The following is a 144,179-nucleotide window of genomic DNA, read 5'->3' as shown; positions in this document are numbered from 1 at the left end:
CTAAGAATATGAACACTGCTCTAAGAATAGGAACACTGCTCTAAGAATATGAATACTGCTCTAAGAATAAGAACACTGCTCTAAGAATTAGAACACTGCTCTAAGAATATGAACACTGCTCTAAGAATATGAACACTGCTCTAAGAATTAGAACACTGCTCTAAGAATATGAACACTGCTCTAAGAATAGGAACACTGCTCTAAGAATATGAATACTGCTCTAAGAATAAGAACACTGCTCTAAGAATAAGAACACTGCTCTAAGAATATGAACACTGCTCTAAGAATAAGAACACTGCTCTAAGAATTAGAACACTGCTCTAAGAATATGAACACTGCTCTAAGAATATGAACACTGCTCTAAGAATAAGAACACTGCTCTAAGAATATGAACACTGCTCTAAGAATAAGAACACTGCTCTAAGAATATGAACACTGCTCTAAGAATATGAACACTGCTCTAAGAATAGGAACACTGCTCTAAGAATATGAACACTGCTCTAAGAATATGAACACTGCTCTAAGAATAAGAACACTGCTCTAAGAATAAGAACACTGCTCTAAGAATATGAACACTGCTCTAAGAATAAGAACACTGCTCTAAGAATATGAATACTGCTCTAAGAATATGAACACTGCTCTAAGAATATGAACACTGCTCTAAGAATATGAATACTGCTCTAAGAATAAGAACACTGCTCTAAGAATATGAATACTGCTCTAAGAATATGAACACTGCTCTAAGAATAAGAACACTGCTCTAAGAATATGAATACTGCTCTAAGAATATGAACACTGCTCTAAGAATAAGAACACTGCTCTAAGAATATGAACACTGCTCTAAGAATATGAATACTGCTCTAAGAATAAGAACACTGCTCTAAGAATAAGAACACTGCTCTAAGAATATGAACACTGCTCTAAGAATAAGAACACTGCTCTAAGAATATGAATACTGCTCTAAGAATATGAACACTGCTCTAAGAATAAGAACACTGCTCTAAGAATAGGAACACTGCTCTAAGAATAAGAACACTGCTCTAAGAATATGAACACTGCTCTAAGAATATGAACACTGCTCTAAGAATAAGAACACTGCTCTAAGAATAGGAACACTGCTCTAAGAATATGAATACTGCTCTAAGAATATGAACACTGCTCTAAGAATATGAACACTGCTCTAAGAATAAGAACACTGCTCTAAGAATAGGAACACTGCTCTAAGAATATGAACACTGCTCTAAGAATATGAACACTGCTCTAAGAATAAGAACACTGCTCTAAGAATATGAACACTGCTCTAAGAATATGAATACTGCTCTAAGAATATGAACACTGCTCTAAGAATATGAACACTGCTCTAAGAATATGAATACTGCTCTAAGAATATGAACACTGCTCTAAGAATATGAACACTGCTCTAAGAATATGAATACTGCTCTAAGAATATGAACACTGCTCTAAGAATATGAATACTGCTCTAAGAATATGAACACTGCTCTAAGAATATGAATACTGCTCTAAGAATATGAACACTGCTCTAAGAATATGAACACTGCTCTAAAAATATGAACACTGCTCTAAGAATATGAACACTGCTCTAAGAATAAGAGCACTATGAGATCTCTTTTACCAGTGGCAAAATATAATGGTAGGTTTTTACCCTTTTATCTGGTACAATAAAGGTGTCAGTTTTGTACCAGTTAAAAGGGTAAAAACCTACCAATAAGAACACTGCTCTAAGAATAAGAACACTGCTCTAAGAATATGAACACTGCTCTAAGAATAAGAACACTGCTCTAAGAATATGAACACTGCTCTAAGAATATGAACACTGCTCTAAGAATAAGAACACTGCTCTAAGAATATGAATACTGCTCTAAGAATAAGAACACTGCTCTAAGAATAAGAACACTGCTCTAAGAATATGAACACTGCTCTAAGAATAAGAACACTGCTCTAAGAATATGAACACTGCTCTAAGAATATGAACACTGCTCTAAGAATAAGAACACTGCTCTAAGAATATGAATACTGCTCTAAGAATATGAACACTGCTCTAAGAATATGAACACTGCTCTAAGAATATGAACACTGCTCTAAGAATATGAACACTGCTCTAAGAATAAGAACACTGCTCTAAGAATATGAATACTGCTCTAAGAATAAGAACACTGCTCTAAGAATAAGAACACTGCTCTAAGAATATGAATACTGCTCTAAGAATATGAACACTGCTCTAAGAATATGAATACTGCTCTAAGAATATGAACACTGCTCTAAGAATATGAACACTGCTCTAAGAATATGAACACTGCTCTAAGAATAAGAACACTGCTCTAAGAATATGAATACTGCTCTAAGAATATGAATACTGCTCTAAGAATATGAATACTGCTCTAAGAATAAGAACACTGCTCTAAGAATATGAACACTGCTCTAAGAATAAGAACACTGCTCTAAGAATATGAACACTGCTCTAAGAATATGAACACTGCTCTAAGAATAAGAACACTGCTCTAAGAATATGAATACTGCTCTAAGAATATGAACACTGCTCTAAGAATATGAACACTGCTCTAAGAATATGAACACTGCTCTAAGAATATGAACACTGCTCTAAGAATAAGAACACTGCTCTAAGAATATGAATACTGCTCTAAGAATAAGAACACTGCTCTAAGAATAAGAACACTGCTCTAAGAATATGAATACTGCTCTAAGAATATGAACACTGCTCTAAGAATATGAATACTGCTCTAAGAATATGAACACTGCTCTAAGAATATGAACACTGCTCTAAGAATAAGAACACTGCTCTAAGAATATGAATACTGCTCTAAGAATATGAACACTGCTCTAAGAATATGAACACTGCTCTAAGAATAAGAACACTGCTCTAAGAATTAGAACACTGCTCTAAGAATATGAACACTGCTCTAAGAATAAGAACACTGCTCTAAGAATATGAATACTGCTATAAGAATAAGAATACTGCTCTAAGAATATGAACACTGCTCTAAGAATAAGAACACTGCTCTAAGAATATGAACACTGCTCTAAGAATATGAACACTGCTCTAAGAATATGAATACTGCTCTAAGAATATGAATACTGCTCTAAGAATATGAACACTGCTCTAAGAATAAGAACACTGCTCTAAGAATATGAACACTGCTCTAAGAATAAGAACACTGCTCTAAGAATATGAACACTGCTCTAAGAATATGAACACTGCTCTAAGAATATGAATACTGCTATAAGAATAAGAACACTGCTCTAAGAATATGAATACTGCTCTAAGAATAAGAACACTGCTCTAAGAATATGAACACTGCTCTAAGAATAAGAACACTGCTCTAAGAATAAGAACACTGCTCTAAGAATATGAACACTGCTCTAAGAATATGAACACTGCTCTAAGAATATGAACACTGCTCTAAGAATATGAATACTGCTCTAAGAATATGAACACTGCTCTAAGAATATGAACACTGCTCTAAGAATATGAATACTGCTCTAAGAATATGAATACTGCTCTAAGAATATGAACACTGCTCTAAGAATAAGAACACTGCTCTAAGAATATGAACACTGCTCTAAGAATATGAACACTGCTCTAAGAATATGAACACTGCTCTAAGAATATGAACACTGCTCTAAGAATATGAATACTGCTATAAGAATAAGAACACTGCTCTAAGAATATGAATACTGCTCTAAGAATAAGAACACTGCTCTAAGAATATGAACACTGCTCTAAGAATAAGAACACTGCTCTAAGAATAAGAACACTGCTCTAAGAATATGAACACTGCTCTAAGAATATGAACACTGCTCTAAGAATATGAACACTGCTCTAAGAATATGAATACTGCTCTAAGAATATGAACACTGCTCTAAGAATAAGAACACTGCTCTAAGAATATGAACACTGCTCTAAGAATATGAACACTGCTCTAAGAATATGAACACTGCTCTAAGAATATGAACACTGCTCTAAGAATAAGAACACTGCTCGTAGAATATGAACACTGCTCTAAGAATATGAACACTGCTCTAAGAATATGAACACTGCTCTAAGAATAAGAACACTGCTCTAAGAATATGAACACTGCTCTAAGAATATGAACACTGCTCTAAGAATAAGAACACTGCTCTAAGAATATGAATACTGCTCTAAGAATATGAACACTGCTCTAAGAATATGAACACTGCTCTAAGAATATGAACACTGCTCTAAGAATATGAACACTGCTCTAAGAATAAGAACACTGCTCTAAGAATATGAATACTGCTCTAAGAATAAGAACACTGCTCTAAGAATAAGAACACTGCTCTAAGAATATGAATACTGCTCTAAGAATATGAACACTGCTCTAAGAATATGAATACTGCTCTAAGAATATGAACACTGCTCTAAGAATATGAACACTGCTCTAAGAATAAGAACACTGCTCTAAGAATATGAATACTGCTCTAAGAATATGAACACTGCTCTAAGAATATGAACACTGCTCTAAGAATAAGAACACTGCTCTAAGAATTAGAACACTGCTCTAAGAATATGAACACTGCTCTAAGAATAAGAACACTGCTCTAAGAATATGAATACTGCTATAAGAATAAGAATACTGCTCTAAGAATATGAACACTGCTCTAAGAATAAGAACACTGCTCTAAGAATATGAACACTGCTCTAAGAATATGAACACTGCTCTAAGAATATGAATACTGCTCTAAGAATATGAATACTGCTCTAAGAATATGAACACTGCTCTAAGAATAAGAACACTGCTCTAAGAATATGAACACTGCTCTAAGAATAAGAACACTGCTCTAAGAATATGAACACTGCTCTAAGAATATGAACACTGCTCTAAGAATATGAATACTGCTATAAGAATAAGAACACTGCTCTAAGAATATGAATACTGCTCTAAGAATAAGAACACTGCTCTAAGAATATGAACACTGCTCTAAGAATAAGAACACTGCTCTAAGAATAAGAACACTGCTCTAAGAATATGAACACTGCTCTAAGAATATGAACACTGCTCTAAGAATATGAACACTGCTCTAAGAATATGAATACTGCTCTAAGAATATGAACACTGCTCTAAGAATATGAACACTGCTCTAAGAATATGAATACTGCTCTAAGAATATGAATACTGCTCTAAGAATATGAACACTGCTCTAAGAATAAGAACACTGCTCTAAGAATATGAACACTGCTCTAAGAATAAGAACACTGCTCTAAGAATATGAACACTGCTCTAAGAATATGAACACTGCTCTAAGAATATGAATACTGCTATAAGAATAAGAACACTGCTCTAAGAATATGAATACTGCTCTAAGAATAAGAACACTGCTCTAAGAATATGAACACTGCTCTAAGAATAAGAACACTGCTCTAAGAATAAGAACACTGCTCTAAGAATATGAACACTGCTCTAAGAATATGAACACTGCTCTAAGAATATGAACACTGCTCTAAGAATATGAATACTGCTCTAAGAATATGAACACTGCTCTAAGAATAAGAACACTGCTCTAAGAATATGAACACTGCTCTAAGAATATGAACACTGCTCTAAGAATATGAACACTGCTCTAAGAATATGAACACTGCTCTAAGAATAAGAACACTGCTCGTAGAATATGAACACTGCTCTAAGAATATGAACACTGCTCTAAGAATATGAACACTGCTCTAAGAATATGACCACTGCTCTAAGAATATGAACACTGCTCTAAGAATATGAACACTGCTCTAAGAATAAGAACACTGCTCTAAGAATATGAACACTGCTCTAAGAATATGAACACTGCTCTAAGAATATGAACACTGCTCTAAGAATAAGAACACTGCTCTAAGAATATGAACACTGCTCTAAGAATATGAACACTGCTCTAAGAATATGAACACTGCTCTAAGAATATGAACACTGCTCTAAGAATATGAACACTGCTCTAAGAATATGAACACTGCTCTAAGAATATGAACACTGCTCTAAGAATATGAACACTGCTCTAAGAATAAGAACACTGCTCTAAGAATATGAACACTGCTCTAAGAATATGAACACTGCTCTAAGAATATGAACACTGCTCTAAGAATAAGAACACTGCTCGTGTTGTTGTATGTGTGGTTGGTGCAGAGGTCTGCGTGTAGAGGGTACGGGCTCGGGCTGTAGAGTTGGATGGAGGTGGTGGTGCATTGATGGGGGAGTAGAGATGGAGGCGGTGGGTGTGGGGGTTGGTAGAGGTGAATGGGTTGGGGGTGTATAGGTGGGTGCTGATGAAAAGGCGGGGGTGAGTGATGTAGGTGGGTGCGTGTCTAGTTGCCGTGGGGCTGTGTGCCCTACAGAGGGAATCGCCCGCTGCTCGCTGGTTTGCGTGTGAGCGGGTGAATTAATATTCCACAATTCACATCCACTCGCTCGCAAGATCCTTCCGGGACGCGCACACGGGATTCACCACGGAGTGCGTCGTCTCAAACAGAGGAGAAGATGGAGAGGAGAAGGAGGTAGGTGACGCGACACGTGAGTGCACCGCCACTGAGCTGTACTCTTCCCAGCAGCAGTGGCCTGTCCACCTGTGCCGCCTGCAAGGTGTGTACTCGACTCGTTATGTTTAACAGCGTGGCAAGTATAATGGGCGCCACGATGGCGAGATGTTAACTACCTCGCCTGGTCTACAGGAGGTCGTGCGATTCGATCCCGACTCTGACGCCTGCTGCTGTATATTTGGAGTTTGCGTGTCTCTCTCTCCCCGTGATCGTGTGGATTTTTCTTCGGGTCCTCCGGTGTTTTCCTCCACGTTTAGGTCCATGCGTTGAGAGTGTTTAGCTGTGAAACATGTCCAAATGATGATAAGCCACTTCGTTGAGCTGTCATTTGTGGCCAGGTAAATTCTGAAAAATAGCTATATAGCTCAGTGGGCCTTACCTGGTAAAATGAAGAATAGTTTAATCGTAAAAAAATGTTTTTACAAGTCCAGGTGTACGTTTGCGAGTCGCCATGTGATTAAGACTTCAAGAGGATCGCGACGAACGCTTCCCAGTCCGCCGGAGAGCAGGCGTAGAGTGCAGTCGTTCGTGATGTGAGCGAGGGCTTGTCTTCACCGCGCAGCTCACAGACTATGGGACGCATCGACTTGGCCAAGAAGACGATCAGAGTCGTGAGAGCTGTGGAAAACTCACCTCCTTAAATTGTCCCCCCCCCCCCCACCACTGGTTCTGGCCGTTTACTTTCTGAGTGAGTGGATGAGTGAGTGGGTTGAGTGAGCTAAGACAGATACGGCGCTCTATAAATATAAAAAATGGTTAGGTCGTTGTGTAAAAAATGTGTGTCGTAAACCATTCTCCACCCGACACAGCCAATTAGCAAAGGTGTCATGCTTCAGCAGCACCATAGGTATTGTTGTCGGAGAGCGATCTCACGCATTTACATTCACGGTACCGACGTCTCGCTGGAGATTACATCCACGGGAATTGAAGCTATTTGTCTCCTACTATTAGTAAATATGTAAGAGTAAGTACATGTAAAACTCCTTCATCAGAAAACATGTTTAAAATCTGATTCTCATCTTCAGGCCACATCCATACTGTAAGTAAATAGGTGCAGTCTGCAACTATTATCATCCACTCTCTCTATTGGCCTCTCTACGTATTTGCAATCCAGGAGGGTCATTGCCCGAAACGTTGCCTATTGTATATTTCCCATTAAGGCCACACATATACTGTGCAATTGACGAATGCATTAGCATATACGTGTGTATGTGGCGTTACGGTCGACTCAGCCTAAAATGAGCACCTGGTGCGGTGTGTAAGCGTCGCCACCGGGGAGACAAAGGCGGCCGGGCATAGTGCTGGCCACCCAATACCCCCTCGTGTGCCGTGCCGGCCTTCATAGGTGCTGCTCGCTCACAGCACTTGCCCAACAGTCTGTTACAGGCTGCACGGGGTCTCTTTGTCGTTTAGTTTTATGAAGATATGTTTTGTTTTTGCGTTCACGATTTTATTTGCTAAATTTTATTGTGAAAGAACGCATTCGTATTGTGTATTTATATTGTCAATTGCGTATCGATTTAAATTGTGTATTTATGTCCGTGTAATGACGACTTGACACACTTTTCTTGAGATTCTACTGTCATTACATTCGGATTCCGTGCTCACCTGCATATCTTACCTATATATGTTTTATTTGTGACTATGATATAGACAGTATATGTTTGTTGTAAGCTTATTGGTAATTAATACAGGGTAATACATCAACTACAGTAATTAATGTATTATACGGTATACGAATTGATTACTTAATTGATTAATTAACTTAAACATTGATGGTTTATGTTGTATCTATGTTTTTGGTGTTGGTGTGTGTTTCACATGACGCCGTGTCGGCCATGACATGGCGTTTGACCATACTTCACCATGCCGGTCAATGCTGGTTTACTGCGATATAAATCATTGTATAAATCACTGCAACACCTGCCGGATAGCATTACATTACCATACGCATTAAATAATGTGATATAACATCAATTATTTGGTAATGTTAATTAATATGTGTGCATGCTATGGTTATTTCGGTAAAGTCACGTAAATAGAAACAAATAATAACAATAAAATAATAAAAATAAAGGGAATAAAACATAATAATGTGTTGCGATCGAAACGTCGTGATATTTTTATTATTTTTTATTCACTTCATTTTTTTTATCTACGTCACTTTTCCGAAAGAATCTTGATTTGAAGTTTTCGTGACTGCAGGAATCCATACTCTTTGGTTCTTTCGGTAAAGTCACGTCGGTAGAAAAATAATTAATAAATCGCGCTTCGATCGCAACACAATCAATCGTCATCAGGTAGAAAGATACAGCAGTAGAACTACCGAAAGAATCATAGAATACGAATTCCTGCAGACACGAAAGTTTTAAGTCAAACTTTAATATGTGTGTATGTTGACATTAATGCGTCGTATACATTATATATGTATTAAAGTATACATATGCTGTAGGTGTCTCAAGTGTTAGCATGCACTAATTGAATTAGAACAAGTTCACACTCGTGCACGTTCGACTACAGTAGCCAAACGCGTGTTCATTAACCAGTAGGCAGAGACGTCGTCTCGGCGGTGGCGATGAGATGTTAACCTCCCTCGCCCGGCACGCAGGAGGGCGTGGGTTCGCGTCTTCTCTCTGTCGCTCTCCCCGTGGTGGTCCCAGCGTGGATCGCTCTCCGGGTTCCTTCTCCGGTCCCCCCCCTCCCCTCCACATTGACAATCAACACGCGGACAGAATATTTGTCTGCTGCTGCTGCTGCTATAAATCCCCACATGTGGTGATGATATCAGCCATTACGATGATGAGCTATCATCATCACGAGTGGCCAAGTCGCTCCTTATGAGAAAGTGCTCCCAGCTCAGTGGGCTTTACCTGATCAAGTAAAATAGTTTAGTTTTACACGGGGAGCGGGGGCGCAGTGGTTAGCGCACTGTGAAACTAACCTGGCGACCCGAGTTCAATTCCCGCTCACAATCAACGCAAGTAACGATCATTATCTGAACCGGCCCTGGACCTCCCGAAGTTAGACAGAGCCTTACATGAGTACCTGGTACTGTGTGAAAGCATCAGCATTCGGGGAGACAAAGGCGGCCAGGCGTGGCGCTGGCCACCGCCTCGCGTGCCGTTCAAGCCTTCATAGGTGCTGCTGCTACTCGCCAACTTTCCCCAACATTCTGTTCCTGCTTGTTTTCATTCCCCAGCACCTCCGATCAGCACGGGTGGCTACGTACGGTGCGAACGACGTTTTCTCGATTTAAAGCTTCGTGACTGCAGGAATTCATACTCTTTAGGTCTTTCGCTAAAGTCACGTAGGTAGATACAATAATAGATGACAAGCGACCGTCTTCAGGTGAAGACGGTCGCTTGTGTGGCGATCGAAACGTCGTGATCTATTGTTTTTTCTACCTACGTAACGTTATACATACATAGATACAAAAGCTATACGGGGGATCTTTGTATTTGTCTTGAAAGGCATATGTATAGTACAGTAATTGTAAGATCGTTTTTATATAAAAACATTACAAACAACGGACTGATGCATGTTGGAGTTTAATGCGACTGTATTTGAACCTAAGTAATCATTAGTGCACGTGTATACACATGCTTATAGATAATCGGTGACGTTTCGGGCAATAGCTCTTCCACATAGCATATGAACATTATTTGAGTATACAGTGAGTGAACAAAAAATGTGCATGGTTTAAGAAATCGTCTTCTTCACCTGATGACGATTGCTTGTGTTGCGATCGAAACGTGGTGATCTATTATTTTTCTGTCTACGTGATTTATCGAAAGACCCAAAGAGTATGAATTCCTGCAGTCACGAAAGCTTTAAAGCAACATTGCATGTGCTTTGGGGAAGGGAGATTGCCTGATACGTCGCTTACATATTTTTTTTCCTGTTAATGCCACACATCGTGTTATTATTGACGAATGACAATGCTGCAGCATCATCACCAGATAATGTGATAAAGCAATACCCCGGTTCACGTCGGAGATGCATTCCTGAAAAGTTCGACGACGAATATCGAAACGACATAAATCAAAGCGACGTACAGGATTGTAGTGGGTGCGTGGTGGAGGCGAAGGTTGAGAGGCGACGGAAAAACGAGAAAGGACGGACGATGCTGTCAGCGACGTTAGTGTGGGTTGAGGCGACGCTAATCGGGTAGCGGCATTATTAAAGTGACGACGTATTTGTGAAAAGACGTAAAAAGGGGAGACGTAAATTGGAGTATTAATGTTTATGCCTATATCTGCTATATATTAATTGTAAATGTGCAGGCTCTTTCCTCAATCCACTGCGAGATGAATCCCTCCCCAATCCGTTGCCATTCCCTCACGATCCTAAAAAGTAACAATCCAACCCAGCACCCGCACACGAGTGGATATCATCACTCCGTCTCCTCCGGCGCAGCTGTTGTGCGTGTGTACGGCGATGGGACTCCTTTCCATCTCTGACCACGCCTACTTACCACCCTTGGGTGACACCCACCTCAAACCAACATAGAGCCTCTTGTTGCAGCAGCCCCTTCTTGTTCAGCATTTCTCCTGCTGTAGCTTTATACCTGAAGACGATTGCTTGTGTTGCGATCGAAACGTCGTGATTTATTATTATTTTTTCTATTTTCATTACTTTACCGAAAGAACCAAACAGTGTCTATTATATTGTCAAGTTCTTTATATGTGCTTTAAATTGACGTCACAGTAGCGAGACGTTAACTACCTTAACACCTGTGTATTTGGAGTTTGCATGTCTCTCCCCGTGGTCGCATGGATTTTTCTCCGGGTCTTCCGGTTTTTCCCTCCACATTTAGAATCAACGTCACGCGTTTAGAATATTTGGATGCTTTTACTTTCCACATGATGATAAGCCACTTCGTTGCTTTATCATTTGTGGCCAGGTCGCTTCTGAAAAATAGCTGTATAGCTCAGTGGGCCTGAACTGGTAAAATCCAAAATAGTTCAGTTTAAATTAGATATTGTTTAATGTGCGTGTGATTATGCGTTGTATGTGTTGGGTATTTGTGTCGGAATAAAACATTTCGTATTTTCGGATCTCGGTTAGACCGTTTGTGTGAGGCTGCGTCGATGCACGTGTCCTCGGGCTCTCAAAAATGGCGTCATCCGGTGCCGCGTGCCACTTGTTTGGCTATAAAGTAGCGGAAGTGACGTTTTCCTTTTCGGAATAATCCGAAAAAAACATTCGGATTGACTAACATTTTGTATCGATGCTTCTCGATGTAAAGATTTTTCTGGTATTTCAGATTATTCTGGAAATCGGGCGCACATCGTTATTTGATAGGTCATGGTTGATGGCGGTAATACATGGTTAAACATATCTCTACACACAGTATTTATTTAACATTTTCGCGGATCGAGTGAAAATAGTAACATTTCTGAAAAGTCTGAATATATGCAAGTCACTGCTGCTTTCAGTGGAGCCAGGGCTGGGATAATGGTTGGGGGGTCGGGGGGAGGGGTGCGGGGGTAAGTGTGAGGGTGGGAGGAGGGGTAATAGAGAAGTGGAGAGACACATGGACAGGTAAACGACAGAGACTCGCACATCACGTGGGGGAGGCAGGGTGGCGCAGGTGTACCACTGGTGCCACAAAACTTACCTTGCTCATCTCGTCAAGGAGCATAAACCACCATGCAAACTCCGGTTGTCATCCTCGCAGCAGCGACTTTTGGCTAACCACCACATCGCGCGCTTTCAGATGCGCTTCTGCGGCTGTCTGGAACGCTCTTCCTTCCGATGTTCGGAAACCACTGGCGGCCATGCACTTTTAAATCACCGAGACTGAAATCCAATTTCTTTTGAACTTATTTTGTGTTTAGTTTGTCCTTCCCCCTTACCTCCGATTAGCATGGTTGTCTACGTACGGTGCGAAAGAAGTTCGACCGAGTTCGCGTGATGGTTTATGCTCCTTGACTTTTCTGATTAAAGAAGCGTCATGATAATCACAACATAAATAAACAGTGACACGGAGACACAGAAGAGAGACACATCAGGGGCACACGGTGAGGGCAGAGACACAGAGACACACAAAGGGACAATGAGACATCGACACACAGAATCAGAATATTAATTTATTCTGGAGGAATCCGTGGAGCTATAAAGTTATTTTCACATAGGTCCAGTAGGGGTGGGTCAGGAAGTTAAAACAACGAACAATAGAAAAACACGATAGGAACGCGAAGTGTAGGGAAGGTTAGCAAATCGCTTAACATATACAAATAAAACGAGACTATTTTTTGTTATCTTACCAGACACGCACAGATGATGATGCAGATTCACTGACAGAGTAGCGACTGACAGTGTGGAGTACAGAGAGTTGGAGACACAGACATTCATGGTTGTACTTTGCCAACTACAGTATACCCCGCCCAAAACAATTGTCGCAAATACTTTGGTGGTGCAGTTTACATGACAAGAATTAGCGTTAATGTGTAATTAATGCTGCGCAGTGTATAATACAATATTTAATCATCTATAACATACTATTGAACAAAATGTTAATTATGGGAAAGCACAAGTCATTGATATCATTATTCACAATATGTTGATTAGTCTAGTAACCTAAATGTCGCCCTTTTGTCAATACACTGCTGGATGAAGGCGTCCCAAAGCCCTTCGATCACGAGGGTTGTTTGACCATACTTCACCACGCCGGTCAGTGAAGAGGGCGTCCTAGGACGGTGTAAGTGCTGGCCGGGAATCGAACTGATTAAAACAATACTAATAAGGACAACACACGAAGTGCAATACTAATAACCAATACACACTAAGTACAATACTAATAACGATAACATACTAAGTACAATACTAATAAAGATCAATGTCGTTCATCTGGGAAATTCATCATGGGATGTTGGCTATCAACAACAAGTCAACTCCTATGACTAATTGGGAATGGGACGCAAGCGTAGCATTGATCACCCTGTCGCTGGCCGCCTTTGGGGAGGATGTATAGTATGAAAGGCCGAAACACCCTAGGAACCAAATGTTCACTACTGACGATGCGCTCCCCAAATTTCACCCAGGCTCATTGTTCATGAACTCTTGGAAGTGCTTGCACAAAGGATAGTAACATCTCATCCTGTGTTCTTGGAATCATTATAATTGCAGCCTCTGCGATTAGCACGATTGGCTACGTATGGTACGAAAGAAGTTCAACACAATTCATACGGGACAAGCAGAGTGTATCGTTCTGCTTTTCAGGTCTGCTGTGGATGATGACAGTCGCACTCGTTACACGCAAAGTGATTGCCACAAATGAACCACGATACCTTGCTGATCTCGTCCATGAGCATTAACCACCACCACGTCAACTCGCAGCAGTCGCGGATTTTGGCTGCTGCCATCGAACAAAGGCGGTGGTCACCGCGTCGCGTGGCGCTTTCAGATGCGTTGCTTCTGCGGCCGTCTGGAACGCTCTTCCTTACGATGCTCGGAAACCACTGGAGGCTCTGCACTTTTAAATCACCTCGATGGAAAATCTTTTTTTTATAGAACTTATTTTTGTGTTTTGTTTGTTGTTCTTCCCCCGCTCCTCCGATTAGCACGTTTGGCTCCGTACGGTGCGAAATAAATTAAACATTCGTACTTACATGGAGAGTTTTTAATTTTCAATGTGTGCATCAGGTATGTGCGACTGCCATGGTTTAGCAGTGGATTGACCATGGCTGCCAGAGATGTTGATGATGGAGGGCTTGGGTCGGGGGTTGGGGGAGGGGGCCCACGGCTCTTGACATTTCGAGCGAGAGTGCAGGAGCTCCCACTTCAGTCGCTTTGCCTGCACGGATTACACTTGTGTCTGTGTGTGAGTGGATACCTGTGTGAGAGTATACACGTGTGTGAGAGTATAGACGTGTGTGAGTATAGATGTGTCTGTGTGTGAGTATACACGTGTGAGTATACACGTGTAAGTATAGATGTGTGTGAGTATAGATGTGTCTGTGTGAGTGGATACCTGTGTGTGAGTATAGATGTGTGTGAGTATACACCTGTGTGAGTATAGATGTGTCTGTGTGAGTGTGGATTACACTTGTGTCTGTGTGTGAGTGTGGATACCTGTGTGAGTATAGATGTGTCTATGTGAGTTTACACGTGTGTGAGTATAGATGTGTGTGAGTATAGATGTGTGTGAGTGGATACCTGTGTGAGTATACACCTGTGTGTGAGTAGAGATGTGTCTGTGTGAGTGCGAATACCTGTGTGTGAGTATACACGTGTGAGTATACCTGTGTGAGTGGCTACCTGTGTGAGTATACCTGTGTGTGAGTATACCTGTGTGTGTGTGTGAGTGTGAGTATACTTGTGTGAGTATACTTGTGTGTGAGTGTGGATACCTGTGTGAGTATAGATGTGTGAGTAGAGATGTGTCTGTGTGAGTGTGGATACCTGTGTGTGAGTATAGATGTGTGAGTATACCTGTGTGAGTGGATATCTGTGTGAGTATACACCTGTGTGAGTATAGATGTGTCTGTGTGAGTGGACACCTGTGTGTGAGTATAGATGTGTGAGTATACACGTGTGTGAGTATACACGTGTGTGAGTATACACCTGTGTGAGTATAGATGTGTGAGTATAGATGTGTGTGATTATAGATGTGTGTGAGTGGATACCTGTGTGAGTATACACGTGTGTGAGTATAGATGTGTCTGTGTGAGTGGACACCTGTGTGTGAGTATAGATGTGTGAGTATACACGTGTGAGTGGCTACCTGTGTGTGTGAGTGGATACCTGTGTATGAGTGGATACCTGTGTGAGTATAGGTGTGTGTGAGTATAGGTGTGTGAGTATACTTGTGTGTGATTGGATACCTGTGTGTGAGTATAGATGTGTGTGTGTGAGTGTGGATACTTGTGTGAGTATACACGTGAGTGTGGATACCTGTGTGTGAGTATAGATGTGTGTGTGTGAGTGTGGATACTTGTGTGAGTATACACGTGTGAGTGGATACCTGTGTGTGAGTATAAATGTACTCGTGTATTCGTAGCACGCTGCGCTATAACCCCGATTTTGCGAGTTCGATTTCTGCTCACAACACCGGTGGTCGACTCAGCCTTGAATGAGTACCTGGTGCAATGTCGACATCGCCACTGGGGAGACAAAGGCGGCCGGACGTGGTTGCTGGCCACCCCACCCCCTCGTGTGCCCAAGTGCCGACCTTCTTAGGTGCTGCTCGCTAACAGCACTTGCCCCACCAGTCTGTTCAGGCTATACGTGGGATCTTTCTTTGTCTTTGGTGTTAAGGGGGGGGGGGGTTGGGGTGGGGGCTAGAGCGTCTTTCCTGGATCTTCATTACCGACCCCCCTCTCCACTCGCCTCTCCAAGGATCAATACACAAACACAATGCCTTTACCTGCCTTACCCGGGCCTAAGGAGTCCCGTATGCGTTACCGTGCCTACATGAGCCCCAATGCGTTACCTTGCCTGGCTAAAGGGGTCCCAATGCGTTACACTGGCCAAAGGGGTCCCAATACGTTACCCTGGCTAAAGGGGTCCCAATGCGTTACCCTGGCTAAAGGGGTAGGAACAGCGCATGTGCAGGTGGTGTGGATAACACCGCGCGCGGCTGCCTTTGTCTCCCCCAATGCTGCTGGTTATACATCGCACCAGATACTCAATAATTATCCGTGTAAAATCTTGATTTGAAGCTTTCGTGACTGCAGGAATCTATACTCTTTGGTTTTTTCGATAAAGTCACGTGGGTAGAAAAATAGATCACGACGTTTCGATCGCAACAACAAGCGACCGTCTTCCACCTGAAGATCTATTTTTAGTTTTCTACCTACGTGACTTTAACGAAAGAAGCACAGAGTAATACTACAGGTCACTTGTGTCGCGCACAATTAAGGCCGAGTTGACCTCGGGGAGGCCCGGGACCATTTCGTATATTCGTCGCCGATGTTCATGGTGAGCAGGAAGCGAACTCGGGTGGCCTCACCACGCCGCTGACACACACAGTGACACGCAGTGACACACAGTGACACGCAAAGACAAAGATCCCCCGTATAGCCTTCACGGACTTTTTGGGGAAAGCGGTGTTAGCGAAGAGCGTCTATGAAGGCCGGCAACGGTACACGAGATGGGTGGGTGGGCAGCATCACGCCCGGCCGCCTTTGTCTCTCTAATGGCGGGCTCAGTGCCCCCCCCCCCCCCGTATACCTGGGCGCCCGTGGCCGCATATTTGTGTCTAATGGCGAGCGGCACAAGGGGGGCCATTGTGAGCGGAGGCTCCCACTGGGGGAGGGGGCGCGGGGGGTGTGGAGGGGGGTGTGAGGGGTGGTTGGGGGGTTGGGGGGGTGTGAGAGGTGGGGGTGAAGCTGCGTTTCTCGTGCAAAATGCGCTCTGGATGTCGCTGCGCGTGCAGTTATAGTCGTGGGGAGCGGTGGCGCACTGGTTAGCGCACTGCGCTACGAACCCGGCGACCTCAAGTTTTATTTACGCTCACGAACATTTTATCCGCTCCTGGGCCTCCACCTAGCACTGGGGAGACACAGGCGGTCAGGTTAACAGTCTGCGTAGGCTATACAGCAGACCGTGGTCTTCGTCGGTGCCACTCTTGTGAATATTTGTTACAGTTTTAATCACTTATAACATAAACACCGCCACCATCATAATCTTAAACATCACAACCACCACCATCATCACCACCACCACCACAAATATCATCAAAGTCAACAATACATAGTCACCATCTCACACAAAGACAAAGATCCCCCGTATAGGCTTAACATACTTTTGGGTAAGTGCTGTTCACGAGGCTGTAACGGGACCCAAGTGGCGATATTTACACACCGCACCAGGTATTAATTTGAGGCTGAGTCGACCTAGGGGAGGGTCTAGGACCGGTTGAATATATCGTCACCAGTGTTTTCCGTGTGCGAGAATCGAACTCGGGTGGCCGGGTTCATAGCGCTACGTGCTAACCCTACACCACCGCTCCCCCCCACTCACTATCATAGCCTGAGCAGACCGCCATCATCACAAACATCACTTCTACACAATATAATCACATAAGTGACCCACACAACTCCTACCGTCATCACCTCCACAATATCATTGTCATCGTCAACCACCACGATCACCATTACCACCACAGTAATCATGATCATCATCGAAGTTGACACATTGCGTTATTCTCGTAAGCGAGTAAATATATTACTGCTGACAAAACGAATCGACCAAACCCTCCTCCGGCAGGAATTGGCCAAGAAGTCTTGAGACTCGACGGGACTGCATTATATAACCAAAAGTGCCATTTCCATCATCGTTTAAGGGGTGTTTATCATTGGCAAGCGTGTTTAATTCAACAAGCGAGGCTCTGCCTCTGAAGCAGAAGGCTCAAGAGGCGGTGGATGGATTCACGAGACGTCTTGAGTGGAATGTTCTTAAGCAGAGTGGGGGGGAGTGCGCTGTGGTTAGCGCACTGCACTATACTATTATAAATCCGGCGACCGTGAGTGGAAACGTGCCATGAAGGAGGGGCCATTGCCCGCAAGGTTACACGTGTGTATATCTATAGAGTAGTGCAGTGTCCTATTTGTAATAGCCGCGGTGGTATTGAGCTGAACTAATACGTTGCGTTTTGCTGTTGAAGAGTCGATATGGAAAGCGGCGCTTGCCAAGAGGGTGTTGTGTAGACCACGTGCCACTCACTGGGACCCGCTCGCTTACTCCCACCTATCACCTATCTATGAGACAAAGCCAAACACAAAGACCCCTCCGTGTAGCCTTCACAGGCATTTGGGGCAAGTGCAGTTTAGCGAGCACTTGTGAAGGCCGGCACACGAGAGAGTTGGTGGTCAGCACCACACGGGGTCACCTTTTTCTCCACAGTGCTGATGTTTACACACCGCACAAGGTACTTATTTATAGGCTGAGTCGACCTAGGGGAGGCTTTTGAAATGTTCAAATATTCGCCACTGTTGTTGGTCGCGAGCGAGAATCGAACTCCGGCTGCTGGGTTCGTAGCGCATACATTCAGACAATGATCGACTTCTTCAAAGCAAGCGACATTACACGAAATGTTGCCCATTTGTTTCCTTTCAAGGCCAGCGTGCTATTGACGAATGTGTTGAGTTTGTGGTTGTTTACTTGGATAGGGCGTCAGCGTGGCAGCGCAGTGTTGGCGTTTGTGTCTCACAGCAAGGAGCTCCTGGGTTCGAATCGTGACTCGGGCGCCTTCCGCGCGGGGTTTGTTCTCCTCGTGTTTGTGTGTTTGGATTCCCCTGGGTTCCCTCTGGTGTCCTGCTCCCAGATCTAAAAACACAAGCACACCATGGAACTGGTATTGGTAACTGGTATTGAAAACTGTTATTGGCCAAATAATTCTGAAAAAAAAAAATAATTCTGAAAAAAAAGCGTGCTATTGACGAATGTGTTGAGTTTGTGGTTGTTTACTTGGATAGGGCGTCAGCGTGGCAGCGCAGTGTTGGCGTTTGTGTCTCACAGCAAGGAGCTCCTGGGTTCGAATCGTGACTCGGGCGCCTTCCGCGCGGGGTTTGTTCTCCTCGTGTTTGTGTGTTTGGATTCCCTTGGGTTCCCTCTGGTGTCGTGCTCCCAGATCTAAAAACACAAGCACACCATGGAACTGGTATTGGTAACTGGTATTGAAAACTGTTATTGGCCAAATAATTCTGAAAAATTCCCAGCAAATCTCTTCATTGGGATTTACGCACAGAAAAGTAGCAGCAACATCAACCCCCTCCCCTGTCTGGGAAATCTGGGCAAGACCCTCCTGAAAATGAGTCATGAGACTCAGTGAGGCTTTCCTTGGTAAACGAGCGAAATCATAATAGTGTCCCTGATGAATAACAAGGAGCAAGCCGCGGCCTTACACGAGGCCTCCAAACTTCCTTCTTACCCCCCCCCCCCTTTGTCGAAAACCTCAACGCATTTCTCAAGAACCACGTCGCTGCCTTCCATAGGACAGACAAATAAATAAATAACAGCCATCTGTGGTCCTGCCCATGTTTTATATCCCCCCACAGCCCCTCCCCTTGTTCCTCACAGCCCCTCCCCTTGACCCCCCTCCCCACCCCCGCGCCCCCTCCCCCAGTGGGAGCCTCTGCTCACAATGCCCCCCCTTGTGCCGCTCGCCATTAGACGCAAATATGCGGCCACGGGCGCCCAGGTACAAGGGGGGGGGGAGACACTGAGGCCGCCATTAGGGAGACAAAGGCGGCCGGGCGTGATGCTGACCACCCACCCATCCACCTCATGTGCTGCTTTCCGGCAGCCCTTGCCCCAACAGTCCGTTAAAGGCGACAGTACGCGGCACCATCTTTGTGTTGTGCGGTGCAGGTGGTTAGCGCGCTGCGTGAGAAACACAGACACCACGATCGGGAGGTTCCGCTCACAACCAATGAACAGTTGTGGATATTTTAACCTGTCCTAGGCCTCCGCTAGGTCGACTTAGCTTCAAATGAGTACCTAGTGTGTAAACACCGTCACTAGGGAGACTAAGGCGGCCGGGCGTGGTGCTGTCCAATCACCCCCTCGTGCGCTGCGCCGGCCTTCACAGGTTACTTTGTAGTTAATGTGTTGTCATCATCAAGTATATCGTCATTATCACGACTCCTATGACCACCAACAAGGTCGTCATACAAATATAATCCCAGTTTAAACGCTCATTAAATGGTTGAAAACATCTGAATATATGGCGGACCGCAGAGCTTGGGCAATTGTTGGTAGCGCCAGCGCACCACCGCCTGGCTGCTGCTGCTGCCTTCCCGCTGTGTGTGCGAACAACGGCACGTGATCATCGTCATCACCCCGACCATCGCCAAGAGCTGTCACCACCATCACTGTCACCGCCATCACCGTCACCGCCACCACCGTCACCACCGTCACCACCACTATCACCGTCACCACCACTATCACCGTCACCACCACCACCGTCACCACCACCACCGTCACCACTCCCTGGAACGCGTTCCCTCCTTTGGCTGCCATTCCCTTACCAGTCCAGTTCCTTTAAGCAACACAAACGCACAACATGTACACACACAAATACACACAACATGTACACACAACATGTACACACACAAATACACAACATGTAAACACACAAGACAAATATCCCCCTTGTAGCCTTAACGGACTTTTAGGGCAAGTGCGGTTAGCGAACACCTATGAAGGCCGGAACGGTTCACGATGGGGTGGGTGGCCAACACCACGCCTGGCCGCTTTTGTCTCCCTACTGGCGGTGTGTTACACATCGTACCAAGTACTCATTTGAGGCTGACTCGACCTAGGGCAGGCCCAGGGCCGGTTAAGGTAGAAAGAACCAAGAATACCGGTCAAGGTAATCGTCACTGGTGTTGGTGGCCACGAACGGGGCTCGAACTTGGGTCGCCGAGTTGGCAGCACAGCACGCAACCCGCTCCACCACCGCTCTTCTACCATCTTCACACACGCAGCGTATAGACAGGACAACGATGCCCCGATTAACATTGGCAGACTGTTGGGGCAAGTGATGTTAGCGAGTAGCACCGATAAAGGCCGCCTCGGCACACGAGGTGGTAGGTGGCCAGCACCACGCCTGGTCGCCTTTGCTATAGACACACACACCTACACACATATACATACACACGTAAACACACACACACACCAACACACACACACCTACACACATATACATACACACGTAAACACACACACACCAACACACACACACCTACACACATATACATACACACGTAAACACACACACACACACCTACACACACACACCTACACACATACACACGTAAACACACATGCGTACACACACAGTGGGGAGTGGATGCGTCTCTGGGGCAGTGATTGGGACAAACCATGCATCACCATGTATCCTGAAGATAACGCAAGGAAGCTGACAAGAGTTCTCCTTTTCTCCGCCCTTAGTTTAATGAAATAATTATTATCATCGTCGTCGTCGGTATTCCTACAGAGGCACTCATCTGCTCGGCCCGTTCTCTACACCGCAGCGCTGTGATGTCCCCCCCCCCCGCAATGACGGTCGTAGAGAGCGGCCAATGCAGACCGCACCTGCGGATTGCGTCCAATCCCTGGGTCAAGGCGCGGCCCTGCAATTGTCTGCTCGCGCCACTGCTTGGCGGAAGCCGGCTCCATTTAGAGGGAGCTCGAGGTTGAGAACCACTGCTACAGACGCTCTCCATAGACTGCCCCTAGAGACTCGATCCGATGAGGTATGAAGCTGTTTTTCACTGATGTCCTTTGGGGGTGGGTCAGAAAATGACAACAAACAATACAAAACAACTATTTGAGTTCAATGTATAGGAAAGGTAATCAAATCACAAAAAATAATAATGTAAAATAGATGTTTTGGGTCTCCTCAGCAGTGCGTGGCCTGTTAAACACAAACCAGATGATGTTCGTGACAGCACTCCGTTAAACCATGGAGGCAGGCCCCGTTCAAACAAAAAACGCAATGCGACGTACACACGTACACACGTGTACCCACACTTTACACCACGACCCTGGTGATGGACTAACTCCAGTGAACCCATTTACAATGTCGGGCGGACAGAGGCGGCGGGGGTTCAAGGGACCTTGCACAGCTGTTTCAACTGCCGCGCCGGGAGGTAGAATCGAGCCGGTAACCTCTGCACTTGCGAGTGTAGGGCGCTCACCACGACGCGCCGGCAGTGTTGAATTATTGCAGTAACCAGAGACAAGTCGCAGTGGTCTGTCTACCTTACTCAGAGAGAGAGAGAGCGGTGTAAATTCCACGTTCCCACGGCGGGGCGGGGTGTGGGGACTGAGATGCGGAGCGATGAATCTACAACTCTCAACTATTTTTATTTTGCCAGCTAAATCCCACTGAGCTACATCGCTCTTTCTCAGATGCGACCAAAGAGTAATTCCTGCAGTCACGAAAGCTTCAAATTAAAAGTGGTAATAGTTTTAGCGACCATAGTGGAATGGTGGGTTGGGTTAACACCCCCAACTGGGATTTGATTTCAACTCCCAAGCTTCTGATTGAAAGTCGAGCATTCCATACATCAGCAGCAGCATCAGCGTTATCAGCCACTATCAAGCCATTATTGGACTGCTGAATTAACACCTCCCCTAGCCATCTCGCATGATCTCGCCAGGTAATGATCAATTTCGCTCCTCGACACCGGCTGATTTCATTGCTTCATCTCCGCGGTGGCCAAACTCTCTCTGGCATGTTTCCCGACTTTGGCTGCCACTCCAGCGTTCGTCTCGGTCACAGGGCATCCCCGTCCCTTCTCACGACGTATCGGTCACAGGGCCTCCTCGTCCTTCTCACGACGTCTCGGTCACAGGGCCTCCCGTCCCTTCTCACGACGTTTCGGTCACATGGCCTCCTCGTCCTTCTCACGACGTCTCGGTAACAGGGCCTCCTCGTCCCTTCTCACGACGGGGCATACCCCAAGCTCACTCACTCACGCTTCTTGCCATGTGAAGATGATGTTGCTGTCTCAACCTGCGTGTGCTCTCTCATCCGTGTGCCCCTCTCTCTGTCGGTGTAATTCTCCAAATCCACGTTCATCAGTAGCACGCCTGTGACCTTCAAAGGAAATCTATATAGTATAGAGTTGGCGGCGTTTCGGGATATTGCCCTTTTTCTCCCTCTAGCCTCATTTTCACGAGGATCCTGATGTCTTCTTGGCAAATTTGTCTAATTCCTTTATTTTAAAAAAATAGTTTTAGTTTTGAAAGCAATACATTTATTTTGATCTTGGGGTGGAAGTACGGAGGTGGAATGACGCGGTGTTGGGGGGTTTTCACTCAACCTCGGTATGCAGGTGCCACACCTCAGCAACCTAATTGCTGTACTGCCTCACGCAGGGCACCACCTGCGCGTGGAGTGGCCGGACTTTGTAGGACGGGGGAGCCCCAAAGGAGAACTCGAACCCTGGGCTGTGGTTTTCTGGAGTGTCTGACCCTTCAACGTCGCTCTGTTGCAAGCGACACAGAGAGGAACATGGGGCATGGAAGTGCTTTGTGCGTGTGTAGCGGTGTGTCCGTGTGTATGTGTCAGTGCGTGTGTACGTGTGGGGGAGCGGTGGTGCGGCGGTTAGCGTGCTGCGCTATGCACCCCGGCGACCCAAGTTCGATTCCCGTTCGGTCAACAACCGGTGACGATTTTCTGAACCGGTGCTGGGCGTCCCCTGGGTCGTCTCAACCTCAAATGAGTACCTGTTGCGGTATGTAAAAACATCGCCACTGGGGAGACAAAGGCGGCCGGGCGTAGTGTTAGCCCACCCCCGCGTGTGCCTTTCCAGCCTGCATAGGTGCTCGCTAACAGCACTTGCCTCAAAAGTTTGTTAAGACTACACGGGGGATATTTGTCTTCGTATGTGTACGGCATCTATGTACATGTAGCGTACATGTGCTTGTATTTGCAGGTGTGTATGTGTGTATGTGTTAACGCTGTGTGGAAGCTACCTGGTCTGTCGCTCCGCACGAAGCTTCAGGTCTTCTCGGCCAGTCAATCCCTCCCTTCTCTACGCTTGCGAAACGTGGACTCCCCTAATGGAGCATCTTCGCCGGTTGGAAACATTTAGGCTGACCTGCCTACGATCCATCCTGGGTTTAACCAGGCTGGATTGTGTGAGGAGCTCACAAATCCTTGAAAGATCTGGGCAAAGTCCCATCGGTGAGCTCCTCCGGCAGGCAAGGCTACGTTGGCTGGGTCATGTAGCCCGCATGCCCAGCCACCGCATGCCTAAACAGCTTTTGTTCGGCCGGATCGAGGGGGCTAAACGGGCGCGGCACGGGCTAGAGAAGAGATGGAGTGATGTGGTACAGGAGGACGTGGAGCTGAGTGGACTTGCCGATGACTGGTACCAGCGGTGTCAAGATCGGCCTCTGTGGAGGAGGCTCGTGAAGGACGCTACTGGGCAGTTGGAGGCAGTCGCCCTCCAACAACAACGGAGGGCGGAGGAGCGACGCTCACAACAACGAGCGGAGCGCCGGGTGGCTAAAGCACAGCAAGTTGGTACAGTAGGGGGCACAGGTGGTGCATCAGCCAGTCATCTCGGTCATCTCGGTCAGTCGACCCGTGGCACCTGGGTCTGCCCCGTGACCTCCTGCCAGCGGGCGTTCGACACTTCACGTGGCCTCAAGGTGCACATGGCCTGGCACAAGCGTCGTGGTGACGTCACCGCCACTTAGTGGCGAATGGCGGTTGTTGTTGTTGTTGTGTGTGTATGTGTCTGTGTGTGTGTCTGTGTGTGTGTATGTGTGTGTGTGTATGTGTGTATGTATGTGTGTATGTGTGTATGTGTATGTGTGTATGTGTGTATGTGTGTGTATGTGTATGTGTGTGCCTTCAATGAGTACCCGGTGCGATCTGTAAGCGTCAGCACTGGGGGAGACGAAGGCGGCCGGGGCGTGACGTTGGCCAGGCCGCCTCCATCGCGAGCCGTGCGACATCCATCGCTGCTCGCTCACAGCACTTGCCCCTCAGAGCCTCTCAACAGTCTTTACGGGGCAACTTCTCTCCTTGTGGTTTCCGTGTGCACGTGCGTATGAGCGTGCGGAGATTGCGTGGCCGTGTCCATTACGTACCGCGAGTTCTATTGGCGCATCAATAGGTGCTCGCTAACAGCACTTGCCCCGGCAGTCACTGCAAGACTTTGACTGCGTGCGGCTCAACGTCACCTCGGACTCGTACAACCGCTTACAAGGCACAGAAGTGAGAATGTGAGTACCGTGCCGCATTGCCTGATGACACACACACACCTATTTACGTGACAGCACATGAGGTAACAGTCGCTACACACGTATGTTATCTATATTAGTTACACTAAATATTACATTTCCGAGTAGAGTACGTCAAATACAACGCAGTACTTTACTGACAGCTTAGTCGGTTCACTTTTAGCTGAATGCCTGACTGCTAATAAGTCACAAAAAGGAGCAAAGCCTCTTCCGAGTTCGCGTGCTGAAATAATGGTGGCGTGGTGGGTATGTGTGTATCCATACTATATGTGAATGATAATATCACATGTTTTATATATTATAATTGTTATTAGATATTAATTAGTTGGTGTATGTGAATGGTTGAGATAGACAATGACACACCGAAGGAGCACGCGGGTTAGAGACATGATCATTGCATCGACCGTTAAGAAATAAACACTCAACACATTCGTAAATAACACTGTCACGTGTCCTATGATGAAGGATCATTGCCCCAAACGTTGCCAAGGCCGCACAATGTCATTTACGAATGTGTTGCATTTTTGCGCACCTCCGATTAGCACGGTTAGACTACGTACGGTGCAAAAGAAGGTCTACATACATACAACATGTCTTTAATGCATTTATACTGGATGAATACGAGAAGTTATAGAGATGTCGAGAAGGGGCGGTTCAGAACATTACAACAACAAACAAAACTCAACACGAGAGCAGTGCACAGTATAGGAAAGGTAGGCAAATCACTAAAATACGAATACACCTACATTTTTATTTTAGCAGCTAAAGCCCACTTAGCTACACAGCTCTTTGTCAGAAGCGACATGGCCACAATTGATAACTCAACGCGCGGCGCCACCCAGAATCCGCTCTCTCTCGAACAAAGAGAGTGGACGACTCAGTGGAGCGAGGAAGAGGAACCACAGACGCGCGTGAAGGCAGCAGCAGCAGCAACGGCAGCCACGTGGCGATGAGCCGGCGTTACTAACAATGATCCAAGCTCTGCAGTCCTCTGTATATTGAGGTGTTATCGGCCAGAGGCGTCAGGAGGAGGAACCACAGACGAGCTGCGAGGATGAGCGGAGTTCACACAAACTGCGGTCATCCTGGCAGCAGCGGCTTTTGGCTAACCATCGAAACAAAGACGGTCACCGCATTGAGCGCTTCACACGCGCTTCTGCGGTCGTCTGCAATGCTCTGACTTCTGATATTAGGAAGCCACTGGAGCAATGCACTTTTAAATCGTCGAGATTTAAAACTCATTTCTTTAGAACTGCTTTTTGTGTTCAGTTTGTTGTCCTCCCCCCGCACACCCGATAAGCACGGTTGCCTACGTACCGTGCGAAAGAAGTTCAACATACACACGAGGGGGGAAGGCAGCAGCAGCAGCCACGCGGTGAGGAGCCGGCACTAACAACGACTGCCCCAGCTCTGTGGTCCTCTGTGTATGGTGTTATCAGCACAACTAATGAGCGTTTACATCTTCTTGGTTCTTTCGGTAAAATCCCTTCTACGTGACTTTACTGAAAGAGCCAAGAAGATGAATCCCTGCAGTCACGAAAGCTTTAAATCGAGAGCGTTTACATGTTGGAGGAAACCGAAGCAACCGAAGCAAACTCATGCTCACGTGCGAGGGGGAAATACTCTATCCCCATACAGATGGAGCAAGTGAAGCCCGCATTTGTTTTTACCGTACCGCCTTCTCCTGGCGAGCCACGGGGTATGGTGGCACCTCTTCCTCCTCCTCGACAACTTCTGTGTACGATTCACCAACTCCTTCGCTGCCGCTGCCTCCACAGTGCTGGGTTACAGGCAACCGCGTGCAGCGTGGTAGCCACGACCATCACCGCTATCCCACGCTCGGGGTGTGCGCTAGAGCCGCGAGCGTTGGCCACAACCCGGCGGGGGAGGCCTTCATTCAGCAGTGGGTTGATCATGGCTGACGGTGACGTTCGTTAAGTGTGGGAAGTCCGATAGGCTGATGAACTGCACTGCATGGTAATCGCCTGTGTGGAGACCCGAATACAAACGCGTTGACTGGTAAGAGCAGAATTCAATGTTTCCAAAATTCGTGTAAATATAAAATGCATATTTACATTTAAATTGCTGTATTCGGTTGCTTCGAAGTTATACTCTTTGTTTACTCATAACTTGTCTTTGTACGGTGTGAGAGGGTGTTTGATGGGGGAGCGGTGGTGCAGTGGTTAGCGCACTGTGCTATTCACAGCTATCGCTGACATCAGTGGCAGAATTAGAATCTAAGCATCCAAACTTTTGAAATGTAATTCCATTCTTGCGTGTGAGCAACCATATGTCCAGGAGCGATACGACGAAGTCTGTTGCTGCTGCTGCTGCTGGCCATGACGAGAGGGCTTCAGCAGCGAGAGGGTTCGAGACGTGTCGCTCTTCCTCCTCCGTCGAGGGAGCGCAGGCCGCAGTGGGTCACTGTGCGGTCCTTAGCTGGGGTGCATGGCCACAGTTGACGACAGTGACTTGTCTTTAATGTATCTCTATAGGTCTCTGTGTATCTCTATGAGTCTCTATGTATCTCTATGAGTCTCTGTGTATCTCTGAGTCTTTATGTATCTCCGTGGGTTTAATAAATGGGTCCATCGTTTTGGTTGCATGGCCACAATCGCACCACTGTGGCTGCATCTTCCATGTTCAATCAATGAAGGAGTTTTGGTGCATCATCGGCCTGGTGGTGATGTTCTGATGATGTGGTTGACGGTCCCACCACCAGTGTCTTTGAGGAGGAATGTCAAAAGCGAGGAGGCGTGACTACTATGATTGCGTCGTGAGGGTGGAATGGTGGAATCGAATCATTGACGGATCGAATAACGTCTATGAGGGTCGATGTTTTATTCGTGTCCGCTGCATGTACGTATGTTGAACTTCTTTCGCACCGCACTTATCCAACCATGCTCATCGAATGTGCGGGGGAAGGACAACAACATACACACAATAAGCAGTTCGATAGAAATGAGTCTTCAATCTAGATGATTTAAAAGTTCACAGCTCCAGTGGCTTCCTAATATCGGAAGGAAGAGCGTTCCAGAGTGCCGCAGAAGCGCGTCTGAAAGCGCGCGATGCGGTAACCGTCTTTGTTTGATGACTTGCCACAATCCGCTGTGAGGATGCCCGGAGTTCGCGTGGTGATAGTTTCAGCTCCTGGACGAGGTCAGCAAGGTATTGTGGTTCATTTGTGGCAAGCACGTTGTGTGTAACGAGTGTAACCTTATAAACCCAGCAGAGTTTGCACAACGGGTTACAACCCTGCTGACGAGACTGGGAAAAGTCGAAACCGGTCGATGGATTTGCTGCTTAAAAACAGGCCGGATGCTCGTTCGATCCTCGTGAAATGTTTACGTCTTGTGTACGCTGTTGTTGACCGATATAAATATACCCACCCCCGCCATAGGAATGTGGAATGTATATCACTGGCTCAGTGCCACGAGCATTTCTCTCTGAAGCAGCGCTAGTGGGGAAAGTGCCGCGCCCCCTAGCGTGTGGAATAAACAGGGACACTTTGGTAAGGGACCTCAGAAGTGCTTCTGCGTTATCCACTTCCACGGGCCGTTTCTGTGACGTGGCAATAATACACTGGTCCGCGAGAGTTCCGGATGGATTCTTCGTCTCGTGACACGAAGGTCGAAGGGCACAGTTGGAATAAAATAATGGGAAGGTAAAAAAAAAGTACAATGAAGTTTAAAAATAAATATCTAATCTGGTGTCTCACAGATTTCTGTATGGAGCGGCAGACGCAGAGGACACGGGCTCGCGTTTATGATGATGTCATGGGTTGGCCAATGCTAAGGTGAGACCCGTGAAGATGAGACAGAAACATTCATCCAGCAGTGGATCGAACATGGATGACGACGGCTGTGATGTCATCTGCTCTTGATGATGGATGATGATGATGCCGCTGCTGCTGTCACTGCCACTTCTTATGCTGATGGTGGTGTGTCATTGCTATGGGGCGGCTGTATAATAACACGGGTGCTGTTATTGATGAGAACGGAGATTCAGTCAATACTGACAATGCTGATGCTCAGGATGATGATGACGATGAAGCAGATGGTGCTGCTGTTGTTGATGATGCTACTACTACTGCTGATGATGGTACTGCCGCTGATGCTACTACTACTGCTGCGGCTGATGCTACTCTGACTGCTGCTCTATGTTGAACTTCTTTCGCACCGTACATAGCCAACCGTGGTAATCGGAGGTGCGGGGAAGGACAACAGACTAAGCACAAAAAGCAGTTCAAAAGAAATGGATTTTCAATCTAGACGATTTAAAAGTGCATAGCTCCAGTGGCTTCCTCGTGTCAGCAGAGCGTTCCAGACGGCCGCAGAGCGCATCTGAAAGCGCGCGATGTGGTAAACGTCTTCGTTTGATGGTTAGCCAAAATCCGCTGCTGCGAGGGTGACCGGAGCTTGCATGATGGTTACGCTCCTTGACGAGATCAGCAAGGTATTGCGGTTCATGTATGGCAAGCACTTTGTGTGTAACCTTATGATGATGATGCTGCTATTACTGCTGCTGCTACTACTACTGCTGCTCCTACTGCTGATGCTCCTCCTGCTGATGCTCCTCCGACTGCTGCTGTTGACGATGATGGTGTGGGGGGTGTGCCCCGCAGGCGATGGAGCTGCTGACGGATGTGCTGTGGAGGCAAGACGAGGACTTGGGCGCGAACCGAGACCTGTTTCACGGGGGCCCCAAACCCCGCGCCCCCCTCCCGCTCCGCAAGCGCCCTCCTCCCGTCGTGGGGGGGGCCGCAGCGCCGCGGGCTCTCACCGGCGGTCCCTGCCCCGGTGGGCCCTGCCCCTTCGACTGCCTCGGGCCGTGCCCCTGCGCCTGCCACTGCCCTGGGCCCCGCAGTGAGAAGAGAGAGGGGGAGGAGGGGGAGGAGGAGGGCGAAGAGGGGGGGGAGCAGGGAGCCGTGGACGGGGAGACGGGGGAGGCGCTGCCCCCAGACGAGCTGAGCGTGGGCACGGGCAGCCTGCCCCCCAAGGTGAGAGGGCATCATCATTAACAACATCATCAGCAGCAGCAGCAGCAACATCAGCATCAGCAACAGCTTGAAGTAGGAGTGTCTGCACGCGCACGCAATGCTCAGAGTTGAGACAATCATTATCAGCAAAAGCAGCATCATCATCAATATCAGCAACATCATTGTCACATCAGCAGCAACAACAGCATCAGTAGTAGAATCGTCATTATTATCATCAAGATTACAATAATCAAGGCATACGGGGTGCCGTGGTCGCGTGGACTTTTCTCTGGGTCCTCCGGTTTTTCCCTCCACATTTAAAATCAACGAGTATTTGGCTGCTATACATTTCCATGTGACAAGCCACTTCATTGAGCTATCATTTGTGGCTAAGTCACTTCTGATAAAGAGATATTTCACTCAGTGGGTCTTACATGGTAAAATAAAAATGGTTTCGCTTTAATATAACACGTATGAATAGAGGTTTAAGCATCTCAGTTTGCTGGCGTCCACAGTGATTGTGATGACAATTGGTAATGAACTGCAGGCAACGATTACAGAACATCACAGAGAAGGCTGCAACGCGGGGCTCAGGATGAATTTGAGAACATTAACACAACATAAAATATTGTACAAGAGTTTCGCTGAACAAATGAAAATAATTGTTGGGAAATAGATCTAAACATAACCATGTACATATGTTGAACTTCTTCCGCACAGTACATAACCAACTGTGCTAATCGGACGTGTGGGGAAAGGACAATAAACTAAACGCAAAAAATTGTTCTAAAGAAAAGGGCTTTCAGTCTAGTTTAAAAAGTGCATAGCTCCAGTACCTCCCTAATATCGGAAGGAAGAGTGTTCCAGATGGCCGCAGAAGCACATCTAAAAGTGCGCGACGCGATGACAGTGTTGACAGTCTTGACAGTCTTGATGACTAGCAGCCAAAAGCCGCTAGTCATCGAGTTTGACCAGAGTTCAAATTCCTCGCTCTGTCTCCACGGTAGGTGTCCTTCCCGAAAACTCTTCTTTCTACTCTAACTGGAATTCCCATCACTGGTTTCGTTAATCGGAATATTGTCCCTTCTGGCCATGACGTCATCCTCCTGCCCAATCAGTGGAGGGATGCAGACAAGGTCGATGAGTCAGATGCCTTTTATAACCTCCTCTCCCAGGTGCAAGCTAAAGTGGCCCCTCGGGATAGTCATCCTGTTCGGTGACTTTAATGCCCGAGTGGGTCATGACGCAGACACCTGGGTTGGAGTGATTGGAAGGCATGGACCAGATCAGCTCAATAATAACGGAAGGAGGTTGCTAGACTTCGTGCAACCCATGGGCTTGTAATTACGATATTTTGTGCCACCAAACACTCCACCCTCTCAGCTCCCCGTTAGTGATGGAGCAGTTGTGGAGAGAATTTAGAGTTTTTCATACCTGGGCAGTGTGCTTATGACCAGCTCTGGTTTGATATTAGAGGTCTCACTCCGAATCAGTCGGGCGGCATTTTCCTTTCATCGGCTGTACAATGGTGTGTGGAAGCTATCTGGTCTGTCGCTCCGCACGAAGCTTCGGGTCTTCTCAGCGACAGCCATTCCATTAGAGGGGTCCACGAAACGTGGACCCCTCATTCAGGTTGGAATGCCTACGATCCACCCTGGGTTTAATCAGGCTGGATTGTGTGAGCTCACAAATCCTTGAAAGATCTAGACACATTCCCATCAGTGACCTCCTCTGGCAGGCAAGGCTGCATTGGCTGGGTCATGTAGCCTGCATTTCCAGCCACTGCCTGCCCAAGGAGCTTCTGTTTGGCCGCATAGAGGGGGCTAAACGGGCACGACATGGGCTGGAAAAGAGATGGACTGATGCGGCACGGGAGGATGTGGAGCTGAGTGGTTCTTGCCAACGACTGGTACCAGCGTTGTTAAAATCGGCCTCTATGGAGGAGCCTCGTGAAGGACGCTACTGGGCAGTTGGAGGCAGTCGCCCTCCAGCAACAACAGCGACGCTCACAACAATGAGCGGAGGTGCCGGGTGGCTAAAATCCAGCTAGTTAGCACAGTAGAGGGTACAGCTGGTGCATCTACCAGTCATCTCAGTCAGCCAACCCATGGTACCAGGGTCTGTCCCGATACCTGTCAGCGAGCCTTCGACACTTCACGTGGTCTCAAAGTGCATCTGGCCTTGCACAGGCGCCGTAGCGATGCCACCATCACTTAGTGGTGAATGGCGGATATTGGTTAAGTATTGGAACTGACGGCAGGAAACTCCTTGACGGGTAACACACTTCTTTTATTAAATCTTCGCTTATCTCGATACAACGTGTAGTCTCTATTCTTCCGCGTACGGTCACCAGATACCGGTACAACTCGTAACCTCTATTCTTCTTATAACACACCGTACTGAACTCGTGTAGACTCCAGGCCTCTGGCTACACACACCTCACTCGTCTCGTGTAGACTCTTCTTGTGTAGACTCGTCTCGTGTAGACCCTACGCCTCTGGCTACACCCATATCACTCGTCTCGTGTAGACTCTAGGCCCCGGCTACACACTCGGCATGCTGACACTGCATGCTCACCCTACACTCCGCCTCTGGGTTACACAGAGTCCCGGTCCTCGCAGGACAGCGGGACTAGGTACCGCAGGGCCCTGGCTCTTCCTCCCGTCTTCAGTCTTCGCTGGTTACACTCTCCCCGTGCGCCTGTGCGCATCACCTTATATAGTCGTTCCTCCCGGGAGACGGAGCGGATGCGGACCTCGATGCGAGCATCGCTTGTTAGTGAACCAATCACAACGCGCTATCTCTACGATCCTCTTTCCCCAACGCGTGTTTCCACTCACCACCCAATCACGCCGCGCTGTCACTCGATCACTCCCACACCAGCACGTCACCGGCACCCAGCCAATCAACACCACACAACCCACGATCCCGCGCTGACCCCTGATCCCTCACCGTCAGCGCGCGTCACCACACACACATCCAATCACAACGCGCTGGCACCTGATCGCTACCCCAGCGCGTATCACCACTACATTGGTATTGGTGTGTCTTGATGGTGGGGAGTGGTAGTGTAGTTGTTAGCGCACTGCGCTACGAACCTGACCACCTGCGTTCCAGACGTGCTCACGACCAATAACAGTGAAAGCAAATATCTTATCCAGTCATGAGCCTCCCCCGTACGTCGACTCAACCTTACATCAGTTCCTAGACAACCCCCCCATCGTGTGTCGTGATGGCCTTCATAGGTGCACGCTCACAGCACTTGCCCCTTACAGTCCGTCCAGGCTATATGAGGGATATTGTTACCCTGTGTGGGGAGCGGTGGTGCAGTGGTTAGCGGTTATGAGAGGAGGTTCATGACCATACTTCACCACGCCTGTCCATCGGGCGTAGTTCTGGCTACTCACGCACCTCCACATGCAGTCTTTTAAAGGTTATACGGAGGACTTTTATCTATGCTCAAGTGTCTATGGAGTCTTTAAATACAAAACTTTCACTTTCGTCCACACAACCCCCGCCCTCCCCTCCTCTGGCCCCACCCTCCACTAGCCACCACTTGATTGGCACTTTTATTGGTGTCCACATTCTCCCCGGGTTTCGCTGACTCATGCTCGCTTGGCACGAGGGAGAAATGTTTCTCTACCTGGGCTCGGAGGTGGGAGTTCAACACAGGGTGGGGGCGGGGGCCACCACCACCACCACCCACCCTCCACTGTGATGAGGCTTTGAGAGGAGCGAGCGAGGCCTTGGGCCAAAGGGACCGATGGCGTGGTGGTCGAGACGAATCACGGAAAGCAGTTCGAGTGCAGGCAATGAAGTGAATGTTCATCGCGATGAGCACGGTTGGCTACGTACGGTGCGACAGAAGTTCAACATACATACGGTGGCAACGTTTTGGATGACGCTCATCCAGCAGTGGATTGACCAGGGCTGAAGGATGATAACAATTTGTCGTATCCTGTGTTATATTTGAGTGTATAAATAAATAACATTTTAATTCACGGGGATATTTCGGCTTCCACGGATTTCTCTTCTCCGTGGCTCTGAGAAGAGGTATTGCATTGCCGATCATTAATTATCTAGCGGAGCGCTGGCCAGTTGAGGGGTGGGTGGATGGTTGAGTGGTGAACGAGAGAGGAGTGGGGGAGGAGACGTAGTGGCGGAGTGATCGTTACATTAATGAACATATTCAAATGACCAAATCATTATGCGAGGCACAAAACAAAGATCCCCGTAAGGATGTTAAATGGACTTTGCTGTTCGCGAGCACCCGCCCAGGCGGGGGGTACGGCGCACGAGGAGATGGTGTGGTCAGATCCACTTTTGGCCGCCTTTGTCTCCCCAATGCTGATGTGTTATACACCCCACCAGGTACTGATTTGAGGCTGAGTCGACCTAGGGGAGGCCCAGGACGAGGGTCACATAATCGTCACTGGTGGTGACTGTGAGCGGGAATCTAACCCGAGTCGCCGGGTTCGTAGCGCAGCGCGCTGATCACACGGCGCTCGCACTCCCCACACAAATGTCGTGACTAAGTTCTTGGAGGCAGCTCTTTAATCAACACCGATAAGTTCTTGGAGGCAGTTCTTTAATACTGGTAGGAACGAAGTGGACCAGACCACCAATAGATTAATGTGTCCGTCCGTCCGTCCGTCCGTGTATCAACATCGCCCCCTACTGCACACACTTGGCATGACCCTGTCCGACAAGATGGCCGCCCGCTCCCCCTGCGATCTGTCAACTAAACAAGATGGCCGTCGCTTCCGGCGCCTCACGGCGAAACTTTAAACTTCGCTTCAAAATTACTTTACTGAAACGCAGCACGTTTTTAAAAAAAATTACTTTACTGAAACGCTGCACGCTTTTTTAACACAGAGACAAGAAACATTTATTAACACAGAGACGAGATACATTTAATCGCCTTATTTGTGCACGAAAAGCACGGCGCGAGGCCTAGTGCAGCAGGCTTCGCGAGGCCTAGTGCGGCAGGCTTATTAACACAGAGACGAGATACATTTAATCGCCTTATTTGTGCACGAAAAGCGCGGCTTCGCGAGGCCTACTGCAGAGGCTTCGCGAGGCCTAGTGCAGAAGGCTTCGCTAAGTCTACTGCAGAGAAGGCTTCGCGAGGCCTAGTGCAGTAGGCTTCGCGAGGCCTAGTGCAGTAGGCTTCGCGAGGCCTAGTGCGGCAGGCTTCGCGAGGCCTAGTGCAGAAGGTGGTGGTGGGTGGTGGTGGTGGGGGGTGGTGGGATGGGTGGTGTTGGGGGGTCTTTAAATCTCACAGCGTTTCTTGTCAAAACAAACACTTTTAATTAACGTTACACTAGAATACAGTTACATTTTTTCTTTAACTCCTCTATACCCGGTCGATATCCCTGTACCGGTACTAAGTATTATTCCTACCAGCCCACCCCGCAGGGTCCTGTTCAACACTGAGCACACTTTGTACAATACACATCCTACACGCTTACACACTCCTCCGTCTCTCGCTTATACGCCACTCTGCTGAGGTTGCCAGCCTACACACAACGCTCGCCGTCTGACACTGACGGCGCTGAACGAAGACTGCCAACTCCCGTCCAGCAGCGCAAAGTCTCAAGTGACGGCGACAGCGACGAAGGCGGCGAGACGACAGCGACGATGACGATGATGACGATGACGACGGTGACGACGGTAACGATCTTCAGCAGCAACGACGACGAGAATCCCACTCCAGTCGACAGCCCCGAGGTCCCCTCCCAGGACCCCTCTTCTACTGGGAACCTTCCAGCGGGTTCCCAGTGTGCTACTTCCGTGACCTTGCCCCTAGATTCGGGCTGAACGACTTGGGGGAAATATCTAATTGCGATTATTCTGACAGATATTGCGATTGCGATTTGATTTGCGATCACATTTTATAAAGTCAAGCTTCAGTTCAATATTTTGATGGAACCACATGATACCATCAAAATTTGACCTGCTCTATATATTCTAATGCAAGGATAAGAACTTAAAAGATATGAATTGCTTACAACATCTATTTATTAAAACATTTAATTGAAATAGAACAATCAAACATAGAACAATTGTTAAGTTAAATAAACAAGTTATGATAATAAAAATGAAACAATTCCAAGAAGTAAGAGGACTTTTTAAATCGTAGTACTTTGCGATTTGGTAATCGCATTGTTTCAAATTGCGATTTCAATTTGAAATCGATTAATCGTCCAGCACGACCCTGTCACGTGGCCTGCAGTCAGTCAGGGCTGCTCTCAGCTGCAGATCCCCTTCCCTGCCAGCAGCCAGCGCTATGCTACCACGTGACCGATTCCGTCACGACACAAATATCCACCGCGTAGCCTTCAGCAAGAGACTGTTGGGGCAAGTGCTGTAAGCGAGCGCATGTGAAGGACGGCGTACGAGAGGCGAAGTTGCCACGTGTAATCCACGTCGAGTCATTTGCGGTGTCATTATTCCAAATGTGTGACCAGTGACGCAGGCACATGATGGATTACTCTTGAAAATGGCATCACGGCACGTTTTAACTTCCACCGTGAAGCAGACGGCTCGTAGTAGTACCGTGAAATAATTAAAGTCATCGTTTAACGCGAAAAAAGCGTTCAGAAAAAAATATTTCTCCATAAATAATGTAGTGATAAAGTGTGGCGAGATACGGTGTAGGAATAACTGAGGGTACGCGGCCACGTTGATGTATCACTCCGCGTACTTTATCACCGTACTGCTCAGCCCAAAAAAAGTAGTCCCTCATGGACTGACAAGAAACCGCGGGGTGCGCCTTCCGTGTTGTACGAAAAGTGTTCCCGAACGGAAAACCGCGTTCCAACGAAACGCGTTATAGTGTGAACACCAGGCGTTAAGCGAGGACTTACCAGAGTAGTACTTTAAGGTTGATACCGCGGTAATATCCAGGGCGGGCCGCCGGGTTAGAACCGCGAACCAATGCAGCATTGAGAAGCGGGGAACGCGCTATACCGGCTGTGTCGCGCGTGTCACAGCCTCCACTGTCAGCCCTCGTTTACTTAACGAGCCCTCCATGCGGACTCGTGACAGCCACCTGACAGCGCCATAATTAATACACAAAAACAGTGTCAGTGCATCTCCCGTGGCAGCATCGGCGAGAGCGGATCTTGTTGTTGTTACCACGATAAATAGGACACAATCTCCCGTTCGCACACAAACACACAATCATACACACGCCCCGTGTAGCCTGAACACACTGTTGGGGCAAGTGCTGTTAGCGAGTAGCACCGACGGAGGCCAGTAAGGGCACACGAGGGGGTGGGTGGCCAGCACCACGCCCGGCTGCCTTTGTCTCTCCAGTGGCGATGTTTACTACACACCGCAGCAGGTACTCATTTTAGGCTGAGTCGACCTAGGGGAGGCCCAGGACCGGGAGAGATAATCGTCAACGGTGTTGGCCGTGAGCGGGAATCCCACTCGGGCGGCCGGGTTCGTAGCGCAGCGCGCTGACCGCGACACGACCGCTCCCCGCAAACCCACCCGCGCCACCTCCACACACGCAGATCTGACAGCCGACGACGACCCGGAGGTCCCGATGCACCCTCACGGCTCCCCCCCCATCCCCCCCCATCCCGCCCGCCCTCGCAGAGGCCGCGCAGCGCCACCCCGCGGCCGCTGTGCCTGGAGGACTGCATGCAGCTGCTGGAGGAGCTCTTCCCCTTCGTGGACACGAGCGGCGGAGGCGCGGGCTCGGTGCGCGAGGGCCCCACAGGGGACGCAGTGACACGAACTACCACGAAGTGACACGCAGTGACACGAAGTGACACGCAGTGACACGAAGTACCACGCAGTACCACGCAGTGACACGCTGTGACACGAAATACCACGCAGAGCCACGCTGACACGCAGTGATACAGTGCCACTCTGTACCACGTTGTGCCACGCAGTGACACGCAGTGCCACGCAATGGAATACCACGCAGTGTCACACAGTGCGATGCAGTACAATACCACCCAGGGCAATGTAGTACCATGCCATAGCATGGAATGCAACAATGTACCACCATGCAGTACAATACCATGCAGTACAATGCAGTACTGCGTGTACGGTCATTTCATTCGACAGGGGGAGTGGCGGTAGATGCAGAGCAACGACTTCAATTTCACATTCAGGTGGTCAAGCGGGATAGCCGCGTCAGCAGCTAGCAGAGTGCATCATCATCGCCGTGATGTCTCCTTCGTATTCGTGGATCGGGCATTGCGTCGTGGTATGTTGTACGCCTGTTCTGGATGACCACAGTCGCACACAGAGAGCTTTATGAGAGAGCATGCCGATGGAGCGAACTCGAGATAGTCCCTCGAAGCTGACACATCACCTCCCAATAATCAGTGCACCAAGTAATTCGCCGCCCATGGCGCAAGGTCTTCAGTTAAACACAACGTACAAACGTGGGCACTAACGCGTGGTGCTCGCTGTGCAGATGTCTGGCGCCAACGCAATGGCACCGACGAGGGACTCCAGCCGATATCAGCACCAGCTGCATCACCACCACCACCAACAGCAGCAGCAACATCACCAGCAGCATCAGCAGCAGCAAGGCGTGACTCCCTTTCAAGTGGCGTGTCCTCTCTCCGAACACATGCTGACCAGAGATCTGGAGCAGGGCTGGCAAGAGATATTGGAAATGCCCGAGATGCAGGTTGATATCAAATCATCATCACTATGATCATGTCATCATTATCCTCGTCATCAACATTACTGATGGTGGATATGCACATGGTGTGTGACCCAGCGCTGTGAAGACAGCAGTGAAGGGGTTGGTGGAACACATACAGATGGGTGCCACTGTGGGGAGATGTTAACTAACTCTCCTGGTATACATGAGGTCGTGGGCTCGATCCCGACCCTGATACCTGCTGTATATTTGAAGTTTGCACGTCTCTCTCCCCGTGGTCGCGTGGATTTGTATCCAGGTCCTCCGGTTTTTCCCTCCAGATTTAGAATCAACATGCGTTTAGCGCATTTGGCTGATGCATGTCCACATGATAAGTCACTTCGTTGAGCTATCATCTGTGGCCAGTTTGCTTCTGAAAAAGGAGCTACATAGCTTAGTGGGATTTACCTGGTAAAATAAAAAATATATTCTGTGTCTTTCGGTAAAGCCACGTAAATAAAATAATAATAAAAAATAACAAATATTAAGTTTCGATCGCAACACAAGCAATCGTCATCAGGTGAAAAAATATAGCAGGAGAAATGCTGAGGCAGGATGTTTATAAAGGTTTGAGATGGGTGTAGCCCAAGGGTCATAAGCGAAGTGGGCGGGGCTAGAGATTAAATTTGCGTGTAAATGTAAGATCCGAGAGCTGAGCTTCCTCCACCACTACGAAGCTGTGGAGGTAGCCATTGTATTGTGAGAGATTAGCATGTCAATGTAGGAAAACAGAAGACCAACAACACATCGAGGCCAATGAGCAAAGGTGGCTGTGTTAGTGAGACATTTAGCCTGTTAATGTAAAGACATTTAACCTGGTAATGTAACTCAAAGAGTCTAAAATAACTGCTAACATCGGCAGGTATGAAATAAACATCACAGCCAGTTATGACTTAAACTGGTTAATAACGTCCTTCCAATGATTGCTCAGTTTGTACCCATCTTCTCGGTTGAAATTGTGTCTGTGTTTTATATATCTGGATGGCTTCATGAACGAATCTTTGCTGATAATCTTCACCACTACCATCACCACCACTATTACTACAATCATCATCTTCATTATCATCATCACAATAATCAGAATTGATGTAATTATTATTGTCATCATCAGCATTTCGTGCTACCCATCAACATTATCTTCGGCTTACACTCGGCACACATGCAGGCACTACTCATTCCACCATTGCATCTAATTCAAGTCGTGACTTCACTGTAACCCCCGTCTCAGGCGCTCGACGTGACTGCACCCGCACAGCACCATCATCAGCACCAGCAGCACCTGCACCAGCAGCACCATCATCAGCACCAGCATCAGCAGCAGGCGCCACCAGGATCCGCCAATACCTCCTTGTACAGCGAGTCGCCGGATCTCGTCGATGGCTTCTGCCAGCGGCGCGCCCGGCTGCCTGGCCAGAGCTTCTACCCAGGCGGCGGCGGCGCCACCGCCGCGGGCGGCACAGGCGCCCCCACCGGCTTCCGCGCCGCTTTCTCGGAAGGCTGCGCGCCACTGCCGCCGCTCGGGCCCGAGCCCCGGGGCTTTGCCCGGTCCAAGCCGGAGTACGCGGCGACCTCTGCCTCCGGCGGCGCCGGCTACGAGGAGATTGGCTACTTTGGCGCGGCACGATGTGTGCCGCGCCACGCCGGCGCCCCGCCACCGCATCCGCCGCCGCCCTCCTCCTCCGCCGCCGCCTCCCCGGCCGCCGGCAGCGGCGGCGGCTACCAGCCCCTGCCCGTGGGGCCGCCGGGAGCGACGTTCGGGAGCTTCGGGGTGTGCGGTGGCGCGGATGGCGTTGGTGGCGTTGGTGTCGTTGGTGTCGCTGGTGTCGCTGGCGGTGGGTCGCGCGAGCAGCCGTGTGCTCGCCGCTGTCTCAGCCCAGGCGCGGGGCCGTACCCCGACTCGACGGCCGTGCTGCTGCCCTACGCAGACCACCTGGGCTGCTACGGCGGCGGCAGCAGCAGCGATAGCAGTGGCGGCGGTGGCGACGGCGGCAAAGAGACGTACGAGAGCTTCGGGACCCTGGGCTACGAGGCGGGCGCTGACGGCGGAGAGGAGCAGATGCCGTGCGAGATGATGTACTTGGACCATCGCCACCAGCGGCACCAGCAGCACGACGTGCGCAGGGGCGAGTCCAGCACCACCCCGGACTACATCTCCTTCCTCGGCGCGTCGGCCCTGGTGGACCTCGGCGGCAGCGCCGGTGGGGTCTGCGTAGCGGCGAGCGAAGGCGGCGGAGTTTGCGGAGCGGCGGGAATGACGAGGGTCGGAGGGCCGTTGCCGCCGGGCGCCGCCGCCGCCGCCGGGCCCGACTGCCTCCACCCGGACCCCCTGTCGCCGCCGCCGGGGGCGGCGCGGTGCGGCGGCGCGGCGGCGTCCCTCCGCCCGCCGCCGCAGTCGGGCGCGGACGCCCGGCCGAGCCGCGACGAGCGCCGCGCGGCCGCCATGCGCATCCCGATCGGCGTGTCGCAGATCGTCAACGTGGCCGTGGACGACTTCAACGAGCTGCTGGCGCGCCACCGCCTCACCGAGCCGCAGCTGGCGCTCGTGCGCGACATCCGCCGGCGCGGCAAGAACAAGGTGGCGGCGCAGAACTGCCGCAAGCGCAAGCTGGACGGCCTCACGGGCCTCGAGCGCGAGTTGGCGCGCCTGCGGGGACGCCGGGAGGCGCTGCTCACCGAGAGGAGGGACATCGAGGAGGGGGTGGCGGCGGCCGAGCGCCGGCTAGCGGCGCTCCGGGCGCGGGTGTTCGCGGCGCTGCGTGACGAGAGCGGCAGGCCCTACCCGCCCGGGCGGTTCTGCCTGCGGCACACGAGCGACGGCGCCGTGTGCCTCGTGCCCGGCGGGGAGGGCGGCGACGGCGGCGACGGCGACGGCCAAGCGAGCGGGTGCTGAGGTCGCGGGCGGCGTCGTCGCCTCCGTCCGACGGGACAGGCGACGGCCGGCTTCCCGAGCCACAGCGGGTCCGAGGGGTTCTCTGGATGCCGCTACGGCGGCCGTGACGGTCGGCGGCGCGCCACCGGACCGGCGGTCCGGAGGTCGCCGGGTCGACCCCATCCCTCCGGGTGCGGCGGTTGAAACAACGCGGCAAGCGTTGGAAGTCCCCGGCCTCTGTCCACCCGGCAGTAGACACTGCGGTCACCACAGGCAGTCGATTGGCAGGTCGCGCTTGTTGGAGGTAAAGTGTGCGTCCTCCCACCTCTATCAAGACGTCTGGTTCACGTGGAACGGTCGACTGAATATCCTCTGCAGGGGCCTCTCAAGCTCCTTGTAGTGGAGGCCCTGCTGCCAGCAGGGGTCTCGGCAAGGAATTGCAGGGCTGCACCTTATGCCTTGCGACCTTTAGCGAACATGGGAAGATTACCTCAAGAGTTCCGAGAACCACCGCCCAGGTCAGTGCGTCTTGTCGAGCGCTGGGTAGGTCGTTGCGCAACGGGCGGGAAGCGGGACTCCCGATTCCACATCCCTGGGAGAATTGGGGGAATTTCTAGAACGGGGTTCCTGGGAAAACCACGACGGCCAAGGTGGATTCCAGCCCCGTGGGGAGGTGGGGTGTTGAGTGCCGGGCAGCAGCTGTGATGCCGAATTTGGTTTGGTTTGGTGGTTCACGTGCACATTGACTTCGAGTCGTCATTAATCATCATCAGCCATGATCCATCCACTGCTGGATGAGGCCTCCTCAATCTGTCGCCATCACTCATGACCCCGCGGTCGATGCAACAATCCGTCTTGCTCCTCCGCACAAGCCCATTCATCACTCCATCTCTGCTGTGTGTTTCCCTCCTTCTCTGGCTGCCACTCCCGATTATTATTCTCCATCATCGCCCATCATCTTTCCATCAGCCCAAGCCCGTTTAACTGTTATCTGTCAACGTGATGTATTTAGTCCACGTGCTTCCCTTCCCGTGACTCTCTCTGGCGTGTTTCAACTCACTGCTCCTGAGCACGTCAGCCATGGTGGACCTCAGTGTTGAGGGTCAAAGGGTAACAGTGAGGTGGTGGAGGTGATGGGGGAGATGGTGGTGGAAGAAATGGTGGAGTTGGGCCCAACATTTTTGAAGTCGCACGAACAGATCTTTCAAACATCGACAACCATACAACATGTCTATCCTGCACGTCTATCCTACACGTCTGTTCATAAAAATAAATATCTACACGGCCCATGGCCCCACGGCCTTCTGGGAGCAAATAATCGCGGTGGCGAGATGTTAACTGTCTCGCCTGGTTACAGGAGGTCGTGGGTTCGATTCCGACCCCGAAGCCTGTATATTTGGAGTCTGCATGTCTCTCTACCCGTGGTCACGTGGATTTGTCTCCGGTTCCTCCGGTCTTTCCCTCCACATTTCTATTTGGCTGATATAAATGCCCACGTGATGATAAGCCACTTCGTTGGGCTATCATTTCTGGTTAGGTCGCTTCTGAAAGAGAGCTACATAGCTCTGTGGGCCTTACATGGTCAAACAAATATAGTTTAGATTCATGGCCATGGCTAGCATACCTTGACTGGTCCTACCACCCCCTGCCACCCCCAACGTCATTGACGCACATTGACCAACGTGGTCAAGTATGGTGAAACAACTACCCCATGGCTGAGACGGGCGAAAAGCGGCCTCCATCCAGTCGCGGGCTATAGAGAGCGAGCTGCCGCTTTCTGTCGTAGACATTCATGGTTTGATCCACACGAGGAGCTGGAATTAAAATTCGAAATAAAATCAACCATTCTCAATCCAACAATGGACAAAGGCCTCCCCACGGCTTGTCAGTCATGGGTTTTTTTTGGACATACTTCACCACGCTGGTCAGTACAGGTCGGTGAAGGCCGACAGGGTAGTAGGAACAGTTGTGACATCACTCACAACCCAGGGCTTCCAGTTATCACTCGACATATTTCAGGAACACTGATCGGCTGGCTATGAGTAGTGAAAGTCGGCGTAAGGCACTACCACTAGAGTCCAAGTAATTATGTATTTTGTGCACTATATCTTGACACATCACCGCAATACCGTGAAGGAAAAAAATACGGCGAGATACATCCGGTGTGCCAAATCAATTCCCAGAAATAAAACATTCCGGGCTATTCTGGCTAAAATTAATTGCTGCTCACTCCTGATGCTAGCCACGGTTGGAAATCAGAACTTGGCGCGGCGCGCTAACCGCTGATCCACCACCACTCCACCTCGACAACACACAGCTGTGCCTTCAGAGCAGAGTGAATCTTGAACCCTCCTGTGAACTCGATAACAAACCAGGAGGTCTGCCAACAGACCAATCAGACATTACTCACTTTGGTCATCGAGTGAGGCCGACTCAACCGACTGGGCCATTATTATGATCACTGTTGTTAACCGGAAGAAAAAAACTTTCCAAATGACATGAAAGGCCGTGGATACGACTCACTTGGTGAACGAATGGGTTCAATTCCCCGACAAGGTCAACTCAACGCATCTGTCAACATGAGCCATGGTCAATCGGGTCCTGGATGAAGACCTTCCCAAGCCGCCAGCACTCGCCACCACCGCCGCCTCTCGTCACCCTGCGATGTAATTATACTCAACTGCATCATCATCGCCGCCTCATAATTTGAACGATGACTTTTGTAATAACTGCTCGGACGAAAGCAATTTGTCTATAAAACAGACACCAAGTTTCCTGCGCATATATTTTTGCGAACACTTTGCCCAGCGGACGTAGCACGCAGCGGTGACACGTCCACGATGCAAACTCAAAAGCCTGATGCAGATTCTATGCAGTGGACGGTTTTGTAGTGGGAGGGTATTTTATAGGTAAGATGGTCTATGTATGTACTCCGTAGCGGCTCTGTGGCACAAGACAATTATTGTGCGTTAAGCCGAGTCCACACCCGGAGCTTTTGGATACTCAGAAAAAGTCGCTTCCAGAAATCGCGCAACTTAAACTTGCCCGCAGCTGATTTGCCCGCAGCTGAGCCGGTAGTTGCGCAACAGGAAAGTTAAACGGCGCGTTCAGGATTTGTGAACGATCAATCGTAGTTCGCGACTGCTGTCACGTGATGAAATGCGTCGCTACAAATTGCTTAGCGGATTGACGCGTGAGAATAGAGACCGCCTCTGCTGTAAATGACTGGTATCAGACATCCATACGTACGACGGCTGAGCACGATTAGCATGGTTGGCTTCATACGGTGCGAACGAGGTTCAACATGCGTACCACCGATACTTTAGTATGTACGTTGAACTTATTTCGCAACGTACGTAGCCAACCGCGCTAATCAAAGGTGCGGGAGAAGGACAACAAACTAAACACAAGCAGGACACACTTGGTGTGCGCGCCATTCTTAGAGCGCCAGGCAATGAAGGCGCCGTGTATCACGGACACGGTCTGCAAGTGAGTTCGCAGCAAGGGGCGATGTTGCTGCGTGCAAGCCCCAACTGAGACAATTGCGGCTTCATTTTTCGAAATTTGTCAAATTTGGACCGCGACGCCGGCAGACGACGAGGCTATCCACTGCTCGTCTCGAACGACGTCACGGGACATGCCACATCCACTGTGGAGCATGCGGTGCGGTGTTTTTTTGTTTTTACCGCTTCAATACGCACAGCCGCCAGTGATAACCAGAGCGGCCCGAGCTTCCAACCGCGAACCCTCTGCAGATCAGCGACGGGCGCAACGTGGTCACAAGGCAATTCGGGTTGCACGCAACCCAGTTGCACGACAGACCGCCTGGGTTGGGGGGCTGGCTTCATGCGAACGGAACCTCGAGCATGGAAACAAGATTTGTCTTAACCCACGTCGATCGCCGACTGCGGTGGGTCTTGGGTCCGCCGACCCCTGGGGGTCACGTGGCAATGTCCCAGGGGGTACGTTCGGTGTGAAATGATATTAAACGCGAGAGTCGTTAGTGAATAATCATATATGAGCCTGCCAAAATAAAATAACTACGATCAAATATAAATCCACATGGTAGCCTAGAACGATATAAAAGACCTTTCTAAACTCATTCCTCGTACACAAAGTGGAAGCAGCGAGTGGAAACAAATGACGTCACGCATGCAGAGCGTCCGTTGACGATTTTTTTATTTGCTTGCAGTTACTTAGCTAGTTAGGAATACCTCACAATGGACAATCGGTTAAAATATTGACGTTCAATATTCATACTTTTATTTCTCAGAACCACGTTGGGACAGGCGAGGGGGTTACTCAGTTTAAACAAAATCCAACAAGGGGGGTCCAGCAGTGGCCAAACAAGGCGCAGAGTCACTCACGGCCCCGTCAGGATGATTTTTGAATATGAATCCGTTGAATAATTTACTACACAATTGTTTTTTTTTTTATTAAAAAATTAAACAAAATAAAAGTTGTTTTAAAAAGAGCGAAGGCGATGTATTGAGAGTCGTGTTCTCAAACAGTAACTTCGCCCGTCTCAATGTCACTTTAAAACCTCATTGTCTACTTTGTATTACAAATCATGTTTGGTAATTTATATTGTCGTCCATGCAAATTGAATCTCACAATCGCGAAGTAAATTAAAACGACTAAACTCTGTTTTATTTGACCACGTAAAGCCCACTGAGCTATGAAGTTCTTTTTCAGAAGCGACCTGGCCACGAATGGTCGCTTAATGAGGCGGCTCATCACGTGGAGATGTATCAGCGACCAAACACTCGAAACGCGTGATGATGATTCTAATGTGGAGGGGAAAACCGAAGGACCCGGAGACAAATCCACGCAACCACGGGGAGAACACGCAAACTCCAAATATAGAGCAGGCGTCAGGGTCGGGATCAAACCCACGACCTCCTGCATACGAGGCGAGGTAGTCAACATTTAACCACCGCGCCCCCCCCCAACCACAGGCGAGCCAGGCAATGAGCCGGCGATAGCAAGACCTTTTCAGCCCACTTATTTATTAAGATGCTTTCATCCATTTATAATGAGAGTTTATACAGGTGGCAGTAGGCCTCGGCAAGGTAAGGTAAAAGTGTAAAAACGAGCCTACCTTTACCCTACCTTTTACCTTACCACAATACAATCACTCTACCCTACCTTTTACCCTTTAGCAGGTAAGGTAAAAGGTAAAAAGCAACGAGCCTACCTTTTACCTTACCCTTACCCCTTGGCATATCGACACCTTTACCCTTTTACCCGGTAAAAAGGGTAAATTACCTTACCTTGCCGAGGCCTAGGTGGCAGGCAACCGGAGAACCTGGAGAAAACTCGCACGTGCCGGGAGTCAAACACCATCCCGCACTGAAGGGGCAAATGGAGATGTGTCTGCACTTTTCTGCAGCACGGCTGTGGACTCGTCTTAACGCAGAGTTATTATTTTGGGCAACAGAGCCGCTACGAAGGCCGCACAGAGAGCAAGAGCGGACATTTACTTACAAAATACCCTCCCACGACAAAACCGTGCGCTTCGTTGAATCTGCGGAAGGCTTCCGAGTTGGCATCGCGGCCGGGTGAGCACGGCATGCTCCGTCGGCTGCAGGGCAAAGTGTTCACAAAGTACGCCGGGAACTTGGCGTCTGCTGCTTTACAAAGTACTTTGGTCCGCGCAGCGAAGTGTAGACATCCGATTAGCAGTTGGCGACATACAGTGCAAAGAAGTTCATCATACAATCTCAGACCGTAATTACCTCTCCATCCATGGTGCTCGATTGAATAAACAAAGTGACCATACTTCACCATGCTGATCAGTGCAAGTTGGCAAATACGGGGAGACGTGGGAGCATAAGAGTAAAGTACAATAAATGTTTCTGTACTGCCCTCAACGGTTCACCACGTGGCCCTTCATAGCTCATCAAAAAGGGGCATTGCCCAAAACAATTACCCGTTTCCCTTTTAAGACAGTGCTATTGACCAATGTGGTGAAGTATGGTCATACAACCCCCATGACCGACAGGGCAAATCATGACCTCCCAGTCCCCAGCTCTGGTTCAACCAGCTACGGCATCGGACGGGAAGCTGTAGGTGGGTGCTTGGCATTGTTCGGACATCTTCGAGCTAATTTCAACACGCAGACCTCGTTTTTGGAAAGCAAACCTTGACGAGCTGGAGACAGCCAACATGGTGGCGTGTAGCAGAGTATCGACAAGGCTCGACGGGACGGGAACTGCAAGATCCGACCATGTCCCCGTCCAGTGCTTGCAGAGCTGGATTGGCTTCCGGTTGCCAAACGAACACATTTTAGGTTGAATTCATTATATACACAAAGTGCTGCCTACAAATTAAACATTGTCTCGATCTCGTAAAGGAGCACAACACCGTCTTTAGAACTACTCGTGTTGAATGTGTGGTCTTTCCCCCATACCTATTGATTAGCACGGTTGACTACGTACGGTGCAAAAGAAGTCGAACGTACATACACACAACTCAGAGAAATTGGGAGTCAGGCACAGATAGACGACTAGAAAAGGATGAGTTTATTTTAATGCAATAAAAAAGCCTAAGATCTCCCGTTTAAAGCAACGGCTATCAGGGCTACCGCGGCCAAGAAGCACAAACTCATCTTGGAACGCGCCGCCCGCCGCCGCGGCGTAGTTCAGCATCGTGCACGCCAATAACATCGTGCACGCCAATAACATTCGCTCCTCTGAAGCCACCGTCTCCATTTCATGAGCCACACAATTTGGAAACTTTGCGGCCACATGTTCACGCCACATTACTTCAGGAGCGATTTTGCAAAAAAATCTAAATTAAATCTTAAGTGGTATTTTAATCCTTCACGCAGTAGTGGGGGGGGGGGTCGCACTTTCTACGAGATCAGTTGTATGGCAGTCAAACCAGTTATAGATACTTACGACGTAAGCTTTCGCGACCTACATTGTTAGAAATAATGATGGGTGACGTCGCGAAAATGTAAAGTTTTCATACACCCACCTCCACCAGACAGCCAATTAATAAGGTTTGTCACATGAACAGAACGTGCCAATTTATCACCAATTCAGCACACCGTTGTACTGAGCAGAGCAAACCCACATTTACAATCGAGTACTCAATTTACACTTGACGTATACTCAGTTGTGATGTTGGGGGTTTGCCACGTCAAGAGAATAACTGCACTTGTGACAACTGTTTTTATTTTCGCAGTCATTGGTGACGAGGCCGAGACCATTAACTCGCTACAATTTAAGGAATCGGTTTAACCAACGGCAGCTGCCTCAATTCTGAGCCCGGATCTCAGCGGTGCTGACTTGGCACCGACCGAGCCACGGGGCCCCTCCCCCCACATCAACATAAACGTCGTTTGGGGACGTCTCACCAGCTACTCAATTGGAGCAGCGCTGACTGCGGGTGGGCGAGACAGGCCAGGTTAACATATCTCTTGGCCGAACAACCCAATGCATGACCACCTTCCTGCAGCATATATTCTTGAGACCCAGTTGAAGATATCCGTCTTAGATAAATTACATGACAGTTGAATAACTATACTGGGCGTTTGCACATCGCGGGCAGCACAGCTTGTAGCGCGGCGTGTATATACATGCACACCTACACGTGCATACGAGACAGGTCAACCCGTTTTGAGAGCAGGATGTTTAAAAGGTACACAGAGCGAGGTGGGTTGCTAGCAGAGATTGATTTTACTGTCAGAGCACAGAGCTCGGGCCGGCTGAAGCCATGGGGTTGAATCAGGGTCCGGCCCTCCCAGAGTAAAGTAAAGCAGGTTGTTGTGTGTCGACTTCCATCACAAGCAGACGTTCTCAAGGTGAAGGCGAGGAGAATTCAGATAAGACATTTTCAGGACCATGAAAAAGCCACTGCGCCACATGGGAGTTAAAGTGACGTAGAGTTAATTGTGAAGGCCACACAAAACTCGAACTAATGTGCATTGATTGTACCGAGAAGCACTGTCAAATACATCTGTCTGGCACTCGATTTCACTGTAGACATTTCAGTGCACATATGCAGCAGTGGGCACACAATAGCAGTTAATGAATACGTACAGAAAGCTATTAGCTGTCTAAAAGTCACTGAAAGCAGACAAATCAATTAAGAGAAACGAAAGTCGACTTGTGTTGTCTTCCAGTCATTCCTCAACGTGCCTTAAGGCTGCAGCGGTTTTCATCGACATGTATCAAAAAGGAACATTCAAAATTGTATGCCAATTGGACTTACTGGCATGAGATGAAGATCATGGGAGGAATACATTTGAAATTTAAACTCTTGCACAGACCAGAAAGTGTTCTACCCCCTCTTAAATGACAGCATTTGGAAGATGAAATTACAGAACTTCTCGGTTCACCTCAATGATCCGTTAGCCACACTTGGGACATTGTTGCACTCGATCCATTGCCCTGCTATGAAGAGGTTCGTTACATTGCAGTCGAACCTCCATAAGTCATTCCTAAGGGCTGGAAATAAGCAGAATTAAACGTATGTATGTAGACCTTCTTTCGCACCATATGTAGCCAATCATGCTAAACGATGGGTGTTGTGGGAGACACCGGGGACAGGGATGAGACCAACATCTCTCGAGACTTGAGGCCCCGGGTTACAATTGCAAGCGGGTGGGTACCTGGGTTTGAGCTGGGACCTTGAAGTGACGACATACAACATTAGCCCCACGAGTCACCTGGCCAAGTCGATGTATGAATGCGTTTAAAGGCCGCCACACAAATTGTTAGAATGCTCGGAAAGCGCTAAATTTAAAATCATTAACAACATCGTTACACTTATTACTCTCATATTAGTAACCATTAACCCTAATGCACCCATTTCATAATTTATATGCAAAAGATGGCAAAATTATCGTCATAAACAATGGCGGAGCCAAGATTTTCAGGTATGGAGGGGGCAACCCCTCCAGCAATGAAAAGTGATAGTTGTTAGTAAGTAAGGACTTGTCCCTTGCTTCTTATTCAGTTTCTCAGTTTTCGACGCGTGTGCGGCAATGGTGCAGCCATCGATCAAGGGTCAAATTCGAACCGTGTTGTGTGATCAGCATCGCGCTCGCTGAAGGCATTTGCCTGCAGGCAAGTCGTGTACTGTATACGCAACTGCGCACAATTCTGTGAGTCACTTATAACTGCTTTGCCGCTACTTATTGCCAATTATGGACTCAGACTATTGTCCTATCATCTCATAGAGTCCCTGGCACGTAACAATCTGCTACACAGTGGCAGTCGCAAAATGCGGATATATTACTAATAAACCCCAATGATCTGATCGAAATTAGGGATTTCGATCATATTATTGGGGGGGCACGTGCCACCCCACCCCCCCACTGGCTCCGCCACCAGTGTTCATAACTATTGGAAGTAAATTTTGTAAGTTACAGAAGATTTATCTCAACAAAAATGTGAAACTCTTCCCCCCAAGTGGGTGTAGGCACGCAAGATCGGCGACCATGTCAAAGCAGCGATGCCCAAAAAGAAAACTCCCAAGAACGAGCGTATAAAACTCCTACACTCTAACGTTTCACGAATTTCTACTACTTAATAAACAAATGTGGTCGGGCACAAAGCACACAGCTCGCCACCGAAGATAACGCCTGCCAGTTTACCCTTCGACGGTCGCTAGTGACTCCGGTTCCGATTTTGTTTTGTTTCACTCAAATATAGCCGTGGGTGGAGTCGAAGAATGAACAACTCTTTGTACAACCACACAGCGGTCGATCCTCAGTAGTACCGCAGGTCATCCCTCCGGTTGTCCCAGTCTCCATCTCTCGACTCCCTCTTCGAGTAATGTTTGTCTGCAAATTATTCAAAGAGACGAACAATTACGTAGATGCAGAATCACAGTACAACAATTTATGTTTCTGCAGTGTCCTCTAGTTTTACATGACATTTATTATATGAAGGTTCTTATCATTATGCTCATTTACCCAAGAAAGCCTCACCGAGTCTCAAGACTTTTTCCCAGGAGGGTCCTGCCAGGTTCTCAGCAAGGGGCGATCTCGCTGCTGTAACCCCAATCGCTTCACGAGAGAGCAATGTGTTTCATTGCAAGGGCCCGCACGCCCCTGGTGGAACTTTAGTGCGGAGCCCGACAATACACAAATGTGAACACCCCAACATCGTCCTGATGTCAAACACCAATTGTTTCAAATGTGTGGCGGCCCTCACACGGATGTCTTATCGGCGAAAGTGACCCCCACTGTGAAAATTAGTGAAGAATACTGAAGGACTAAAACAGCCAGAGCAAGGAGATGCCGCCTCTGAATGGGGGGGGGGGGGGGGGCACATGGAGGGCAGGACACTGCTGTTAACTCTTCACAGCTGATCCCATCTAATCTGGGAACCTGGCAATGGCAGGATGATATTTCCAGTTACCAAATGTAGGTTTTTGTAGGTGAGATGCAGGATGTGTCTGCTGCATCTTGTGTGAAACATGTGGAACAAAAATATTGCACTCAAGTCTCCTTTAATTCTGCAAATTTTAACCCAATATCAAAGGGACCCACTTTTACAGGATTAAAATAGTGGCTGGCTGCAGGATGAATTAAGAGTTGAAAAACACATTGAATGTGAAACGGTTAAAGGGACCCTTCCCCTCCTTTTCACCACGAAGCCCGCGTAGAATCAGCTCTGTCGTCCTAAGATGCGAGCGAGGCAATAGGCGTGAAAGGAACTCCAAGACTCTAACCTTCTAGGGCCTGCGGGTGCCGGCTCTGCAGGTGGTATATCATCGCCGGCAGACTGTCTCCCTTGTATTGCAGCTTCACGCTACACAGGCAGCAGCGCATGCCGCTGCCCAGCAGCTGGAAGTGTGACCACACGTCGCTGCGCGCCAGCTCGTTGGAGCTGCTCGGCTGCCAATCCTCGCGCTCATCTGTAACGAATAAGAGGGGGGAGGGGGGGGTAAAGTGTCACATTTATTTGGCACTTAAGCCTTGTACGTTCCGGAACGCACCAGAAGTCTGCACGCGATCATAGACGGCCCTTCCTTGGGATTGGACAAGGCCCAGGGCCAGGCTCGAGGCCCATCTGGACATCCACAATTGAGGCTCCGACCTCAGGCGTCGTAAGATCTCAGTTTAACACAGAGATTTTCTCGACCAATATCATCCATAATATAAATCTGGCTGTCCGCCTGATGATACAAATAGTAATTACTGGCAAAACATCGTACTCAGATTGTAAATGTTGTGGATTTGCTCTCCAACACACCGGTGTGCGGTACTAGTAACGAATTGGCATGTCCTATTGAACCGCAAAATTTTGCCACAAAACTGTAAATAATCTCAACTATTCTTTTATTTTTGCCAGGTCAGGCCCACTGAGCTATGTAGCTCTTTTTCATAAGCGATCTGGCCACAAACGCTCGCTCAACGAAGTGGCTTTTCACGTGGAAATGTCACGTAGCCACTCTAAACGCATATTTATAATATGGAGGGAAAAATCGGGATACCCGGAGAACAATCGATGCGACCACAGGGAGAGAGAACACACGCAAACTCCAAACATACAGGCGTCGGAGTCGGAATCGAACCCACAACCTCCTGCATAGCAGGCGAGGTGGTGAACATCTCCTAGCCAGTGGCGGCCAGCTGCTCAGCCATGACGAGCACATGTGCGCGAGCGCTACCCACCCTGCATGTTCCTGTAGAGCCGCGAGGCGCCATGAACGCCGCCGCCGTCGCCAGCCTTGCCCACAAGGAAGCCCTGTTCGGTCGTGCCCCCTCCGTAGGCGCTCATGTCCCCGTACTTGTTGTAGCTGCCGCTGTAGGGGTTCTCGGTCCCATTTCCTAAAATGGGAAGGGCGAGGTATCAGAGTTAAGCGTTTACATGGCCATGTGCCGACTGGAGTGCAACTGTGTAAACCTGGCTGGTGTGTACTGGCTGGAGTGCAAGCATGTGTGCTAGGGTGTGTGTGCGCTCGCTGGTTCTGGCAACCCACCCGGTCATGTGCAGTGCCGGCCTTCATAGGTGCTCATGTGCTCGCTAGTAGCACTTGCCCCTACAGTCTGTCAAGGCTATAATATTGAGGGTGTCTTTGTAATGTGCGTGTTGCAAGGTAATAGTTAACCCCAAACCCCCCCACCCACCCCGTGTTTGTGCATGCGTGGGAGCTCATTGCCCCCTTACTCGCCGCACCGCTATTGCCGCTGCCGTTGAAACCATCGCGGCCGTGACCGCTCATGGTCCCCATCATCTTCGGATCGTAGGAGCTGCACGCGGCCGAGCCAGGCCCCGCACCAGGGTTGGTGATCCCGGCTCCCAACGTGTTGGCAAGGCCCATGGCGTTGGTGATGCTCATGGCCGGCATGGCCGCGGCGGCGGCAGCGAGGGCAGAGGCGGACGCTTGCGTGTTGGGCATGAGGAGGCCCTGCAGCGTCTGCACGGCCTGCAGCACCTGCAGAGCCTGCAGCGCCTGCATGCCGTTCACTCCCGGCAAAGCCGGGACAGACGGCATTCCCGGCATATTCGGTGGCGGTGGCGGCGGCGGCGGCATCCCCGACATTCCCGGTGGCCCTTTCATCCCCTGTGCCCTTGGCATTGCCGACATGCCGGGCATGCGGGGCGGGGGCATGCCCTGAAAGCCTGGTGGGCCGAACATTCCCTGCATGCCCTGCATGCCCGACATGCCCTGCATGCCCTGCATGCCCGACATGCCCTGCATGCCCTGCATGCCCGACATGCCCTGCATGCCCTGCATGCCCGACATTCCCTGCATGCCCGGCATACCCGGCATGCCCTGCATGCCCGACATGCCCTGCATGCCCTGCATGCCCTGCATGCCCGTCATGCCCTGCATGCCCTGCATGCCCTGCATGCCCTGCATGCCCTGCATGCCCTGCATGTGGGGCGGGGGCATGTTAGACGAGGGCATGCCGTGGCGATCGCGCCCTGCAACGGCACATGGCGTGGCACGGGTGAATGCCAGCGGGTGAGGGTGGCGCGACAATTGTACGTGACAAAAAGCACTTCTTTCACACCGTACGTAGCCAACCGTGCTCATGGGAGTGCAGTGCTAATTGGGGGTAACTTTTACATGAGAAGTGATTGGTGGTGATCGTTCTGTGTACGTTGAGGAAAACCAAAACCTTAAGATTTGAACAGTCAAGGAAAAAAGTGAATCCTTTTCTTAAACTTGTGATGTCTACAAGAGCAAAGTTAAGACAAAAGCAAGCCCTGAAAATACATTTGTAAAACTTAATATAACGTACATACACGTTTAAACGTATATCTGAAAAATACCATTGGGAGTTGAGGTGCAGTAAGGCAAACACACGTCCTCCCAAAAACTCCCGAGAGGCTACGCGCTACCGGGGCAAGCCGAGAACGGTGCGAGTGACCGTGTGCGGAGGTGACGACTCACCGCCGCCCATTTCCTTCTGCTGGTGCTCGGTCCACACCTTCTTGACTTCCACTTGTTTGTTGTTGATAATGTGGTATCGTTGCTCTGCGCACAAGAAACGGCAGTCGTTAAAATGTTAGTGCACTTGATTCGTGAGAATGGCGTCAGGTTACATGTTTAAAGGAATCCATCTGTGGCCGCACAAATGCCGTCATTGCATTGCGCGCTTTCAGATGCACTTCTGCGGCCATCTGAAATGCTCTTGCTTTGAATATACGGAAGCCACTGAAGCTATGCCCTTTTAAATCTAGATTTAACTAATTTATTTAGAACCGAGAGGTTCAATATCATAATCATCACAGCGACTCACGGGTGCACTTGTCGACGCAGTCGTGGTCGTTGAACGACACAAACCCGAAGCCGCGGGAGTTCCCGGTCTTGGCATCCTTCATGACGAAGGCCTCGAGCACGGCGCCATACGACTCAAAGTACTCGCGCAGATGAGGGCTCGTGATCTCGCGGCCCAGGCCGCCAACAAAAATCTTGGTCACCTTCTCCTGTGAGCCGGGCATGCGCATGTTCTGTAGGAACAGTGGTGGGGGACGGGGGGGTTAGGGGGCAAAACACTACATAGCATTCAAAGATCCCTCAAGACTGAAGGGGCAAGTGCTGCTAGTGGGCACCGATGAAGGCCGGTGCACGAGGGGTGAAGTGGCCAACACTACCCAGCACACACGTTTGCAATCCAGTCAGCACACACCTGACAGCACACACGCGTCGAGTCCAACCAGCACACACTTGCATTCTTGCCAGCACACACCAGCCAGCGCACACACACACACACACACGAAGACTCCAACCAACACTCGGCATGGCATTCGTACAAACACAAAGATTCCCTCAATGGTAGTGCAGACTGTCAGGGCAAGCACCGTTAGCAACTACCTATAAAGCTCTGCCACATGTGGCCAGATCTCAACATTCAAACAGCCACCATTGGCCAATAAGTGACGGTGACATCACCATAACGCTTATGCCAGAACAGGTCTACTTTTTTTTCGTGACTTGTTAAAAACCCGTGCTGGCAGGTGGGGGGGCGTAAGAGACAGATCCAAGTGCTATGGGTTAACTGACCAATACGACTGGCAGATGCACACACTTGCGCCCCCCACCGTATCACTTGGCGTGCCGCTCATTGTGAGCATCGCTGCTCCTCCCTCCGTAGTTACTGGATGGTGACTGCAACCAATTGCCCAGTAGCATCTTTCACGAGCCTCCTCCAGAGGACGATCGTGGCAGCGCTTGTGACATGCCACCTTCAGCTCCACATCCTCCTATACCGCGTTAGTCCGTCTCTTCTCCAGCCCATGCTGCATCCATTTTGCCCACTCTATCCAGCCATACAGAAGCTACTTGGGCATGCGGTGGCTGGGCATGCGGGAAAAATGATCCAGCCAATGCAGCCTCCTTGCCTTTGGCAGGAGCTCGCTGATGAGACCGTGCAGAACGTACGCACGCACGCACGCAAGGCTGCTGTCCTATTCTAAACGTCGAACTTATTTTGCAACGAAAGAGCCTACCGTGCTAGTCGGAGGTGCGGGGAATGACAAATTAAACAAAAAAAAGAAGAGCGAGTGATGCAGGCACCTGCGCACTCATGGCACGCTTGGCATCCACCACGACTCCGTCGATCATGTGCGGCCTGTTCCTCATAGCCTCGTCCACCTCCTCCACGCCAGAGTACGTCACAAAGCCACATTTGCGCGACTTGTTCGTGCGTGCGTCTTTCAGAACCTGATCACAAGGCCCAAAGGGAAGCGGGGAGAAGGGCGGAGTTAAGGGAGGGGGTAAGAGGCATCAAGGAGGACGGGAGGGGTCGCAACCAGAACCAAGGGGGCAAAGCTATTGGATGAGCTACTCACGGTGTGTCACTCATAACCCTTCCTCTCATATTGCTACCAGGCATTTAACAATTCACCGATTTTACGCATCGTAACAATTCAATAGCTATGATTAGATTACAGAATCAATTACTTTTACCATCTCATTTGGCCTTGTTTGTACACGGCTATTGTTTGCACCGATACCTCAATGCAGTATTGGCATATCATTCGAATTAACAGTCAGTAATGTATAACGATGCAAACTATATGATGCATCATCAATGAGCGCATAAATGTAATTAATGAGAAGAATCTATGCATCAGTACTTTCTCATCTGTCTAAAATTAAGATCACCTCACCGGTTTTCATTATCGCACGTCAAATTATGCCAGATAATTATCTTGTCAGTACCACATGACATAGCAAACCTTTGGCAACTTAAATGTAAATGGCCAATAATTCAGCATTTAATTCACCTTACACATTTCTTCATACAGCTCGTATATGAATATCCACTTCATTTTCAGAAGCTCAGTGGAAGATCGCTCACTCTCTTCTGCTGCCTATAAGATCTTACTTTCTCTATATCATGAAAAATGATTAAAAAGGCTTCAAATCAAGATTAATATATCCTGAATTATAAAATACTATTTTTCCATTACTATATCATTGCCCATGGACTTGAAAGCAAAATTTGGGGTGCACCTTATAACCAAATGATATTATTATACCGGGTACAAGTTGAAGGGGCATTTTACTTTCCAGTGTCCAGTAATCCAGCGAGTATAGCCATATGCATACCGTTCCTGCATCTTGAGATCAAATGTATATACAGTCGTACCCCGGTATACGACCGCTTTGGAATACGTCGAATTTGGTACACGTCGTGTTTTGACGAGAGAAAAATGTCTTGGGATACGACGTCTTGCTTGGGATACGACGCGCTTGCTAGAACTTGTATGGGTCGGGATGAGTCACCGCGTACAGTACCCGCATATACAATACTGTTACGGCTCTAACAAGCCGTAGCAGTATTGTGTGGAATGACCAAAGTCACACTTCAGGGACATTCATAGAAGATAAAACAAACTTATATGGACCGGTTTTTAGTAAAACTCAAACCTGGTGAGCCTCAACCAGGTCCAAGTCAAGAAAAAAGACAGAAAGAAAAAACCCCCCAGAATATCAGCTTCCTGAAGTTTTAATGGAAAGGGACTCTCCTTCCAAAAGATAACATCTCCTCCTCCTCCTCCCCACCATCCTCGTAGGCTATCAACTGCTCTCAGCAAGGTAAAGTGATGTTCAATTTTATTTTTATTTCAATGTATTTAAATGTATGTATGCATTTTAGTAATTAGTGTCTAAATTATTTTATACAACCCCATTAATGTATAATGACATAAAAAATATAATTTTTTATACTCTGGAACGGATTATTTCCTTTCCCTTTATTTCTTATGGGAAAATTCGTTTGGTATACGTCATTTTCGGTATAAGTCCTACCTTCTGGAATGAATTAACGATGTATACTGAGGTACCACTGTAATTATCTAAACTACATTTGTATGACGAACGCGCACACACACTCACCACGGCATGCACCACCGTGCCATACTTGGAGAAGTAGGAAGTCAGCGTGTCGGTTTCGGTGTCGATGTTCAGACCACCTATAAACATTTTGCGCACAATGTGCCAGTCTTCCTTTACGTCCTGACAGGTGATAGGTGAGAAGGGAATGCAGGGGTGGCAAAGAGGCGAGGGAGTTCAAAGGGCATCGTTAAGATCGGCAAAGCACCACCGGGAGCCTCAACGGAACTTGCGAGCAAGCACACGATCTTGCGTCGGACATCAGGGCTGCAGCAGAGGAAGCCCTTTCTCCGCTCGGCTCCTGCATGAGAAACGCTGTTCGGTCGCCGCGCCGCCTGCCAGTACGCCCCCCCCCCCCCTCGCTTGCGCAAGAGGCAGACGAGCGGTGGTGCGGGGGGCGGCGCCGACTCTCCCTTCCTGCTCCCGTGTCCACGTCGAGAGCGGCTGTGTCGTAAAACGCAAGCGCAGCAGGGAGAGGGGGTTGGTGAGGTGGGAAAGGAGGAATCGCGTGGGAAGCCGGCTTCCCTGCGAAGTGGCAAGTCTCACATCGGAGCATCTCCCTGCTCCAGACAAACGAGAAGCAGCGCATCTCTCCAACGACAGAACAGTTGGTCGTAGAGTAGAACGTATCCAACTTGCTGGGGACTGGGGCATTAGCGGACACTTGAAAGGTCCGGATCTGTGAACACCTATACAAAATGAGTTACATTAAATACTGCACTGGGTGTGGATGGGTAAGGGTGGATATGTGGTCGGATATGCGACGCTGTATTTGTAGTGGAATTTAAAGTCTCTATAAGCATGACGACCGTTTTGAACACTCACAAAACGGCACAAATTTTGACCATATTCTAGGAAAAAATCCAATTGGAAAGTGATAAAAAGGCCCAAATTACATGGTCGAATGTTCCTGTTGGCTAAGATTTTTGGCAAAAGTGTGCCAATGTTTCAATCGGCAAAAAATTCATTAAATTGCTGAGACGATGTGCTTTAACCATTTAATCTCGGTATGAATCAGGACCCTTATGGATAACAGCAAGACTGCCACAAGGCAAGTAGCAATTCAACCATCTCTAGCGATTCCAATTAATTGTCACGATCCAGGTTCGTGGTTTTAATTAATAATTCTCATCTCATTGTATTCGTTCTGACTTGCTCCGTCTCATTTGGATAGTTTTTTTTTTCGATCCAATAGCCTGAATGTCACATGAGCATATCATTTTGCCTAAGTCGTTTAAGTGGTAAAATAAGTCTCGTGTATAATTTGATGCAAGCAAGAATGGATTTCAATCAATTAACTGCTTTATCATTAGATGCTTAAATGCCATCCATTGCTGCATATCACAGGATTTCTCCAGCAACACTCACGAGTTTGAAAAGCAAATTAACTTAGAAATCTTCACCTATAATGACTGCATTAATAATATACAAGCCGAGAACAGATATTACTTAATTGTTGGTACAACCTGCATTAGATGACTTCCAATTTATTTGTGGCCAACAAGAGTGAATTGTGAAATAACTATTTTAAATGAGCGGGTTATCAAATAATCGACTCTTATTAGCCATATGAATAAATCGGTATTACTCAAGTTTTGCTACCATAGCTGGTACCAATTTCAGCACTAGTCAATCAGCGAGTGAGCATTTCCAACTAAAAAAAACAAGCTGCGCACACAAACAGCAGCTGTTGTGCAACGCGACTTCATTTCTCTGGGAAGGGTGCTGGCTCCGTGCCTGGCACCGGGCCGGGTAAGACGGCCCATGTTGCCACAAACTGAAGAGGCCGACTGGCCCTGGAAGCAGCCCCTGAAGTCACGGGATCAAGGTTGAAGCAAGACGAGCACCCTCTGTGAAGGCACCCGCTTGGTTTAACGTCCGATTGTGTTAGTTAAAAACAGCATCACATCAATGTTAACCCACTGTTAGATGAAGACCTATCAACGCTACCAATGATGTGTTGGTAATGGGGGTTGACCTTTCTTCACCAGGCTACTCGGTGTTGAATCTTGATTTGAAGATTTCGTGACTGCAGGAGTCCATACTCTTTGGTTCTTTGGGTAAAGTTACGTAGGTAGATATATTATTTTATTATTATTCATTTTTCTACCAACGTGACTTTACCGAAAGCACCAAAGAGTATCGAGCACTCGGTGTTGTTTAAGGGAAAGAAGCACCAAGGACCGACTAACATCACTCATCGCTGATGGAAGTTGGGGATCAAATTCAGGAGCGAGGGTCAGAGTGCAGGCATGACGTAAACGTTGAGCAGAAAAAACCCCTCAAATACTTAAAATAATTGGAAGACAATACAGTAGTCCCAAATCAGTCAATTATATTTCTTATTTTTATCTATACACTGTGAATCCACTGCTGGATGAGGCCATGTCGGTCCAGGGAGTTGTGTGACCGACCATATTACAGCATGATGGTTAATATGCGCATTGGTGCAACGCCTCAGGACCAGATAGGTCAGACATCACTCCATGGCCACAGACGTTGGCCATGGCTGGGAATCGAATCCCAGCAGCCAGATTCACAGCATGAACCCCGCATCATCTGTAAACGTGAACACTTCCAAGTTATTTCGCCAGCGTTTGTTGTTAATGCCGATGGTGGCCAATCATTTTCACAACCTGTGCATCCACGTCGGGCCAAACTCGAACGCCACATTTTCAATTATTCACGTTTGGTTTCACGCTAAACAACCTCACACACCACATTCTTGTAATCCAGTGACATTCTCACAGCGCAAACTACGGTCCTTACATGGTCGCTTTAGAGGACTTGAAGCCAAACTTCTTCGCAGTCCCAGCAGTTGGAGTGTTTTGATGATTTTCAGTTTTTGTACACTTTGTTTAGACTTAATGTTACTTTTGAATTTGAGAAAATAAAAAATGTAATCTTCCATTTCAATTCTTCTACATTGTTTTAGTTTGCAGTGCCCAAACGGTAAGCGGCAATAGCCACAACAAGGACTCGATATAAAGCAAGCGACAATGAGTAGTGGAACATCAAAATACTGTACACACAGCCGCCGTTTTCCACAACGCGCATTGCACCATCGCTTGCGAGAGCCAATACAGAATCCCGCGAGCAAACAGGCCACGCAATTTCAACCACTGCAAAAACTTAAGCAAAAACAATTTCCTTGCAACTGTTTTGCTCGACTTTTTGCATCATTTCAGCGAGCTCAAAGGGTTTGTGGAAAACGGCTTCATAAACTCCAGGGGGCCTCGCAAGCGCCACATGCACGCCACATGAATATTTACATTCTAACAAAATCCTAAATCATACCATTAAAGTCCATTTTTGGTTGTCAGGAATTGGTTGTCATAATACATTTGTAAAATGCATATGCTGTGTGTGTTCAGCCTGTCACAGACACCATGAAAATTTACTTAAGCATACACACAAAAGGTTACATACAATACATAGAGCTGTACATTAAGCTATTAATGTACACACAAGCAATTATGCATGCAAGCTGTAACCATATAGGTCTACGACACCAAAATGTTTATTTTGACATTAAAATTTTGGGATAAGGATGTGGTATTTCAGCATTATTGCCTACGAGTAAAAGTGTGTTCATGTCCACGGCCACAAATCGTGGATTTGGTCATTAATCGCTGCCAAAGCGAGTGCATGAGAGTAATGTTGCTTCTTGTTGTAGTTGGGGGATCTGCAAGTGCCCGAACTCGTCACCACCGCAGTAGCGGCCACGTATAGGAAAAGGCGTGACTGCATTTGCGAAGCCCCCTGACACTTAGAAAAAACATTCATCTTATCTATGTAAGTAGACGTAGCATCAGTAGATGTAAAAACTCCACAAATACTGTACCTTCAATAAGAAAAACACAAGAAAAATTACATTAGTAGAAACAACTCAAACGGTAAATAACGGTAGTAACTTGGAAACAATACCAATGCAGCTCCACCCCTGTACCTTAACAATCATGCAAGCACATTCAATAGGCAATGATCATTACGATAGCGATTTGAGGTCTTAAGGTGAAACATTACCATACCTCCGATGAGCACGATTGGCTACATACAGTGCAAAAGAGATTCAACATACATTACCTGGGCGCATACGCTATGAGACATTATTAAAAGCACAGTAACATTGCATGTAAAGTATTCACAAGTGTATACATTTAAAATATCACAGGTCGTTAAATATGGATATATGTAATGTGAAAAACAGTTCAAGGTAGCATTAAAAATACATTATTGACCATAGTGGTGCAAAGAATCCAAATAGGGTAGATGTAGGTATAAATGTATATTGCACATTTACTACCCTTTAATACAACTCTTACGTGATAGTAATCTGTCATATTGATGAACTTCGCAGTGTTAATTAAAGGGTATTTGGTAGTAATATCAAAAATGTTACTGAAAATAGTAAGGTTGGAGTTATGACATTTTCTATATGTAATTAGATAATTTAAATAATTATAATGTATTAGATGCTACATACGCAATGCCTCTATTTTTCTCATTATATGTTCATTATTTAGTTTTCGACCGGTTCTGTATTCCTGTAGTAACATGTAAAGCACGCTCTGATACTTGCTGTTTGTATCGCGATCAATGCAACCACGATTGTAATTAAGATGTGTACCGTATAATCTCTAACAAGTCGCCATGAAATAAGAGCCTGACCGCTCATTGGGTACTTCCTGCTGAAATAAATAAAATCTAAGGCTGAATAATTGACCTCATACAACATACTGCTAGCTCTTCATTCACGCAATGTGACGAACTTTTGGTGGTTTTTAAACGTAATCGTCATCTTTATCCAATAACTTTTGCGGGTGTCGGATCTGGGCTGCGATGGAATCGGTGTCGTGCTTCGCGAGTTGCCCAAATGTCCCATTGTAAATCGCTCCCCTACGGTGGAGTTTAACGAACCCGGCATGGAATTAGCGGCACTTTTTTCAAAGGCGAGCATTTTACAATGAGAAGTTAACGAGAAGAAACGGAGGCATCACGGAATTGGTATCCATTGTAAGCAAACTAAAACAATGTTACTTGAGAACATGGTCTAATACGACCACGGGTAAACCACATCGCGCTAAACTGACAATGTAAGGCTAAAACAAACATCTAGTTTAACACAAATGGGAAGAATAATTGTTTATACAAATACGCGAAAGAACCAGCTCCGACAGATGGAACTGGGGCCTCGCCTGAACGGCTCATTGTAATATGTACGAACGGAAAATACGTGTAAGCACCAATTAAGCGAAACAATGTTCATCCTTTTATAACAGAAGCGCTAAGATCGCTTCACAGCTCGTACACTTTGTCAATGAAGAAGCTCGCGCCCTGAAGCGAGGCCTACTTGGTGGTTGCGGCGCTAGGCCGCAGGCTCGAGTTTAACTCGTTATTTATTTATTTGTCTCCGGTCGGGAGGCGCCAGAAGAGCGGAGCGAGAGCCAGAGCAGAGCGCCTCTCTCTCTCTGTCTGTCTCTCTACGTCGTCGCCTTGCTCCTGCGCGAGGCTCCACAGACACCCACCGTCATCGTGCCAAGACACCACCAACACCAGCCCTAGCCTGAGCCTCGTCTTCTACACAACACGACACAACTTTATTGATACGGGTCGATGACGTCATCACGGACATTTACCCCTCTACGTGGTGACCTCACGACGCGATAGTTTGCTTGATGACGTCATCACGTGGTGACCTCACGACGCGGTGGTTGCTTGATGACGTCATCACGCACATTTACCCCTGTACGTGGTGACCTCACGACGCGATAGTTTGCTTGATGACGTCATCACGTGGTGACCTCACGACGCGATGGTTTGCTTGATGACGTCATCACGCACATTTACCCCTGTACGTGGTGACCTCACGACGCGACGGTTTGCTTGATGACGTCATCACGCGATAACTTTATTGAGAGTGGTTGTACAGTGCAATTAAAAAACAAACTTCACGCATTCTTCGACAATAACCCTGGGCCCCCAAAGATAAAACATTTATACTGGGCGACTAAGTGATGCATTAGGTGGATTGTAGGTTTATCTTTTTACTTTTAATGGCCATTCGTTTAAGTAATGTGACTATTGAAGGGGTTGTCAAAATCTTCCTCGTAGCGGAGCTATTCATGACTGTCGCCTGATGAAGCTGGTTGTAATCACTGGCGAAACGTCGGACTCGGATTATAAATGTTAACCTGACAACCCTCACGAGTTGGCTGTGTCGGGTGGTGGCGGGTTTAAACGACACAACATTTATATATTTACGCGATCTACCCCCCAATACCTCTACGATGTATTAATGTTTACAGTCTAGATTCTAGAATGTTCATTCTTCATGTCGCTGGCGGAGCACAGGGCAGGATTGGAAGGCCTCGGTGGAGTCGCTGCCCCCGCGATATTGCTCGATGGATGTTCAGTATTTAAATTGTCCAAGCCCCACGGCGTGAACACGCGTCGTCTCCCACCCTCTGGCCGCTTCGTGTTATGCGCGAGGACCGTTGCCCGAAACGTCGCCACTGACGACAGCGGATCAGCGCAGTCGCGGCGTTGCCCGCGCGTTGCATCTCGGGTAACTTGCCCTGATGACGTCAGCAGCCTGCGTCGGCTACAAACGATTCCTCGTCCGCGTTCATTTCTAGACGGTCATGAATAACGGATCGATTCACCCACAACAAAAAACATCTCCGTTACAATTTATTACAATTTTCTAGAAAACTATAAACGGGGCCGTTACAAAATTTAACGACAAATAGCTGAAATAGAAAGAAACAAAAGGACGAAGGTAACGATAGGAGGAAGGAGGGGAGGAGGAAATCGATTTCCAAATCGATAACTCGACTAGTGAATCTCAGAATCGCCACGGCTCTTCTTCACCCACACGTGTTTGGGCCGACATGGCGGACCTGAGCATGAAGATTCTGCGCAAGCGGCTCGCGAAGAAGAACAGCAAACTCCGGAGCACTGGCAAAGCCGCGCCAGGTGAGGGGGCAACGCCGCGCCACCGCGACCCGTCCGTGCGCGGGGGAAGAGACGCCTGAGGCGGTCGGTAGGGCGGGCGGTACGGCACCGGGTGTACGGGAACACGTGAGCATGGTTACGGATCAAAATCAGAATCTTTATATTGGAGGGGCCCGATGGGCCGCAAGCCTCTTTTTCACAGACGTCCAGTCGAGGCGAGTCGGAACGTGACTAGAAATAGTTTCCACGTGGGACGAACGAGGTAGTGGGAAATGTTATAGGAGGAAGGTGGGCATGCTACAAAGGGCAATTGCCCGAAACGTCGCCTGTTATGGTTACTTAATTTTTAAGGCCACACTTATTGGCAAATGTGTTGATTATTTGTTGTTGCTAATTGTGCATGTGCACTACTGCCAACGCAGCATCATCAAATACAGTAATGTGTTTGATTCGGAAGGTGTAGCGAGGTTGTGGGAGCTGTATGGAGTTCTGTGGATGTGGTGGGGATACAGGGAGGGGATGGGAGCTACAGAGATAGGGTGGGAAATTGAGGCAGGTGGTAAAGGTGAGGTGGGGGGGTATACAGGGAGGTTGCGGGAGATGTAGGGAGGTGGTAGGAGATGCGGGGAGGTGGTGGGAGATGTCGTTTGGTATCGAGAGATGTGGAAAGCATGGGAGATTCAGGCCTATGGTGGAAGATAGCCGAGGTAGGTACCTACAATAAAACAGCTGCACTTTTTGAATCCTTCTTTAATGTGCGTATTGAGTCAACCACAACTTGCCGTTTGTAGTGTGTGTGCGTTACATTGTGGGTAGCGGCGGTGCTGCGCTATGAACCCGGCGACCGATTCCCGCTCACGGTCACCAACACCAGTGACGATTATCTGAACCGGTCCTGAGCCTCAAACGATTAACCTGGTGCGGTGTGTAGCAAACATCGCCAGCCGGGCGTGGTGTGTGGCAACCCAACCCCCACGTGTGCCGTGTCGGCCTTGACACGCGCTACTCGCGAACATCACTCGCCCCAACAGTCTGTTAAAGCGATACGGGGGTGGGGGTTTGTCTTTGTCAGTGCCCAGGCTTACACAGGTCGAGGAGGAGGTGGAAGAAGGAGCAGCAACAGACGCAGCGAAGGAGGAGGAGAGGGTGGCCCCAGATGTTGGGAACGCGAGCCCCTCGGCCCCCGCAGAGAACGGGAGCCAGGAAGCGCAGGGGAAGAAGCGACGAAAGAGAAAGAAGAAGCAACCAACGGGCAACGACGCGGATGGCACTGGTGAGAAGAAGTTCAGAATCTTTAATTATTCTTGAGAAATCCGGTGAGCTATGAAGCTCTTTCGCAAATGTCGAGGAGGGGCAGGTTAGTTCTATTTCAAATCATTGTTGTATTACTTTCATGCTCGCCTACCCAGGGAAGCCTTACTTGAGTCTCAAGACTTTTTCAGGAGGGTCCTGGCGATAATTGCTGCGTACAATTGCAGTTGAGTAATTTGTGGCGTGATTTTTCTTTTTGTTACAGTGCATCGCAATGTGAAGTTAACACCTCCACTGGTTTCACATTTTAAATTCATAATACATTTTCACATAGCCTCAGTTATAATTGCATCTGAAAAAAAACAGAAATTTGCACAGGGCTCTAATCTCCCACAGACGGAGCTCGTTAACAAGGATGCTCAGTGCATATATCAACAACATTACAAATAATTGTGGTTCAATACCTTGCTGATCTAGTCAAGGAGCATAAACCATCACGCGAACTCCGGTCATCCTTACAGCAGTGGCTTTTGACTAACCATCCAACAAACACGGTCACCACATTGCACGCTTTCAGATGCGCTTCTGCAGCCGTCTGGAATGTTCTTCCCAATATTAGGAAGCCACCGCAGCTACGCACTTTTAAATCATCATCTAGATTGAAAACAATTCTTTCGAACTGCTTTTTGTGTTTAGTTTGTTGTCCTTTCCCCGCACCTCCATTTAGCACGGTTGGCTCCGTACGGTGTGAAATAAATTCAACATATGTTGTGTTCCGCTCACCCGTTCCTCTCATCACGTTTGTTGCAGAGAGCAAGAGGCCGCGCGGCGAGGAAGTCGAGGCCGACGGGGAGATCCAAGAGCAGACGGACGACGAGAAGCGGAGTGGAGAGGGAACGGACGGGGAGACGAAGGACGGTGACAACGATGACGATGGACCCGCCCTGCCCATCGGCACCACCGGTACGACACGGTCACAATGCGGGCGCAGGCCACGGATGAGGACCCCCCCCACCCATGCCGTACGGGCCCGTGGAAACTGTGGTTTAGCTTTGCATGACCGTCGTGATGGTAAGCCTTCGTCCACATGGCCCCGTAACGCGCCCGGTCTCGTCGGATGCATGCCGGGAGCTAAGCAGGGGTCGAGCGTGCATAGCCCTATAGGTTCCCGGCGGGGGCTCCGCAGTGGGCAGCAGAGAAGACGTACGTTGTATTGTGCCTGCCGAATAGCACATGCAGTGCACACACAATGTGGTCCCGCGTCCACCCGCGTAGCTGCATATGAATTAATTTTGGATATGTATAGGTTAGCTGCATATACAGCGCAAAATCACACGAACCAATCCCGCATAGAACGAAGGAAACCTAGATGCCGAAATGTGGAATAATTAATCTGTCCCTTCTCTATGGGATAGAACGTTGCCCCCTCTCGCACGCATTGTGTTTTCCCCAAGTGCTTTGATTTTCTCCCACGTATAAGTGCTCGTTAATTTGCTAAAAGTGTCTTTTTGTGTATATATATATAGAGGACCACAGAGCTTGGGCAATTGTTGGCACTGGCTCGCCGCGTGGCTGTCTTTCCAGCTTGTCTGTCGGTCCCCCTCGCACCTTGAAAGCTAAATTGATTAAATGATTAACCCTTTGTGATTCTGCTGCTGTCGTGGTTGCTTGCGGCCGTGCAGGTGCGTTTGAGGACATGTCGTTTTCGTCGCTGACGGGGCTGGTGTCCGAGTACACGCTGAAGGCCGTGGCCGAGATGGAGTTTACCCACATGACGGAGATCCAGCACAAGAGCATCCGCCCTCTGCTCGAGGGCCGGTGAGCGAACATTGGGAAGCACGGGGGCAGCGTATGCAGTGCGCTGCAAATCTCCGCGTGCGCACCAACAAACGTTCCCCATCGGGGCGGCCCAGCCGTAGCATGCTACCTCACCACTTTGTTGCAGAGGTTCACACTTCGAATCTGGCAGGCCGGGTGGTGTCAGTACAGATAACAATTTAACACACAGGCTTTCGTGACCAATATTACTCATAATAACTAGTTACTACTTGAGCACACTGGTGTGCTCAAGTAGCAACTAATTGTCACGTTTTCTTTACATGACGCTCTTCCGAATTCACTGTGTCGGGTGGTGGAGGGTTAACTACACATTTATATTTACATGATGTAACCCAAAAAAAAACTTTATTATGAACAGACCAATGACTGTAGCAAGTAGAACATTCCTAAATTTGGTTTCTAATTTAGCTTTTTCCAGCTCTTGAGAGTTGAAAATATTGGTGATTGACAGGCCATGGATACGCTCTGCAATGCATAAGATTGGTGTGCTGCTCGCTTCGGTCGCTGCTAACTAATTTCCCGCTCCTCTTGCAGGGACATCCTGGCGGCGGCACAAACGGGGAGCGGCAAGACGCTGGCGTTCCTCATCCCGGCCATCGAGCTCATCTACAAAATCAAGTTCATGCCTCGCAACGGTGGGTCTCGCCCTTGCTCGCCCACCTGCCCGCGCGCTCGACCATTGATTCCTCCACCCATGTGGAGCGCCCCGCGTACCGTGCGCTGCTGAGTGGAGCGTTTGGTATCGGAGGCAATTTTTTAACCCATTCCGATGACGCGCAAGCGGTTGGGCGTTCGTTTTATTTAGAGAGGCATAGCGCCGTTGTTTTTAAAGACGTACTCACCGCAGAGGACTGTAGCGATAGGACGGCACGCTGATAGCTGGCGCCAAACTGTGCCACAAGCTCTCCTGCGTGTCTTCGTGGGAGCCTCGGTACCGATAAAGTGATGGCATTCACATACGTCATCAGAATGGGGAAGTGTTAATCCAGCGCTGTGGAGGAAGCGAGAGGTTTGTGGGTCACATACAAATGAACGGAACTCCCTCCCTTGCCGTGCGTGTGGAGATCGTTGTCTCTGCGCTTGCCAGGCAGTACAGCAAGTGGGTTAATTTCCATCTCGAGCTTGTATTTTGAGTATCTCCACCCTCGTGTGCCATACATGTTGTACATGCTGCAGCTTGGTCATGTTTTTTGCCAGACTTCCCGTACAATAGTGAGTTGCAACAAATGTGCGCATTCACGTGACGATCTTGCGCGAGCTGTGCGTTCGACCGACTGACCTCTTTGCCCACTCGCTCGGGTGCTTCGTCCTCGCGTGCGCCCTCTGCGGGCTGCGTGTGCGTCTACGTGTGCAGGTACGGGCGTGCTCGTGTTGTCGCCGACGCGGGAGCTCGCCATGCAGACGTACGGCGTGCTGCGCGAGCTCATGAAGCACCACGTGCACACTTACGGCCTCGTCATGGGCGGCAGCAACCGCACCGCCGAGGCGCAGAAGCTCGCCAAGGGCATCAACATCCTGGTGGCCACACCGGGCCGTCTGCTTGATCACATGCAGGTGAGAGCGTGAGAACGAGATGAGGCGGTGGGGGGCGTTCGGTCCACCCGGCTCGTTCCATTCCCAGTAGCCGATCGATTTCTAGTATTGCGTCAGGGGCACCTCTGATTAGCACGGTTGGCTACGTACGGTGCGAAAGAAGTTATACATACATACATACAAAGCGTCTCTCTTGTGAGTACGCAAGGTAAGGGAGTGAGTGGGAGATTGCATACTCGTGTGCGCCTTGCACCTCATCTCAACGGTTTATTGCGATGGGCCCCGCTGCAGGCTAGCCTCAGACAGGGGGGACCCCACGCTCCCAGCGGCAGCTGTCCCAGCGTGGCACTGCGCACGGACGCGGCGTTGGTCCCCTGCCACCGGGCGGCGAATTTGGTGGGGGAGGTTTTTGTTGCGCGGTCATTGGCAAGTCGTCAGGTGGCTTGGCGGGAGAGCGAGCGGATTGCAATCAAGAGGTTTGCAAATTAAAATTCTCAGCCCCATCATCCCTCCCAGTGTCGAATAAAACGAGCAGCACTTTGTCGGGACGTCAGCAGTCGTTGTCCTTCAGAGAGATTTGTCCCCCCGCTAAAGAAATGTGGAATTTCCGCCGCTCGCTCCGCAGGGCCTAGTAAAACGGAGCCGAGCCAAGCCATGCCTCAACGCTCGTTTTTAGCGGTGGCAAATTACTTTCTCCGACTTTGACCCGACGTCGGCGCGTCCTCTTCCTGTCCCCTTCCGCAGAACACGAACACGTTCATGTACAAGAACCTGCAGTGCCTGGTGATCGACGAGGCTGACCGCATCCTGGAGGTCGGCTTCGAGGAGGAGATCAAGCAGATCATCCGCCTGCTGCCCAGTGAGTTCCGTCGCCTTCAGGCGCCGATGCCTTGGCGCCGTGCCGGTTTCCACCCGGAACGCGACCGGTTCTCATCGGGGTTAAGCGGGGGGGGGGGGGGCGGGTCTGAGACCAGACCGCTTGTGGATGAGCGACCGCCAGCTTGAATAAAGCTGCTGACGTCCTGCACTAACGGGCACACGGTAGAGCTCGTCACGGAAGTGGCAGTGACGCGACGCACAACCGCCTGTCTATAGCGAGGAGCCGTTTCTCCGTGGCAGCTGCCACCGTCGGGAACGCAACCATCACCGTCCCTCTGCTGCTGCTAATGCACAATCGCAGTGGCGGCGTTCGGCCTACTCTTGTTTTTAAGAGACGCTTAAAGGTTCCACCTCTTTCTTAAAGGCCCCATCTCGTGCCTTTCTCGTGACACTTTTATCTTGGCTCGGCACCTCAGGAGTCATTTGTCATTTTAATTCCGCCTAATATTGTGCATGTTGCAAATCTCTGCGTTCCAATTGTAAGCAGGACAAGAGAGCGTGGCTAATTCCTCCTCCCTCCTGGCTTCTACCCCCCACCACCACCCTCCCCGCACAGAGAAACGGCAGACGATGCTGTTCTCGGCGACACAGACGCGAAAGATCGAGGATCTGGCCAAGATCTCGCTGAAGAAGGAGCCGTTGTACGTTGGCGTGGACGACCACAAAGAAACCGCCACCGTGGATGGCCTGGAGCAGGTGTGGCGCAGGCGATGCGAGCATCGTCGTCCCCCCGGTGCACCTAGCCTGGCACGAACGCCGCGGCGGTAACGTTGCCGATGTTGATTAAACTAAACTATACATATTTAGTATTTTACCAGGTAAGACCCACTGAGCTACGTAGCTGTCTTTTACAGAAGCGACCTGGCCACAAAGCATAGCTCAACGAAGTGGGTTATGTTGAAATTTATAGAGTCCAAATACTCTAAACACATGTTGATTCTAAATGTGGAGGGAAAAGCCAAAGGACCTGGAGAAAAATCCACGCAACCACGGAGAGACAGAGACATGCAGACGACAAATATACAGGCATCAGGGTTGGGATCGAACCCACGACCTCCTGTATACCAGGCGAGGTAGTTAACATCCCGGCAACGTAGCACCCCATGTTAATGTTGTGACTGGCGCTGGATTTCGGCCGGAACATCGGCGGACCCCCCCGGGGGCCCCCCTCGGCCCCCTTCCGCCGGCAGCAGCGTGAGTGATCAAACGCAGGGGCTGCGCCTTTACCCTTTAGTAACGTCGGTCATGATCGGCGGCAAAGTTCCCGGTTGTTGGAGGTATTTTGGTCTCCCGTCCGGGCCTCGCCAGCGGTTGCTGTGGCCGCATTGACTGATCGTGCGCCGTTGTGTGTGTCCCCCCCCCCCCCCCCGCAGGGCTACGTGGTGTGCCCATCGGAGAAGCGCTTCCTGCTGCTCTTCACCTTCCTCAAGAAGAACCGCAAGAAGAAGATCATGGTGTTCTTCTCCTCCTGCATGTCCGTCAAGTTCCACTACGAGCTCTTCAACTACATCGACCTCCCCGTCATGGGCATCCACGTGCGTTACATGCCGCCACCACCGCCTCACCTCGCCACACGGGCCAGCGGTTTACCGGGTCGTTGCAGAGGCTTGCAGTTCGTGGCCAGTGATCGCCCTGGTCAGTTTAGTTGTAGTTTTAACCAGGCGACCGTCACGGAGTCTCATTTGCACGAGTGACCGGGGCATTAGTCTGCTGCCAGGAGGCGGGCCGATGGTTACTGCCGTACGATTCCAGTTCCGTCGCTTGCGGTGTCACTTTCGATTTTGGAAAATTCGGACGGCGAAGCCGGCACACACGCAGCCTACTTTCTTATAATAACGTCAATGGGTCTTACAATGCCCACTGAGAAACAGATGGCACACAGTGTTTCCCTGGTTAAAGCACACGCAGTAATACATCAGGGCCCCAAGTGATAATTATCAGAACCTGGTTTGGCGATGGTTGCCTTGATGATGTTGTTGATGGTGACGGTGGTGGTGGTGATGCTGGTTGTGGAAGTGGTTGTGGTGATGGTGCCAATGGAGGTAATGATGATGATGTCGGTGGAGGCGGTGATGGTGATGATGTACAAATGTACGTAAAATTTGTTTCGCACCGTATGTTGCCAACCGTGCAAATCGGAAGTGTGGGGGAAGAACAAAAAACTAAACAAAAGCAGTTCAAAAGAAATGAGTTTTCAATCGGGCCAACTTGTTGGTCGTGATGATGGCGGTGGTGGTATATTCGTGATGTGTGCCCACGCATAAGCTCACATCCCCATGCCCCCCCACAGGGCAAGCAGAAGCAGACGAAGCGTACGACGACGTTCTTCCAGTTCTGCAACGCCGACTCGGGGACGCTGCTCTGCACCGACGTGGCGGCACGCGGCCTCGACATCCCCGAGGTCGACTGGATCGTCCAGTTTGACCCCCCTGATGACCCCAAGGTACGATGACAACAACAACAATAACAACAGCGGCAGCAGCGGCCGCCGTTCGCCACCAAGTGGCGGCGATGTCCCAGTGGCACTGGTGCCATGCTAGGTGCGCGTTGAGGCAGCCGTGTGAAATGTTGAAGGGCTCGCTGGCGGTAGGTGGTCACGGGACTGACCTCCAGGCATAATGAGATCAATGACCAGCAGATATGTACACATGCAAATATGCGCACCCCACTTGAGTGCATGCAGGCAAACACACGTACACACAGATACCCAAGGCACGCACATACGTGTACACACACACGTGTACACGCGCACAAGCGTACACACGCACCCCAGGTGCGTACACGCATATTCGGGGCGACATCAGCGGCTGACACAGACTGGCCAGCAAGTCAGCTGTACCAGAAGCATGCCGTGTGGCCCCAGTAGTGGAAGTTCACAATGGCCATGTCGGAGCACTGGGCTGCCAACGTGCGTTTGGTTTATTCGCAGCTGATTCAAGGCTGCTTTTCTGCACACTTCCATGCCATAAACGAATGTTGCATCGAGTCCCACACGCTCGCGTAGAGACCCATAGACTCCCAAAGAGACCCACACAATGGGATACAGATCCATAGACTCGCATAGACCCCATAGACTCACATTGAGATGCAGAGAGTCGCACACTCCTTACCAAATGAAATAAAGTCCGGGTCTTATAAGAGGCATCCCAGGTGAACATTTCATTCATGAGACGTCCCACTCATGTTGGGCGGCCTCCCTTCTCCCCGCGATTTGGTCGTGGCACCGTGGTGGTCGTGGCGCCGTGGTTGTGGTGGTCGTGGCGCCATGGTTGCGACTCCCTCCTCCGCGTGGTCGTGACTCCGTGGTCGTGACTGGTTGTGACGCCGTGTCTGCAGGAGTACATCCACCGCGTGGGCCGCACAGCGCGCGGTATCGGAGGCCGAGGCCACGCGCTGCTCATCCTGCGCCCCGAGGAGCTCGGATTCCTGCGCTACCTCAAGCAGGCGCGGGTGAGTTCCACCGAGAGACTCGCACAGAGACCCACGAGTTCACGCAGAGACCTACGGACTCGCGCAGAGACCCACACGCTCCCGTAGAGATCCATAGACTCGCACACTCCTTACCGACTTAAGTTATGTTTGATGACAGCCGGCACAGGTGAACGTTTCATTTGTTGTGCGAGTCGTCTCTCTGCCGTATCTCTACTGCATCTGTTTTTGAGTGGTGCATTGGTCCGTGACCACTCCCTCACGTAGCCGTGACCTCAGACGACATATACCCTGGTGCCGCGACATGTCACTGCATGGGAGAAGGGGTACGAACAATAAACGACGATGACGACGATGGTAATCACGACGACGATGATGGCAATGATGACGATCATGACAATAATCATGACGACTCTGATGACGATAATGATGATGACAATAACGATGATGACGATGGTGCCGTGTGCAGGTGCCGCTCAGCGAGTTCGAGTTTTCCTGGTCCAAGATCGCCGACATCCAGTCCCAGGTGAGCATTGGTGAGAGTTGGTGAGCGTCAGCATTTGCCACTGAGATGGATTATACTTGGACGCACGTGAGGACACGCATGTGTGCGTGTTCAGTTGTGCAGTGGTTAGCGTGCTGCGCTATGAACCCGGCAACCCGGGTTCGATTTCCACTCACGCAAACCCATAAGAGTGGCGTTTATCTGAACCGGTCTTGGGCTGCCTCTAGGTCGACTCAGCCTCTTCCCTCACCCTCTCTCTCGTGCCCCCCCTCACCTCGTCCTCTCTCTCGCCCCCTCCCCACTCACCACGCTGTCTCTCTCTCTTGTGCGCCCCCCCCCCCCCCCGTAGATGGAGAAGCTGATAGAGAAGAACTACTACCTGCACAAGTCTGCGCAGGAGGCCTACAAAGCCTACGTGCGGGCCTACGACTCTCACTCGCTCAAGCAGATCTACAACGTCTCCACGCTGGACCTGCAGAAGGCCGCGCTCTCCTTCGGGTTCCGCGTGCCGCCCTTCGTCGACCTCAGTATCCTTGCGTCGTCGTCATGAGCCCATGTTGGGTGACGATGGTGGTGACGAGTAGTTAATAGATTCTGATTATGGGTCATGGTGATGGTTGTGATAATTGTTTGAGGTGATAATTATGATGTTTGGCCGTGATGTATGTACGTTGACTTTCTTTCGCACCTTATGTAGCCAACCGTGCTAATCTTTGGTTGTAATGATGATGATGATGGCAGTGATGCTTGGTTGGTGATCATAGTTATAATGTCTCAGATTAGCACAGTTGGCTACGTACGGTGCGAAAGAATTTCAAAGTAGCATACATAGTGATTGTCATGGTGGTGATGATCATTGACTGGGTCATGTAGCCCACATGCCTAGCCACCACTTGCCCAAGCAGCTTCTGGTTGGCCGGATAGTGGGGGCTAAATGGATGCGGCACGAACTGGGGAAGAGATTGACCGATGCAGTACAGAAGGATGATGGTGCTGATTGGACTTGCCGATGCCTGGTACCAGCAGTGTCAATATCGGCCTCTGTGGAGGAGGTTCGTGAAGGATTCCATTGGGCAGTTAGAGGCAATCGCCCTCCAGCAACGATGGAGGGCGGAGAAGCGACACAACAACCAGTTGAGCGCTGGGCGGCTAAAATGTCACAAGTTGGCACAGCAGGGGGCACAGGTGGTGCATCTGCCAGTTACCTCCGTTAACCCCATTACACCTGGGTCTGTCCTTGTTCCTCCTGCCAGCAGCGAGCCTTGGAGACTTCACATGGCCTCAAAGTGCACCTATCATGGCACAAGTGCTTTAGTGACGTCACCTCCATTTAGTGGTGATAAGCCGTTGTTACTTTATGATCATTGGTTGTAAGGATGATTGTGGTGGAGATGATTGACGGTGATAGTGATTGGTTGTGACTGGCAATTGTAATAGTTCTGATTATATCGGGAGCTCATGTTGATGATGATCATCCATTTTCGGTGATGGCGACGTTGATGATCATGATCACAGATGGTGGGTCCTGAAGGGATGACTGACGACGACGACGGTGGCGCTGATTCATTGAAACGTGCGGCGTAGTAGTCGTAGTCGTCGTCATGGTGGCCATAAAAACGGTCCCGAGTCTGCACCCTGTCCAGGATTCAAACTCCTACTTCTGTTGCCACCGCCGCACACGCGACCCCGACCCCCCCCCCCCCCCCCCCCCGAGGTCTCCCGCCATCACCGCACACAGTCTCAAAAGTTTCCTTCACACCAACCCCTCCAGACGTGCACAGCAGCAAGGGAAAGGGGCTGCAGAAGCGCGGCGGCGGCGGTGGTTTCGGCTTCGGCCACCAGAAGAGCCGGCACGACTACGGCGCCAAGACCTACAAGCACGTGGGCAGGGCCGGCAGCGCCGTGGGCAAGGCCGGCAAGTCCGGCAAGACCGGCGGCGCCGTGGGCAAACCCGACAGGCGCCAGTTCACCCGATGAGCTGTGCCAGGCCCCCTCCCCACCTCCCCCTCCACGCCCCCTCCCCCTCCACGCCCCCTCTCCGCCCACTCCCCGCCAACCTCTCTGTTCGGGATGAGTTTCCATTTATACATTTCGCAGGTTATATTTTTCTTTAGGTCGTCGACGTTGCGTAAATAATTTATCGTAGTAACGTGTCACCCACGTTACTCCACTTTTGGGGGGTTGAAAACACGGATGAAGTGTCTGTGTGACGTAATTTCCTGTGACACTGTAGGATAAAACCAAATTGAATTTGGCATCGACTGGAATGTACTCATTCGTACTGGTCGCGAAAGTCTTCGTGACAAACTGAAATGTACGTTAGACGTGGTTTTCAACATTTTAGGACGAATTTGGAACACCGGGGACATACTATTCCGACTGCTCGGTGTTTCACAAGATTTTAGTGTCGTTTTTCAACCCATCCCGATGTGTTTCCTTATTCAGACAACCCAGGGAGACGCCTATGTCTCATTGTTGTCCCCCCATCCAGCAGTGGAAATTCCACATTCCCAGGGCAGGGGCCAGTCAGACTTCACTCAGTGGGTGGTAGCTCGTTCTCCTCTACTTCGTGTCACGCCATTCCCACAGCCATCCGTGTTGTCGAATCGAATCCAGGTTTAAGACCTCTCTTACTCTGCCTATAACTAACTTGTTTATATATGTGTATAACAAATAAAAAACAACTCCTTTTGCCAGAATGTCAACATCACTGTCGTGTGAATTTTCTTCAAAAGCGGTTGCGATTTGGATGTGGCTATGCATCTCAATCCCAGCCACGGCGTGTTGTATGGACTGAACCGGGTCCTGTCCCTCCCGGCCTCCACCAGACCACACCGACAAGCGTGGTGATGGCAGCGTGCGGTCAACTTTAGCAGCCCCCCGCCTGGACTGCGTAGGGAGGCTGTCATCCAGCAGTGGATTGACACAAGGTTTATCACACGCACACAGGTGTATATGTGTTATCACTCGATTATCTGAACCGGTCCTCCCCCAGGTCGACAGCCTCAAATGAGTACCTCGTGTTGAGTGTAAACACTTTTTTATTTTAACAGGTAAGGCCCACAACTGTGTAGCTTTTTCAGAAGCGACCTGGATAAATGATAGCCCAACGAAGTGGCTTATTGTGGAAATGTGTAACAGCAGCCAAATACGATTAATGCATATTTCTAGATGTGGAGGGAAACACCAGATGACCCAGAGAAAAATCCATGTGACCACGGGGAGAACATGCAAACTCCAAATAAACAGGTATCGGGGTCAGGATTGGACCTGCGACCTGCAGATCACTGCACCCACACACTGGAATATTGACCATCGACTAACATTGCCCCATAGGCTAACATGGCCCATAGACTAGCACTGCCCATAGATTTACACTGCCCATCGACTATAATTGTCTTTATTGCCCATAGACCAGTCTCCTGGCAAGCCAGAGTATGGTTCCACAGCCACGGGAACGGCATTTCACAGCTCATCTTGCAGTGATCCAGTGCTGGGTTACAGGCAGTCACGTGCAGCGCAGCCGCCACCACCACCTGGTCAAAACTGCGAATTGTCCGGCACTGCCTGACCTTTCAACCCACGTGCTGGAAGGTTCGGTAATTCAGTTTCTAACAAGCCCCCATCAGTTAAATAAACGGCATGTTCCAATTCAAAACAAGAATTTGGTAGCTGGGAAAGGGGCCGTCACCGCATGCCCTATACTGGCACGAGAGATCAGAATTTAAAAAAGGAAACGGCAAACCATTGTCACCTTACACATTTTTATTATTTTATTATTAAAAATATCAAATTGCAATGAAACCGGCTCGAGCAGTCGTCTGGAGAAAAGGCAGCAAGCCTGTGGCACTGGGATAGGACAGCAATTCCATAACCGAATGGCAGCGCTCATCCGGCAGCGGATTGACACGGTGGGCGAGGCCCCTTGAGCAGTTGCGATGTCGCCGTGGGGTCCCCTCCAAGGTTCAGGATTCCGTCATTCACAGCTGCCCTGGGTTAACGCAGTAGCAGTGCAGGTGTTGCTTTTTACATCAACCGTATGCAGAGCAAGTGGTTGGTGGTGGTGTGTTAATAAACCAACCGGTTCGCACGGTTGGCTACGTACGGTGCAAAAGAAGTTCAACACATGAGCAGCGGTGGTGCAAGTGGTGCGATTCCAACCCCAGCGGCTCTAGTTGAATTCCTCAGTCACGGCTCTCATCAGCGCTCCCTCCCCTTCTACCCTCCAACATCACCAACCCGTACCGACTCACCGGCGGTGAAGTATGGTCAAACGACCGGTCAGCGGTTAAAGGGCACGCGACACGTGCGTATTTTTGTATTGTAGCGTTCAGACCCGCCCCTACTGCGACATGTGGAAAAGAGCATTAAAGCTCATCGGATTCCTCCCGCAGTATAACTAAGGATTCTGGATGATTCTGGGGAAACTGCGTGCCAGGCAATAGAAACCCCTGGCCGTGACTCACTTCTCAGGCAACGATTTGGCCTTAAGCCAAGCTCAACTAGAGTGCTCCATTCGCACGACTCTGCGAAGGTTCAACAATGCCGTTGCTCATTTTTATCGACGCCAATTCTCAATCTTGAATCTCACGCGCAAAGGATTACGTTTGCTTCCATTTTCTTTTTTAAAAGAGAGGGATATCCAATTACAGATACCCCACCGAGATAAGAGGTCACATCGGCTGGGTGCGTCGTTGCACGCTCTACGCAAATCACATCGGCTGTCGGGACGAACAGAGTCTCAAGGCTCTCTCAGGAGGGTCCTGCCAAGTTGTTGCAGTGGAGGGGGGGGGCAGGGGGGTGGTGATGTTGCCACGTCTAATCCCAATTCAGTGAACTTGTCGATACGTTTTTCAGCATGAGGGATGCTTGGTATCGGCACCAGGTAACTCAACAATTTTTATTATTTTAGCAGATAAGGCCCACTGAGCTATATAGCTCTTTTTCAGAAGTGGCCTGGCCACAAATAATAGCCCAAATGAAATGGCTTAAGATGTGGACATTTATAAAATCTAAACATAAACGCACGTTGATTTTAAATATGGAGGGAAAAATTTTATGGGCCGGCGAAAAATCCACACGACCACGGGGAGAGACATGCAAACTCCAAATATACAGCAGGCGTCGGGGTCGCGATGGAACCCACGACCTCCTGTATACTGGTAGTTAACATCTCCTAGCCACTGCGGCGCCACCGCAACGACGGGAGGCTGCCCGGAGCGCGCTGCCAGTCCGCGTCATCATCGGCGCCGTCAACAAAAGAGCAACGGCTACAGCCACCGGCGGCTTCTGAATTCCACGTCAAGTGAACGTCGAGAAAAATCGGATGCTGCTCTCAAATCTTTTTCAAAAAAATCATCGAGCACAAATTGAAGGCAGGAATTGCAAGTCCGTGCCACTTCTCATTGCGTTTACCCTGGATGGCTGGAGCCAGCGGGTTGGGGTGTGACGGAGGCGAATGAGACGCACGCTTTGGCTCCAGTGGCCAATGGAAAACCACCCGTGCTATGGTGGCCCCTCACTGGCTCAGCACGGGTGGAGGGTATTCGAGTACTCAACTGACAATTGAAATCCCAGTCAGCAGATGACTTCGCTCTCAAAAGGCATCATTCCTCGAGGGAGAGTTGTATATAATCACTGCCACTTTGTGGGTGGGCCAATAGTGGTCGTTATGTCGAGATTGGCCCCTGTCATAGGAATGTGGAATTTTGACAAACTCATCCCGGGGGCCGCCAACAACACATTTGGCGGGAGTTAGAGAGATGGGCAAAGTTAGAAGAATGCACGATGGTTACGGCACAAATCTCCAGAGACGCTAAATCTGACCGATTGTGTTCACCAGAAAGAAAACAAGAACGAGCGACGCATCTCCTGGAAGATCTCCACGTGCAACGAGCCGTGCCGCTCCTCCCTCGGACTGCGTGGGGGGTGGCGGTCCACGGCAGCGCCGAGTCGCTGCTGCGCAACCGTTGTGATCCGTGCGACGAGATGTCCGCTCCGTGCCGGTATCATCGCTTGCTGGTTGTTAAGAGGCCGGTGCTCATGTTATCCGAGTGTCGTCCGTGTGTCATCCGCATGTCCTCCGCGTGTCGTCCGCGTTTCGTCCGCGTGTCATCCGCGTGTCATCCGCGTGTCATCTGTGTGTCATCTGCGTGTCGTCCGTGTGTCATCTGCGTGTCGTCCGTGTGTCGTCCATGTGTCGTCCGTGTGTCGTCCGTGTGTCGTCTGTGTGTCGTCCGCATATTCTCATGTCCGTGTCATTAACTGGAGAAGCCCCCCCCCCCCTACTTCAGAGTTCGTCGTGCGGAACGTGCAACGTGTGCTCGCAGTAATCTGCAAAGAAACAAAAACGAGGTTACTCGAGGGTTCTGTGTTTTTTTTATAGTTTTCCCCAAAATTATATTCTGATTCTAATGGATACATAGACGCAAAGAATCCATTCGGATCTCACGTAGAGAAGTGCAACTCCTCTGCCCACAGAAGCAGATATCACGGAAACATTTTTGTAGTTCTGTTTTTTTGTTTTGTTTGTTGTCCTTTCCCCATACTTCCAATTAGCATGGCTGGCTACGTACGGTGCGAAAGAAGTTCAACATACACACAGTCCATCGCATCACAGACAAAGAGATATTTTGAATTCCCAGAACCGAGTGAAGTGCAGACGGGGTTATTACACGAGTTTAACCAGGCAAGGTTCATGGAGTCTGAAGACTCCTTTTCAAGAGGGTTCTGGCAAGATTTCCCAGTAGGGGGCAATGTTGCTGCTGCTGTGTAACCCGAATGGAGTAATTTGCAGGTGATTCTTCAGCACTGGGGATGTTTTGGCCAATACCAGTTCCAGTGAATGGTTTTATTTTAGCTATGGGAGGACACCCATAGAGAACATACAAACCTCACACACAATCTCAAACAAAGATCCCCCGTATAGCCTGTTACAGACTGTTGGGGCAATTGCTGTTAGCAATCAGCACCAATGAAGGCTGTAATGGCACACGAGGGGGTGGGTAGCCAACACAACGCCCGGCTGCCTTTGTCTCCTCAGTGCTGATGTTTACACACTGCACCAGGTAGTCATTTGAGTCGAGGGGAGGCCCAGGACCGGTTCAGATAATCATCACCGGTGTTGACCATGAGCGGGAATCGAGCCTGGGTCACCGGATTCGTAGTGCAGCCTGCTGACTGCTGCACTTCCGCTCCCCACACACACAAACACCCACACACACCCACACACACCCACACACACACCCACACACCCACACACACACCCCCACACACTCTCTCACACACACCCACACACCCACCCACACACACACCCACACTCTCTCACACCACACACACACACACACCCACACACACCCACACTCTCTCACACCACACACACACCCACACATACCCACCCATACTCTCTCACACACACACACCCACACACACACCCACACTCTCTCACACCGTCACGCACTCACTCTGCGGAACAGGGGGAACAAAGGACATAAAAAAGCCCAACACGCGTAAAGGCGCCATCGTCGGGAATTTAACCCAGGCCCCTCCTTGCTTCACCGCCGGTGACGCACGAGCGTCACCACTGCGCCGCCGCCACCACCACCACCTACTACTACGTGTGTAAAACGATCGCAAGCCACTCTGGCCGTGAGCGTGTGTACCCTGGCACGGCTAGCGACAACAATGCGTGTAACCGGACGCCGCTCGCCCGGCCGTAAACACACACGTGCGGCGTCGGCCCCATGTTTGCTCTGCCGGCAGCTGGGACGACCGCCGTTTTGTCGTCTTGCCGCAGCGGAACCGGGAACCGGCCGCAAGAACCACCTCAACACTGACAAGATTACCCGACCCTAACTGCTCCACGGGAATCACGCGCGGCAACGTCCGCGCCTCCGTAGCGCTCGATCGGGCGACGCGTCCAACTCGCGAAATACACGCGCTGAAGAAACCACCACCCCCAACCCCCCCCCCCCCCCCACTGAGACATATTGGCAGGTCCCTCACGAAAAGGGGTCTTGAGACTCGGTGAAGTTCTCCTGGGTAAACAACCAGAATCATAATTTAGCGTTTTGTCCACGGCCTTCCAACGTGGACACAATCTTACCGATTCGTAGACCATCCCGAAATGGTAACAAGCTCAGCCAGTGACCAATCACAAGGCGGTGCGCTATTGTGCAATGCGGTGTGGTGGTGACACGTGACACGCAAGGCATGATGGGAGCACCAAGCAAGTGGCCACCATAGCATTGTTTTCGCGTCTAGAAATTACCTTTTTTGTGAATTAGCCGGGCAGCGGTGGTTACGCATTCCCAGCCATGTGGAGGCGAGGGTTGGCCGATCACACAAATCTTGTCGAAATTCAAGTGTCATTTTTTGTTTAAATAGCCGAGGATCAAATCACCCAGAATGTCCCCCTAAGCTCTGTCGTCCTCTACATGTGAAGGTGTTATTGGCCAATTGATTTGTTTTCCAAGTGAGAGAAAACCGGAGCACCCAGATAAAACCCCATAAGTGCGAGGGAGCAACACTCTATCCCATGCAGATCAAAACAGGTGGAGTCCACATTTCTACCCACGGATAGGAAGGGAGTTTCCGCAACATTTGTGATCCACCAACCTTCACTGCTGTACGCATGTTAAAGTTACATGTAAAATGTTGAACTTCTTTCGCACTGTACGTAGCCAACCGTGCTAATCGTGGGTGCGGACTCGCTGCTGCGTAACCACCACCGCCACACGGCTCACGTTCGGGCGGGGGGGGGAGATTGAGACTTGCCGGATTTTTTGCTGCATAGTTTGTCGGCGACATGGTCTGTCTCGTGAACGAAGAGCGAGATGATGTCGTCCTCAAACTCCTCCGCAATGTTCTCGCACTGTAAACCCGGCGGGGGGGGGGGGGCGCACAGAGAGCCGTCGTCTTTAAAATACCCAGAGCACCCTGTGCAGCCGCAACGTCGTTTTGCGCGGGAGTTGGTGGACGTAGCTGCCCGTTGCCACTCGGCAGCGAGATGTCAAATCCCTCGCCAGGTATGCAGGAGGTCGTGGGTTCGATCCCAACCCTGATGGATGCCTGTTGTATATTTGGAGTTTGCCTGCTCTCTCTCTCTCCCCGTGGTCCTGAGGATTTTTTATCCAGATCCTCTGGTTTTTCCCTCCACATTTTGAATCAACGTGCATGTTGAGTAATTGGCTGCTATAAATATATAAATGCTAGACAAATCGCAGCAGCTGCAACATCGCCCCCCTACTCCTCCAAAACCCTGGCAGGACCTTCCTGAAAAACAGTCTTTAGTCTCGGCAAAGCTGACTGGAGTTTGCGTGATGGTTTATGCTCTTTGACGAGATCAGCAAGGTATCGTGGTTCACTTATGCCAAGCACTTTGTGTGTAATGAGTGCGACCTTATAAGCACCACGACTTCTCCACTACCCATCGCCTTCCTCTTCCCTCTCCCCTCTCCACGATGACAAGAACAAACAGCAACAAAATCGTCTGGCATCGTCCAGCAGGCCGGGGGGCGCAGGGGACCGGTGGCAGCGGGAACCCACAGCGAACTTGAGCATGGTGCCCACGTCGCCGCTGATGGTGACGTTGGTCAGGTCGAGCTTCTCGCCGGAACGGGCGGTCGTGCGCACGAACGAGCGCGGCCTCCCCGAGCCGGCGTCCACCTCGGCGTAGTCGCCCACGCGCTGGCACACGCCCTCCAGCACCTCCAGCAGGTGGGCCTCCGAGCGGGCAAAAGGCACCTGGCGGTGGGAGGGGGGTGGGGGCCGAGGGGGGGCGACAGCGGCCACGGCACGGCGACGTGACGACTGGTTGTGTGGCGACGGTTGGTTGGGGGGGAAGGGGGGAGGCGTACGTCATCGAAACGGAACTAGAAGGAAAACTGATGACGTACGCATACGTACGTCGTCGGAATGGGAAAGGGTTAATGTACAGGAGAAGTTGATTCCAGTAGTGGGGTGCAGCAAGGAAGGAGGGAGATCGAAAAGGGGATTGGGTATAGAGAGCGACAAAGAGAGAGAATATTAAGAAGGAAAAGACTGAGAGGGCTTTGGGCACGGAGCGGAGGTGGACACGGAGCGAAGGTGGACACGAGATGATTGACGTGGGTTCACCTCGGTGGTGTCCTGGGTTCCGTCGGGGTTGATGCGGAAGGAGCCCACCTGGATGGTTTTCTTGGGGTCCACCTGGCCTACCTCCCACGTCACCTCGTCCACCAGCGCTCGGCAAGCTGAGCACCCCCACAAACAACGACGACGATGATGACGGCAACGAGGACCATCATCATTACTTCAATCCAAGCTGAGATACCTATACCGTGTCATGTCTGGAGTGGCACCCAGTGCTGCACCTGATAGTGAAGCAGCAGTCGGGGTGGCTAATGATGATGCAGTGCTCACTCATCCACCCACCGGATAGAATTCAGAGTAAAACAGCAGCCGGGGCCATTGATGATGCAGCACTTGCTGATTCACTCCAATCACTCACTCGCTCACTCACACACCCACTGGATATAATTCATAGTGAAGCAGCAGATGGGGCGATTGGTAACCCCCATTATATACTCACCTCCTTGTCACTCTTCTATCGCTACTACCATAGCTGCTGTTCCCATGAACTCCACTCACCAATTCCTATCCGCCAATCGTGAAAACTTGGTCAACCAGACACCGACTCATCTTCTTGGTTCTTTCGGTAAAGTCACGTTGAAGGGAAATAATAAAATAATAAAAGTTAAACATAATAAAATAATTCTCACGACGTTTCGGCCACAACGCAAGCAGCCGTCCTCAGGTGACTTTACCGAAAGAACCAAGAAGATGAATCCCTGCAGTCACGAAAGCTTTAAATCGAAACAAACACCGACTGTTTCGTCTCACCTACCACACAGTGTTCAGCTACCACCACCACCACACTGCAGGTGATAAATATAATAACTCACTCACCCACCCACTCACTCACCACACTACAGATCACAACACTTCCCTTTCTGATTATTTCCCACGTTATGCAAACCAGGGGTCATCTCCGATTATCTTTACAGTCAAATCTTGCTGTACTCCGCACCGCTGATTAGCCCGGTTGGCTACGTACGGGGCAAAAGAAGTTCAGCATATATACATACATACAGCACAACGCATGCCTCACTGCCACTGTCTTAGTAGTACCGATATTCCTTCAAGGTAATACCCGCCATGGTACTCATTTTAGGCTCAGTCGACCTAGCGGGGAGTGGAGGGAGTCCAGGTCAGGTTTCAGACACCACATACAACTGACATTGGCCACGGTGGGGGAATTAGGGTTGCCACATTTTATTCTCACGGCAGCCAAACCCAGACATCTTTCTCAGCCGGCACTCTGTCCAGCATCAGAACCGAGCAGTGTCAACTGCGATGACGCCCAAAGTAACGCAGGTACCAGGTTCTTGGTACAAATCTATTTCTTCCACCCGGACACAGATGCTAATTCCCGATCGCATTTGCCAATTCTCCGACACGTAAGCAAATTTGCGGACCGTCAAACCCGGACAGGTGGTAACCGTAGTGTGTGGATAAGTGGGCGAGTGAGTGAATGGGTGAGGGTTGAGCGATTCGGTGGACAGGTGAGTGGGTCAACGAGTCCGCCTAAGTATATCAAAGCAGAGCAGTAACCTGAAATAAAGTTCAACACAATGCCGATAGCAGATCTCGGTAAAAATCAATTCCTGCCACCCAAACACAGAAGCCGATTACGGGGACTGTCCGGGTTCAAGCCAGACAGGTGGCTACACCAGTGGTTGGGTGGGTGAGTTACTGCATGACTTGATACATGAATGAGTTACTGCGTTACTTGATACATTAATGAGCGAATAAGCAAGTGAGTGGGTGAATTACTAAATGACTTCATGAATGAATAAGTGAATCAATCGGTAAATAGACGAGTAACTGCGACTTGATAAATGAGTGAATAAATGAGTAGATGAGTTACTACGTGACTTGATACATGAACAAGTCAACGAATGAGTGGGCGAGCGAGTGGGTCCCGAGAATCGATCCCAAGTTGTCGACTTGGTTATCCACGACATCACCGAGAGCGCTTGCGCCAGGCTAGGTACACCTTGAGGCCTCACACACACAGACAACACAATACACCGGCCCATGCTCACCTCCACAGTACAGACCGTAGTCCTTCTTGGCAGCCCCCGGCGTGGGAAGCATCAGCAGCGCAGAGGCGCTCAGCAGCAGCAAGGTCAGCAAACTCATGGCGCCTCCTCCTCACTCGAGCTCTGGTGAAGCCGAGAGAGCAGATCGACAACTCAGCTCAACAGCCCAAGGACTCGGAGTTCAGCGGATCTGCCCCAGCCGGGGAGTGTGGGTGTAGAGAGTACACACTGCTGTAAGATTACACGCCGTGTGAGAGTACACGCTGCTGTGTGTATACTATGAGTAGACCGTGTGTGTGAGTACACCGTGTGTGTGAGTACACCGTGTGAGTGAGTACACCGTGTGAGTGAGTACACTGTGTGAGTGAGTACACTGTGTGAGTGAGTACACTGTGAGTGAGTACACTGTGTATGAGAGTACACTGTGTATGAGAGTACACTGTGTAAGTGAGTACACTGTGTGAGTACACTGTGTATGAGAGTACACTGTATGAGAGTACACTGTGTGTGAGTACACTGTGTGAGTGAGTACACTGTGTGTATGAGTACACGTGCTGTGTGTATGAGTACAGTACACTGTGTGTATGAGTACGCGTGTTGTACTGTACACGTTGTCAGCAGTTAGCGCGTGGAACGCGGCGCACAGGCGACACGTGTCAGCCTCGTCACGTGACTTCAACCAGCTGGGGGGAGGGGCCTCGCGCGTGAGGACCCCCACTTCCCTCCCCTGAGCTGCCCTCCCGTGCGCCTGATTTCTAAACACTTTTATTCACATCCAGCTATAAATAATGTGTGCATCATATATAGAGTATATACAAATACAAGTAGTTACAACAATAACGCTGCGTTGTTCAAGTCGTATTGCCCGAACGAGCGTGGTGCGGTACTTAGTCGTTTGGCGGCGCCGAGTGGGTGTGGTAAATTCCACATTCCTATGACAGAGGCAATATACGGAGTAGTATCGATGTTATTGGTGATGCTGCGTTGAAAGTGGTGCGCAATAATACAACGAAGGTTCGTCAACAACACCGTGACCTTAAAATAACAACTATATATACAACAGGCGACGTTTCGGCCAGTGGCCATTCATAGCACATAACACATGTACTGTAACGTACACATTTGATGTGCTTTGAAAGGTCTTTACCAGAAACGTCGCCTTTTATATTTTTCCTTGTAAGGCCACGGCGTTGACGAATGTTGAGTTTTGTTGTTGTCAACATATCCACAGCACCACCACTGTTGGCTTCCATACGGTTCACCCCGTATTCTTGTACAGCAGGGACATTGAGTTTTAGGTCCATACGGCGTACAGCCGTTTCAATACGGACACACCAACAACAAGTGTCTATTTGCGTTTCTCCCTTGTGGTGATGGAACTTAGTAGGATGAAGGTTGATATGTGTAAGGGCACAGGGTGGCCAATAAGGTCTGAGTTGGTCTGTAATAAGGTAGGGCACTGATAAGGGGTTCACAGGAATGGGCTTCCCACAAAGACTTTGTAACTCCACTGATGGATGATGGCTTTCCACACGCCGTATAAGCAGTTTGGGGTTTTTAGAATACTAGTTCATGAAGCCTGTCTTCGCCAGGCAAAAGTTATCAATACATATATTAACCAGATATGATTTTTACAAATTGTATCTACGATCAGACACGAACTACTCCAAAAATTTGCATTTTTCCACAAAAAAATTATTGACTTGATTCAACTTGTTAGATTTAAAGACGTACACGTCGGAAACTGCTCAATTTAAAGATTCCGTTCTTTTTTTATTAGAAAGAACAAAAAATTATGAACTTAATACTCTCTGAGAAGCTAATAACTGTTACCGTTTTCTAATTATTACGATTTGAACGTCATAAAATGCGTATTATTTTCGCTCAAACCGCTTTAATCCAACATCTATATAAAAAAAAAGATAGAATGGTACTCACATTCATTTTATTTACTGTTTTACACTCTATCAAACGAAAAAAACAACAATATTATATATTTAGAACGGTTTCTGAATGACACGAACAAACAAACTTATGGGGCACTTAAAATCGAGATTTTGGGGCCTGAAAATAAAAAATCTCAGATTTTCTGATTTTCCCTGTAATTTGTATCCTAAAAGCTGTGTACCAAATTTTGACTTTCTACCTTGTCGGGAAGTAACCCTAGAGGTTTGAGAGACATCCAGATTAAGGTATCTATGAATACTGTACCATGCGTGTCAGTGCGGGTGGCTGTTCCTGCACTGCCCTCTACTGCCCACAGACGCTAATTACACATTCTGGACATTCGTGAAAACTATTGGACGCGTGAAAGAGAGCTCATCGGATTCCTCCAGTGTCAAGATTCTGACACCTGTGCTTGTATATGGTGGTCACCCGTACACCCATAAGTAGCTTCTACTCAGTCAACCTGCTTCGCTTTCGAGGTCGCGTGAATTACGGGTGATTTGGCCACGGACAAAAGTGGGAATCATTGGCTGAGCTTCTCTCCTCCCACGCCGATGTTTGCACGACCTTCAACGACATTCAGTGGGACGCGTCAAGTATGGTACACTCATTCCCAAGGCCCGCACAACGTGGGGGATCACAACACGGATTGTGCATGTACTGTTCACACGCGCACTGTACATTGGCACGTGTACGCGCACTGTACGTCCACGTGTCTTGTACGTGCGTCTCGAGTATTTTGGTTGCTATGTTCACACGATAATCCGCTTCGTTGAGCTATCGTTAGTGATAGCCGAGTGGCTTCTGAAAGAGAGCTACGTCGCTCAGTGGACTTTACCTGGTAAAATAAACATTTATTAATTGATATCCAGTTTTTAGTTTCAAACAATGCCCGTGGCGAGTCCACGTGACCAATCCCGCCGATCCCGCGAGACTCCCGCACGCCACGTGGTCTAATCGTGAGCACGAGGTGGGTGCCACGTGGCGCGCGGCTGTAGAAATGGACGAGGTAAGAATTCCCCTAGCAACACACGTTAACAGCATTACCATAGCAACGCATTGCCATCGTTACCATAGCAACGTTACTTCTTTCGCACCGTACGGAGCCAACCGTGCTAATCGGAGGTGCGCGGGTGGAGGGCAACGCCACTATATTTCAAAGTTATTCTCAAGAATTAGTTTTCAGTCCACCATAGCCTTACTTTACTCGCATGAATATAAGCAATACACTAGTATAATTGCCATAGTCGTAAATTACTGGTGCGATGGGTGACCAACAATAACTTGTTGTAACAGTGAAACAGCTCAAGTTGGGACCTTGCTCACGGCCGCCATCCAACCCCGACATCGTCCGTGGCTTCTACATCCAAATCCCAGCGGCCCCAAAGGCACAATGAGCACCCGCGAAAACTCCTCCAACACATTTGTAAATACATAATACAGTAACACTTTGTCTGTGTGTAGCCTTAACATTTTAACAGGCGACGTTTCGGGCAATGACCTTTCATAGCACATCGAGTTACTGTCGTTTTGAAGCAGGAAAATGCTGGCGGCGTCTCTCCGATCTGCGCGTTCCTCGTGTTTGTCTCTCGGCGTACCTCCATGACTTCCCACCTCTCATTAAACATTCGCACAGTTGTAATATGATGTTACAGTGACGATTATCCGAACCGATCGTGGGCCTCCCCCCTAGCTCGACTCGGCCTCAAGTGAATACAGTACCTGGTGCGGTGTGTAAACATCTAAACTGGGGAGTCAAAGGCGGCCGGGCGTGGCCACCCACTCCCTCGTGTGCCGTCCTGGCCTTAATAGGTGCTCGCAAACAGCACTTGCCCCAACAGTCTGTTAAGGTGATGGGGAGGATATTTGGCTTGGGGGAGGTTCGTGAAGGACGCTGCTGCTACTGGGCAGTTGGAGGCAGTCTCCCTCCAACAACAACGGAGGGCGGAGGAGCGACGCTCACAACAACGAGCGGGGCGCGGGGCGTATAAAACACAGCAAGTTGGCACGGTAGGGGGCACAGGTGGTGCCATCTGCCAATCATCTCAGTCAACCCATGGTCTGTCCCGTGACATGCCAACAGCAGAGCCGTTGACACTTCACGTGGCCTTAAAGTGCACATCGCCTGGCACAAGCGACGTGGTGACGTCACCGTCGGTTCTCGGTGGTGGTGGTGCGGTTGTAATGAGTTGTGATGGTTGTGGTGATGGTTGTGGTGGTGGTTGTGGAGGGTGCTTATGCTGTCGTGTTGTTGAACTGGTGAAATATCACCGCCAATCTTGTATCAGGCACTAAACTCGGTAACATCTGCGAGTGTCATTTACAATGAACACACACGTGGTGTGAAACAGCGTTGGCAGTGGTGCACAACGCAACAACTCAACACTTTCATGAATAACGCTGTGTGGCATATATATGACGTTTCAGGGAATGGGCCTTCTTCATAGCACATGGTAAGGGGGTGTTTTTGACGCACGTTTTGAGTTTGCCAGTTAAGATATTCCACAGGACTTTATCCCAGGGGTTGGCGACCAAAATAACAAGACGTGAAATTATTTTTAGAACTCAATAAAAAATCTCAATATTTCAAGAGCCGCCAATGCGCTGTGGTGGTGAGACGGTGCTGGTTCCCTTCATAGATAACGTCACCAAGCAGCCCTTGATGATACACTGGAAGAGCTGTTCTAAAATGAAACCACTACAGCAGGTGGAAGAAGGGAGTAAGTAGTCCACACGAGCCGTCCTGCTTAAGGGATCGTTGGCCACAACCTCCGATGAGCACGCCTGGCTACGTACCGTGCGAGAGAAGTTCAGCACGCAGCAAGGATGGTTCCAGCGAGATCTCTTCCCCAGGAGCTCCTCCCCCACCCTGACCCCCCTCTTTCCTGCCACTGGGGTTTCACCCTCCTCTTCCCTGCCTTTATTGTCAGTACCCCCCTCTCAATACAAACTAAACAGTTTAACGCGGAGGCTTTCGCGACCAATATCCACGAGCCTTTTTGCCCGTCCGAGGAGGGGTGTATTGCAGTAAATCTGACACTTGCAAGCGAAAAGCAGAGTGCGAAGTAATATATGAATTGCATCAGTGAGTGTGCAATTAGTAAGGGCGCGGTGACACGGATCTATTGCATGTGAAGGTTGTAATCCCTTGTTCATCACGACGTCCTTTTTACTTCGATGTCTCAACAGCAGCGTGACGGAGACCACGTGACGTCAGGGCCTTTGTAGTGAGGACTGTGAGTTGACGCCGAGGAGGGGGGAGGAGGCGCCTCGCCCCCCCATGTGGTGACGTCACCCGCTAATTATTATGAATGGAGGTGGGGGGGTCCATTTGGAGGACGTCACCTTATAATGATAAGGGGGCTGTTCGATGTGGAGTGACGTCACCTGGTAATGATTATTAATGAGAGGGGGGTGGGGGGGGGGTCCATTTTCAGGACGGTACCTGCTAATGAATATTAATGAGGGGGGACGTCACGTGCGTTAAGGACATTGCTGGGTGATTGTAGGAGGTATAATCGAGGGGCTTGTTTTTACCGATTCAACTTAAAAACCCCTTATGGACAAACAACTATTTAATAGCTATTTTATTTTCACCAGGTAAAGCCCCAACTGAGCTCTCCATCTCTGTTTCAGAAGCGATCTGGCTATCACAAGCTCAACGAAGTGGCTCATATATTATAGTGGAAATGTATCGCAGCGAAATACTCTAAACGCGTGTTGATTATAAGTTTGGAGGGAAAAACCGGAGAACCCGAAGAAAATCCATGTGACCACGGGGAGAACATGCAAACTCCAAATATACAGCAGGCGTCAGGGTTGGGATTGAACCCACGACCTCCTGTAACAGCTCCACCTCTTCGCCAATGGCCATTCTATTTTCTCTTCCCTCCCCTCGCCCCTTTACTCCTTACCGTACCCCTCGATCGCTGTCACCCACTACCTTGTAGCACGCCCCTGTCAACTACATCATTCCATTCGGTCACCGCTTTGTAAACTATGGGAAGCGCCTTGAGTGAAGGTGCTCTCTAGATATAACTCAGATTATTTATATGAGTGAAGGTGCTCTCTAGATATAACTCAGATTATTTATACTGGTAGGAACGAAGTGGACCAGACCACCAATAGATTAATGTGTCCGTCCGTCCGCGTTTGTCCGTCCGTCCGTCCGCGTTTGTCCGTCCATCCGCGTTTGTCCGTCCGTCCGTCCGCGTTTGTCCGTCCGTCCGTCCGTGTATCAACATCGCCCCCTACTGCAAACACTTGGCATGACCCTGTCCGACAAGATGGCCGCCCGCTCCCCCTGCGATCTGTGAATTAAACAAGATGGCCGTCGCTTCCGGCGCATCACGGCAAAACTTTAAACTTCGCTTCAAAATTACTTTACTGAAACGCAGCACGTTTATTTAAAAACAATTATTTTACTGAAACGCAGCACGTTTTTATAACACAGAGACAAGAAACATTTATTAACACAGAGACGAGATACATTTAATCGCCTTATTTGTGCACGAAAAGCACGGCACGAGGCCTAGTGCGGCAGGCTTCGTGAGGCCTAGTGCGGCAGGCTTATTAACACAGAGATGAAACGCAGCACGTTTATTTAAAAACAATTATTTTACTGAAACGCAGCACGTTTTTATAACACAGAGACAAGAAACATTAACACAGACGAGATACATTTATTCGCCTTATTTGTGCACGAAAAGCACGGCACGAGGCCTAGTGCGGCAGGCTTCGTGAGGCCTAGTGCGGCAGGCTTATTAACACAGAGATGAAACGCAGCACGTTTATTTAAAAAAAATTACTTTACTGAAACGCAGCACGTTTTTTTAACACAGAGACGAAACATTTATTAACACAGAGACGAGATACATTTAATCGCCTTATTTGTGCACGAAAAGCACGGCACGAGGCCTAGTGCGGCAGGCTTCGTGAGGCCTAGTGCGGCAGGCTTATTAACACAGAGATGAAACGCAGCACGTTAATTTAAAAACAATTATTTTACTGAAACGCAGCACGTTTTTTTAACACAGAGACAAGAAACATTTATTAACACAGAGACGAGATACATTTAATCGCCTTATTTGTGCACGAAAAGCACGGCGCGAGGCCTAGTGCGGCAGGCTTCGCGAGACCTAGTGCGGGAGGCTTATTAACACAGAGATGAAACGCAGCACGTTTATTGTTGTTGTTGTGCATATTGGCAGTGATGCCTGACTCAGCTGAATCTGCAGCCCGGCAGCGGCAGAGCAGAGGCAGCGAGAGGCCTCGTCGCTGCTGCTATTCACTCGCTTATAGTTCTACCGTGTTCACTACATCTCTGTCGTGTTCACTACATCTGCTGTGTTCACTACATCTCTGCCGTGTTCACTATCATCTCTACATCTCTGTCGTGTTCACTATCATCTCTACATCTCTGTCGTGTTCACTACATCTCTGTCGTGTTCACTATCATCTCTACATCTCTGTCGTGTTCACTATATCTCTGTCGTGTTCACTATCATCTCTACATCTCTGTCGTGTTCACTACATCTCTGCCGTGTTCACCACATCTCTGCCGTGTTCACATCTCTGCCGTGTTCACCAAATCTCTGCCGTGTTCACCACATCTCTGTCGTGTTCACTACATCGTATTCACACGCAAGTATTTCTACTTGTGCTGCAATCTTTGATTATTTAGCTGCTGGCTGCATGTTTGGTGGCGATGCTACCGTTATAGCAGCACCAACTGCGGTTGGTTCTGGGTCCATGGAAACGACGCTTTTCACTGCGAGTTTGTAAAGGGTTCCAGCAGCAAATGCGGTCTCTGTTTCAGCAAGCATCTTTTCAACGTGGGCGTCCAGACAACCATTGGGGTCTTCAAAGTCGTGGTTGTTTTCGGTATCCATGTCGTGTGCGCGAATAAAAACTCGAAGTGCCAAACAAACACTGCTCAATGTAGTACTGTTATATGAATATGCCAAACGCCCGTTTATTCAACTCTATGTAGACGACATAAAATGCACCAAGGTGCCATTTATTCCCTCTATTTTATTTCACCTTTATACTAGTAAATGCATTCGAGTTTCCCCATCTAAGGTCAATTAATCTCAGATGTGATCGTTTGGAAATGAAAGACTACGAGTCTTTAAATCTCACAGCGTTTCTTGTCAAAACAAACACTTTTAATTAACGTTACACTAGAATACAGTATTTTTTTCTTTAACTCCTCTATACCCGGTCGATATCCCTGTACCGGTACTAAGTATTCCTACCAGCCCACCCCGCAGGGTCCTGTTATCGGCGTGCTCCATTGTCCTCTACGTCAGTGGTTCTCAACCGGGGGTATGCGGACCCCTGGGGGTACGTGGCAATGTTCGAGGGGATACGTGAGGTGATTTTAAAAATATGTGAAATTATATCATACATGAGAGTCATTGGTGGTGAATAATCATGTCTGATGAATATATGAACCTGCGAAAATAAAATAACTACGATAATTTAAATCCATATGGTAGCCTAGAACGATATAAAAGACCTTTCTAAACTCATTGATCGTACACAAAGGGGTTTCCGAGAGTAAGCAGCGAGTGCAAACATGACGTCACGCATGCAGAGCGTCGTAAAAAAAATGTATTCGCCTGCAGTTACTTAGCTAGTTAGGAAAATTTCGATTTAAAGCTTTCGTGACTGCAGGGATTCATCTTCTTTGTTCTTTTGGTAAAGTCACGTAGAAGGGAAGTAATAAAATAATAAAAATAAAACAATACAATACTCACGACGTTTCGGCCACAACGCAAGCAGCCGTCCTCAGGTGAAGACCAGGTCTGAGTTTAAGATATGTATTCTAATTTTACATGTTATCAATAAAAAGGGAAGTACATTTAACCTCAGTTACTGTTTAGCATTACAATTGTTTTTTCTTGATACAACACGGGTGGATATATTTACACCATGATTATTAACCAGGTAAAACCTTTAAACCCTTATAAATAGGTTGCCTTTAGAGGCTGACTCCTCTGCTTGATGACGACCGCTTGTGTTGCGATCGAAACGTCGTTATTTATTTTTCTACCTACGTGACTTTACCGAAAGAACCACAGAGTATTGATCCCTGCAGTCACGAAAGCTTCAAATCAAGATAGTGAGAAAATCACTACAAATATGTTGTAAACTAACACTTTACAGTATTTTTATTTTACCAGTTAAAGCCCGCAGAGTTATTCTTTTTCAGGAGCGATCTGGCCGCAAAGAGTACTGGAAGAGGAGAGAGGACTTCGTGATTGCTGCGATTCTCTTATTGATTTGTCTCCCCGGCCTTTGTGTTTAAGACCTTGGCACGCGAGCCAGGCAGGAGACGTGGTTGTCGTTGTTGTGTTTGTCTCTCTGCTGCAGCCCCCGGGGCCTTTCGCTAGGACTGCAGGTTGCCTTGTTTTAAATCCTCGTTTCATTAAACGTTGATCACTGAACTCACGTGGGGGTGTTTTTCTTGAGTGTTTGTTTCTTCAGTGTTGTTGTATCTCCAGCCAGATGCTTGGCTGTGTTTCCATTGCACACGTTTATCAAGATGACACTTTGGTACGCTGCGGAGGACCGGTGCAATGAGCTGCCATGCAGCTCCATGCCACCCGAGTTCGATTCCCGATCACGGCTGCTTGACATGAGTTGAAAGTTATTTAAAGCTATAAAACCTTTGTGTGCCAATGTGTGTCTCTCTCTGTGTTATCTCTCTCTGCTTATATGTCTGTCTATGTCTCCGGTTCTGTGTTTTGTCTCTCTCAAATTTAGCATTCTCTGGAAGAACGTAATCAACCAGGTAGGGTGTTGACTGTTATGCTAGCCGACTCTCTGTTGTATTGCATTCTATTTCTAAGTTTACTAGGTTTGTTTTCTCTTTCATTTATACCTGATGATGATTGCTTGTGTTGCAATCGAAACGTATGCTATTTAATTTTTTATTTTCTCTTGATACGTGACTTTACCGAAATAACCAAACAGTAATTCATTTTTATTTTGCCCGGTAAGGTCCATTGAGCGGTGTAGCTCTTATTCAGAAGCGACCTGACCACAATTGATAGCTCAACCAAAGTGCTTTATATGAACATTTATCGCGGCCGAATACTCTTGAGACGCGCGCTAATTCTAAATGTGAAGGAACACCCAGAGGGCCCACGGGGGAGAGAAACACGCAAACTCAAGATATTCAGCAGCGGGGGGTCGGGATCGAACCCCTGCTGCTGCTGCTGCCTGTGTACCAGGCGAGTAACATCTCTGCCACCAAATACAACCCGCACTCTAGAACACGTTCCCAGCGCAAGCTTGGGCAATGCAGAAACACAATGACAGTCTCGTGAGTGTGAACAAGAGCTTTGTGGTTCATCGGATTCCTCCTGCAGTCTGACGAAAGACTGATGTTGCTTGTCAAGGTGAACTTTGTCTTACCGTGAATGTTTACTTTTAAAATGTGGCGCGCTTACGGTATATTATTATTTACACATCGTTCAGTATATACACATCTCGTTCGAAGGAATTTGTTTTAATATGTATAGAAACCTGCATGTAATTAACGTGCTTTGAAACTGCTTCAGAATCAGGATGTGTAACGAGGCTGGAGGCATCTGACGAGGCGTGGTGCGTGGTGTGTAAAGAGCTTCACAGCTTATCGGATTCCTCCGCTACGAACACGACGATGCTGTAGTCGACACAGCCACGTCGCAAGCTGCTTCCTACTAAACCCTCCGGGGTGAGTGAAGATTCTCACTCTGATCGCTTTGCCGCCCGACCACTTTCAGGCCACGGCGGAGCGAGCGTCCAGTTCGTTCTCAAGATCGGAAAACGCGCGAATCGATATCCGTATCGATCCCATATGAAAATTGTACTTTTTTGCCTCAGAAAAATGTATCGATACATTTATGTCGGCCATAGGAATCGTTTTGGGCGGAGGTTCAATCATTCATCAATCGTAACGGCTAAGGGGTGTTCGATTAAGTCATCTACGCAATGTAAGTAATTGATAGAGAATCGACAAATGCATCTGTGTACCGAAACGACTGCCAAGAATCGATATGCGGGAATCGTTACTCGAGAACCCCACCGACACAACAGACGCGAATCGAGCCTCGAATCGAAACGTTCTGGAGTCAGTTGTAAGTTCACGAATCGATTGTGGACGATTCCCGCTGTCAGGCCCCAGACAGAGGCGACCAGGGGACGACGCGGCGGCGTTTTGCCTCCAAATCTCATCATCATCGTCTCCTCACCCTCCTCCTCACCGTCTCATCCTCCTCACCTTCATTCTTACCCCCCTCGCCGTGGGGCCGCGAAGATGAAGCGCGATGGCAGACGAAGTTGACGCGAGGGAGCAACACTTCCACAACCGCGTCAGAGAGAGCATCGTGAGTACACAAAGGGGGGGGGGGGGGCATCGTGAGTACACAGAGGGGGGGGCATCGTGAGTACCCAGGGGGGGGGGCATCGTGAGTACACAGAGGGGGGGGCATCGTGAGTATACAGAGGGGGGGGGGCATCGTGAGTACACAGAGGGGGGGGGGGCATCGTGAGTACACAGAGGGGGGGGGGGGGCATCGTGAGTACACAGAGGGGGGCAGAGGTGGGACAAAGTCATTGTTATGCAAGTCCAAGTCGAGTCGCAAGTCATCAAATTCATGACTCGAGTCTGACTCGAGTCCAAGTCACATGACTCGAGTCCACATCTCATAGGTGGGACAAAGTCATTGTTATGCAAGTCCAAGTCGAGTCGCAAGTCATCAAATTCATGACTCGAGTCTGACTCGAGTCCAAGTCACATGACTCGAGTCCACACCTCTGGAGGGGGGGGCGTCGTGAGTACACAGAGGGGGGGGGCATCGTGAGTACACGGGGGGGGGGGGGGGCGCCGTGCGGGATGTCGCTGGGTCGCCCCAACTGGACGGCTGGTGGAGGAGGAGGAGACCTCCATCGCCACCGCGGGTGGGCCAGGCTGCATGGCCACAGTCGCACCACTGTGTCTGTAATGTATCTCAACGGGTCTCTGGACTTCCATGGGTCTGTTATATGGTTCATAGTTTGGGTTGCACCTCAGAGCTCTGCATCCTCCTTGACCTGTCCAGTGTGCCACAGAGAATTCCGGCCTCGGATTGGCCTGTTCAGCCATCTGCGCACTCATCAAAACCCAACAAAATGACAAACGTGCCATGGTCATATACGCTGCCAAGCCTGGTGGTGCCCATTCAGACGCTGTCTTTCCGACAGACCTGTTCTTCTCCTGAGGACGGCTGCTTGCGTTGTGGCCGAAACGTCGTGAGAATTATTTTATTATGTTTTATTTTTATTATTTTATTATTTCCCTTCTATGTGACTTTACCGAAAGAACCAAGAAGAAGAGAGAGAGAGAGTTTGGGTTGCATGGCCACAGTCGCACCACTGTGGCCGCGTCTTTAATGTATCCGTGTGTGGAGGAGTTGTGGCGCAGCATCAGCATGGTGGTGATGCTCTGATGTTGCGGTGGATCCACCACCGGTATCTTGGAGAGAGAGGAGAAATACCAAAGCCAGGAGGTGCTGCGATAATATTCGGGGTCCTGTATGTGCGCATGGTGAACGTCTTTCGTACCGCACGTAGCCAGCCGTGATACGCGGAGGTACGGGGGAAGGACAACAAACTAAACACACAAAGACGTTTTGAAGAAGCGAGTTTTCAATCTGGATGACGAGTTAAAAGCACATTGCGACTTCCTCATATCGGAAGGAGAAGAGCGTTCCAGACGGCCACAGAAGCGCGTCTGAAAGCGCCACGCGATGGCCCTCTGAGCTCGATAGCTGCTCTGTCTGAAGGGCGATGGCACCAGCAGAGTTCCAAGCGGAGACATGGCATCGATTACGCAATGGGAGTGCAACTGATTGGGGGGGGGGGTGAAAGAGGAGCGCGCTTTGTTGTGGCGGAGTGGGGTGGCCCTGGTGCCTTGCGACACAGAATCAGCTGCAGGGAGCGTGAACCCGGGGCGTGGGGCACGAATACATTTCAGACACTTTTAGAAGTTCTGGCAAATCGTCTGATGAAAGCTGGATGAGTAATCACCAGCGAAACGTCGTACTCGAATTGTAAATGTTGTGGGTTTACTCTCCAACACACCGGTGCGCTGAAGTAGTAACTAATTGGTACGTTTTGTTTACGTGACACACCTTACTAATTGGCTGTGTCGGGTGACGTCCTTCATCATCAGCTCGTGATTAAAACTGAACAATTTTAAACAAAACAATTTATTTTACCTGGTAAGGGCCCACTGAGATGTGCAGCTCTTTCAGAAGCGACCAGACAAATGATAACTCAAAGAAGTGGCTTATTGCGTGGACAGTTATAGCAGCCAAATACTCTAAACTAATGTTTCTACTCTAAACGCATTACGAATGACCGCGGTGTGTAATAGCCGTAGTTAATGCACGCCGCCTGCTTCACAGCGGACTTTGAAGATCTCCTCTGATGTCGTTCGCAAAAGCGGGGCACATCGCGTTGCCGGCGTCATCGTCCAAATTCGCCAAGTTTCGAAAATCGCCCTTAAAATGACTTCCTTGGAATATCGAGAGCAGTCGTAGCCCCCCCCCCACTACCGGCAGGCTAATGGCCAGGTTCTGAGGCGCCTTGTGACGGCACAGTGACCGCTGCCATTGGAGGGGGGGGGGTTCCCCTTTCAGACGTGTTGGGGTGAGATGTGAATCCCTCTGAGACGCCCCAACATATATAGGAGGATGCTCTATCAAAAACAAATGATGATCATCGTTTGTGTCCATGTTGTCTCCACCGTTCTCAATCGTGGATGCATGCTAATAAAATAACCCGGTGTCGGACATACGAGGACAACGTTTATCATCCACGCTGGCGGATCGATCATGCGATCACTTTCGTGTTCGACTTACAGCATTGAATGTTTTGAGACTTGCGCTTAATGCAAAGCTGTACGTCTTTCGCTCTTCATGCAGGTCTAGTGATCTCCATGTAATCCTGTTTACATCTGTGGCGGGTCTCTGAGTCTCTAGATCTCTAAGTCCATGTAAATAGACTGCTGGTTTATTTAATGGGCTCTTACTGGGTATAAATAAAAACTACTTATTTGGTGACGCTGCTGCGTTGGCAGAAGTGCATTAATTAAAAAAACTCAACACAATCGTCAATAACACTGTAGCCCCTAAAAATGTAATAATAGCAATATAGATAAGACGCTTCCTCTGGCCTCTATGTTGCTGTGAAGAAGGACCATTGCCCAAGACGTCACCTTGTATATATTTTATTATTTTCAGTCCCACACAGTGTTAGTGACGAACGTGCCGAGTGCATTTTTGTGATTAGAAACAGCAAAGGTCATCGTGTCACTCCGGCTTGAATTTACCGCACACAGCCCCGCGGTCTGCGCTGATCGCGACAACGACAGCGCCGATCGCGACGGGGTCGTCCGCCTGCGCCGTGGCTCACGGGTCGTGCCGATGGCCCGTGCTGAGTGGGTGCGCTTCGTCATCGGGTTACCGCCGCGTTGCTTCGCGTCAACGTTGACAGCTCGCGGTCACGTGGGCGCCTGTTTTTGGTGCGACGAGTTGGGCCGCTGCTGTTTTTCCGCGCGTCTGAATTCCTCCTGAATTCCTCCGCTGTTTCTCGGCAGGTGTCTGGCGGCGCCCATGAGCCCGCACGCCGCTCGCGATTTTCAAGTTTGTAACGCTCACACGATGTGAATGTAAATAAATGAAATGTGAGGACGATGATGCCATACAAAAGCTATGGCGTATTTGGGAGAATTAGTTTTTTCTAAGCACGAATGCACTCATTAAATGAAGCACTCATTTAATGGAGTAATAGGCACTGTACTCTGTGAGAGTCTAATGTTCTACGTGTGAGTGTATGGTTCAATATGTGAATCTATCTTGTTGCTTTTTTTATTTTAACAATTTTTTGTCTGGACGTACAATATGTTTTTTTTTATTTAACTGGGCAGGGCGATATTTATCATAACGGGAAATACGATCCGTGGGTATTATTCCGTAGATGTGTGGTGGTGGTGGTGGTATCAGCGTGTCGCGGAAACCCTTCTGCAGTGTCAAGGCTAGGACTGCACCTAGACGGGGTGCAGATGTTCGCGCTTGGAATTCAGCGACTGCCATGATTCACTATTTGATTAAACTATTTTTTATTTCACCAGATAAGGCCCCACTGAGCAATGTAGCTCGTTTTCAGAAGCAACCTGGCTATCACAAATGATAGCTCAACTCGATGGCTTATCATGTGGAAATTTATAGCAGCCAAATACTCTAAAAGTACGTGCGTATTAACTATATTCTTTGGGTCTTTCGGTAAAGCCACGTAGATATAAAAAAAATTCTAGAATATGAATTCCTGCAGTCGCGAAAGCTTTAAGTCACATATTAACTATGATAATACTGCTGCGTGGCGTTTGCTTCACTCACAGCGGTCTTTACAGATCCATTGACATAGTTCGCAAGAGTGGGTCATTGAGTGCCAGCTTCATGATCCAGATTTGCCAAGTTTGAATATTTTGTGGACTGTAAATCACTTGGTTGGAATCTACAGAGCAGTAATCACCACCCTCTTCTGTGAAAACTTGGCAAAACCCTCCTGAGAAAAGAGGCATGAAACCCAAGGGAGGCTTTCGTGAGTAATCTCACGTAATAAAATTGCACAATTAAGTTGGCATTAAAGTTTCTATGCTATTTATCAAAATCACTCGGGAATTCATGGCGTGTGTTGCATTTTTCTGCCCCTGAATCTCGATTGTACTCGCTCGGTGTCAGAAGTAGAGGACAAATTCACTCTAGAAGAAGCAAAACCTTGTCCCGAGCGCTGAGCAGAACGGTAAGCTGACACGGCGGCACGGTTGACATGCCGGGGTGTAAATCATATCAGTGGTGGCTCTCGAGCGAGTGTACGATGGGGGGGGAAGTCTTCCTGGCGTTTCGCCGCTGAGTTGCAGCCATGCGTCCCTGGAAAACGAGATTTGGGTCTTCCCAATCGACGTCCTCACCCGCTCCTGGTGGGACGAGCGTAGTGCACGCTCCACAAGTCCGCCGGGCCAGTAGGAACGGTGAAGCCCTTCCCGTGTTTTGAGTGTGACACACCTCTTTCTGTCGGGTGCAACAGCGAAAGCTCACGGTGATTTCCTGCTCACATATCCCTTCGTGTGTGATGAGCCCGTTGATCCAAAAACTGCTATTAACGTTAACTATTTACATGCCAATTTAAAAACTCGGTCATCATAATTTTATTTATTTATTCAGTTCTCATCAGGCCCCCATGGTATTAACAGGTGCCGTCTCCAGCTTTTATGATCCCCCGTGTTTCTCTCCCTCCATATATCGTATGTGCTGTGAAGGATTATTGCCTGAAACGTTGTCTATTTATATATTTTTCCTTTTAAGGCCACGCATTGTTATTGGCGGATGTGTTAAGGTTTTGTTGGTTTGTCCTAATGTGAGGAAACACTAATTTCTTTAAAACTGCTTGTTGTTGTGTTTAGTTTATTGTCCTTCCCCCGATTATCATGGTTGGCTACATATGGTGCAAAAGAGGACACTTGAAGGGATGTCGGATGTAGCTCTCCGATATCCGCTACTGTGGGCCGTTCTCTAGCACCAATGTTTACTCATCTCATGGCGCAACACCGACAGCACAATTGGGATAACGCTGGGGAAAGACTTAACGTGTTGATGTGTGGAATAATCTTGCAAAAGCCTGGCTTTTGTAACGGATGGACAGAACTAACACATAAACCTGTTAACTCTTGCTTGGAAAGCATGATGTCCTGCTTGAATGAGCATCAAGATGCATTGATGCTCATCTCTCGTTTACAGTCCTACAGAGCCAGTGGTGGAAGTTCCTCATTCCTATTGACTTCCCCACACAGTGGTATTCACTTTGTCGACCCTGGAAAGGTGATGGGCTGAGTCAACCCCCAAACCCTGTGTATTTGGAGTTTGCGTGTATCTCTCCCCGTGGTGCCATGGATTTTTCTCCAGGTCCTCCGGTTTTTCTCTCCACATTTAGAAACATGCGTTTAGATTTTTTGGCTGTTATAATTTTCCACATGATAAGCCACATTTTTGAGCTATCATTTGTGGCTAGGTCGCTTCTGAAAAAGAGCTGTATGCTCAGTGGGCCTTACCTGATAAGATAAACATAGTTTATACACTGTGAGTGTGATTTATTTGTTTATTAGCTGCGTACTGGGCCTTGGTCATAGAGGCTCATACACGTAACTATATATAGAGACCCACGGACTTACAGAGAGAACCATAGCCTTACATAGTGTCCCATGGATCCGCATAGAGAACCATAAATTTGCAATGTTTAATTGTGACCGCATCTCAAGACTCTGCATCAAAACCGTGAGCATGTTTATTTTATCGAGAGAGAGGCAGTCAGTCACAGCCAGAGGAGTAAGAGGAAGGTTTTGAGCCTTGAATTGAACAGAGACGGGGAGTCGACAGCACAGATGACTGGAGAAAGGCAGTTCGAGACTTTGGGAGCAACAGAGGACAATGAGCGACCACCCCACTGAGCGTTGGTTGACTCTGGGCTTCCACAGTAAGCCTTGGTTGCTGGAGCAGAGAGAGTGCATGGAGGGGAGTAGAGTGAGTTGGGAGGGGAGAGGTAGGAGAGTGTGTGGAGGGGAGTACAGTGAGATGAGGGGAGAAATAGGAGAGTGTGGAGGGGACTAGAGTGAGGTGAGAGGTAGGAGAGTGCGTGGAGGGGAGTAGAGTGAGATGAGAGGTAGGAGAGTGTGTGGATGGTAGTAGAGTGAGGTGAGAGATGAGAGCTAGGAGAGTGTGTGGAGGGGAGTAGAGTGAGATTAGAGGTAGGAGAGTGTGTGGAGGGGACTAGAGTCAGGTGAGAGAAGGGAGGTAGGAGAGTGCGTGGAGGGGAGTAGAGTGTGTGGAGGGGAGTAGAGAGAGGTGAGAGGGAGAGTGAGTCCACAGAAGTTCTTGAAGATGGTGATCGTGATCCTGCTTTCAATCATCTGAACCCCTTGTCCGTTTACTCACTTGCAGATCTGCTTCCTGCTCTTCACCACGCTCTACATTGTCTCCTACGTCACCATCACGAGATACAAGAAGAAGGCGGACTTCATATCAGGTGCCCCCTGAGCTCCATTATCTGTGTCAACAACGGAGTGGCTCCGGTGGATTACCGGTCTCTCCTTTGGGCGCGCCCTCCAGGAGATGTACACAGCGGGGTTCCCTCGTGATTTGTGAACTTGCTATCCGCGATTTTGGCTTTCCGCGAATCACATCTGGAACTCTACATGACTGCATCGAGAGAGAGCAAGTGATGAGAGAGAATGTAATGAGATAACATGATGAGATAACTTGATTAGAGAGATTGAGAGAACTTCTCGAAGCTTTAGAAGCATCTGCAGATGTTGCGCGTACAATATTCATAGGCCAATATCATTGTTGTCCTTCCCCGCACCTCCGATTAGCACGGTTGGCTATGTACGGTGCGAAAGAAGTTCAACATACATACATTACAGCAACATTATTTATTTACTATTTATTCACGATGATCATGAATAATGAGGGAATACTAATTTGTGGTGCTGGTCTACAGCAGAGCAGTGGCTATAACTAACCAGCCTTCTCCTCTGTACGGCTGATGTTGATATGGAGCAACAACCACAATTTCACATTGAAGCGGTTGAGCCAGATGATTGCATCAGGAGTAGCGGAGTGCTGCGTCACTGCTGCATCGCTGCTGTGATGATGCCTTTTTCACATAGGTCTCTGTTTAAGTCTAATGTGAGTGTATGGTTCTACATGTGAATATATAGATCTCTGTGAGTGTAATGTTCTCTGTGTGTATGGGTCTCGTGTTAATCTATAGATCTGTGTGAGTCTATGGGTCTCCATATGAGTCTGTGGGTCTCAGTGTAAATTTATAGACCTCTTCTTGTGAATTAGCCATTGAGTCCTGTCATGTTCCATGGTATGTTCGGGGGTGAATACAGTCACACACCACCAGAGTTTTTAAAATCCTGTTTGTTCCCTGCCTGTGGGGCATGTACATTCCTGTTGAGGCTCTTATCGCTGCCAGGTGTGGGTAACAACCCACACCTTGGGACGCAAGAGTGTTAGTGGTTCGCGTAGATGTGTGATGCTTCCAAACGTGCTGGGTTTCACGGCGGCCATAAGATGGTAATACAACTGTTTGGTTTGTGAACCCATCTGTGTGGACATTTAGCGTAATTCCCCTCCTATCTTGGTTTTTTTGGGGCACTGCGGTTCCATCCCACGCACGAAACCCGCGTAATAATAATAATAAGAATGCGATTTGTAATGCGCCACACAATGTCACGGACATCACTTCTGACCCGCCCTATATTGGACATCTGTAAAAAAGAGATTTGAAGCTTATCGGATTCCTCCAGTACAAATACATATTCTGACTGATTTCTAAATTACCGTAACTATGGAGCCAGGCGAAAGAGGGTGTGGGGCCTTTAAAATAGAGGTATGCATGTATGTATGTTGAACTTCTTTTGCACTGTACGTAGCCAACCGTGCTATTCGGGGGTGCAGGGAAGGATAACACATTAAAGACAAAGCCAGTTCTAAATAAATGAGTTTTCAAACTAGGTGATTTAAAAGTGCATATCTCCAGTGGCTTCCTAATATCAGAAGGAAGAGCGTTCCAGACGGCCGCAGAAGTGCATCTGAAAGCGCGCATTGCAGTGACCGTCTTTGTTCGATGGTTAGCCAAAAGCCGCTCGAGTCTAAGTGTCTCAAAAAGTCAGTGGCAGTCCCGGTCCTCAGTGTAGACATTTATTATGTTCTGAAAATATCTTGAGACTCACTCAGTGAGGCTTTGCCAAGTTAACAAATAACATTTCTATTACAATCTTGATTTGAAGCTTTCATGACTCTTTGGTTCTTTCGGTAAAGTCACGTAGATATTAAAAATTAATAGATCGCGACGTTTCAATCGCAACACAAGCAACCGTCATCAAGTGAAACAAACACAGCAGGAGATCTGCTGACGTAGGAGAAAGAGCTGCTGCTATTACAGTGGAAATCGCATGGGGGGGGTGGCGATTAATTAAACGTTCACTCTTACAATAGACCCCCAGACCTGTGCTTCAAGTTTCGCATTCGAATAGGAAACACTATTCACACAGCGCTTATTTTTCCAACTGCCAAACCAATGAATTACGTTCACGTGACAGAGCACGTGCAATGACTTGAAGAGCTGTGCCAGAACCTTCTCTGCGTTTTCTTTGCTCGCCTGGCCTCAACATCGGGCTGCTTGCGATAAACAGCCATAGATCAAATTTTAAGCTGAAGCACCCCCACCGAGAGTGCATAAGCAGATGGGTGGACTGCGTTTGCAAGTATTTGTCAGCGCGCGTGTCGATTTCGCTTGCCAAGCCCCGGCAGTAATTGCCGGAGAAGCTCCCGGCACGCGAGCGACGAGACGTATGCCCGTCCTGGTCCTTGTTGCTGGCACCTGCAACCGTCAACAGCCGACCCAACGTGGTCGCCACTGCCATCACCATCACCACCTGAATCTGGGAATCACGGCCACGGGAGACAAACACTCTCACCCGAGAGAAACTCGCATTACCACGTTTTGCACGGTGGTGGTGGGACATGTGTGTTTACGATGCAAGTCTGCACACATTCTTTAAATAACAAAATAATTTACATTTTGTCGCTATTTCATCCAGATTGTGCGATCTATCAAACTAAACTATAAACTATTTTTAAATCCTTTATCTTAAGTTCACTTGCTTGCTTGCTTGCTCGCGCGCTTACGACTGTGCAAATCTTTCGGTCGTTTTTAACCCACTTCCCGTGATCCAATCGAGTTGACAGTTTGCACACAGATTCGTTGTGCGTGACAATTTATTTTGTGAAAATGTTTTTCCAAAATTTAACACTTTTTAGGAAAAAATAAATTATATTTAATTACCAATTGCTTAATGGTGGCAGGCAATCATCTGACCCATAGGTGGCAGCCATCTCAAGCCAGAGGACGAGAGGACTCTAGCCGCCACGCATATAAAGGATTTATAGTGAAAAACGTTGTTTTTATGGGTTCATTTTTTATTTGACCAGGTAAGGCCCACTGAGCTATATAAAAAAATTTCAGAAGCGACCTGTGGAGGGAAAAAGTGGAGGTCCCGGAGAAAAATCCACGAGACCACGGGGAGAGAGACATGCAAACTCCAAATATACAGCAGGTGCTAGGGTTGGGATCGAACCCACGACCTGCTGTATACTAGGCGAGGTAGTTAACATCTCCTAGCCAATGCGGCGCCACCGTAACGACGGGAGGCTGCCCGCAGGACGGGAGAGCGCTGCGGTCCGCGTCATCATCGGCGCCGTCAACAAAAAACCAACGACTCCTTGGTGCTCCTTAACTAAATACTCTCACCGGAGAGAAACTCGTGTTTCCACTTGTTGTTTGGTGGTGGTGGCGGTGGGACGTGTGTGCTTGCGATGCAAGTCTGCACAGATTGTTTAAATAATTAGTTGGTGTCTTCTGCAAATTTGATACCCAATTGTGCTATTATCAGTCGCAACTCTCACAGAGCAGTGCGACCCTTCGTGTAAGAGGATGATCCGCCGAACCGAACACCGTGGAGCTACCCCTGAGATCCCTTTAAGTAGAGAACTCTGATCCACACGCAGTAGGGGGCAGCACTTTCCCCCTCGCTCTGCTTACGAGAGTAATGTTCGCCACGTGACAATTCCCATTGATCATTATTTTCTCAGGACTGGCATTTAGGTGTTTTCTCTGCAGTGGTGGGTGACTGGGCCTAGACCATCAACTCACTGCACTAATCAGGTTGTCTGAAATTGAGGCCGGGATCTCAGCGGAGCCAGCTTGGCACTCTGTACCATGTTCTTGTGAACGCGCGTGATAAGGGGTTCTTCCAAACACGTTATTACCGTTTTTCCCCCCGAGTCCGTTTAAAACTCCGTTTCAGCTTCACCATTAATCTCACTTACTTGTCTGACAGTGTTATTTTTTATTGAACTTCGGTTGTACAATACTCACAAATGTGTCCTTGTAAAGTTGCTAAATTTACTATCTGACCGGGCAAATGATCTGTCTAACCTTCAGGCCAAATCTTACACCACGTTAGGCCTCTACATTCAGCACATACAGTCAGTGCCACGGCAGACAATCTGTCCTGCATCCACTCGAACTTGCTTGCCCTCAAAGGTTTTTCAGGGCGGTGGTGACTATGCTCCTGGTCTGTAATCCAGCGCCGTGGAGGCAGCGAGGGTTGGCGGATCAACGCACGAATGTCTTCAAACTCCCTTCCTGTGGACGTTGCCAGGAGAAGTCTGGTACAGCAAATGTGGATTCCACCTGTTCCATCTCTATGGTATAAAGTGTTACCCCCTCACATGTGTGAGTGTTATATGGGTGCTCTGGTTTTCTTCCCCGTGTAAACTCACTAATTAGCTGATAACACCGTCATATATAGAGGGCCGCAGAACTTGGGGGGGCAATTTTCTGTCGGCTCACAATCATGTGGCTGCCGTCTGTGGTTCCTTCTCATTCCTCTGAATCGTCCTCTTTCTGTCTTTGAGGGTGAGCAACTATTGTGTGGTAGCACATTAGAAGCTTAAATAATTATTAATAAGTTTAAATAATTATTAATAATAGTAGAATATTTCGTGATTTGTACCGGGCTGTTGTGAAATAAAAAAAACAATTTAAAAAATAGCTGTAGAATACTACTTTGAACGAAACGAGTTGCTAAGCGAGCAGCAAGCCGTTTTAGTCATCCATTCATCGGCTACAAAAATTTCTTACACTCCAGATACGTGCGGCGAATTGTGAACGTCTGCCATCCTATTGTAGAGAACTGGCTCCCACCATGACAATGTGGTCGCTATGGGTGGGAAAGAAAAACCCACAAACGCCGCTCTTCTCTTTACCCAGCAATTCGGTGAATTGTATAAAATTATATCTTGAGAATCTTTTTTTGTGACATCGAGGCGAATGGCAGCGCCTTTCAATTGTCTGTAAGAGTGACCTTAACCCCGTCGCGCAATGCACGACCCTGAAATAAAAACTGGAAGAATCGACAAATCCTCATCACCCTGCTAATTGGTCACCCCATTGCTTGGTTGAGCAGAGTCGCGGTATGATCATTGAGCTTTACCATTGTCCATTGTGCTCGTATCCTATGACTGCTTCACGCGGAATGCACCCGATCTCGTCTGATCTCGAAAGCCGAGCAGGTTTAAGGCAGGGCAATGTTGCATGGGGTGACAACTGTCCATTAAATGGGTGTCATAGGTTTTATTTCAGCACAGGTTAAACCCATTTGGCATAAATGCTATTTGTTTTCGATAGGGACCTGGGTACAGAAACCTGGTTACAGCAAAACAATAACGAGACAAAACAATCCACAAACAACTGTACAGGGTGACGTTCCAGTGGAAACCGTACAAGGCTGGTAGCACGCATCGCATACAAACCCCCCATTAAGATTTCATAGCAGAGCGATTCATTTCACCAATGTCACAGGCGGCTGCTGTGCTGTTCGTAGCAGGGGGGCAATGCAGAAAGATCTCATCCTTGTACTTCACTCATACGCTCCAACATCTCTGCTCCTCCACATCCACCAAACAGCACTGACCGGTGTGGTGAAGTATGGTAAAACGACCCCCCACCGACGACCCTCATCCAGCAGCGGGAAGACCCTCATTCAGCAGCGGATTGACACGATGGGCCCTGTTTGTGTACACGTAGAAAAGAGTTTGTAAGCCACGGGTAAATGTTTTGAGTGGATGGCGAAGGGCGACTGAGAGTTTGTATTGTTAGGTTCCTCGCCTGCGGCGGATCTGCATGGCGAGCGATGAGAGGGCAGGGAATGATGGGAATGCGTCGACCACGTGCACGGACTCGCACGCCCTCCCACGTCCTTTCACAGGCCCCCCTGGGTTCGGTGTGTGCTCTGGCAGCAACGGCAGCAACGGGGATTGAAGCATTACGAGCGACAACCAAAACATCACGCAAACAATTGTGACAAATTGATTGGTTGGCGCTGCTGCTGCATTGACAGTGGTGCAAGAGCAACAAATAACATCAAATCTCAACAGAATCAGGATATTTATTTATATTGGAGGAATCCGATGAGCTCTATGAAGCTCTTTTTCACAGATGTCCAGTCGGGGCATGGGGTGAGAACGTTACAACAACAAATAATCCAAAAACACAATCGGAATGCAAAGTACATTATAGGAAAGGTAAACAAATGACCCCCACTGAAAAACATTGGGAGAAACCCAAGAAACCGAGACGCATAAACCCAAGAAACCCAAATGAGTACCTGGTGCGTTGTGTAAAACATCAGCATTGGCCAGACGTGCTGCTGACCATCACCCCCCGCTCGTGTGCCTTGCTGGCCGGCCTTAGGGGCTCGTAACAGCACTTGCCCCAACAGTCTGTGAAAGGCTATCAGGGGATCTTTGTCTTTATGTGTGTGTTGATGGTCATTTCCAGCAGCAGTTTCTCAACTCCAGTCCTTGCAAACTCCCTACAGCCGTCCTGGCGGCGGTGGCTACGCTGTGCGTGGCCTATAATCCGGCACTGTGGAGGCAGCGAGGGTTAATGGCTCGCGAACGAACGCTGTGAAATTCCCTTGCCATGGGCATCGAAGAGGTGCCCATACCCTGGCTTGCCAGGGGAAGGCCGGTACAGCAAGCATGTGGGCTACACATAGTGTATGTGGGCTACATAGTGTAGCATGTGGGCTACATAGTGTAGCCCACATGCTCCATCTATTTGGGATAGAGTGTTGCTCCCAAATGTAAAAAACGAATTGAGTGGCAGAAAACAATATATATAGAGGACCGTAGAGCTTGGAGCGGGAATTTGTCACCGGCGCACTGCCTGGCTGCTGCCGTCTCACTTGTCTGTGGTTACTCCGCATGCCTCTGAGTCGTCTTCTGTGTGGCGGTGACGCAGTGTTACGAAATTAAATTAGTATTATTCAAATTTGTAAACGACGAGAACATCCATCGCAACAGAAAAATTAAGCGCAGGCCGGCAAACAAGAAGATTCTATGGCACACAAAAAGCTCTCAGCCTTATCACGTTTAGTTTTATATAGCAGCGTTGTTCATGCAAATTGCTTCTCACAATCGCCGAGAAACCACAGTAGAACCAGGCAGTGAAGCTGGTGCTTCCAATGTGTTTTCAGTCCTCTACATATTGAGATGTTTTGAGCCGTTAAATGAGTGTTCATATATGTTGGAGGAAACCGGAGCACCCAGAGAAAACCCACATGTGTGAGGGGGCAACACTCAATCTCATACAAATGGGACAAACGGAGATTTGTCTGCACTTTGCTGTACTGCGATTAGATCATTTGACTGCTATAAATGTATTGCATAACACTTTGTGTGTTGTTGAAACTTTACCTAATTATGAATCTTTCATGATCTTATCCTTGAGTTCTATTAGCCAATGGTTTTATTTTTGTGAAAGTTATTGTGAAGTACCCGGGTTGCTCCTCGTGAAGTGTGCTCTATAAAGCAAACTGTATCAATAATAATGATAATTGTTAGTAATTTAGTACGTATATTCGTGCCATTTTTGCTATGATAGTGATACAGAGTTGTTTTTGACGGAGCCGTCCTCCTTTCCGCCGGGCCGTCTCAGAACGCTTTACACACCATAACATCGCTTCCCATCTCAACACATTTGTATGCATATATGTTGAACTTCTTTTACACCGTACGTAGCCAACCGTGCTAATGAGGTATGAGAGGACACCCCCCAGTGTTAGCTGTCCCTGTGCGGTACAAAGTGACTCAGCACCTGGCTTGCAAGCGGACATTAGTCTGCCAGTAGAGGTAGTGCGATGATTGGCAATGTGTGTACAATTCTAATTCCGTGATTTGCGGTTTAATTTTTTCGAATTTAACACATCTGGACCGCGACACAGGCACACGATGGCCTACTCGTTCCGTACCGCTTCACGGGATCTTAAACGTCCACGGTGAAGCAGACGGCGCGTACATTACGGTTAATACACTCGGAGTATTAACCAGGGAGGCCTGCCGAAATCGAACCGCGAACCTCTGCGACAAAGCGGCGAACCCGCTGTGCCACGTCAGCGCAGTGCGTTAGGCCGTTGCACTCTCCGCGTGCACCTGGTAGTTGGTAATCAGAGAAAGGCTGCAGTTTGGTGAGTCTTGAAGTTGCGGAGAATGATGATCTTAACCGTACGTGTGTTCGTGTTTTGCCAGATGATGACGAAGATGCCATGGTTAACAGAATATCGTAAGTTTCGCACTTATGCATCGCATTTACACTTGATGTTAACGACTCGTGCATGGCAGCTTGTCCGTGTGTGTGTGTCTAATGTGTGTTTGTGGGGAGCGGCAGTACAGTGTGATTAGCACGCTGTGTTCCGAACCCGGCGAAGCGACTTCGATACCCGCTCATGGCTAACACCAGTGACGATTATCTGAACTGGTCGTGGGGCCTCCCCTAGGTCGACTCGGCCTCAAATAAGTACCTGGTACGATGTGTAAACAACGCCACTGGGAAGACAAAGGTGCACGCTAACAGCACTTTCCCGAACAGTCTGTTCAGGCAACATGAAGGACCTTTATTTTTGTTTGTGTGTTGTACGCTTGTGCTGTGTGTTTTGTATGTGTGTGTTTTGCATGTATGTGGGCTGCGCGTGTGTTTGTGCGCGCGCGGAATGTGTCTTACGTATGCCGCCAACGCACCTTCGGCATTTCACGCCGTCTCAGAGTGCACCTAGCATGGCACAAGCACCGTGGTGACGTCGCCGCCGCTCAACGACGAACGGCGTTTGTTGTCGTTGTTGTGGTCGCTGTGCCCACGTGCATCCCTGCGTTGGCGCAGGCTGTGGCTCTGCACGTTTACGCTCGCCATGTCGCTGGGCGCGGTGCTGCTGCTGCCCTTCTCCATCGTCAGCAACGAGGTCCTGCTCTCCTTCCCGCAGAGCTACTACATGCAGTGGCTCAACGGCTCGCTCATCCACGGTGAGCGCAAGCCGCCCCCCCCCCCCCCCTCACGGCGTGTTGCGACGCCATGCGGCTGTTGTGGCCCGACGGGGAGAGATTCTTAAAGGAGGACGATGGTGGTGGCTGTCACGGAGACGACAATGATGATGATGGTGATGATTGTGGTGATGATTGTGGTGAAGGTGACGGTGATGATGGTTATCTTGGCTGTTGATGATGATAATGTGGAGCGTGATGTTGACTCTGATCATGGTGTTGCAGATAATGATGAATGTAAATGACGATGATGGTAACGGTGATAATGGTGGCGGAGGTTGTGTTGGTTGTGTAGCGGCGGCGCTACGAACCCTGCGACCTGAGTTCGATTCCTGCTCATGGCCAACACCAGTGACGATTATTTGAACTGGTCCTTGGCCTCCCCTCGGTCGACTCAACATCAAATATGAGTACCTGGTGTGGTGAGCTAACATTAGCGTTGGGGAGACAAAGGCGGCCGGGCGTGGTGCTGGCCACCCACCCCCTCCTGTGCCGTGTTGGCCTTCATAGATGCTCGCTAATAGCACTTGACCCAGCTGTCTGTGAAGGCTATACGGGGGATCTTTGTTTCTGGTATATGTTGGAGTAGACATTAGTAGTTATGGGAGTGATGTTGGTTGTCGCTGTGCCGTGACGGGCGACGATCTGCGTGTTGACCATCGTGTGCATTATGGTGATCCTCAGGGCTGTGGAATCTGATCTTCCTCTTCTCCAACCTCTCGCTGGTCTTCCTCATGCCCTTCGCTTACTTCTTCACGGAGTCCGAGGGGTTTTCCGGCTCACGGAAGGTGAGCTGCAGACTCCCACTCCGCTCCCCCTGCACTGCGAAGTCAAAGGTCCCCGTGTCAGCCTAATGTCAGCGTGTAGCACCGTGCCAGCCACCGCCGCTGCACAGCGCTCGCTCGCTCGCTCTCGTAGAGAGGGAGGACGACTCCGAGGTGCCAGGAGGAGGAACCACAGGCGAGTGGTAGCAGCCATGCGGTGAGCCGGTGCCAACAATTGCCCAAGTTCGGCGGCGTTCTCAGGCAATTCATGAGCATTTGCATGTGGAAAGGAAACAGGTGGAGTCCACATTTTTTCTGTACCGCCTTCTGCCAAGCCACGCCCACGGGAGGGAGTTTTACAACATTTGTGTGATCCACCAACCATCGCTGCTGCCTCCACAATGATGGATTTGAGGCCAAGTACATAGCCAAATCTTTCCGGTTAGGGCAAGTACTGCCATTAGCACGGTTAGCTATGTATGGTGTGAAAGAAGAAGGAAGTTGAACATACATACATGTGCACATATGAACATTGGCATGGCACACAGGAGGGTATTGAGGACAGCATCACAGTCAGCCACCTTTTTTTCCTCCAGCGCTGACGTTCTATACGCACCGCACCAGGTGTTGTTTTTAAACATTGCCAGGAATGAAACCTGGGTCGCTAGCTTCGTACTGCAGTGTGCTAACCACTACCAACCAACGACAAACACACACACACACGGGCGCCCTTCCTGTCTATTCCAGGGTCCCTCCCTGTATCACTCGGTCCCACATGTCCGTCAGTAACTAAGCTATTTGCATGACCTGGGTGTAGTTTGACCGTAGTCGCATGTTTCCTCAAGTGAAGGCAAATGGAGATCCCATGGAGACGTAAGTGTCTTCGAGACAGGGCCAGTCTGGGTTTCAAAAGCGTTGTGGTAAACGTGGACAGAAACGCATTGCTGGGCCATGCTGCTGCTGCTGCTGCCACTTTGGTGCGGTGCACAGTCGGCAACAACTCAACACGTTGCTCAATAGCGCTGCAGCAAAAAGGATTTTATTTATTATTTCAGGTGACGTTTTGGTAATTTCCCTTCATAGGAAAGAGAAGGGAAAGGCCATGACCCAAGATGTAGCCGATTTATATATTTCCTTTTAGGTCAGTGTTATTGTCGAATGTATCTCGATTTTGTAAGATATTGACCCATCTTCATCTTCAATGGCATCGCTTCAGGCAATGGCCCTTCTTTCACGTGCTATGAAGAAGGGACATTGCCCAAAACGTCTACTGTAACATGTATTTTTCCCTTTTAAGGCCACGGTGTTATTGATTTGAGCCGTGTTGAGTGTTGTTAACCACACAGGGTGGATTATAAAGCTGTGCGGGAAACCTGAATTGAATACAAATTCGCAAAAGTCGTGCGTATGCACAGATTATGTAATGCTTCCCAACACGCATTTGTCCTGAGGATTATGTAATTAGTTGTCATCATTAACGCTCGGTGGAGGCACTGGGTGTGTTGACTCGGTGGATAGCGTGCTTCCGCTATGAACCCAGAAAAAACCGAGTTGGATTCTCGGACCGTGGCTAACATCAGGATCTAAACATGTGACCCAGCTGTGCCCCTCAAGTACCTGCCTGAATCAGTGTGTCTGACTACTAAGGCCCCCCAACCCCTACCTCCCCACCCCCACCTCCTTTATCAACCAACTCTGATCAGCATGGTGAGGTATGGCCAAAGCCTTATAGCCTTAACAGACTGTTGGGGCAAGAGCTGTCAGCGAGTAGCACCTATGAAGGTTGGCACACGATACGAGCGGGTGGGTAGACAGCCCCGCACCCCGCCGTGGGTGCGTGTGCACGCTGTGTGATGTGCGCGTGTGATGTGTGTGTACTGTGGGGTGTGTGTGCTGTACGATGCACTTGTGCGTGTGTGTGCGCTTTAAGGTGCCGTACAGGCTAACAGCACCTGCCCCGACAGTCTGTTAAAGGGTATTCACGGAGGATCCCCTTGCCTCTTGCTGCAGGGCATTGCGGCGAGGCTGTACGAGACGCTGGTGGTGCTGTTCCTGTTGTCGCTGCTTGTGGCTGGGATGGTGTGGGTGGCCTCGGCGCTCATCGACGACGACGCCGCCAGCAAGGAGTCTCTCTATGGTGCGACCGGGCCGCTCGCTCCACCCGCAGCTGTCCCACGTGACTGAGACGCAGCGCGCGTAGGCTTAGCGCTCGCTGTCCACGTGACACCTGGATTAAGGCCTTTCTGCGCTCGCTGCCCCGTTGGTTATGGGGGGCGGGGGGGGGAGCTTCGTTTGACCATACTGACACAGATAAGAGATATTGGCATTCGAATTGTATTGGTACAGAAGGATGTTGCATCTAAGAGTGACCCAATTTAGAATTGAGAAAAAGGTTGTCCATAGAAGAAGACAACCTGATGATGAGATGATGATGCAAGATTTGATGAGAAGGAAACTGGCACTATCTGGACACATGCATGATGGACAACAACGATCGTATTAAAAGTGTGTAGTTGTTTGGAAAAATGGAAGGAGCTGGAAAGAGAGGAAGACCTAACAGAGAATGGTTTGATGACGATGTAAGAGATTGGTGCCATAAAGATGTGGCACTACTTGAGCATATTGGAACAAGACAGAGGAAAGTGGAAACAAATAACGAAATATTGCAGTGGACACCTACGGGTTATCTGCCCATGGATCGTGGTGATGATGATGAAGATGAATTAGGGAGCAGATAAACTTTGGATGGTGTGGGTTTGATCGTATTTCACCATGCTGGTCTGTGCACGTCGGTAACACTGGCCTTGAAAGGAAGAGTTTATAATCGAGTGAACGTTTTGAGCAATGACCCTTCCCATACGGGGAAGCCACTGGAGCTATGCACTTTTAAATCCCGATTGAAAACTCATTTCTTAGAACTGCTTTTTGTGTTTAGTTTGTTGTCCTCCCGCACGTCAGATTAGCGCGGTTGGCTATGTAGAGTGCGAAAGAAGTTCAACGTACATAAAAGCATGGGAAGGGCAGAGAGATTGAGATGCACTGGATGGGAGGCACCGTTTACATTATCGATGATGATTTATAGAAATAGGGAATAATAGATTCTCCAACGCATGTTGTTGTGCGTATATGATGAGCATGAGAATGGATTCGAGTCGACTAATATCAATGTGTTGTGACAGTGTCAGCACCTGATAAAGGAGTTGCTGATCCTGTGATAGGATGTGCTTCGGACGTCTCGGAAGAAATTAAATTTCTGTTGGCCCGCCGTTTCTACTTAAGTACGTGAATTAACAACACTAATGAATGCCATCTGTGCTTCACTATAATACAGATTCAGGGAATTATAGCTTGGTGTCATGGTTGGTCCACTCGACTTGCAATCCATCAGATGCCAGTCCGATGCTTCGGTGTGGCAGTTGAACAAAGTAGACCCAGCAGTATAAACCGCATACCACAGGTGGGGTAAAGTGTGGGTACTCCCAATCCCCTTCAGAGATGTCTGGCCAGCGTGGAAGAGTAGACCAAGATGCCCATCCACAGGGGGAAATCTCTCGAGCTCTCCCTAGTGGAGACACCTTCCGCCAGCAGTGGCCTGAGAAAGGAATTACGGGCCTGCGCCTTTACCTTGGCCACCCTTCTCCAAGGATTGTAGCGATGCTTACCCAGCTGCCCGGCATCATGGCGAAAGGATGCAGAAGAGCCTGGCGTGGAAATCGAAAGCCCCTTTGTTTCTTCGGTTTCGTTTCCTGCCGCCACCTTCGCCACTTCCTGTTTTTGTCACCGGGTTTGAAGTGTGTTTTTTTTCTTCTCTGCTGCCCTTTATTACACCGCACACACTGAGCACTCAGTGCTGGTCGTTTGTGCTGACGTACGTGCATGCGTGCGTCTATGCATGATTTAAAAACAATAATACTTTACGGCAGAGGTCATGTGAATGCTGGTCACGCGAACTATAAAACAAAGTAAAACACCAGTGGGGAGCGATATCTAAATCAGTCCTTGGCTCCCTCTCCTCCACTTTCACTCGCACTGACCAGTGTGGTGAAGTATGGTTAAAACACTTCCCACGACCTGCACAGAGTGGCGGTGTGGGAGGCAGGGTCTCATCTGGCAAGTGGTTTAACAACGGACCGTATCGGGGTTTTGAATAAACTAAATCCATGCGACCATGGGGAGAACATGCAAACTCTAAATATACAGGCGTCAAGGTCGGGATCGCACCCACGTGCTCCTGTATACCTGGCGAGGTAGTTAACATTTCGCCACCGTGGTGCCCGGTGGCTATATTGTGGCAATGTGATGGCTCGTTTACTAAACAATCCTATTTTCTCATCCTGGATGTGTGTCGGTGATAATCACCATTGTGCTGAACTGTGTGTTCAGAGTAGGGATCTCTGGACCAGACTTGTGTAAGGAATTACTTCATACACAGATGATGAGTGATTAGAATGAAAGTAATGTTAATGAATCCGACAGACGCATTATCATTGAATTATGTCTTGTTAGTATGCATGCAGCAATGCATTCGTATTCATCGTCATAATCCACTGCTGGATGATGGCCTCCACCTAACGCCTGCGAGACAAGCGGATTTCGTCGCTCCATCTCTCACCGTGAATGTACTCTGGGGCATGTTCTCTCCTGTTCGTTCCATCCATCCATTCATTTTTTAAAATCGATTCCTGTGCTCACGCGACATTCATCCAATTGCGGGTGTGAGAATTTATCTTTTGCTATTTTGTGCGATTTATAGGAAAAGTGCTAATATACATTTGGACTTTTGGGCTTAACAACACGTGCAGTACAAATGAGACGGGCTAAACGACACGGAAAACGCAAACTAGACGGACATTACAAACGAGAGACGTGATCAAACGAGACAGAACAAATGAGACCAATGGTAGACAACAAGGCAGACATAACAAATTTAGATGGACAATACAGACAAGACACGTACAAAATAAATACCCAACAGAACAAAGAGGAATGGTAAAAAAGGCTTTATCCAATCTGGTGTAAATACAGGAGGGGTTAATATGTTCAAACAGCAAATAGACACCAATTACAAATAGACACCAATTACAAGGCACGTGTCTTGGCAACCACATGTGGTAAGAAATTCAAACAAATGTGCTTTGATAATGTTTGCACCGTCTTGTAACTGCTTGGCCTGCATCAAAGACAGCCTCATTTGTGGCATTGTACCACCGGTGCTGGGGCAGAGGCTACCAAAAGGCGAGTAGAACAAGGACAATGCAGACCCCAAATTATTAATAATAATAGCTCGCGTTCAACTGGTGTATCTGTGGGATAATTTCGCCATTGTCATGATATTGAATGATAAAACGGCTTTGCCTTTTCTGACAGGATTACAGGTGTAACGACGTTCAAACACCTCATAGACACCAAATGCAAGGCATCGTATCTGCGCAACCACCACATACTTGCGGTAAAAATTACATAATTCATCATCTTAAAATTGGTGAAAGGGTCCCATAGTTAGAGAAATCGGGACATGCAGCACAAACATAGATGGGCAGGACGAAGGAAACGCCGTAGAATCCGAATAAGGACAGTGGATTTGCGTTTATAAATCACTTAAATGCCACGGGTATCTCGAAGCAACTTTGAGTTGAATCGCGAGCCCCGTTAGTGACGGTTTAGCTAAAGTTGCCGGACGGGGAGAGTTGTTCCAAGCCGAATGAGAACACTTTGTTGTTGTTGCTGCTGCTTTTGTGTGTGTGTGTTTTGTTAGATTTCTGGGAATTTTACCTGCCGTACCTCTACTCGTGCATCTCGCTCTTCGGCGTGCTGCTGCTCCTGTGTGAGTCCCTCTCGCGCCCCTCTCACATTTCTGGGATGCTGTCGACAAGGGACATCCGGGAGACTCTCGAGGGAAATGTGGTGGGCTGGCAGCCCACCCAATCACTCGCCCCGCCCATACCATGAACGGCCTCCGGTCTTTCTGTCGCCCATGATTAACGTCAAAGGCAATTGTCTGAACCAGTCCTGGTCGACTCAGCCTTAAATGAGCACTTTGTGTGGTGTCTAAAACATCAACACTGGGGAGACAAAGGCAGCCGGCCGTGATGCTGGTCATACCACCCGCTCATGAGCCAGGCAGGCCTTCATGAGCCACACTGGCCTTCATAGGTGCTGCTCGCTTAGAGCACTTTCCCCAATCGCTTTATGCGCATGTGTGTTTGTGTGTGCATGTGTGTACGTTGTGGCGAGCGGTATTTTAGCATTTAGCGCGCTGCGCTAAGAACCCAGTGATCCAAGTAAATTTCCCGCTCACGGCCAACACAGGTGACGATAATCCGAATCAGTCTTGCGACTCCCCTAGGTCGACGACTCGGCCTCAAACGAGTACCTGGTGCAGTATGTAAACATCGCCACTTGTGGTCTTGGCCACCCCACCCCCCTCGTGTGTCATTCCGGATTTCATAGGCGCTACTCGCTAACAGCACTTGCCCCAACAGTCTGTTAACATCTCTATGGGGGATCTTTTTCTTTGTGTGTGTACGTGCGCAGTGTGCACCCCTCTGGGCCTGTCGTGTATGTTCAGCGTCACTGGTCAGCTCCTGGTGAAGCCACGGGTAAGGTCACTCGCTCGGCTCCTTGAGCCCTTTCCCTTCTGTTTTTCCACCCTCAGCTCGTTTGTCAACACCGACGTCAATCGCTGTGCCACGACAGACGAGAGAGAGATTAGCGTTGCCGATATCACGAACCGAGGAGAGAGCTTGCCTTGGGATATTGCCCTGACGGTCTCCGCGTCGCCCGTTGACGCTTGACGGGGGATGGTTTACGGGACGTTATTGTGGCGCACTGTTTCGTTTGGCTTTAAATACTTTGGAATGAAAGTACAATGCTTTGGCACAGAAGTGGTGACAAAACCTCGTAGCAAAACAGATTTAGCACAATATGAGATGAGACCTTATTACTTTGATAGATTATTATTTTTTAAAGATAATTTGAGGTCTTTTCTGATCTGCGGTATTCTGTCCTATCACTCATTAGACATGCACTTTAAATTGTAATGGTAATAAGTGTGTTGATGGAACAAAATGATTACCACTTCATAGCCAACAGTGTTTGTTTGGGTTGTAATTATGCATATATTTGCTCTTTAATATTATCTTTACCATGGGTTCATGAAGCATGCATTTTTGCATGTACTATATTACGTACATGCATGTACACATTGATGGCTACAGGAAACACAAATAACCCATCACGACAAATTTAACTCTGCACATTTAACTTGGCTAAATTCCAGCTCCGTGAATTAAAAACAACGGGACGACTGTCATGCGAGAAACACACGGACGGTAGAGACAGGTGGGGAAGTGCATCCCCTAATGTGTGAACCAGGCGTCACTGGACGGGATTTTAGAAGTAGTTATGTGATTTACACTTTGACGGGCCGCTCTCTAACGCGGGGGGCGGGATTGCACTGCTCCGTGAGAATTCTTCATCCCAATCGGGAATGTAAATCGCACATAGCGAGGACACTTCCTTTGCCACGGTTTGGTAGATCGCACAAAATCCCCATCAGCTTCTGATCGTGCATCTGCCTGCATGGAAGTTGGGTTTGAGTTTCCGCCGCTCAGATATGAGCCCAGTCACATCCCGACACTTGTCTTTAACCAGTGGATGTCAGGAGACATATGCTACTATTTATGTGCAAATGCTACTGTAGCATATGGCAGTAGCAATATGTTCATGAGCTAAATAATATTGAGGTCTGCTAGCCATAACGAGAGGGTTGCAGGAGAGAGTTTATGTAGTTTTTCTATTCCTCTTCCATTGAAGGAATGCAGAATACAGTGATTTACTTAAGTTTGGGTTGCATGGCCAAAATGGTATCGTGGCTTGTCTTTAATGTATCTCTTTGTGCCTCTGATTCTGTGTATCTCTATGCATCTCCCTGTATCTCTATGGACCTCTCTGTATCTGTTGGTCTATATCTATGGGTCTCTACGTATCTATGGGTCTCTACCTATATACTATATGGTTTGTAGGTTTGGCTCGCATGGCCACGATCCCACTACCGTGCAATGCCTTTAATGTTCCATTCACGAAGGAGATGTGCACATTGGCCTCTTGATGTTTTAACTCCGTCGATGGTCCAAGTTTGGTCATGTCATCCAGACATGCAAAGCATGCTGGAGTTTTGTGTTTTCTTGTCAAAGACACCTCTTCACATATTAATAGTAATTCGCTTCCATTAATAAGAATCATTCGAATAATGCCAAAACGGAGCCCTTCACCCGGTTCTAATGGCCTTATGCTTAAGTGTGGATTGAACCGTACGACGTTCGATTACCGCTCGCTGAAGAAAATTTGCAAATTCCCCATCTCACCGTTCAGTCTGTGAGCATGGGTATCTTGATTTTAAGCACTCTGCAGCAGTGAATAATGGTAACCACACGGTGTTGATGAGTCCTGAATAAGGATGAAACCAGTTCACAGTTGTCATTCGCTGCTGCTGTCAGTCGGTCACATTTGCTCGAATAAATGTTGTTGGTGACCCAAGATTAGATCACCACAATGCAGTTGTTGAAGAACCGCTGATGGTTTTTGCATAATGCACAGAGGCCAGCGTGCTGTCTGCATGTTTTTTGCACGTCGCTTGAAACCGCGTGTTCTCTCTCTCGCCGTGTTAAAACGGGTTCACGCTGCTAGCGATGATGTTCTTGTATCGTGAAAGTGATGGTGATGTCGTTGGTGGTGATGCTGTTTGTTAATGATGTCGATGTCCCACAGTTGTTGGAGGATCTAGACGAGCAGATCGACTGCCAGAGGTTTGAGGAAGACACCATCAAGAGGCGTCTAAATGGTGTGTGCTGTAAGATGCTTGCTTTGAAGGATTCATTGTGCCGGTTGAGCATCACGTGTTCACGTGGAGTGGCTCGCTGGCTCTGTCAATATCCTTCGTTCGAAGCCAGTCCACCCCGGTGTAGCAAATTGATGGTCTCAGCCCTTTTCGCAAATGGCAGCAAAATATACCATCACATATTTAATGTTTTTAATCCAAACTGAATTTGGTTAAACAATGATCATGCATTGTCACGCAGCGAACGTTACCGTCTGCAGCTGGGCGGCTTGCAAGGTCCCGCCACCCACTGTGTGCGGATCACGGCGTCATTTGAAGAGTTCTCATAAGTACTTCTATGGTATCTGCTTGCTTTCTCTAACACAAAACGGTGGCTCTGCTGCGTGAGATATCGGCACGGGTCGTTTGTTTCGTGACGATGCACGGAGTACACAATCAGGATACAAGTTTTGGGGGAGAGGGAATAAACAAAAAGAAATTACAAACAAATACTAAATTGAATCATAAATAGGGTTATGTTTTGTGTGATGGAATCGAGTTGGTTTTGTTTAAACAGGTGAGAATTCGCGAGACTAGGCTGGAGTATCCTTTACAAGGGTAACCTGTACATGGTCAAGTTTCCGAATGGCAAGGACAACCTGCACCACGGTACAATCACCATAACAAATTTCAGAATCTTTCTTTATACGGGAGGAATCCGATGAGCTTTCAAGCTCTATTTCAAGAAACAACAAACACATTTGAAACTTAAATTCTGAAAAGCAGAGCAATCAATAGGGCGACCATTGTACCAATATGTAAACATACGATGTCAGATGCGATCGCAAGCGAGGTTATCGCCAAGGATTGTCGGCTTCAGCGTCACCGCTTGCAACGCGTGCGATGCCGCTGCTGCTACGTCGTTTGTGCCACTGGCGTGCGCAGGCACCGCATGCCAGTGGGTCAAGGTGGACCAGCAGGAGCTGGCTCAGGCTCTCAGCGTCATCACAATGGAGCGCACAAAGCTCGGTGAGGATCCACATAAGCCTTGGCTGTGTCGAGGAGATGTTATCTCCATCGCCTGTTACGCAGAAGGTTTTGGGTTCGATCTGGGACCCTGGCGATGCCTTTTGTGTATTTGGAGTTTTCTCTCTCCCCGTGGTGGTCCCAGCGTGGATCGCTGTCCGGGTTCCTTCGCTGGGTTTTCCCTCCTCCACGTTTAGGAACAACGAGCGCTTAGATTACTTGGCTGCTGCTGTTAATTCCCACGTGTGATGGTGAACTCAGTCACTTAGATGATGAGATACCATCACGTGTACCCAGGTCACCCCTTCTAAAAAAGAGATAATATCTCACTGGGCTTTACCGTCTTAAATAATTAGATATATAAATGCACGGCACCCCTCATGTATAACACAAAAAACTGTATTTATCCTTGAGTCTTGTTAGTCAGTCAGAACTTGCCTGAGTAGTTGCCGGTGTGCACAGTTGAACAGGGGCTCATTCTGACCGGATGGAATCGGGGACCTATGGTGTCAATTAGTGGTGGCTCCTGCAAAATCTCTCAGGGGGGGCAAATGTCTGGATGATTGATAAGGATAAGGTCCACCCATGCAATGGATAAATTAACAGCTTAAGCATGTAAAGGCAACTTCACTTCTTTAATATTAATGAAAAATAAAGTGACTCTTACAATACATCTTGTTTGTTTCTATACTCACTATTAAAACAAACCACTCAGGTTTATTTTATTAAAGATTCCACTAGGTGGCGACAAATTATATTGTTGGATGAAACGTGCTTACGTATGATGACGTAAGCACGTATGATGACGTAAGCACGTTAGGGCGAGCCCTCCCGGAACCCATAGAGAATGCATTGCAGCGCCCCCGTTCGAAAAAAAACATCTTTGAATGTAAGTCTATGGGACCACTCGGGGCGATTCTCAGCTGGAGGGAAATCGCCCAAAAAGAGGCGGTACTCCACAGAACGTAGCATGACGCTGATTGGACTATATCCAGCGGCACAGTGACGGCTAGCGTGACTCTGTGGTTGAATGACATTGGTGGTGCGTCGCCCAATCGCCCTAATGAAGAAACCGCCCCTGGTGTCAATGATGAGTTGCATACGATGACCTATGCGTATGATGACCTTTTTAGCTGGTCAACGAAATCACAACTTAGAATGTTCAGCACAAAGAGGGTGACTGGGCCGTAGGGTCAGGGAAATCCTGATGAGGCTTTATACCACGCTGTAAAGTGCAGATGTGTGCAATGTCTAAATGCGACCATATCTCAAGATGCTGTACACAAACGGCCAGCACGTTTATTTTCTCCAGAGAAGCAAGGGAGTTCATTGCAAGAGGAACAAGGACTGCGAGCCTGGGTTTGAACAGAGGCAGGGAGTCAATAGCATGGACATTTAGGGGAAGGAAGTTTCAGGCCACTGGCGAAAGTTTACTGGGGGCTTTCACAGGGAAGCATATTTTTATCATCTCCCTTGTTGTTCGCCTAACGTAGCGTGTGTTACATTGTTTTACAATCGCTCTGTTCATGCATGGATTCAAACAGATGATAGGAGAGTGTGTGGAGGGGAGAGTGTGTGGAGAGGAGTTGAGTGAGATGAGAGGGGAGCGGTAGAGTGTGTGTAGAGTGAGATGATGGAGAGGTAGGAGAGTTCGTGGAGGAGAGAGTGTAGATGGGAGTGGAGTGAGATGGTAAGCGGAGGGGTAGGAGAGTACTTTAGGCTTCTCGTGTGATGACGTGAGATCACGCCACCCGTAGGACACGGCCGGTACCGGCTTGTGATGTTACATCCGGGCCTGATCACCTCGTGCTGTGCTAACCACTGCTCCGCTGCTAACTCAGTGGTGCGCAATCCCTTTAGAGAGAGCGTGTGTGCTTGTGTGCGTGCGTCTGTGCGCAGAGACACGGCGGCGAGCATCTCCTTGGCAGAGAAACCTGGGGTACCCGCTGGTCATGCTGCTGCTGCTGACGCTGACGGTAGGCCCGAATCCACCTGAGCACGGCGATCACATCGTGTGGCTCGGTCCGATGACCACGTTCGTTTGCCGCGCGGGCGAGCAGTTTCCCACCGCTGTGTCGGTCTGCCTCTCTCACTCTACTTTCTCTTCTCTCTGCGCTCCTCCAAGGGGGTCTCAGTGCTGATCGTCTCCATCCACATCCTGGAGCTGCTCTTCGACGAGACGGCCATGCCGAAAGGAGCGCAGGTAACGGATACGTTATAGAGACCAGGCGCCGCCGCCCCACCCCCTCCCACCGCTGAGGATATGCACCTGTCAAATAGTAATGATAAAAATCAAAGCGATTACATTCTTTAGTCGTCTTCTCTGTACAGCTGATACTGCCATAGAGCAACAGCTGTAATTTAACATTGATGTGGTTGTGCCAGATGATTGCGTCAGGAGCAGCGGAGTGGCGTATCGCTGTGATGATGCCTTCTTCGTATTGATCTCTGTGTGAGTCTGTGGTTCTGTATGTGACTATATAGATCTTTCTTGTGAGTCTATGGGTTTCTGCGACTATGGATCTATTCTTAATACGGATGATACCTATGTAGAGCAACAACTATAATTGTACATTGAGGTTGTTGAGCCAGATAATTGCATCAGGAATAGCGGAGTGGTGAATCATTGCTGCTGTCATAATGACGACGCCTCCTCCTTGGTGGTTGTGAGTCGGGCACTGAGTCTGCGTTAAGCGTCCTTTGGTTCTGTTCTGGGTAGTGATCACCGTCTCCGCACACTGCCCCCAGAGTTTTCCGTTGTTACCGTTTCTGCATCGTCATCAAGTATCTGCATCTGCCATGAATTTTGCAGATGTGGTTTAGTGCAATCCTGCTGCTGCTGCAATATTGGTAGTGGCGCACAAGCAGAATTAACAGAAAAACTCGACACGTCTGTCAATAACAGTGGCCGTAAAAGAGAATAGAAATTGAATGTATATTCTACATGAGTGAGGTTTTGAGCAACGGCCCTTCTTCATAGCATGTAAAACTATGAACACATAATGTGGATCAACGTAAAACAATGAAAATCCAAACAATTCTAATTAAATTTTGTGCAAAGTGGTGACGCTAGAGCCACTGAACAAAAACGGCCTGGGTTCGATTCCCGTCTTGGGCGCTGTTCTCTGCGTGGAGTTTGACGTTCTCTCTCCCCCGGTTCTCTGGGTTTCCTCCGGTTTCTTCAGTTGCCTCCCATGGAGGATAAATAAAATAATTAAATAAACTGGACCATTGGCCAAAACTCCGAAATGGTGAAAAATGACACTGCAGAAGACTATTGGGATTACACACCGCAAACCATTGCTTCCCTCCTGCGAAAACTTGGCAGGACCCTGCTCTAAACAAGTTTGGAAAATTCCGTGAGCTTTTCTCCAGGATAAAAACGATACCAATGATAATGACAACAACGATAACAATATTCTTGGTTATTTCGGTAAAGTCACGTAGAAGGGAAATAATAAAATAATAAAAATATTAAACTATAAAAAATTTCACGACGTGTTGCAGTCGAAACGTCGTGAGAATTTTTATTGTTTTATATTTTTATTATTTTATTATTTCCCTTCTACGTGACTTTACCGAAAGAACCAAGAATATGAATCCCTGCAGTCACAAAACCTTTAAATCAAAACGATAACAATAACAATGATAACGAAAACAACAATGACGATTACGACGATAAAGATAACAACGATGATGATGATTACGATAACGACGACAACGACAATGATGATAATGACGATAACGATAATAATGATAATGACAATGATAACGATTACAATAACGATAACGACAACGAGAACGATGACAATGACGATAATGATGACAACGATAACAATAAGCGTTGTAGCGTCACGTTTCCCAATGCCGCCCAAACACCCTCGCGAGGCGCCGATCTCACAGCAAGTTGTCTCTTGCAGGAGCGTGGCCTGGGCAAGGCGTCGCTGTCAGCCCTTGGATCTGTCGGAGCCGCTATTGAGGTCGTCCTCATCTTGTATCCTTGCCCAGCAAAACCGCCACCACAGGGCTGCTCTGCCACTGTCAATGCCACCCTTACCAAGTACCAAGCCATGCTCAACAACGTCAACAACAACACCAGCAGATGGGTGATGTTGGATCTGTATATTGTACAAAATCAGGCCTGCTTGCTGAGCGGTAGAGCGAACGGCTCGCGATCGGAATGTGGCGAGTTCAATTCCTGGTTATGGGTTGACTGAGCCCAACATCTATCCACGGCCAAAAAAAAGAGTACCACTTTGTGGGGAGATCAGAAGTGGTTGTGCAATGGATGGACTTTCCCCCTGCCATATGAATGTGGAATCTTCACCACTGGCTCAGGACTGTAAACAAATGATCACTGCCTCAGTGCTCATTATTAGCAAAAAATCACTCGGACTCCATTGCTGGATGAAGGCCTCCCAGTAGTGTTCAGTGGTGGGGGTTGTTTTGACCATACTGCATCGCGCTGGTTGGCGCGGCACGGTGAAGAAGGCAGAAGTGCAGGACCGGTCGGCGGTGTCGCTCGTCACTGATGTTAGCAGGCGGCTGGGGAACGAAATGGGGCCGCCGGCGTCGTAGCGCAGTACGCTAACCACTGTGCCACCGCTCCTCCCCTCTCCCCAGTAGTCTCTTTATAGAAGGACCCTGGTGCAAAGTGTTCATGGCAAAAGTCGTGCACGCACGCGACCCCGCGACCCCGCTAGGAACGTGTTTACAATTTAATGAGGAGGAGAATTGTAAGATGTCAATCAAGTTTGCATAACTAGAATTCCATTCTCCTCCTGTGAAGACACAGAAGTGCGATGGAATTGCAGTTATGCTGTCGAACTTCAACAGATCGGCTTAACTTAGAGTGGGTAGGCCTTCTTCATTGGCAACCTGGAGCCAGTTGTGGAAATTCCACATTCCATTGGCAGGAGCTGACCACTATTGGTGCGTGCGCCCACCAGGTACCGCCCCAGTCTTCTGCTGTCAAGGTGTTTGGGATCGCGGTGCCCTGTTGCTCCTTGACCGCCCCTACAGCTACCTGATGCTGAGCTCGGTGTTGGGATTCTACAGCCTGCCCACATTCATGCCGCTCACTCCCAAGAGCCAGGACACTCCCATGACCAAGGTCTTGCTTCCCCTCCACCCTGCGTCCATCGTTGTCCACGTAAATTATAATCCTCTCAGTTTTTTGTATGGCCGATGAAGGGCGATGATGAGAGCTTCTTTTCTAAGTAATTTTGGTGCTTCATTTTTCCGTCTTGAGAGTTGCTAGAATTGCAGATATACCCACCGACCCACGCGCCCACCCATTCACCCACTCACGAACTCACCCATCCACTCGCGAACTCACCCGCCCATTCACCCACCCACCCACTCGCTCACCAACCCACCAAGTCAGAATTGGAAAAACAAATCCGGAGCAGCGAGCAGGCCGTAAAACAGCTTCTGGTGCCCCGTTCCACATGAGATAACCCTCCACAATGTTACCGCGAAAAGCAGCGCCTGCTGCTACTGCTGCTCATGCTGCTACTGCTGCTCCTGCTGCAACTGCTGCTACTGCTGCTACTGCTGCTCATGCTGTGTATGCTGATCCTGCTGCTCCTGCTGCTCCTGCTGTGTATGCGGCTCATGCTGCGCATGCTGTTCCCACTGCTATTGCTGATCCTGCTGCTCCTGCTGCTCCTGCTATTCCTGCTGCTCCTGCTTCTCCTGCTGCTGCTGCTACTGCTGCTGCTACTATTGCTGCTCCTGCTGCGCCTGCTGTGTATGCTGCTCATGCTGCTGCTGCTACTGCTGCTGTTGCTGCTCCTACTGCTGCTCCTGCTGTGCCTGCTGCCGCCCTGCCTGGTTGACGTAAGTCCATGTGTGTCCGCACACCGCTTGTTTAACACCCCCACCGGTGCTGTTGGCATCCACAGATTATCGGGAACTGCGTTTCTCTGCTCATTCTCAGCTCCGCACTGCCCGTGCTGTCCCGCACACTGGGTGAGTAACCGCGGGCCGCTGGTCGACCGATGGGGGCCTCTGGTTGATATCGTTGAGCGCGCGATGTGGCTTGTGCCGGTCATGTTCACTTTGTCCTCCGAATACTGGGCTTATTCAGGGCTGGGCTGTCCCATTGTGTGTGTATACAACCGCCATTCGCCACTAAGTGGCGGTGACATCACCACGACGCTTGTGCCAGGCTATGTGGATGTTGAGGCCACGTGAAGTGTCGAACGCCGGCTGGCAGGAGGTCACGGGGCAGACCCAGGTGCCACGTGGTCCAGACTGTTATTATGATGTCATGTAGGATAGTCTGTGCACAAACGCCACCCTCCCTCAGCATTTCGCTTGGGAGATCATCTCTGCCCAGTGTCTCTCCTGATCTCAGACTCTGGATCGCCTTCTGTACTTCCTCAACAGATGGCACCTCAGCCAGCCACTCACAGGGGGTGATTTCCTCTTCCAATATTTGCAGCACCGCAGCCTCAGCAGGGTCATCCCCACTTTGTTCCATGATGTTTTCCAGGCTGAGGGATTTCCCCTCCCCCAGGACCTCACAGAAATGCTCAGCAAATCTGCGAACTTGTTCCTGGGGGTCAGAGATTGGATCACCGTTCTTTCCCCTAATGATGGTAATAGGTGTGGCACTGCAGGTTACTTTTTGATGGAGTTAAAGAGCGATTTGTGATTGCAAGCCATTGAGGCGGACTCCATCTCCTCAGCAACCCGTGACCACCACCCATCCTTGCAGCGCCTCATGGCTCTCCGAACCTCCGAGCGAAGGCTGCGGTAGGCCTCATTGTCTGACGTGGGATGTTGTAGACGATGAGAGTGGGCCTGTCGCTTTTTCTCAGCTAGTCTGAACACCTCCTCCGTCAGCCAGGGTCTCTGGGGAGGTCTCGACCGTGTACCCAAAGCAGTCATTGCAGCTGCATGAGCCACAGTCCTAAACCTCGCCCATTTCCCCTCGACATCAGGAGGAGTGGGGGACGATGCCAACCCCAGCCGCAAGCGATGATGAAATTCTCGCTTGTAACTTTCATAAGCTAGCTGAGACCATGCCACTATGGGTTTGAATGGGGTCCTGGGTGTACACCTACCACCGGAGTGGAAGAATGACAGGCGCATCTTACAGATGACAAGTCGATGGTCAGTGGACAGATCAGCTCCATCGTAGGTCCTGGTGTCAAGGACACAGACACAACAATGAGCGGAGCACCGGGCGGCTTAAATACAGCAAGTTGGCACAGTAGGGTGCACAGGTGGTGCATCGGCCAATCATCTCAATTAGTCAACCCATGGCACCTGGGTCTGTCCTGTGACCTCCTGCCAGCGGGTGTTCGACACTTCACGAGGCCTTAAAGTTAATATAGCCTGGCACAAGTGCCGTGATGACGTCACCATCACTTAGTGGCGAATGGCAATTGTTGTCGTCGATATATAGACGGATACATGGGGAGCGGTAGTGTAGTGGTTAACGTGCTGCGCTACGAACCCGGCGTCTCGAGTTCGATTCCCGCTCACGGCCACCAATACCAGCGACGGATTATCTGAACCGGTCTCGGGCCCTCCCCGAGATTGACTCAAATGAGTACCTGGTGCGGTGTGTAAACATCGCCACTTGGGAGGCAAAGCCGGCCAGGCGTGATGCTGGCCCACCCATCCCCTCGTGTGTCATGCCGCCCTTCATAGGTGCTACTCGCTAACAGCGCTTGTCCCAACAGTCTGTTACAGGCTATACGGCAGATATTTGTCTATATAGATACAACTATATTAACACAAAAACCCAATTGTTTCCTTGAAAACCAAATTCATCCCATGTTACAGTTTGTTAAAAACACATTCAAGTGACTTCCTCCTCAAATGAGCATTCAAGGCAGTGCCCATCTCCCGTTTACAGCCCTGCAGAGCCATTGGTGGAAATTCCACGTTTCTGTGGCGGGTGGCCAACACCTCCATAGGACAACTCACTGTTGACTTCCCCACAAAGTGGCACTCGTATTAATGACACCTCCAGGGTTCCGGTGTTCTGGCATTTCGGTGTTTTGGTGCCATGCACATTTCCGGTGGCGTTCCGACGCTGCCGGCATTGCGGGCACGGCTGTGGCCACCACTGCCGCGGGAACGTGCGAGGGAGGGCGTTTTTTGTTTCTCTCTCTCCTGTTTGTGCAGGAATCACCAACTTTGACCTGCTCGGAGATTACGGTCGCTTCAATTGGCTGGGGAACTTCTACATAGTACTGCTCTACAACCTCTTGTTCGCCGGGCTCACAACGCTCTGTCTTGTCACCAAGTTCACGGCCGCCGTGCGCCAGGAGCTCTTCAAGGCACTGGGTAACGGAGCTTTATATTTAAAACAATTATTAAATGTTATTTTAATATATTTTTTCTCATGGTATACATGTTGTTTGTATCTTAAACCGTAATTCTTCAATATCTTATTGTGTAGTTGTAATGTCAGGTTACAACCACGTCGTCTGTGCTGCTCTCCAGTCGCCTGGGTGAAAAGTGGGCGCTTAGCTTTGCCCAATCCTGGCCAGTTGACTCAAAATCTTAATAAAAAAACCAAGTCGCCAACTTCTTCACGCACATTGAGTCTGCCTTCCTGCTCCGCTCGCTGTAATTATTCTTCTCCTAGTCCGCCGTCTCCAAGTCCTCTCCACAGTCCTTCACATCGCTCCTGCTGCTACTGGTGTCTCCCTCCTTCTCTTGTCTTCCCCGTGTTTCCTTCCTCCTCTTACTCTCTCTGACATTCTCCCCACTCATGTCGGCTCTCCCTTCCCAGTCCTCTCTCTCTCACCACTCACTGCTGTCTTGAGTTATCATCTCCACGTCCATACCACAGCCTGTCACATCCTGGTCCACCACTGTGAGACCGCCTCTACGCCTGCCTCTCGGCCTCCGCCCGGTTGCATCGCGCTCATTCAGACACGCTTCTGCGGCCGTTTGGAATGTTCTTCCGATATTAGGAAGTCACTGGAGCTATGCACTTTTAAATAATCTAGATTAAAAACGAATTTCTTTAGAACTGATTTTTATGTTTAGTTTGTTTTGTTTCCCCCCGCACTTCATCTCAATATGGGTCGAATTAATAGCGTCATACGGGCCTTCCTCTTCAACACAGTCGGAATCTTCCTGTATTTCTGTCGCACGTCATCGCGTCACCCCACATTATAGGCAGCAAATTTGATTATTCGTGTAAGTAGCAGTGGGGGGAAGATGCGACCATGCACACACCCCCAACACGACGTACCGAGCAAATACGGCTAATGATCACAAGGGGACCGCGAGTTGACCAGCGGTAACGCACACCGTGGCGGTGATTAGCTACGTATGTGCCTCGAAGAACCCTTCATCCACTGCTGGATGAAGGCACTTTTGCCCAGAAAGTTTGCGTCGACAACACGCGGCAGGGTCTTTGTCCATGTTCTCGACTCTTGCCTTGCAGGTCTGGACAGGCTGCCCATCACGGCCTCAGACGGCTCAGGCCAGAGGCATTCCACCAACGGGCACAGCAAGCAACTGTGAACTCGGAACCGCGGTGAACTCGGAACCACTCACGGGGCAGCTGCCCCCCCAGGCGCCCCTATCGTTACCTCCGCCTGCCCTGTAGCGGAGCGCGAGAGGCGAGCAAAGTGCGCCGTCGCGGTCGCGCCGCAAGCGCCCGGGATGGGAACGATTCGGCCCGGCGGCACTTTTCTTCGCAGACGGTAAAAGAGCGTTGGTGACGCTGCGGCCCACTGCCTCGATTTTTCCGAAGGTGATGCCGCTCTGAAAACTCGGCAAGGTAACGTTCGCCAAGTGCCGTGGTTTTTAGCGGAGCGGCAGCTGCGTCAACTTCGGGCGCTGCGTCACGCGTGGCACACGTGCACGTTGCATGCGTGTCATACGTGCGTGCTGCATGCATGTCATGCGTGTGTGCTGCGTGCGTGTCACGTGTGCGTGTTAAGCGTACCTGTTACACGTGTGTGCGTGGCGTGCATTGTGTCGCACGTTCTGGAGAGGGTTTTCATCGTCTATGTAGTTGCAGTTTTCAGACTTAAAAAGCTTGAACCTTAACTTCAGAAAAGAAATGTTTACACGTCTTTGCCTTTACGCTAGCGTGAGTCTCAGAAATTAGTCGCGCTCAGAAAGACGAGCGTCCTTTTGTGGGAAAAATTGTCGCCGTCCTTGGTGTGTTTGTGTTTTTTTTATGTTTCCTTTCAAGCGTTCGCACAAGAAATGTGCGCCCGTTAAACTGGTATTGAAACGCGATCAAACAAGTTGTTCACTTTTATAATCCGACGAATCCAGTTCGTGAAGCGGCGGTGTGGACGGACGCGCACGCGCCTTTGCCCGGCGTGGAACAAACACATTCCTGTTTCATTGACTCTGTCAAGGAATTTCAAAATCGGGCAAAAAAAAATCCCTTGGTTGGCCTTTAGGAACCGCGAGCGCCACCGGTTTGCACGAGTCATGGCCCATGCACTCATCTCTGTCAGCAGCCCTGAGCCAGTGCAATAAATACCACGTTCCCACGGCGGATAGGCTTGGGGTGTGAACAGCGTCCAGCCTTTCCACAGGAAAAAATAACCCCCGCCATTGTCGACCGCAAAGGGACGACAATCGGTGGACCACTCACCAGGATTTTGACCTCGTGACCAGGCCCTGACCTACACGTTGCGGGTGCAGAGGCCTGCCACTGCACCGGCACAGAGGATTTTCTTAACACGGCTACGTCTCTACGTGAATCCATCCACGCACTCATTCGGTCATGCATTCGTTTATTAATTCGTAGTCTCGACACATGAGCGGAGTAAAGCAGTGTGTGCTCACAGCACCCGGCAGGTGCCGTGATGCCGGTTGAGCGCACCTGACTGATGCCGGGCTTGCATATACAGTAACCACGTTTCCTGCGTACTGTATACAGTCACCACGTTTCCTGCGTACCGTATACAGTCACCACGTTTCCTGCGTACCGTATACAGTCACCACGTTTCCTGCGTACCGTATACAGTACCCGCGTTCCCAACGTTCACACGTGCGCCGAATTCAGCGCGTGCGCCGCAGCTTTTGCGGACTTATTGATATTGCTTTTTTTTTGCTGTGAAATATATGATCTTAATATATGCAAAAAGCAATATTGAACATTTAAAAGAAAGCCAATTGAGGAATGCACAATTCAGCTCTCAACACCCGATCACGGGCCGTGCCGTTTTACAAACATTGGCGATTTTTATTCAACAGTTCCAACTCGCTCCCAATTTTATGCACGCCCCCAGCCCCCCTCCCTCCCCCATAAAAGGAAACCATAGGACACCCCGGAGGTGGTATATATCCACCCATGGCAATCGAAGGACGCACCACTGCGAGCACAGGTTTCCCTCCTCGCTGTGTGCGGCTGACCTATTTCTACCCAAAATTAGCTCTGCTATGCGTTGTGAATTCACTCTGCATGCGGCAATGCGGTTGCACCTGGAGCACCATTGTGTGTGTGTACTGTACACGCTCATCGACAGGCAGCTGTCCCCTCGTGCGGTTTCGCTTAGCGCTCCCTTGTTTGTTAATGCATCTCCTACCGCCGCTACTGCATAGAGTGAGGGAAACCAGCAGTTGGACACTGCGATGGGCACGCGGGGGGACCCCGAGGAAGCTTCCCCCCACACTGGCGATCGTCGAGCCGGCATTTCTGAGCGGTGTGCCTGCCGCGCAACACCGTGGTTTAGTTTGTCAGCGTTCGTACGAACCGGCCAGTTCTACATTTTTTGTGTTTAAGTTCAGAAATGCGTCTTTGCTGTAGCAGTCGGCGGCTCCCTGCTTGGTCCCCACCCCCACCCCACAGGCCCCCCCCGTAAGCCACCCTCCCACCCCGCCCCTTGCTTCCCCATGCTGTCTGCTTCACTCGGCGCTTTTAAGAAGTGGTTCGTGCCGACGGATGATTCGCGAGTACGCAACGTGCCCCATGCGGCGGCGGTGGTCCATTTCGAAGAATTATTTAAAACGAACGAGTGATTGCCCTTCGTATTTGTTTAATGAAGGGCTGTTTTATTTCATGTTTACCTGAACTGTGGAATTTTATTATTGGAAATCTTTGAAGCTCGGGATTCCTCAAATGCTCGCTCGCGAGGCTCCTCGTTGTGCCACCAGCGTCCTCCATGGCAAGAGGCTGGCGGAGTATTCGGTGGATTCTGAAAGTGTGCACGATTTGTAGCGTGACCTCGTTTAAAGTGCGATGGGGAAGGAAACTCATAATGAGGGGCATGACAGGGCCAGTATTAAACAAACTTTGAATAAATGTTCTCACGTGGCAGAGCGAGTGGGGAGGTGCTGCCCTCTACCGCGAGTGTCGCTTGCAGAAGCGATGTCAGAGGTAGATCCATGATATCCACTTGTGTGGGCCGTTGTGCAACACGAAGGATCGCGCCGCTCCGTGAGTGATCAAAATAGATTATTCATCTCATTACGTGACGCCGATAGCACAAGCAGGATAAAATTAGGGGGAAATCACAAACCAATAACAAGCTTCAAACCATAAAAAAAATGTATATGGGTGGCAGGGTGCCATAGCACAATCGTAACATGAGTGCATCACAGCAAGGGCCTAGGTTCAGTTCTCAACACGGGCACCCTTCTGCGTGGAGTTTGTAGGTTCTCTCCCCCCTGTTCCGCTTGGGACTCCTCCAGGTTCTCCGGTTTATGCTGAAGAATTATTCGCAAATATCTCGAGTGGGATTGCACACACAGCAGCAACAGCATCGGCACCCCCCCCCCCGCAGCGACAACTTGATGGGACCCTCCTGACAAAGAGTCTTGAGACTCGGCAAGGCTTCCCTGGGTAAATGAGCTTAATAAACAAATAATAACAACAACAACAGGAAGAAGGTGGCTGAGCCTTTAGTAGGTGGTGGGGGGGGGGGGCTTAGCCCCCCCCCCCCCCATCATTCAGGCCCTCCCACTGCTGGGGGCGAGCGGTGGTCCACCGGTGGTGGCATCTTGGGCTTTAAGTGACGATGATGATTGTCCTTGAAAACTGAACCATATCAGTCATGGAGGCTGCTTAACCATACTTCAACATGCTGGCTACTGCTGTTGTTGAGGAACCTTGATATATATGAAATACATATCTGAGACAATAGGGAAAAACCACTCTGTGCATCAGGTGACCAAAATTTATTTCTCACAGAACCGGGACTAATTCTATCGATCTGACGGAGATGGTGAACAAAGTCGAAAGTTGACCAGGAATTAAACTCAAAAACCGTTGAGGTTGTAATCCAAATATAATCTAAACAAAATAACTAAACTAAGTTTTTTTTTACCAGGTAAAGCCCACTGGGCTACCTAGCTGTTTATCAGTAGCGACCTGGCCACAATGATAGCTCAACGAAGTAGCTTATCACGTGGAAATGTATCGCACCCAAATACTCTAAATGTACGTCGATTCTAAATGTGGACGGAAAAACTGGAGAACCCGAATAAAAATCCACGCTCCCACGGGGAGAACATGCAAACTCCAAATATGCAGGCGTGGTCAGGGTCTAACCGACGACCTCCTTCATACCAGGTGAGGTAGTCAACATCTCGCCACCGTGCGAGCGGCACAAGCTTAGCATAAGCTAGGCATTTTAACGTTACCCTGGTGTTGTATTTCTAGTTGCTTTTGTTGTTGTTACGCGATCTTTCTGTTCTGTTGTTCGGCCCCATTGATTTGCTTCTTGGAGTTCTGACGACGGCACTGCCCATCACCTCGCAACGCCCGTCACCTCGCAGCGCCAGCTTTGTGAGTTCGTGTCTGGCCACAGCCGGGTCATAACGCAGCCCCCATCAGACCGGTTTGAACGATTGAGTGAAAACCTCGAAAACAGAGGGGAGGGGGAAGTCATCGTTGGCGTGACTTAATTTCACACGTGTCGCGGTCGCACCAGGCCTACCGGCTCCGCGGACGATATTTACCCGTCACTGCAAGCATCTTAGCGCCACCGACCGAGTACCATTGGGGGAGTGTACAATATTTTCGATCTAATTCCGTGCAAGTGAGTCTCTCCCTGTGCCGCCTTCGTGCCTGATGGTCGTTGGTTGAGATGCAATTGATTCAGAGGATTTTGTGTTGTGCCCCCGGGTAAACTTTCTAACCTAACCTGCATTTATCTAGAGTTTAAAGATAGTAACCCATGCTAGCTTCATCTTGGTAGCCCTAATCGGATACTGGTGGGAAATGCTTTCGACGTGACAACACTGTGTTTACAAATGTACGCTGCCGCTGTAACCGATCCGTGTGTACGTGTGTGGTTGCCGCAATAAGTTGTGTGAATGTTCTGTTTGAACCAGAGTAAGGAGAAGGTTCCCCGCCCCTGGTTTCCGAAAGCCGCCATTCGCGCACAAAACCTGAGGATGAGTTGCGCACCTGATAAGGGTGTAATGACTGCAGCGCCGGGCTTGCGGGCGGTAGCGTTGACAGCGTCCATCGGGGCGGAATGGTGCGTTCACGAGTTCTCTCCGCGGGGTTTCTCTGCGCGTTCCGCATGACGTCCGACGTTTTGTTCCTCGTGCTGGGCGACCAGAAGGCGCTGTAGAGTTCCACCACGACAACCCCACTCGGTGTTTGGTTGCCGTCTGCTGAGGCGCGGCTTGACGTTGTCGATGTTTGGATAGCGGAGAGACTGTGGATGGCCTGGGCAGTTGGTGAGTGTTAAGCCAGGATCCACACTCGAGCGATTCGGTTGTACACAACCAAAGTTGCAACGTGTTGCGAGCAGCTGCTTTACCGGTTGCGAGCAGTAAAGGCTGACTCCACTTTAGAGCAACGATCTGCTCGGCAGAGATTGATCACCCGACACATTTGCGCACTGCGATGAGCCGTTTCTCCCGAATGTTAAGTTGCACGGCGATTTCGAATCGAGAGCGAACTTGGTTGCACAACCCATCGCCCCAGTGAGTGGAGCCAGCTTCAGGACCGCAGTTGCTCTGCCCGCTCTGTGTGTGCGCGTACACACGCACGTACTCGCGATGACGCGGAACCTCTGCTACCCCTATCCCCCTTCTGCCCCCTTTCCCGTCGCGGCGAAGGCCTTTATTGTGTAAGCTCGATCAGCAATAACGCGCCGTTGCGTGAACGACGCGGTCTCATGCGTGTGGTGCAAATGCCGCTCGTGGCTGCGCTTGTGTGGGCCGCGCCAGGGACTTCGCGTTCCACTTTGGACACGGCCGTGGTGCGGTCTGGTGACAGCCCGTCGGCCGAAACACTGGTTCTTGACCTTCATGTCTGTTTGTTGAGTGTGCTTGTTTAACTTTTTCCTGCCCTCAAAAACCAAAATGAATAAAAATTGGAAGAACTTTTTGTAAATTCAACGGAACCCATCATTAACGTCAATAATATTTACTTGTGTACCCAAGATTTATTTTTCACAAGGGTCCTATCAAATTTATGTTTGGCCAGCGCCAGTGACGTTGCATGTATTTTTAGCTTTGGGAGGAAACCTGCACGGAAGAATCCCTGGCAGAACAGGGGAAGATCACGCAAACCCCACACCCGACAGGCGGCGCGAGTCAGTCATCGAAGCCAGGCCGTGCTTTGCGGTGAGACACCGTGCCGTGTGGCAGGAGTCGCCGGTGAAACCGGGAAGTGAACCCCTGCGATGAAAGCTGGAAGCCGCCGAGTGCACTTTGCTGGCTCACAGCTGGTTTCAGCGATCAGCCGGTGACTTATATCATACTTACGTAACAAAGTCCAATAGAGTACCAGCATCGATCACCGTCACCACCGCCACCACCAGCACTACCACGGCACTGGACATTACACGTGAGTGCTCACAGGGTTAGATACCGCACGATCACATAAGAGTTGCCGCCACGTCCGCCGGCGCTCTCCAGGAAAGCTGGGACGAAACTCGTCCACTTGTGAATCGGCTCTCGCACCTGCGCGGGAAATCCCTGGGGTGGTGGTAGTGGTGGCGTTCGCCGACCTCACCTGTTGAAGTGAGAGCACAAATCGGTTCGTGACAGCACTGCCGCGCTGCCAGCGGCGCTGCACAAGCACAAGAAACGAACCCCCCCCAAAGAGGGACAATTACGTAACGGGCGACGTTTCGGACGATGGGCCTTCCATCCTAGCGTAGTAGAGACATCGTGGCGGTGTTAGTGACGGACGAACGTGTTGAGCTTTTGCAGGAGTGAAGGTAGAATCGTCACACCGTCTCTCTCCGACCATCTCACCTCGTTTACTTTGGCTGTGAAGATCACTGCAAGAAGTTGCCACCAGGAGTGGACCTTGAGACCATTGGCCCAACAAGGGCTCGTGGGCACCGCCAGGGGAGACAGATGCTAATAACGATTCTCTCGACGCATTTCAGCTGCACATCGCAACTCTGCGCGATAGCAAGGTCGCCTTCGTAGCTCTCGGTGAGGAAATTGTTGCTTAAATAACCTACCGTGGTTTTCTTTTATCGAAAGAATATCTGTTTGGGGATCACACCCAATGTGGCATGAAATGAGCACAGACTGGAATAAATAGGAACTGTGTCCTGTGCCTGGTGCACACTGCCCATGTTGATTGTTGCCCATGGTAGACATTGGGGGCCGTCCATAAATGACGTCACTCGATTTTGGACGATTTTTTAACCCCCCCTCGTCACACGGCGTCACAAAAAGTCAGACCCCCCCCCTCAGATATGACGTTACAAAGCTCTGCCCCCCCCCCCCCCCAAAAAAAAAACATGCTTCAAATCGCTTTAAACTATTGTCATTGTAGTGCGTATTTAATGTGCCGCTGCACTCTGATGTTGTAGGAGAAAACATTTATTAAATAGTCTATTTAATTAAGTAGAACGTGTTTATTTATTTAAAGTTGCGCATTTTGACGTGACGCCACATTTCTCAACGCCCTCCCCCTCGTCACACATCGTCACAAATGTCTGACCCCCCCCCCCCCCAGGTGCGTGACGTCATTTATGGACGGCCCCTTGGTAGCGATTGCCACCCCAGGTGGTGCCGACCAATCCCCTCGACCATTATGAGGTGCAGAGTTGGCCCGACTCCAGCACCGGCATCTCACGTTGAACATCGATTCCCATTGGCCAAGCACCACCTTAAGCCTTGGTCACTGCATGCTTGGCAGGGCTGTGCAACGCGATGGATTGTTGTTGTTTGGTTGTTGTTGGTTGACTTTTCCCCGTGCGAATTTATCACAAACAATTAAAAAATACCCGTGGATTATGATTTATGTTCACGTGTGCTCTCCGTTTGCGATCGTTGTGTAAACACTGTGACCTTGCTTTGTGTGCTCTTGTTGTCGTGTAAATACTGTTGGTGCATCTGTTGTTATTACAGTTCTATGATTCATTTTACAAGGCCGCTTGTGTTGATTCTCCGCACGCGTGCACCTGCACACAACCCTCTGTAGGTCCACTGCTCGATGGTTAAATAGCCCCCCCCACGACCCACACACGCAATGTTGTGGATCAAGGGGGGCAGGGGGGCTTTTTGACCATACTTCATCATGCTAGTTGTGGGAGCATAGAAGTACATTAAAAACAGGTGGGGGCCACTGAGCGGGGCTAATGGGTGAGTGGGCGTGGCTGTGTGAAAGTAGGCGTGGCTATGTGAAAGCAGGCGTAGCTATGTGAAAGTGGGTGTGGCTATGTGAAAGTGGGTGTGGCTATGTGAAAGTAGGCGGGACTATGTGAAAGTGGATGTGGCTATGTGAAAGTAGGCGGGGCTATGTGAAAGTGGGTGTAACTATGCAAAAGTAGGCGTGGCTATGTGAAAGTGGGCGGAGCTATGTGAAAGTGGGTGTGGCTGCGTGAAAGTAGGCGGGGCTATGTGAAAGTGGGTGTGGCTGCGTGAAAGTAGGCGGGGCTATGTGAAAGTGGGCGTGACTATGTTAAAGTGGGCGTGGCTATGTGAAAGTGGGCGGGGCTATGTGAAAGTAGGCGGGGTTATCCTAAAGTTGGCGGGGCAATGTGAAAGTGGGCGGGGCTATGTTAAAGTGGGCGGGGCTATGTGAAAGTAGGCGGGGCTATGTGAAAGTAGGCGGGGCTGGCAGGAGGAGAGGGCGGGCCTGACAGGCCTCCATGTAGTCCAGGTTAATAACACTGTAACACAATTTTTGTTCCTGGGTAGTAAGTGTTATTTCGTAATTGGTTATGCCTAAAAAGTATATAATATGGCTGTTATTCCCCACAAACTTTGCTTTTGCAACTACGACAATGAGAAAACGGGCAAATTTGTCTTTTCGTTCACATTAAGTCAGAAAAAAACAATATGAATCAAAATTAACATGTATTTATACTGAAGTAATACAAACATTACTGGAAAAGATTTAGGAGTAGTTTTTCTAGATTTACGATTATACTGTAAATCACTTTCACGAATCAGCCCCCAAATGTTGTCTCCCATCATGTTCTCGTTATGTCCTTGGTAGCGGCGTTCAAAGTCCAGTATATCCTGGTGGAAGCGCTCGCCTTGCTCCTCCGAGTACGCTCCCATGTTCTCCTGGAATTTATCAAGATGAGCATCAAGGATATGGATTTTGAGGGACATCCTACAGCCCATTGTGCCGTAGTTCTTCACCAGTCTCAACCAGCTCCACATAGTTTTTCACCTTGTGATTGCCCAGGAAGCCACAAACCACTGCGACAAAGCTGTTCCAAGCCACTTTCTCCTTACTAGTGAGCTTCTTGGGGAATTAATTGCACTCCAGGATCTTATTTATCTGTGGTGCGACGAAGACACCGGCTTTGACCTTTGCCTCGGACAGCTTAGGGAAGAAGTCTTGAATGTACTTGAAGGCTGCCGACTCCTTATCTACAGCTCTGACAAATTGTTCCACAAGGCCCAATTTGATGTGCAGTGGTGGCATCAGCACCTTCCGGGGGTCCGCCAGTGGCTCTCACTTGACGTTCCTCCCCACCGAGAACTCGGTCCGCTGTGGCCAGTCCCGCCTGTGATAGTGCGCCTTGGTGTGCCTGCTGTCCCAAAGGCAAAGATAGCAGGGAAACTTGGTAAAACCGCCTTGGAGACCCATCAGGAATGCCACCATTTTGAAGTCTCCGATGACCTCCCAGCCACACTCATCATACTTCAAGGCGTCCAGCAAGGTCTTGATGCTGTTGTAATCCTCTTTGAGGTGCACCGAGTGAGCCAGGGGAAGAGACGGGTACTTGTTACCATTATGGAGCAGCACGGCTTTGAGGCTCCACTCATTCTGGTTACAGGCGATTCTTATAGACTCAAACAGACTGGTCACATTGTAATCACAATCAGAATATTTATTTATACTGCAGGTATCCGAATAGCTATACATCTCTTCTTCACAGATGTCCAGTAGGGGCACGGGGTCAGAACGTTACAACAACAAACGATACAACAAACACGATAGGAGTGCAAAGTGTAGGAAAGGTAAGAAAATGATAAAAAAACATAAAAAAAATACTTTCTTATTTTACCAGATAAAGCCCATTGAGCTATTAGCT

At 49.1% G+C, this 144,179-nt stretch overlaps 4 protein-coding genes across 8 annotated transcripts; 2 read left to right on the top strand and 2 right to left on the bottom strand.

Annotated features, from left to right (window-relative positions):
- Positions 1–48,315: 48,315 nt before the first annotated feature.
- Positions 48,316–64,252, bottom strand: LOC144951412 (uncharacterized). Of its 2 annotated transcripts, XM_078881652.1 has the most exons (10): positions 64,156–64,193; positions 61,397–62,471; positions 58,631–58,750; positions 56,804–56,950; positions 55,527–55,737; positions 55,178–55,261; positions 53,953–54,705; positions 53,448–53,603; positions 52,502–52,687; positions 48,316–51,608 (listed from the first exon to the last, which is right to left on the bottom strand). In XM_078881652.1, the coding sequence occupies exons 3-10, from the start codon at positions 58,715–58,717 to the stop codon at positions 51,535–51,537; spliced, it is 1,698 nt and encodes a 565-aa protein (XP_078737778.1). In that variant the 5' UTR covers positions 58,718–58,750; positions 61,397–62,471; positions 64,156–64,193; the 3' UTR covers positions 48,316–51,534. The 2 variants fall into 2 exon arrangements, with proteins under 2 accessions (XP_078737778.1, XP_078737777.1); XM_078881651.1 differs by lacking the exon at positions 61,397–62,471 and having other exon boundaries at positions 64,156–64,252.
- A 1,224-nt stretch (positions 64,253–65,476) lies between these two features.
- DDX18 (DEAD-box helicase 18) lies at positions 65,477–77,700 on the top strand. Of its 2 annotated transcripts, XM_078881534.1 has the most exons (14): positions 65,477–65,605; positions 66,657–66,857; positions 67,646–67,798; positions 68,518–68,653; positions 69,209–69,309; positions 70,029–70,228; positions 70,952–71,066; positions 71,643–71,782; positions 72,460–72,621; positions 73,377–73,529; positions 74,423–74,536; positions 74,985–75,041; positions 75,370–75,547; positions 76,792–77,699. In XM_078881534.1, exons 1-14 carry the CDS (start codon positions 65,521–65,523, stop codon positions 76,995–76,997), a joined length of 2,001 nt encoding a protein of 666 aa, XP_078737660.1. In that variant the 5' UTR covers positions 65,477–65,520; the 3' UTR covers positions 76,998–77,699. The 2 variants fall into 2 exon arrangements, with proteins under 2 accessions (XP_078737660.1, XP_078737661.1); XM_078881535.1 differs by lacking the exon at positions 74,985–75,041 and having other exon boundaries at positions 76,792–77,700.
- Positions 77,701–78,767: 1,067 nt separating this feature from the next.
- On the bottom strand, positions 78,768–87,856 carry LOC144951503 (protein canopy homolog 2-like). Of its 2 annotated transcripts, none has more exons than XM_078881826.1 (6): positions 87,772–87,856; positions 87,167–87,286; positions 85,137–85,252; positions 84,567–84,764; positions 83,796–83,892; positions 78,768–81,353 (listed from the first exon to the last, which is right to left on the bottom strand). In XM_078881826.1, the coding sequence occupies exons 2-6, from the start codon at positions 87,261–87,263 to the stop codon at positions 81,310–81,312; spliced, it is 552 nt and encodes a 183-aa protein (XP_078737952.1). In that variant the 5' UTR covers positions 87,264–87,286; positions 87,772–87,856; the 3' UTR covers positions 78,768–81,309. The 2 variants fall into 2 exon arrangements, with proteins under 2 accessions (XP_078737952.1, XP_078737954.1); XM_078881828.1 differs by having other exon boundaries at positions 87,767–87,818.
- Positions 87,857–98,253: 10,397 nt separating this feature from the next.
- On the top strand, positions 98,254–142,028 carry LOC144951371 (protein LMBR1L-like). 2 transcript variants are annotated; one of them, XM_078881601.1, is made up of 17 exons: positions 98,254–98,487; positions 105,139–105,223; positions 113,365–113,398; positions 113,993–114,132; positions 114,835–114,938; positions 116,925–117,051; positions 120,670–120,738; positions 121,449–121,513; positions 123,684–123,756; positions 124,678–124,761; positions 126,658–126,734; positions 126,884–126,961; positions 128,679–128,752; positions 129,781–129,871; positions 130,665–130,731; positions 132,904–133,065; positions 134,180–142,028. In XM_078881601.1, the coding sequence occupies exons 1-17, from the start codon at positions 98,428–98,430 to the stop codon at positions 134,257–134,259; spliced, it is 1,470 nt and encodes a 489-aa protein (XP_078737727.1). In that variant the 5' UTR covers positions 98,254–98,427; the 3' UTR covers positions 134,260–142,028. The 2 variants fall into 2 exon arrangements, with proteins under 2 accessions (XP_078737727.1, XP_078737726.1); XM_078881600.1 differs by having other exon boundaries at positions 126,619–126,734.
- The last annotated feature ends 2,151 nt before the right edge of the window (positions 142,029–144,179 follow it).

Source organism: Lampetra fluviatilis, chromosome 62 (assembly GCF_964198595.1).
Source record: "Lampetra fluviatilis chromosome 62, kcLamFluv1.1, whole genome shotgun sequence".
NCBI lineage: Eukaryota > Metazoa > Chordata > Hyperoartia > Petromyzontiformes > Petromyzontidae > Lampetra > Lampetra fluviatilis.
This window is presented reverse-complemented; position numbering and strand designations above follow the sequence as displayed.

What these genes read in the sequence shown, in the direction of transcription:
- LOC144951503 (XM_078881826.1), bottom strand. Translation starts at nt 87,263, where the DNA reads ATGAGTTTGCTGACCTTGCTGCTGCTGAGCGCCTCTGCGCTGCTGATG. An exon ending in GAACCCAGGACACCACCGAG is followed by an intron (nt 84,765 to 85,136) that starts GTGAACCCACGT and finishes TCCCACCGCCAG; the next exon opens with GTGCCTTTTGCCCGCTCGGA. An exon ending in GCACCATGCTCAAGTTCGCT is followed by an intron (nt 83,893 to 84,566) that starts GTGGGTTCCCGC and finishes CCGGGTTTACAG; the next exon opens with TGCGAGAACATTGCGGAGGA.
- LOC144951371 (XM_078881600.1), top strand. Translation starts at nt 98,428, where the DNA reads ATGGCAGACGAAGTTGACGCGAGGGAGCAACACTTCCACAACCGCGTC. An exon ending in CGGCGTGCTGCTGCTCCTGT is followed by an intron (nt 120,739 to 121,448) that starts GTGAGTCCCTCT and finishes GTACGTGCGCAG; the next exon opens with TGTGCACCCCTCTGGGCCTG. An exon ending in TGCTGCTGCTGACGCTGACG is followed by an intron (nt 126,735 to 126,883) that starts GTAGGCCCGAAT and finishes CGCTCCTCCAAG; the next exon opens with GGGGTCTCAGTGCTGATCGT.
- LOC144951412 (XM_078881651.1), bottom strand. An exon ending in CTGCGTCGACAAGTGCACCC is followed by an intron (nt 55,262 to 55,526) that starts GTGAGTCGCTGT and finishes TCTTGTGCGCAG; the next exon opens with AGCAACGATACCACATTATC. An exon ending in GCACCCGCAGGCCCTAGAAG is followed by an intron (nt 51,609 to 52,501) that starts GTTAGAGTCTTG and finishes AATAATTTGCAG; the next exon opens with ACAAACATTACTCGAAGAGG.
- DDX18 (XM_078881534.1), top strand. Translation starts at nt 65,521, where the DNA reads ATGGCGGACCTGAGCATGAAGATTCTGCGCAAGCGGCTCGCGAAGAAG. An exon ending in GTCTGCTTGATCACATGCAG is followed by an intron (nt 70,229 to 70,951) that starts GTGAGAGCGTGA and finishes CCCCTTCCGCAG; the next exon opens with AACACGAACACGTTCATGTA. An exon ending in GCCGCCCTTCGTCGACCTCA is followed by an intron (nt 75,548 to 76,791) that starts GTATCCTTGCGT and finishes CAACCCCTCCAG; the next exon opens with ACGTGCACAGCAGCAAGGGA.